The sequence below is a fragment of the Oncorhynchus mykiss genome, chromosome 30 (genome assembly GCF_013265735.2).
Source record: "Oncorhynchus mykiss isolate Arlee chromosome 30, USDA_OmykA_1.1, whole genome shotgun sequence".
NCBI classification, from domain to species: domain Eukaryota; kingdom Metazoa; phylum Chordata; class Actinopteri; order Salmoniformes; family Salmonidae; genus Oncorhynchus; species Oncorhynchus mykiss.
Genome location: NC_050570.1, coordinates 44,418,238 through 44,562,041, shown reverse-complemented (window position 1 = coordinate 44,562,041; position 143,804 = coordinate 44,418,238). Strand labels below are relative to the sequence as shown.

Below are 143,804 nucleotides of genomic sequence, written 5' to 3'. Positions count from 1 at the left end.
TCACACAAACACAGAGTATACAAAAACATTAAGAACACCTGCTCTTTCCATGACAGACTGACCAGGTGAATCCAGATTAAATCTATGATCCCTTATTGATGTCACTTGTTCAATCGACTTCAATCAGTGTAGATAAAGGCGAGGAGACACGTTAAAGAAGGACTTCTAAGCCTCGAGGCAATTGAGACATGGATTGTGTATATGTGCCATTCAGAGGGTGTATTGGCAAGACTAAATATTTAAGTGCCTTTGAATGGGGTTTGGTAGTAGATGCCAGGCGCATCAGATTGTTTCAAGAACTACAACGCTGCTGGATTTTTCACACTCAACAGTTTCCTGTGTGTATCAAGAATGTTCCGCCATCCAGCCAACTTCACAACTGTGGGACGCATTGGAGTCAACATGGGCCAGCATTCCTGTAGAACGCTTTCGACACCTTGTAGAGTCCATGCCCAGACTAATTGAGGCTGTTCATTAAGAAGGTGTTCCTAATGTTTGGTATAGTCTGTGTGTGTGTGTATATATATATATATATAAACATCACATGCTACTCTTGGCAAAGCTGTATGAAGTGACGGAGTGGCAGAGCCGATGGCCCTTACGCAGGGTGAGGGGACACACATTCAGGCCAGGAAGAACAATGGATGAGGGATGAAACATCAATGAAAACATCTCCCTTCACCTCTCAGTCCCAGCCGTTGTCCTTTATCATGTGGGACAGCTCAATGATGAACTTCCCCTCCTTGTACTTCTGACTCAACTCAAAGGCCTGCTCCTGTAGGGATAGAGATGGTGGGGGGGATAAGAGGCTGGAGTGCATAGTAGACAAGCTTAAAAGACATCCACATTTTTTGAGAATTGGGGATTGAGGATATTATGAGTTATTTTACAGTGTGTAGACATAGATAAGTAGCATAGTATGTGTGTGTGTGTTTGTCCTTACGTATTTCCAGCCCAGTGTGGTATGGCAGTTCTCACAGTAGATGTCTGCCACAGCGTGGAGCCCGGTGAGTAGCAGCCTCTCCTCGGCAGGACCACAGCCCACGTTCACCCTGAAAACATCCGGAACAAGAACCACAGGTTAATTACCGACATGGTTCCCCGCCACAAATGTCTGTTTTGTGACCTGACCTAAGCCTATCAGATTTTCTGGTGACCAGCCAGATAAGCATATATATTTATATATATTTTTTTAAAACAAGAAATGTGATAATGCTATCCAGAACCTAATATTTAGCCCCAAATCGGAGGGTGTTTGCTATGCACCAGCTGAGAAATGACATGCTAACTATCAAATGGAGCGGCAGGTAGCCTAGTGGTTAGAGCGTTTGGCCAGTAACCGAAAGGTTGCTAGATTGAATCCCCGAGCTGGCAAGGTAAAAATCTGTCATTCTGTCCCTGAACAAGGCAGTTAACCCACTGTTCCTAGGCCATCATTGTAAATAAGAATGTGTTCTTAACTGACTTGCCTAGTTTAAAAAATGAATTCAAACTACAGCAAACAGAAGGTAACTAGTACGTGACATTCACTTTTAGAATAGTGAACTGTCTTGTATGGCTTACAGGACTAGAGTAAACACACTAAAGTGGCATAAGGAGAACCTGGCAGATGCATGATAATGGCAGTGTACTGAGGCTTGAGCGGTAACTAAGGTGGGACTGTGTTTTAGGGACCTAAAAGGGATACTATTTTGCTCATTAGTTATGGGTACACTGTGTAGGCTATATGGCCAATACACTGGATGACATGTAAAGATACTCACACAGAGTTGAAAAGGTAAGCACGTCCCTGGCTTCCCTGAAAAGACTGGACGACAGAAAAAAGAGAATGAACTCAAATGTGCCACAAAGACAGGGAGAGAGAGAGGGAGAGCGACAATGCAAGAAATGTATAATTTTTCAGTTTTTGATTTGTTAAAAAAGTTTGAAATATCCAATAAATGCCGTTCCACTTCATGATTGTGTCCCACTTGTTGTTTATTCTTCACAAAAAAATACAGTTTTATATCTTTATGTTTGAAGCCTGAAATGTGGCAAAAGGTTGCAAAGTTCAAGGGGGCCGAATACTTTCGCAAGGCACTGTATATATTTTTAAACCTGCATATTTAGTTAATATTGCCTTTAACATGAATTTCTTTTAAGTAGGGAAATTGTGTCACTTCTCATGCATTCTGTGCAAGCAGAGCCCGGGTATATTCAGAAGTTTGGGCTGCCTGGCTCGTTGGGAACTGTGTGAAGACCATTTCTTCCCAACAAAGACCATAATTAATTTGCCAGAATTGTACATAATTATGACATAACATTGAAGGTTGTGCAATGTAACCGCAATATTTAGACTTATGGATGCCACCTGTTAGATAAATTACGGAACGGTTCCGTATTTCACTGAAAGAATAAACGTTTTGTTTTCAAAATTATCGTTACCAGATTTGACCATATTAATGAACTAAGGCTCATATTTCTGTGTGTTATATTTTAATTAAGTCTATGATTTTATATTTGATAAAGCAGTCTGAGCGGTGGTAAGCAGCAGCAGGCTCGTAAGCATTCATTCAAACAGCACTTTCCTGCATTGGCCAGCAGCTCTTCGCTGTGCTTCAAGCATTGCGCCGTTTATGACTTCAAGCCTATCAACTCCAGAGATTAGGCTGGCAATACTATAGTGCCTGCCTGTAAGAACATCCAATAGTCAAAGGTATATGAAATACAAATGGTATAGAGAGAAATAGTCCTATAATAACTACAACCTAAAACTTCTTACCTGGGAATATTGAAGACTCATGTTAAAAGGAACCACCAGCTTTCTCATGTTCTGAGCAAGGAACTTAAACGTTAGCTTTTTTACATGGCACATATTGCACTTTTACTTCTCCAACACTTTGTTTTTGCATTATTTAAACCAAATTGAACATGTTTCATTATTTATTTGACACTAAATTGATTTTATTGATATATTAAGTTAAAATAAGTGTTTCAGTATTGTTGTAATTGTCATTATTACAAATAAATAAATGTATAAAAACAATCGACCGATTTAATCGGTATGGGCTTTTTTTGGTCCTCCAATAATCGGTATCGGTGTTGAATAATCATAATCAGTCGACCTCTACTCTGAACAGTTTTGAACCCAAAAAAAGTACCGGTTTATGTAGTTCCTTTCTGTTCATTTTCTTACCTGTGAAATCAACAGTTTCTACATTTAGCTCAGTAAATGATTTCCCAATCAGTGCGGATAGAGCAGGAAAGCTAGTTGCTTACATGCGTGATGGACAGACAAGTGTAGCCTATTTCGCAAGGTGTGACTGAAATCTTATGGGTCAGGAGAGAGGGTTGAGGAGCAGGCTTGAAGTGCTAGGCATCTTGCTATGACATCCATTATCTGAATTAGGTCCACAGAATTATACCTAGGCGGAGCAGCTTCTATGAGGGAACTTTGAACTAGCAAGCTAACACTTGTGTTTGCAGAACGGCACCAGAATAAAAAATAAGTCCAACGTGAAATGTGATAACTAAGCAGTTAACTGACATTGAAAAAGTAAATCCATTATTCTCTAGCTAATTAAAAATGTCTATCCAGTCTTCTTATGCTTCTAACATCAGTACAGTAGCCTATGCTTCAGAGGGGGGAGGGGCAGATCGCCTGTGTGTGTTTAGTCTAAGATTTTCAGCTTGCAGACAGACACTGGAATATGTTTCTGAGTGATAGAGAGGGTTTTGCATAGGCGCTTTGTTGCGTTTTATTTGTGGGACTAGGAAAAAAATGCCTGGAACATAAAATAACATTAACTGGTTTTCATGCTTTTAAAATAATGGTTCTCTTATGGAGCAGTATGGATCACTTTCGTTCTGTATCTGTTATTGAAAAATGACATTTTCCAGTTTTCTGTTCTGTTCCCTGAACCGGGTTCCAACCCCTGCATCCAACACAATTATATGGAATTTAACCCACTGGCCATAAACGGTCCCTGTAGTCTCACCTTGGAGATGAGGTCATCATGGTTGGCCAAGTGTGCTCGGCAGTGAACACAGCTGTACCTCCGGTGGCACGAGTCTAGGTATGCCTGGAACGTCTTAGCCTTCGTCAGCTTCACCATGTCTGAGGAGATAGAGAAGAAAACAGAGAGACTTAGCGATTAACAGGAGAGACAGAGAGGATATTGGGCATTCCTGGGGCTCCTAACGCTAGGCTACTCCTAAATGTGATCGTGGTAAACCCTAAATTTCACTATTTGTGAAGTGTAGTAACTATGAGAAAATGCCATTTTATAAGCTTATTTGCCAAATAGGGTTAGGCAAATTTGGGTAAACACAAACAAAAAACGTATGATTCCCATGGCTTTCAACTGAAAAATGCAAGAGAAAGAAACAAGTTCAATAACAGTTGGCTGTCTGTCCTCTGTCCTGTCCAGTAATGCCAGCATTGTAGAAAACGCATGCACTCAACTGTTAATTTCCTCCATTTAGGCATGACACCTTGAGTGTCAAAAAATGTCAGAAGGAATCACACAATAATTAACTAACTGTATTATTAGGAGTGGGAAACAGGTCTGGGCGCATATTAGTGACTTTATTTTAAGCCATATGCATGTCTAATTCACAGCACACTTCCTGGTAAAATTACAGCAGGGTCCGTGCTATCAAGCGATCCTTGGAACGTCCCTACCTATTGAAGTTTGCATTTGATATGTTTTAAGTAAGGGTTTACGGTTAGGGGTTAAGTTTTGGGTAGGGACGTCGCAAGGATCCCAATAACTCTGACCATTGCACCAGACAGAACACAACATGCATTGACCTACTTTACTGTACCAGCTAAACCCGACGATGTATGGTCAGTTAGAAGCGCTCCACAGATGGATGAGGAAAATGTGTTACTTTTTACTCAAGTCTTATGTCATTTAAAACGGTTAAATGTCCGTGTGAAAATCCATTAGTGTAGCTAGAGTAATTTCAAAATAACGCCTCGGTATTAATGCCACGGCATACACAAGAACAAGCAAAACATCACTCTGATCCTTGCAATTTTGCTGGCCTGATAACGTTGGCGGACTCGCCCCACATTCTGACAAAGCAACTAGCTAACGTTAGCTAACTTACGTTACTGTTACATAGGCAGCTAGCCAATAATTCCCCAAAACGATGCATACAGTGAATTATTCATCGACCGCCTTCCTCTGTAGCTAGCTATCCATTTTAGCCAACTATCGTGAGAGACTAGCTAACATGTTGACGTTAACTTGCTAGCTAGCAACTGAACCATAATCTGAGTTTAGAGAAGACGCTGATAATGTTTACTGTAAACCCGCCATTTCAGGTTTAGCTAGCAACCTACATGGAAGGAAATACAAGCACAATAGAATAGCCCTGGACTCACCTAAAGTAGTTATCGGGGTTTCAGTGGAAGACCTAATTTGAACGAAGATATGACCAGCAACTAAGATGGTCAACTAAGATGCATCAGTAAATTGCTAAATCGTCTAGGAGATAGCTTGTTGGGTCACTTCTTCAGCAAGAAACCATCGGACAGATGGATCCAAACAAACAAGAAGAATCGTGGTGCAGATTTTCTCTCGGTCTCTCACACTTGACAACAGGAACACGTTTTTCATCGGAGATGAAACAGTTTCGTGTATGTTGTAGTTAAAATAACAATAGCTACTCCGACTACGTTTTTTGCAGATAGGATATTTTCGTGGTGACGGACAAACTGCAATATTATGCAGTGTTTGTTTACAAAGCTGGTTAAGGAGGCGGAACCAAACACGTCACCAGCTACAAAACAATCCCCTACGACCAATGGGAATCGTCAGATTGACTGGGGGGAATGTAGGTCGAACAGTTTTAAATTGAATTTGTACTCATTTCAATGAGGAGATTCGACCGGGCGCCATGTAGGCATGGCTGAAAGTTTATTGCATTCGATTCCCAGGCATGGTTGTGAGCCATGTTTCTGAAGCATGAACAATGCTGCCTTGTTGACAACATAACCAAGCGGTGCAGATTTGTTCGATTTGAGCAGGGCGCTTCGCGCTCACCCAGTCACACGACGGGCTATAGGCACATTTAACCCGGGCCAGTTTAATAGAACAATGCCATAGTTATGGTACTTTCAAGACAACTGGGAACTCGGGAAAAAGGTAATTTAAAAAAATCGTGACGGCAGTGATCTTCTGGTCGGTAAATCGGAGCTCTAGAAATATGCCCAAATTTCCGAATTGTAATTCCGAGTTGGATGACCTTTCAAAACGATTTTTCCTAGTCGGAGCTCGTTTTTTCCCAAGTTTCCAGGTTGCTGGAACCATTAGCCTCTGCCGAGTCCAGATATACTTTTGAGGAGAAAAAAAAAAAAAAAGGATACTTTTGAGGAGATGGGAAGGAAGCTCAATTGGAATCGTATTTACGCACATTGTGTACGCTGCAAATGCTTTGTCAATGGGCAGCTCGGTGCATTCTCGGACAGGAGATCACTCCATCAAGGAGGGAATGGAAGTCAATTGGGCACTAGGTCAAAAACTCAACATTAGCACGAATTACGTGAACCACAGCAGGTTGGTGGCACCTTTAGTTGGAGAGTACGGGCTCGTGGTAATGTCTGGAGCGGAATTAGTGGAATGGTATCAAACACATGGTTTCCATGTATTTGATGCCATTCCATGTTTGTCCTTCCATGTTTGCAATTCCAGCCGAGCCGTCCTCCCCCCAGCAGCCTCCTGTGAAGAACAAGTTCAACTACAAATATTTTCTGAAATGTGAAACGATTAACTTGCTCTCTGTAATGTCATATAGCTTTTAAATCGTGAGATTACCTAGTCAGGTTTCTCGACATAGAGCCCCACAGCGGAGGTGTCATAATACCCATAAAACCTAGCTGTCAAACAGGAAAATGGTTAATATCGTTTTTCCACCATTCATTTCTCCCATAAGGGATTTTAAAATAAGGTTTGTGTTTGGTGTGGGCTTACCCTGGCATGATGTTTCGATAACTATGTAAATCTCTCCTGGATAAGGTGACATATGTCTCTATTTACCCTCAGATTCCAAAATAGTAATTAGCATCAAAGTAGACTTTGTGCAAGATTACAAATCCCTGCATGTCATCTCTAGCTGACACCATTGCTAACAGGTATTGTGACCATTTTAAAACTTGCACAAGCCAGTTCACAGAATAGTCAATTTAAAGAAATGTAGCCAATTTATTAATTACTAAATTTAGCTAGCTTATATAGCTTAAACATAATTTTATTTATGAATGTAGTTAAGTAAAAGTTGTCAAATGGAAATATCAAAGTACATATACCACACAAAATTACTTAAGTACTATTCACCACTGCACAATACACAGACCTTATTTTAAGTATTTCTAAACTCGCTTATGGGAAAAATGATTGGAACCGTTTCACTGCAAGGTTTTATGGATATTATGACTCATACGGTGGTACTGTTCATATGCTAAACGGATCTAGGAAACACAGAAATTTCCGACTTGCTGAACGTGGTATATAACTACAACCAGTTAGCAAGTCGGAAATGTCAGAGTTTCTTAGGTCCGACTTGCACATGAATGTGGCGTCAAACCCTGACTTTTAGAAGGGATTGCTTGATGATTAGTTTAGCAACTGCATGACGCAGAATGACAACGTGAACACGATTGGTCAAAAGTCTGTTAGTGGGGCATTATATGTTTTACCATTCATTGGCCACTGAGATTCCTATCTCCTACTTTCTAAGTATCTCTGCTGAGTCCCCAACGACCAGATGTTCCGGTTTTCAGGGGAAATGGAAAGAGAGCCTGTGACTCAACTTCCTCTTTTGGACGTTAACAAGGCTACTCCACTGAGGTAGGGCGACTCCTTTCTATGGCGACACGCCATCTGTTCTCCTCCACATTTACTGGATTGGTTGAGCAGTGCAGAAGAGAACCTCCCCCGACAAGTTTTTTTTCTCTCGTCAAGACCCGTATGTAGGGGAACTAGTTTCATAGGTTAAGCTATGTAGAAGTCATCTGAATCCTGTCCATGTTGTCCTTGGTCACGCATGAGAAAGATCAGAGATCCTATAAAATTATTCTAATTCTATGGATATGATACTGCAGCTCAAGACCGTATACTAGCTACAGTTTACTTGCTACATAACACAATAACTGTAGGCCTAATAAAGCAACTGGATTAACGAGCTCTGCACTGAAAATTGGTTATATGTCCTCGCTGTCAAAATGTAAAAACATAGGTGATTATTAGTGAGCTGGGCTGCAGGGGTGGACTGGGACAAGAATTCGACTTTGGCATTTTATCCATACCAGCCCACACCACTGCTCGTGCCGGCATCTCACCCCCACCACGGGGGGAGTGGTGCCCAGACCTACATCCACACCAGGCACCAGACATTCGCATCCACTCTAAGTTAAACTTAGACACAGGCAGTAGTATTGACACATAACATTGGCAGTAGGCCTACTAATATAGCCACTGTTAGATGGCATACCATCAAATCCACAAACAAAAATGAAAACAATGGGGCAAATTATTGTTCTAAAAACATAATTAAATCATTATACATGAACATGATTAGAAATGTACATTAGCTAAAGATCTGACTTGTGCTCAACTCTCAAGTCTGAAATTCTTATATAGATTTAGATGAACCAGTCCAGTGCCCTGTGTTTTCAGCTCTTATTCGTTGTGGCTGCTGTGTGTGTCACAGAAGGCTTATTTCTCCGAATTCTAAAGGACAAGGTCTTAATCTCTTAATACGTCTCTAAAGAGTTGTTTGAATTTATCTACTTATTATTTTAACCTATTTGCTATACTGCATCCAATGCACAGAGAACCAGGAAGTGCAGCCTTTGTTTCCCACTGGGACCTGACTGGCTGGTAGATTATTGTTAAGAACTGTGAACGGACTTTGACCATGGCCTGGGCTGAGAGAATGAGGAAGTGAAGCAAGTAAACACATAAATACTGTGTGTGTTGGAAGCTGTTATTTTCCAGTGGTATAAACAAATGGAAGTTGGCCTTGAATGCTTAACTATACAAGTATTTATTTAAATCATCTTTGCATTGATAAACATACAATTTGTATAGCATGTCAATACCCCAAAAGTCAGTTCCATTATGTAAATGTCATAATACCATGAGAGAACATCAAGGATATATACTTAAAGAAATCACTTCTCCTCCCAACAACATCCAGACATTCACTGATAGATCCATTAGGGTTTGGGAGGGTTGCAGAGAGAGGTGAACAGTGTCTCAATATATGGCCACAATCCATTAACCAAAAGACAGTACGTGTAAGTGACATACTTTTGTGTAGATGGAATGAAGTTGCCTAAAGACATTGATCAGAGATTGGTTATGTGTTTTTCCCTCTATTGGTTAAGGTTGGGATTTCGGAAAGTTGCGCTGGTCTTGGATCTGTGCTTTTTAAGGCAACTTCTTCACAGAGCTGTCCTTCTGCTCATCGGTAGAGACCGAAAATTGCGATTTCAGTGTGGTTCTTTCCACTCGTACATTGATAGGTAGCTCGAGCTGTCAGTTAAGAACCTGTTTGTGAATTAGTAGTTTGATTGGAGGTTTGGGCTGTCAGTCTTGACTCCTGTGTCTGTGTAGGTAGTCAGTCAGGAGGGTGGGGTAGTCTGTCATGACGCCTGTGGCTCCTGCTTCGAACGCCGCCTCGATGTCAGGATCCTCGTTGCAGACGAACAGGTGCACCTGAGGACAGAGAGGGCCAGACGTCAGTTATCCCACATGAGAAAAATACTACAGTACGTGCTAAAGAATTCTATAGTAAACTTTTGTATACTGTACTACACACTTTAGTATCCCTTGATCATGTGTTGTACTTGTACTTTAGAATGTTGTAGAATGCTACAGTATTATCAGCAAAAATAAGCAGTGAGGTAAATATTACAGTAATGTCTGCAAAAACACTACACTTATTTAACAATAGTAAATACCATTCTTTTAATTTAACCTTTATTTTGACAAGTAGTCAATGCTGAGACCAAGGTCACTTTTCCAGATGAGCCCTGTATTAAGCACCAAAATACACATCTAAACACATTCATATACACAAAAAGAAAAACAGAAAAGACAATCTTCAGTAAAAAGGTCCCCTAACAACCGTCTGAAATACCATAGAGGCACAAATTCCACCAATTATAAAGTGTATTGTAGATCATGCCACAAGTAAGGTGCAAGGAAATTAAAGGCTGATTTTCCTAACTCTCTGGATACCATCTATGTGACTTCAAAGAGGTGATGAGGAACTATAGTATACCATTTGCATATACCCTGCCCATTCCCCTCACCCCATTTTGTGCCACACAGGTGGACTCCAATCAAGTTGTAGAAACATCAAGGATTATCAATGGAAACAGGATCGCTTGAGCTCAATGTCGAGTCTCATAGCAAAGGGTCTGAATACTTTTGTAAATGTGATAGTTCAGTTTCTAAAAACCTGTTTTTGCTTTATCGTCATGGCGTATTGTGTGTAAATTGATGAGGGGAAAAAAACAATTTTATCAATTTTAGAATAAGGCTGTAACATAACAGAATGTGGAAAAAGTGAAGGGGTCTGAATAATTTCTGAATGCACTGTAAGTGAGACATCTACATGCTAAGTATGGACCATATATCGTGATCCCTACAGGTTATAGAAAAGAGCAGAAGCTCTGAACTATTCGTTCTGACTCCAGTCCTACCTACCTACAGGTTATGTCAAATTTGCTTTTTTAGTATTTCTCCAGTAGGTTTCCTGAAGGAGAAAGCCTCCACTTCTATGTCAAAGATAATAAAACAAAAACACTATAGTAAATCCTACAGTAATGCCTGCAAAAGCACTACCGTAAATTCTACAGTATAGTACATTATGCAAAAACTCTACATAAAAACACTACAGTATATTAAAATCCGCAAAAACACTACAATAATTACTATAGTATTTTCCATGTTGGCGGATATGAGTGAGAGGGCTGGGTTGTGCTTATTAGGTACAAAACAAAGTGAAACAGGGAGTTACTATCTGAACATTGAATGTGAAATGCTGAGTTACATTTTTTGTTGCGCAACATTTTGCTATGGTGTTCTTGAATGAACATGACCCTGGTTCCATTTCAGTCACCTGTCCCTTCACCAGGAGTGTCAAACTCATTTTGACCCGGGTGTGCATTCGGTCTTCAACAAGGTCAAGAGCGCTGCACTAAAAATTGTCAAAATATAGGTGATTATTAGTGAGCTGGGCTGCAGGGGTGGACTGGGAGCCCACACCACTACTCGTGCCGCCAACTCAGTTTGAGATATTAATCTACACATCGATTGGGCTGATAGAAATCCTCATTATTTAGTTGAATGATTTTCAATATGAGCATCATTATTTCTATATAGACTACACTTTCTTGTTCTGAACTTCTAACGCGAGTGGGAGGGGTGTGGCTTTGTGACAATAATCAAGAGCAGCTGCTCACCGATTTGACAGCTCCAACACCGCCAAAACATCAGCAATGCAGCTATCGTTGGTTAACTCTTGATCTGATTGAATCTAGGCTTTAAGATATGTTTCAAACAAGTGCCTATCATATGTGTTCCCCTGAATCAACACCTACCCTATTCGTTTCTATTACAGGCCTCCAGACTGTCATTTTCCACTGGTGTCACTTACTTTTACAGTTGGTGGCACCAGCCCATGATTTGGTCGGACCCAAATCACGAGTAATCATCTTATAAGTCATTTGTAGTACTTTATTAAGAAGTATAATAGACTACGGAGGTATTCACACCCAAGCAGGAATGCATGTTTCAATATATTTTTATGTGCTAATCCAGTGATTGTCATGAATTTTGGGGTTCAAAATTAAACTATAGATGCTATATTTTACTGTCAAAATAGGACTCCAGGATTTACTGATTTATTTTTGTTCTATAGAGATGAATTACATACATCTTAATGTGCAGTAACTAATATCATAGGCTAATTAATGAAAGGGTTCAACACCTGTAGAAGTGGAAGCTATTAAAAAAGCACAATTAAATTTCTAACTCTAAATACAATACCCACTGCTAGTAGCCATGTATTAATCCAACACTAAATGTTATGTGCTAAAAAACACATTTGTAGGCTACTACCCATGAGCTCCATATCTCAAACCCATATAAAATATCTTGGTTGTAAAATAGTTGTGATTGAGCTAAACATTGAGAGTTGGGAAATAAATAAGTATACCTACAGAAAGCTGAGACCCTCCTCTCTTCCGACAGGGACAGGGGGATGAAGCTTGTTGTACGTTTAGAAAGCATTTTTCTCTCGAGCGCATGGGGGGAGAGGAGAGTGGCTTGCTCATTGCATCAGCAGGCCCCAGTGAGGACACAGGCACATTTGGAGGGCAGCCTCTTTTTCATTACAGGAATCATTAGGATAATGCACTTTACTGTTTGACCAAATCATAGTTTTAGCCACCCCAAAAATAGGATGTTTTGAGTGAGGTGACAATGTAGAATGTGTTCCAAGTTTATAGGCACCCTTTCCGTTTTTTACCACCCATGATCTTGACTGACTAACTGATGACGGAGTTGGAGCAGGTCTCTTTACTGATGCCGCGTTTGACTTTGAATGTGAGTTTGCATGACCTCAGTCTATCAGAACTGGGCCGGCCCATCTTGGTGGGGTAGGCCAGCCATTGCCCACTGATCATCCAAAAGCCCATTATAGATCAGTAGAACAGAGAAACTCCACTAAAATCGAGCTGGATTGGAACTCCTATGTTTGCTCCTTGCCCTAGACACTCAGTGTCTATAGTTCTTAAAGGGCTGGATAAGGGAAAGAGGGATGTAACAGGAGCTCTGCTGACCCTACTGATGGGCCATGACATACTGAAGCGGTTAGCAGAAGGGGCTAGGAAGTGATGGCAGTAACAATTATGATGATAATAGTAATGATGGCGGTTGCTCTGTACCTGAATTCCTCTGTTGGCCAGATGTTTGAATAGACTCTTCCTCATCGTTAATCTGGAAAAACATTAACGTTTTGCAGGTGGTTTAATCTTTTATCAAAGCTTGTACATGGTCTGTTGGTTTTAGTAGGGAAAGGGAACTGCTTTGTTACTGTAGTAAATGTACCCACTTTTCTATCAGATAGATGACCATTCTGTTCTTCAGAAGACGCTCCTCAGGAATATATGTTCTGCAGAAATAGAAAGAGATTATTTGATAGTTACACTTTACGACATACACACACAGGGTTGCCAGAGAAAGAACAATAGAAAGCTCTCTGTCACCACACATCCGTCTGCACCTATACTCAAAGATAAACATGTGACTACACACATCCATGCACAGACATAACAGATGATGGTGAAGTCAGATGGGTACTGTATCAGCACATAAACTTTGGAACCCATACGCAGAAAAACATACATGACACACACGCACGCACACACACACCTGTTAATGATGCGTGGCAGGTAGAACTGCAGGAAGCTCTCTCCCAGCGGAACAAAGGGCAGCAGGCCGCTGTAGTAAAGGAGGAGCAGCTGCAGCCCTCGTCTCATACTGAAACTATAGGGCATGGTGGAGTTCTATAAGGAGAGAGGGAGAGCAGAGAGAGGGAGAGATGGAGGAACGGGATAGAAGAGAGCAGGAGGGACAGGGAAGAGAGAGGCTGGGTTGAGAGAGTGCAAGGAAATATCTCTCCCTAGGACAGGAGTTGGAGTTAGACCCCTGGTTCAGTTTATTGTATCTTCCCCTAGTTGACACTTACAGATCTGCGGCACTTTTTCATAATGGTAGAGTCTACAGTCGCCCACACTGTGAGGTTCTCTCTATCATACTGTTTCACCATGTTGGACGCCTGAGAGAGAGAGACCAGGGCAGAAAGGGAGAGGGGAGTTATTCGTTGTCTGTGACTAAAACATTTAGTGAAGCTGTGAAACCTATTATCGTTAGATTCTTTTTTTCCCTGACATAGTCAAATAACTCAAGCATAGATTGGTAACTTTTTTCCTAATTTGGCACACAAAGACCATGAGTAAAATGTGTCAAAAAGAATGGTACCGATTGTCCTATAGGTGGCAATGTTATAAGCGGTCTCACTTAAACCCTCATATCCACGTAGGTGTCTTTCCTCATGCTGAACAAATTTGCCTCAAGGACCCATAAGGCCTGTCAGGATATTTTTTTCATCCATCTTAAGAATTTTAGAAAACAAGTCCAAATAACACCAAGCTTGGGGTTTGGTTAATGACAAATCAAAAAATCTGATTTTTTGTGTCCATTTTTGTAAATCCACTTCACAATGGCCTATCAACTTGAAACTGAAATTGCTATTGATTACTCAAAAAAGAGAACTTAACAACTTATTTTCATAAGGAACGCTTATGCTCAAAAACATCTGCAATCATCTTCTCATGAACCATATGTCAGATTATGTCCAGATTTTTTATTTACTCATGACATCAGTCTTTAATGGTTTTAGTTGTTAAATTCAAATATAGCTGCACTGTAACCTGCACGTTAGCATATGCTAATGCTAAAAACACAAATCTTCTCATGAAACATAAATCATATTGACTCCAGATTTGGTATAGACTCAATGAATTAGCCTGTAATGAATTGGAGAAGGATTAGTTGCTGCATTCAAAGTCGGCCACGTCACACAACTAGATGGCACCATATAACACCAGGGCTATAAGAACTGAACCGATAGACATGGGGCCATGAAATTTGGTATGTAAACCAATGTATATGTCCTTAGAAGCTGTGTGATAAAGTCACTGCAACCTGAAATGGCTGCACTGGACCAGTTGGTGGCATTATAGATGTCGTCATCCTTGTGGTATTGAGAGAGAACCATGGTAATGCTTTCACTGATTGCACATAAAGGAAGATAGTTCCTACATGATATAGTGCTTGCTTTGCTATCCAACTATCTTGTGTCCTTTCTGTCTTCCTGTGAACCCCGTTCATTGCTGCTCACTGCTATATTTATAAAGTATATTCTGTAAATAAAGTTGAATTTGATTGGATTTAGCTTAGTCCTGTACTTTTTCCATCAGCAAGCTGTTGTCTTCTTTGATTTCGATGTTGACTGGCATCTTAGGGAACTTCCTGAACACTTCCTCCAACAGGGTGAACTTCCTGTCTGTACCGGTGCTGTAGTGGCCTGGTGTTGGAAAGGAAGGAAGAAAGGGAGGGGATGGGAGGGAGGGAGAAGGGTGAGGTAGTGAATGTCATGATAATACACACACACACACACACACACGCACACGCATATACGCACACACACATTGGTGCGAAACCTCACAAAGAGCATTTGTCTATGCCATTGACACACTTCTGTCAGAGAAGTATGGTGGATGAGTGTGTGTGTCTCTGTGTGTGTGCCTTAATTAGGCTGACAACGTCGTTGTATTTTGGTACACCAGAAGTACACGAATTTCCAATGAAAAGCTGCGTTTGCCTTGCAGCATTGAGTTGCAGAGGTAGTTGCATAGTGCAAAGTGTCAAGTTTGGTGGAGGAGGAATAATGCCCTTGGGCTGTTTTTCATGGTTCGGGCTAGGCCCCTTAGTTCCAGTGAAGGGAAATCTTAATGCTACCGCATACAATGACATTCTCTAGGCAATTCTGTGCTTGCCCCTTTCCAACTTTGTGGCAACAGTTTAGGGAAGGCCCTCATGTTTCAGCATAACAATGCCCCCGTGCGGACCTCCCGATTGGCACAGTGGTCTAGGGCACTGCATCGCAGTGCTAGCTGTGCCACTAGAGATTCGGGGTTCGAGTCCAGGCTCTGTCGCAGCCGGCGGCAACTGAGAGACCCATGGCGTGGCACACAATTGGTCCAGTGTCGTCCGGGTTAGGGGAGGGTTTGCCCTGCAGGGATATCCTTGTCCCATCGTGCACTAGCGACTCCTGTGGCGGGCTGGGCGCAGTGCACGCTGACACAGTCAGGGTGTTTCCTCCGACACATTGGTGCGGCTGTCTTCCGGGTTAAGTGGGCATTGTGTCAAGAAGCTTGGTTGGGTTGTGTTTCGGAGGACTCTCGACTTTCACCTCTCCCGAGTCCGTATGGGACAAGACTAACTACGAAATTGGGGAGAAAAAGGGGTTAAAAAAGGATAATATATTTTTTAACTAATAATACAAAAAAAAAAAGAAAGGTTTAAAATGAAAAACAATGCCCCCGTGCACAAAGCGAGGCCCAAACCCACTAATGCTCTTGTGGCTGATTGGAAGCAAGTCACTGCAGCAATGTTCCAACATCTAGTGGAAAGCCTTCCCAGAAAAGTGGAGACTGTTATAGCAGCTATGGGGGATCAACTCCATATTAATGCCATTGATTTTGGAATTAAATGTTTGCCCGACCTGCATTAAATGTGACCTCCAGTCTGTCCTTATACAAGGGTAAGTCCTGAAAAGAAAACACAATTAATATTTTATACTACAAAATGAATGAACTGTCTCATTACTGTATGGGACAGTTTATAAAAGCTAAAACAGTTTATGGAACATTATAAAAGGGGCCTACATGTATACACATTATAATACAAACACATTAAGGTCAGAATAGCTATGGTAACAAAGAGTTCAAGCAACAATCAAGGGGTGTTTTATATTCTATGGTTTTAATATACATTTGACCTCTAACCTCTAGGTTTAGGGAGGAGATGGTGACATCATGGCCAGTCTGCCTCAGGAGGTTTTCGTCATGTGACACGACCACATGACCATCCCGGGTCAGGTGACAGTCCAGCTCCAGCATTCCTGTACCCTGCTCCACCGCACTGAGGGGGAGGGGGGGGGGGGGTGGTAGATTAAATGCCGACACCCGCATAACTGTTGTTTTGAACGTGTCGTAGGTGGAACTGCATTAGAGCTGTCAATCCACAAGTGGCTCCCGGCATCATACTTATTGTAGACATTGGCACATTAGTAGTAATCCCATGTAGCCATGTTTACAAGTTCCAACACTGGAATGTGTGATACAATCTACACATCGATTAGGCTGAAATATTTTGTTTAATGATTTTTAATTTGAGTTTCATTATTTCTATATAGCCTACATTTTCTAGTTCTGAACTTCTAACGTGAGTGGGATGGGTGTGGCTTTGTGACAATGACCACACAAGCAGCTGCTCACCGATTTGAAACACCAACTATGCAGGTGTAGGTTAGCGCATGTCAATGCTTGATCTGATTGAATCTAGCTCAGAGGTGTCAAACATACTGGCCTGTGAGGGGGTCCAATCCAGCTTTAGGGTGGTTTGAGAAAAAATACAAAAAAATCAAATAAACATACTTTAAAATGACTAAAACCAAATCGAAAGTATGTCAAAATAACAATGGACCTAAAGTATTCATACCCCTTGACTTATTGCACATTTTGTTGTGTTACAGCCTGAATTCAAAATGGATTAAATAAATTTGTCACACATAAAAGTTGTTTCATTTATTCTTTTCAAATATCGAATTTACATAAGTACTGTATTCACACCCCTGATTCAATTAAGTGATAATGCCCGAGAAGCCTGTGTTTGGAGGATATATTGGCACGGGTGTTCGTGGAGGGCCGGCAAACTGTGCCAATACCCTTCAAACACCGGCTAAGAGGGTTACCTACATATTCAAATAACGATTGACATATTTTCATTAAACTTTATTTTGATGAATTTATTAAAATTATTTCATCCTTCCACAAGATATAGTCCTGACACAAATCTAAGGTTGCACCCCAAGCCGGTTCGTTTGCCAGAGACTCAACCCAGTTGTTCAGTCTTTTTGTTCTAAATTGTTCTAGTCATTCGTTCTAAATGTTCCATACCCATACTGGCTGGCAACATTTTTATCCCTTGAATTCTAGCTAGCCAACTACAGCTAACTTACAGTCACGTCAAACAGTGCAGCCAAAATAACAGCAAAGTAGCTTAATTTGCATCTGTTTAAGTTGCTTTCTAGTGTAATCTATTTGGATACAACCATAACAATGAGCTAATGAGGCGCGATTTCTCCTGGCATAGAAAATGTGCTCTCTCATCAGGACACTGTTGTTCAGAGGAGCTAGCCAAAAACACAGCTAACACAAACACTTCAAACTGAAGCTGGATAGACTTTAAACTAGTCGGACTTCATTTCATTTGATCTTTTTTCAATTGATATTTCTTTGTATATATCCATGAAAATGATGCCAGCTGATTCATGATTTCGACTGGCTGAGAAATGCTGCCTGCCTGTCTGTCTCATCCTGACTCCCGACACTTTCATAACTATGGGACAGCTTGAGATTGAGTTTGAATATTGAAACAATGTTGAAATGTTGAAGGTAATATGTAATATGGTAATATGTAATATGGTAAAGTGACTATGCATAGATAATAAACAGCGAGTAGCATCAGTGTAAAAGCAAAGCTGTATTACTTTTTGAGGATCTGGGGACCCATGCCAAATCCTCAGTCTCCAGAGGGGGAAAAGGTGTCGTGCCCTCTTCACGACTGTCTTGTTGTGTTTGGACCATGATAGTTTGTGGTGATGAGGACACCAAGGAACTTGAAACTCTCGACCCGCTCCACTACAGCCCCATTGATGTTAATGAGGGCCTGTTCGGCCCTACTTTTCATGTAAGTCCACGATCAGCTCCTTAGTCTTGCTCACATTAAGGGAGAGGTTGTTGTCCTGGTCTCTGACCTCCTCCCTATAGGCTGTTTCATCATTGTCGGGGACCAGGCCTACCATCATTGAGTTATCTGCAAACTTAATAATAGTGTTGGTGTCGTGCTTGGCCACACAGTTGTGGGTGAAGAGGGAGTACGGGAGGGGACTAAGTACACACCCCTGAGGGGCCCCAGTGTTGAGGATCAGTGTGGCAGACATGTTGTTGCTACCCTTACTACCTGGGGGCAGCCTGTCAGGAAGTTCAGGATCCAGTTGCAGAGGTAGGTGTTTAGTCCCAGGATCCTTAACTTAGGGATGACCTTTGTAGAAACTATGGTGTTGAACGATGAGCTGTAGTTAATAAACAGCACTCTCACATAGGTGTTCCTTTTGTCCAGGTAAGAAAGGGCAGTGTGGAGTGCGATTGAGATTGCGTCATTTATGGATCTGTTGAGGCGGTATGTGAATTGCAGTGGGACAAGGGTTTCCGGGATGATGGTGTCGATGTGAGTCATGACCAGTCTTTCAAAGCACTGAATGGCTACCGACATGAGTGCTACGGTGCGGTAGTAATTTAGGCAGGTTACCTTCACGGGCACAGGGACTATGGTGGTCAGCTTGAAACACATAAGTATTACAGATTCGGTCAGGGAGATGTTGAAAATGTTAGTGAAGACACTTGCCAGTTGTTCCGCACATGCTTTGAGTACACGTCCAGGTAATCCGTCTGGCCCCGTGGCTTTGTGAATGTGGACCTGTTTAAAGGTCTTGCTTACATCAGCTACGGCGAGTGTGATCACACAGTCATCCGAAAAAGCTGGCATTCTCATGCATGCTTCAGGGTTGCTTGCCTCAAAGCGAGCATAGAAGGCATTTAGCTCATCTGGCAGGCTCGCCTCACTGGGCAGCTTGCGGCTGGGTTGCCCTTTGTAGTTTGTAATAGTTTGCAAGCCCTGCCACATCCAACAAGCGTCAGAGTCGGTGTAGTAGGATTCAATCTTAGTCCTGTATTGATGCTTTGCCTGTTTGATGGTTTGTCTGAGGGCATAGCAGGATTTCTTATAAGCGTCCGGATTACAGTCCTGCTCCTTGAAAGTGGCAGCTGTAGCCTTTAGCTCGGTGCGAATGTTGCCTGTAATCCATGACTTCTGGTTGGGATAGCAAAATCAGAATTAGTTGGGTAACATAGATAAATAAGATGTTTTATCTTATTTATTGTCATTAGAATGTCTTCTTTTTGAAAAATACTGTTGACAGTGTGCAGTTATCCCTTCTCTGCTAGGGCTCAGTTACTTGGGGTCCAGAGAGGGGAGAGGTCAGGTTAGTCTTATCTGTGAATGTGTCTGTAACTATTTCTAAACCAGGTGAAGGGATGGCGTGATTAAAGGGGAACCAGTTAGTTGGCTCCACAATGTCTGTGTGCCAGTCACTCCTCTCCGTGATCTTGTCCAGGAGGGATTGTATTTGAGATGGGAGTGTCTAGAATTGACAATTGATACAGTGGGGAGAACAAGGATTTGATACACTGCTGATTTTGCAGGTTTTCCTACTTACAAAGCATGTAGAGGTCTGCATTTTTTTATCATAGGTACACTTCAACTGTGAGAGACGGAATCTAAAACAAAAATCCAGAAAATCACATTGAATGATTTTTAAGTAATTCATTTGCATTTTATTGCATGACATAAGTATTTGATCACCTACCAACCAGTAAGAATTCCGTCTCTCACAGACCTGCTAGTTTTTCTTTAAGAAGCCCTCCTGTTCTCCACTCATTACCTGTATTAACTGCACCTGTTTGAACTCATTGCCTGTATAAAAGACACCAGTCCACACACTCAATCAAACAGACTCCAACCTCTCCACAATGGCCAAGACCAGAGAGCTGTGTAAGAACATCAGGGATAAAATTGTAGACCCGCACAAGATTGGGATGGGCTATAGGACAATAGGCAAGCAGCTTGGTGAGAAGGCAACAACTGTTGGCGCAATTATTAGAAAATGGAAGAAGTTCAAGATGACGGTCAATCACCCTCGGTCTGGGGCTCCATGCAAGATCTCACCTTGTGGGGCATCAATGATTATGAGGAAAGTGAGGGATCAGCCCAGAACTACACGGCAGGACCTGGTCAATGACCTGAAGAGAGCTGGGACCACAGTCTCAAAGAAAACCATTAGTAACACACTACGCCGTCATGGATTAAAATCCTGCAGCGCACGCAAGTTCCCCCTGCTCAAGCCAGCGCATGTCCAGGCCCATCTGAAGTTTGCCAATGACATCTGGATGATCCAGTGGTGGAATGGGAGAAGGTCATGTGGTCTGATGAGACAAAAATAGAGCTTTTTGGTCTAAACTCCACTCGCCGTGTTTGGAGGAAGAAGAAGGATGAGTACAACCCCAAGAACACCATCTTGAGTTTAGACCATGAAGCATGGAGGTGGAAACATCATTCTTTGGGGATGCTTTTCTGCAAAGGGGACAGGACGACTGCACCGTATTGAGGGGAGGATGATGGGGTCATGTATCACGAGATCTTGGCCAACAACCTCCTTCCCTCAGTAAGAGCATTGAAGGATGGGTCGTGGCTGGGTCTTCCAGTATGACAATGACCCGAAACACACAGCCAGGGCAACTAAGGAGTGGCTCCGTAAGAAGCATCTCAAGGTCCTGGAGTGGCCTAGCCAGTCTCCAGACCTGAACCCAATAGAAAATCTTTGGAGGGAGCTGAAAGTCCGTATTGCCCAGCGACAGCCCCGAAACCTGAAGGATCTGGAGAAGGTCTGTATGGAGGAGTGGGCCAAAATCCCTGCTGCAGTGTGTGCAAACCTGGTCAAGAACTACAGGAAACGTATGATCTCTGTAATTGCAAACAAAGGTTTCTGTACCAAATATTAAGTTCTGCTTTTCTGATGTATCAAATACTTATGTCATGCAATAAAATGCAAATTAATTACTTAAAAATCATTATGTGATTTTCTGGATTTTTGTTTTAGATTTCATCTCTCACAGTTGAAGTGTACCTATGATACAAAAAATTGACCTCTACATGCTTTGTAAGTAGGAAACACTGCCGATTTTGCAGGTTATCAAATACTTGTTCTCCCCACTGTATATGCCATTGGATGAGGTTATGTTTTGATCCTAAGTGGTCCCAAGAACGGGATAAAACTTTGTTTAGGAGACCAAACTGAACGATAATTTATAGCCAATACTGTCTGGCTATGGGATACTCCTCTCTCAAATAAAATTCTTCCTTTCTGCAGTTTTCCCAAGACCTGTGGTTTGTCATGTCGACTAGGGAGTGGATCTTTGCTATAAAGGATCTCAGTTGCCATTATGTTGACACTCTCAGGGAATTCATTTATAGACACTGAATTGATCTGAGTCACACGGCTATGGTGAAGCTCATATAATTACAGATGGACTTTATGATAACTGACTTGTGTGGTTTGCTCTCTCATGATTTGGTAATACAGGAAATTTCCACGACAACCTACAGTCACTGTGGGGACAACGTCATCGATGCACTTATTGATGAAGCTGGTGACTGAGGTGGTATGCTCCTCAATACCATTGGATGAATCCCGGAACATATTCCAGTCTGTGCTAGCAAAACAGTCTTCTCATTTGACCACTTCAGTATTGAGTGAGTCACTAGTTACTTCCTGCTTTTGCTTGTAAGCAGGAATCAGGAGGAAAAAATTATGGTAAGATTTGCCAAATGGAGGGCGAGGAAGAGCTTTGTATGCATCTCTGTGTGTGGAGTAAAGGTGGTCTAGAGTTGTTTTCCCTCTGGTTGCACATGTGACATGCTGGTAGAAATGATATAAAAAGGATTTATGTTTGCCTGCATTAAAGTCCCCAGCCACAAGGAGCGCAGTTTCTGGATGAGCATTTTCTTGTTTGTTGATGGCCTTATTCAGCTCGTTGAGTAAGGTCTTAGTGCCAGCATCGGTTTGTATTGGTTAAATAGACAGCTACGAATAATATAGATGAAAACTCTCTAGGCAGATAGTGTGGTCTACAGCTTATCATGAGGTACTCTACCTCAGGCAAGCAATACCTCAAGACTTCTTTAATATTAGACATCACAAACCAGCCGTTATTGACAAATAGACACACACACCCACCCCTCGTCTTACTAGATGTAGCTGTTCTGTCCTGCCGATGCACAGAAAACCCAGCCAGCTCAATATTATCTGTGTCTTCGTTCAGCCATGACTCAGTGAAACACAAGATATTAGACCCACCCGTTGTATAATACTTTGTAGAATAATCTTTGGCATTGATTACAGCTGTGAGTCTTTCTGGGTAAGTCTCTAAGAGCTTTCCCCACCTGGATTGTGCAACATTTGCCCATTATTCTTTTCAAAATTCTACAAACTGTCAAATTTGTTGTTGATCATTGTTGGACAACCATTTTCAGGTTTTGCCTGAAAGTAGATTTAAGTCAAAACTGTCTTCTTGGCCACTCAGGAACATTCACTGTCTTCTTGGTAAGCAACTCCAGTGTAGATTTGGCCTTGTGTTTTAGGTTATTGTCCTGCTGAAAGGTAAATTAATCTCCTAGTGTCTGGTGGAAAGCAGACTGAACCAGGTTTTGCCTGTGCTTAGATCAATTCTGTATCTTTTTTTATCCTGAAATTCTCCCCAGTCCTTATTGATGATAAGCATACTGTCGTGACTTCTGCTTAATGTGAAGACTGTTATATCAAATCAATTCTCTGTGTAATTATTATTACGGAATTAAACTAATCTTGTAACATTAATAAACTAAGTCGTCGTGGCACCATGGGAAAAAGTTTAAAGAGTCACTATTTCCCGAATTGAACTCTTCAGATATTTTCATGTCTTATCGATTACAGTCACTTATTAATGTATTATTACCTCAGTCATTCTGAACGTCGTAATTTCTTGACGTCTGCACTAACCCTACTTTATTGATGAATCAGCTCAATTATTTATTCATTTACTAACTAATTAAACAATTACAGAATACACAAACATTATACAGTAAATTGTCTCTCGAAGACTAGCAAAACAGGACCGTTTGGGTATAACACGGTGGCGAGGAGACAAAGGAGTTACTCTATTGGACATTGGGAAGCTACGCTCACAAAATACAAACTCTTAAGCACTCTAATATTCGCTCAGTCGGGAAAAGAGAACACAATATATGTATTTATGACTGAGCTGTCCTTGATCGTCCAAATCCTTGGTCACGGAGATGTTGGGTGTACGACTCTGGTTCAACCACCAGAGATCACCATGTCCTTAGGTAGAACTACTGGTCATGGTGGTGGTGGTAAGAATGGATACTTCACCGTACCTTGTACAGTAGTTCTCAGAGTTGATCTCGTTAGAATGCTTCAGAGGTTATCGATGTTCTCATCCTAGGCTACGTATGCTTCCACCTGCAGATTGATAAGGCGACGTCTAGGATTTGCTTCTTCTGTAGTGATCGATAGTTTGAGTTTATAACCATTTTGCAACATTCGGCTCACGCTTGGTCTATAGAGTGGTAGATTTCTGAACCATTTGTAACCTTTTCAGCTGATGCTGAACATAACTGGTCTAATATGTTAATTCTTCAGTGCGTCCTTTTAAACAATTGGGGAAAAAGGGCGTTCCATTACGTTTCGCATAATTACTGTGCTCACGTGGGCGTGGTTACTCACTTGGTAAACTACATAAAAAAAACATTTTCTCATGTAGAAGACAAATCACATTTCTATTTTTTCAAAAATATTCAGATACTTAATCATTATTTTTATACAACATTCAGATGCAAACCTCATAATTAAGAAGTGTAGACAGAGGTACAGTTATGTGGTTCTGTCTTTCATGATGTCACATCATCAAAACAAATGAGGGGAAGGGCTAGCTAAAAGGGTTATGGGAAGGGTTAGCTAACATTTTAAGTACAGTGGGGCAAAAAAGTATTTAGTCAGCCACCAATTGTGCAAGTTCTCCCACTTAAAAATATGAGAGAGGCCTGTAATTTTAATCATAGGTACCCTTCAACTATGACAGACAAAATGAGAAAAAAAATCCAGAAAATCAGTGGTTAACCTAGTGGTTAGAGCGTTGGACTAGTAACCGGAAGGTTGCAAGTTCAAATCCCCGAGCTGACAAGGTACAAATCTGTCGTTCTGCCCCTGAACAGGCAGTTAACCCACTGTTCCTAGGCCGTCATTGAAAATAAGAATTCGTTCTTAACTGACTTGCCTAGTTAAATAAAGGTAAAATAAAAAATAAATCACCTTGCGGGATACAACTCAGCCCATGGGAGCCCCCTGACAATAGCAGAGGGTCACACCACCGGGCCAGGACCCATTGGCCTGACAGGGACACCTGAAGCAACCAGCTTAGGCTGCGAGATGCATCGAGGTGAGTGGCTAGCACTCAGCACCGGAAGGGCCACGTCAACAATAGCCCAAGGGGAACGACTTCCATTACAGAAGCCAAAATTTGCCTAAGCAGAGACGGAATCCAGACACCCTCCGTGGGGATAGAAAAGTGTGATAGGCGAGTGAGTCTAGCTCGAGACCCAGAAACGGAATGCACTGAGATGGAGTCAGACGGCTCTTTTCTGGTTTATTATGAAGCCTAGAGACTGAATATGGGACTAGCATGGATGTGTGTAATACCAATCGTCTTGTGAACATTCAGAATATGTAGACTGAGGTGCTTGCTGAGGGCACGTAGGTCTCAAATGGGACGTACAATCCCGTCCCTTTTTGGAACCAGGAAATACCAGCCGTACCAGCCGTCCTGGATCTTCAACATTGGAACCACTCGGATTACCTGCTTCTGGAGACAGGAGGATATTTCCTCCCTCAAAATGGGCGCCGAGGACTCGGGAACAGTCGAAGTGATGATGCTGCAGAAGTGTGGGGAATGCACAACAAATTGTAGCCTGTACCCCAACATTACTTTTGGTATGATCCAGGGTGACACTGCGTATGTGCGCCATTGGTTGGTGCAGACAGTGAGACTCCCGTGAAATGCCATCTGAAGGGCCGGGAAACCACCATGGGGACCGGGAGAGATTACTTATTTTTCCACCACTTTTGACAACCAAAGAGACTTTGTGGGATAATAGCATGGTCCTGTCCAACCCTGCTAATTCCCTCAACTCTGCTACCAACAACCACTTAAGGGGCACAGGGGGATCTGGCAAGGGCTGACGTAGTACCTTGTTTGGACAGCAACCAAACTTGGGGGCACTGTTGTCAAAGTAATGTTTTTGTGGAGGGTTGCACTGGTCGCTCACACCTGTACCAAGGACCCTCGTTCTGGGGTTACCCGAGCCAAGTGCTCAGGGGCTGCTTTCTCATCAGAAGGGGGGGGAGGCGGTCTGTGTATATTTGTAAACAACAGCTGGTGAACGAAATTTAAGGAAGTCTCTAGATTTTGCTTGCCTGAAGTAGAGTATCTCATGATAAGCTGTAGACCACACTATTTGCCAAGAGAGTTAATCAAAACATTTTTGTGGCTGTTAATTTACCACCACAGACGGACGCTGGCAGTAAGACTGCACTGAGTCAGCTGCATAAAGGAAATAAGCAAACAGGAAACCGCTCACCGTTAGGCGGCGCTCCTTGTGGCCGGGGACTTTAATGCAGGGAAACTTAAATCAGTTTTACCTAATTTCTATCAGCATGTTAAATGCGCAACCAGAGGGAGAAAAACTCTAGATCACCTTTACTCCACACACACAGACGCATACAAAGCTCTCCCTCGCCCTCCATTTGGCAAATCTGACCATAATTTTATCCTCCTGATTCCTGCTTACAAGCTAAAATTAAAGCAGGAAGCACCGATGACTGTCAATAAAAAAAAGTGGTCAGATGAAGCAGATGCTAAACTACGGACTGTTTTGCTAGCACAGACTGGAATATGTTCCGGGATTCTGCCGAAGGCATTGAGGAGTACATCACATCGGTCACTGGCATTATCAATAAGTGCATCGAGGACGTCGTTCCCGCAGTGACTGAATGTACATACCCCAACCAGAAGCCATGGATTACAGGCAACATTCGCACTGAGCTAAAGGGTAGAGCTGGCGCTTTCCAGGTGTGGGATTCTAAACCAGAAGCTTATAAGAAATCCTACTATGCTCTCCGACGAACCATCGAACAGGAAAAGCGCCAATACAAGACTAAGATTGAATTGTACTACACCGGCTCCGACACCCGTCGGATGTGGCAGGACCTGCAAACTATTACAGACTACAAAAGGGAAGCACAGCCACAAGCTGCCCAGTGACACGAGCCTACCAGACAAGCTAAATCACTTTTATGCTCGCATCGAGGCAAGCAACACTGAGGCATGCATTGGAGAACCAGCTGTTCCGGACAACTGTGTGATCACGCTCTCCATTGCCGATTTAAGACCTTTAAACAGGTCAACATTCACAAGGCCGCTGGGCCAGACGGATTACCAGGACGTGTACTCCGGGCATGTGCTGACAAACTGGCAGGTGTCTTCACTGACATTTTCAACATGTCCCTGACTGAGTCTGTAATACCAACATGCTTCAAGCAGACCCCCATAGTCCCTGTGCCCAAGGTAACCTGCCACTAAGGTACCCTGCCTAAATGACCACAGACCGGTAGCACTCACGTCCATAGCCATGAAGTGCTTTGAAAGGCTGGTCATGGCTCACTATTATTATCATCCCAGAAACTCTAGACCCACTCCAATTTGCATACCGCTCAAACAGATCCACAGATGATGCAATCTCTATTTCACTCCACACTTTTCTTTTCCACCAAGACAAAAGGAACACCTACGTGAGAATGCTATTCATTGACTACAGCTCAGCGTTCAACACCATAGTGCCCACAAAGCTCATCACTAAGCTAAGGATCCTGGGACTAAACACCTCCCTCTGCAACTGGATCCTGGACTTCCTGACGGGCCGCCCCCGGGTGATGAGGGTAGGTAGCAACACATCTGCCACGCTGATCCTTAACACAGGAGCCCCTCAGGGGTGTGTACTCAGTCCCCTCCTGTACTCCCTGTTCACCCACGACTGCATGGCCAGGCACAACTCCAACACCATCATTACGTTTGCAGACGACAAGTGGTAGGCCTGATCACCGACAAGACAACCTATAGGGAGGAGCCCGACTCTGTACCGGTACCACCTGTATATAGCCTCACTACTGTAATTTTACTGTTTTTTATTTCTTTACTTATTTATTGTTTACCTAATACCTATTTTTTTAAACTTAAATTGCACTGTTGGTTAGGGCTTGTAAGTTTCATTTCACATGACAAATAAACTTTGATGGGAGGACGGCTCATAATAATGTCTGGAATGGAGTAAATGGAATGGTATCAAACACATTAAAGATGTGGTTACCACTCCATGTGGTTACCACTCCATTGACTCATTATGAGCAGCCTCCAATGAGTGAATGTTCTTGAGTGGCCTACTTACAGTTTTGACTGAATCTGCTTGAAAATCTATGGCGAGACTTAAAAATCGCCGTCTGCGACTTACCCAAACAGAATCACATCTGTAAATGCTGCCAAAGGTGTTTCTAACATGTATTGACTTTAGGTAGATTGTTGAACAAAAATACAATTAAATCCATTTTAATACCACTTTGTAACACAATCAAATGTGAAGCAATCGAATGGGGGTGAATACTTATGATACGCACTGTAACTGATCTGAAGCCAGGTTTGGTTAGGGTTGGTCACTTACTGTGTGAAGGCCTCCATGGTGCTCTCTATCCTCTCGCCGCTTCCTGCCAAGACAGATCAGAAAAGCAGAGAACATCACTGTCATATCCAGCTCCAAGACTCTCGCTCTCTAGCCTGCTTTTCCTTGATCCCCACTGACTTGAAATAACAGGATAGTTCAAATCAGAGCCAAATATTTATCCAGATATAGTGTGACTCTGGGTCAAATCAATAGACACTCAGCATTCCTGCATGCAGCTACACCACAGGCTCCAAACATCCCACTTTCACTTGTCCAGTCCATTCACATCAATGATTACAGATGAAAAGTGAAACAGCACGTTAACTACCACATCCCTCCACCGTTCCTTCCTTACCTCCTCTGTGTGAGATGTGGGTGCAGTGGAAGGCAGCCCGTTTCTTCTTGTGGAGGATCTGAGGGTTCTTCAACAGGTAGAGCGACGTCAGGGTGTAGCCCCCTAGGGCCGGAAGGATAAAGTACAGGAAACTGGCCATAATCAATTCTCCTCAGCAAACGGTCCTCAAAAGTGTCCGAAGGCAATTAGGCGCAGTATCAAAAGGCCTTTGGATCCTCCTAGATACTCTAACAATAAATGAATAGAACACCTACAAGTGTCAGGCTGTGTACTGATGGAAAATAACCTGCCAGATATGAGTCCCTTGTTCTGCAAGTTGTAATAAAATATTTTCAGCTATCGCCCACCGTGCTGCTTCATAACATAGGTAACTAACAGCCAATGTAGAAACCACTCCAAATCCTCTTCAAGTGCATCTAAAGACACTCAATTGATCTGGTCATATTATAAACTTCACTTGACTCTTTTTCACACAATTATCTTCTCTCTTTCTATCTTCCACTTTACTACTCCTTCTTTTATTCTGATCACTCGGTTTCTCTCTCTGTCAGTCCATTGGTCACCTCTCAGCCTACAACAATGTTGTAACAACTTTCATACAGTAAAAAAAAAAAAAAACAGGACTTGAAAAACTGGTACAACCTAAGGAGGCATCCGAAGGAAGTGCCACAAGGTCCTACTCCCATAACTTGCACTCGAATGCTTAGCAAAACTCTTACTCATAACCTCACCCAACGCTCCTCTCTTTCCCTCCATGGGTTCTGTTTGTAGTCAACCCTATCTCCTTCGCACTCTCCCTTTTTACCGTTCCCCCTCACTGAGTAACTGGGACCCACACGAAGTCATAAAATCACAGTTAATACTAGTCCGTCAGTAGGAGCTGGCCTCCCACACCTCTCTTTGCCCTCTTTTTCCCTTCCCTGTGGCATATATTGTTCTTCTCTCAGGCGTTACTACCTTTTGTGACACAAACTCACGCTCTCTTTCACTGTGTGTGTGATAAGGTAATCATGTAAATGGAACTATCCTACACGAAGTGCGGCTATAAAATACATTAAAAGCAAACCTCAAATAACATGCATTTATGGGTGGGAATATGAATGTAATGATAACATTATGGGTGCTACCTCTAGCAACAGATATGAGAGAAAGCTACCACTATAGGCTGTTAAAGAGCGTGTCAGCAAGCGTTGATACATGGCAGGTTTCGATGCCGTCAGGAACCTTTTAACAAAGGATGGGTATGTAAACTAATTTTTAATCACACACGGGCGCAAACACACACATAGACATTGTGTACTTAACAAAGAATAGATGTAAATGCACTTTCACAAGCAGGCATGCAACTTCAGCAGAATACTGTATAGCACAGCATTGTTTACACCAATACAAATGCTGAAAGGTAGCAAACGAGAAACTAGATATTCGGAGAGAAGCAAAAGCATAGCATGTATGCCAGAGGGAAAAGTAATTGTTCACTCCCCAGTATAGCATTCCTTCCTCAACTGACAAGGCCACACACACACACACACACACACACATCCAAGGTCCAGTTTAAGCAGGTACTGCAAATTGTAAGACGTTCTAGTGCCCTTTGCCTTCTGTAACCAACCAGTATAGCAAATGCAGTCGGTCACCCAAACCTGCATTAGCTATTAAACTAAAGTCGTGCTTTACGTATTCCCAAACCTTGATGAAGTAAACAGAGGTTGAGCCCTGTGGGAGAATACCAAACCCATGCAGAGACATGCCAAGGAGGAAAAGGACAGACAACTTGGCTTGGAACAGGAGGGAGGAGATTACTCTTTTTTTAGCCGGTTGTGACACGTTAACAGCGAATATTACTGGTAAATTCACTGTTATCCTAAGATATTTCTAGAACGCTGTCCACACTGCCATTCAGTACCACCATCAAGGGCAGACCATAAGACAAAGAAAACCAGACAGTTCACCAGTATCAGGAATTGTATTTATTATATGTATATAATTGTTTAATTCATAATACTCATAGACGATAACCCTCAATAGCTCATATCTGTGAAAACACTACTAGTTATAGCACAACCATAAGTGAAACAAAAAAGAGAAATAAAAAACAAAAAAAACTCCCTTGTATAAAAAAAATAAACAACTCACTATAACAATAATAAGAACAGCCATTTAATTAAAAAAGGACATTATTTAGAAACCTGCCTGACTATGCATGTTTTATTCATGTATTGCGTGCGTGTGCATATGTGGTGTGCAAGGATGTGTGTATGCGTGTGTCTGTGAAAAAGTGAGTGATTGCGTATTGCAAACATGGTCCCGTTGGTTCATTCGCATGGTCCTCCGATGAGACTGGCGGTCAGTTGGGTCGTGTCGCTGGTGGGAGGGGGGTAAAAAGGGGTTGGGGGATAGTAAAGCAGCTTTTGGTCAGAGAACGACAGACAGTCACAAGAATCCAAACATGCAGATACAAGTAAGGGGAAAGCCTCTGGAGTGCGTTTCAAAACAATAAAACACAGACGCAGAGAAACATGCATACATCCTGTCGTTTGGAGTAGTTTCTGCTGTGTTTCAACCACAGACTATACACACACACATGAAACAGTGCAGACCAGGGTGGGACACCGCAAACGTGTGTTAAGACACTTGACACGCACACACTCAATAAAAAGTGTGACGAGCTCCAGTGAGCTTCCATGAAAAATCTGCCCAGAAAAGCAAGCAGATTAGAGGGAGGAAAAAGAAGAAATGTAAGTAACCGCAAAAGAGTAGGCCAATGTCTTGACTTAAGAGAAACAGTTAAAAAATAAAACAAGAAAGAAAAAAACAGAAGGGGAAAAAGTTTGGTTACTGTGGCAAAGTGCAGGTGCGGTGATTGAGATGATTGACATGGCTGACGCAAGTAACCCCTCTTCCCCCAACATGACTGACAGATGTCACTCAAGAAAGGCTCCTCACCTTTAAATCGGATCTGCTGTAATTTCTAGCCATGATGGGGAATTAGTTCGAGAGAGGAGAAAACAAAATGTACAGGAGGAAATAAGAGAAAAAGAAATGAGTCAACAAATGGCAGCACAACCTGGGATGTGGTTTGGGAGGTCTCAGCCAATCAGAAGCAAGATAAATGTAAGGTGGGTGGGACCTGAGAGGGAAAGCCCTTTGAGTATAGCATGGCTGGTAATCGAGGGATGTGGAATGGATGATACTGCACATATGCACTGATCGATCAGAGGTGCGTTCAGTTCGCTTTAACATTTGCTACGTTGCGGAACGGTTTGTGCTGACCGACACGTTTCCCCAAAACATTCTTGAACACACTTTGATGTGTGTTTGCTCATAACTGACAGCGTTTTAAAAAGGGCAGTAGCTATGCTGACAGCGTTACCCAACCCCTCCCTGTTTATCAACTGGTCGTTCAGTACAGCATTGCTTGCGTTCAATTGAACGTTCCAGAATGTACTGAACACAGACCTGGCCTCAGATTTACTCTCCGCCTCCTCTATTGACTAAATGTAAGGATTAGGAGAGGCTAAACTGATCCCAGATCTGAAAGTAGGGCCACTTCTACCAATGAATAGAGGCTTATAGCTTCTGAGGGGCTGAGGATGTGCTATGGCAAAATGGAGCAGTCCACTGTTAGATGCGAGTGGAAAATGTGACATTCTGGGATCTGACAGCGATGCGTTAAGCTCTGAGCAACAATCACCATAAAACAAAGAGCAAATCAGCCACTAATTACCATAGACACAGTAACCGTGGCAACCATTATCAGTTTAACACAAGCTTGAAGTATATGTCAGCCGGAAATCTGCTGATTCTGCCTGTCACCCTCCACAACTAAATAAATGAACAGTATTTACAGATCACTGTCCTCCCTGAAACGATACCAGACACATAAAGGGAGGAGAGGGGGAGGAATGGCAAACAGGCAGAGAACTTAACATTTTCTAATATGGAGGCTGATTTCAAGTTGAATTTGGTTTTGGGCAAAAAGAAACATACTATAGGTACCCCTCCAACAAAGATTGGAGTTTTTTTCTTAACCTCCCATTTAAGGACCGGTGAGGGTCTGTGGCATGTCGCTGATCGGTGTTAGTGAGTCAGAGACTAGCACAGAAAGAATAGGGAAATCACATCAGCATGTCTAAGATGTGGGGTAATCCTGCCTGTTCTAGGTCATGCATTTCTATCTGAAAACTCTGAAGTCCTCTTTATGTGTGGATAGAGAAAGCCAGCTGTGGGTTACAGTACAAAGACCATTCAAGCCATTTCTCGTCTCTCCATGCCTCCATCCCACTCTCCCTTTGCCACTTTTGTACATTTCAAGAATGTATGCATGTTCATTTAGATGAACAACATACATCATTTCTAAAGAAAAGACAACGAAATATAAAACTTCAACATGCCAGTAAAACATAGAATGTTTGTTTTTGCAAGTAAAGAATGTCTAAAAATCACCCCCCAATAAAACCATTAAATTATTGTCAAATATAAACTTCAAAACATACAAATACGACTCCTGACTGATCATAAACATTCAAATAATGGTGTACAAACCAAACCGCCACGAGATCACTCAAACAAAACCATGTATGTACACATATAACCGGCGCCCATCCATCTTTTCTTTCTCTTTTTTTCTCAAACAACAATTCCATGGAGCAAGACAGACAGTTAAGGTGTTGGTTAATACAGTAACACATACTGTGGCTAGTGAGAAAGAGATGGAGAGAAAGAGCACAGATTTACAGAGAGGGGAAAAAAGAACAAAGGCTCACAGGGAAGAGTGGTAAAATGGAGTCGGTCAGACGGGGGTAAGATTAAGGTCTTGCTTTTTAAACAGTACACACTCCTCACAGAAAGCAGTTAAAGAAGAGATAGAGGGAAGAGTATCCTGGTGGTGGTTAAAATGAGCACAGTAGTACTTAAAGAAAATATCCACCCAAAACCACTAATTCCTATAATTTACAGTGTCAATGTAAGAACAATATATTTGTGAACAAATGTTTCATTTTGTTGTTATAATAAGGTTGGTGGCAACATGTGAAAATGGAACCCACAATCCAATGCCCTCTTTATGGGCTGGCTGGCAAGCAAAATGTAGCTACACAAAATAACACCAGAGTCAATATCAGCATGTAAAATAGTTAGTTGTAAAATTGCCTAAACAAACATCACTATCAATTTAGGAGTCTACAATCTCACCATGTTTAACCTGCAGCTCGATGTGCCTCGCAGAACAGAGTCTGACATACGCAATGGAACCATGAAATGCATCATCAACTTAAAGAGCAGACAAATAGGAGAAATGTGGTGGACCCTCTGTTTAATTACACATTTCGAGGTAGGAATAATCCCCAAAATATGATCAATGGCTCATTCGAGAGAAGACAACCTCCCATGTGACATCAGCCAGTATTCCAAATCTGACATATTATAGATGTTTTTTGCGATATAACAGTCAAATTCCTATTAACTTACAGTGTAGTGAGAGTGTCTTTATCACAATGCTACGACATACCATCCGAATTTCTGCCTGGTTGATTGGCAATAGCTCAGGATACACATGAAATAACCCAGGAATCAATAGAACGTCGCTGAGATGCACATAAACAAAATAACATTCAAAAATGGGTGAATCTTTCCTTTAAGTAGACAACAGTCCCCCCACCAAAAAAAACAACTTCCCCGCGATAGAAATAAAAATATATATATAAGAAAATACTAACTGTTAAATGTTTCTGGTCCTTTTTTTTTGTATGCTGTATATATGTTGTTTTTGTATCTTGTCGTTTGGAGTCTTCCTGTTTCAAGACTCGCTTTGTCACTTGTCTTCAACGCTGAAACACATGAACAGGAGAGGAAAATGACAAAAGAAAAAACGTCACAGCTAAAAGTGTCTTCATGTGTGAGCGGAATGCCCACCTATCTTTTTCAAAGCTCTAGTAAGCGTTATGGAGCGATGTGAGTGTATGTATGCGTGTGTACCTCTATGTCTCAGGAGCCCTGGTAGGTGGCCTGGAAGCGGAGCGTCTCTTCAAAGATGAGCTCCTTCAGCTTCTCCTTAGGCAGGTCATCCAGCTCCATGGTGAAGGTGAACGGCTCCTCTGCTACAGGCTACACACACACAATGAAAATACTACACTGAACAAAAGTAGAAATGCAAAATGTAAAGTTGGTCCCATGTTTCATGAGCTGAAATGAAAGATCCCAGAATTTTCCATACGCACAAAAAGCTTATTTCTTTCAAATGTTGTGCACAAATTAGTTTACATCCCTGTTAGGGAGCATTTCTCCTTTGCCATCCACCTGACAGGTGTGGTATATCAAGAAGCTGATTAAACAGAATGATCATTACACAGGTGCACCTTGTGCTGGGGACATTAAAAGGCCACTAAAATGTGCAGTTGTGTCACAACACAATGTCACATGTCTCAAGTTGAGGTAGCGTGCAATTGGCATGCTGACTGCAGGAGTGTCCATCAGAGCGGTTGCCAGAGAATTGAATGTTAATTTCTCTAGCACAAGCCCCCTCCGTCACTATAGAGAATTTGGCAGTATGACCAACCGGCCTCACAACTGCAGATCACGTGTAACCATGCCAGCCTGAGACCTCCACAGCCGGTTTCTTCACCAGCGGGATCATCTGAAACCAGCCACCCGGACAGCTGATGAAACTATGGGTTAGCACAAGGAAGAAACAGTCTCAGGGAAACGCATCTGTGTGCTCGCTGTCCTCAACCGCGTCTTGACCTGACCGCAGTTCATTGTCATAACCAATTTCAGTGGGCAAATGCTCACCATCGATGGCCACTGGCACGCTGGAGAAGTGTGCTCTTCACAGATGAATCCTGGTTTCAACTGTACCGGGCAGATGGCAGACAGAGTTTATGGCGTTGTGTGGGCGAGTGGTTTGAGGATGTCAACAGAGGGCCCCATGTTGGCGGTGGGGTTATGGTATGGGCAGGCAAAAGCTACGACAGCTGATGAAACTGAGGAGTATTTCTCTGTAATAAAGCCCCTTTGTTCAGAAAAACTCATTCTGATTTGCTGGGACTGGTTCCCCAGGGGGTGGGCCTATGGCCTCCCAGGCCCACCCATAGCTGCACCCCTGCCCAGTCATGTTTAATCCATAGATTAGGGCCTAATGAATTTATTTAATTTGTCTGATTTCCTTATATGAACTGTATCTCAATATAGTCATTGAAATTGTTGCATGGCGCGTTTATATTTTTGCTAAGTATACTTTCTTAAGTGTAATAACAGTATACAACAAATAGGCTACAGTACATGAAATCATAACACCTTAGGGCGCTTTCACATATGATCCTGGAGCGTTTGGTACCCTGATCCGTAGGGATGTAACTATTCATGACACGCATCAGTCCCTGATTCAAATTTTTAAGATACGACTGCATCGGTCCACGGACAACAAACCGATCCAAATGCAGCTCGCATCGTCAGAAAGAAAATAGATTCAAACGTTCAGAATTGCCGATTCACATTTTGGTTGTTGCTCATATTACTTTCTACCTTCTGAAAATCTCGTACCGAACCGTTCAGCACGGGGACCTCGTTTCGGTCCGCACTGTGAACCCAAATAAATAAATTCAAGAAAATGTATAAAAACACTAGGCCTTTAGGCTATGCCTACGTTATGTTGTATGCCTCGAGTCAATCTGAGCCGGGGGGAAAAAAAACAATTTCAGACTATTCCGTTGAAACAACTAGTGCTCATGCAAACATTTTAATCCAAAATAAAATCTCAATTGCTGTCCTTTTGTGATACGCAGCCAGGATCCAGTTCTGTACAATGGCGAGTGGTGGGGTCGATAAACCAGGAGAATTCTCCATCATCAACATCAGGAAAAAATGTGGCTTGGCCCCTAAGACCCTAACAAACTTTTACAGATGCATCTTGTCGGGCTGTATCACCACCTAGTACTTAGCCACTGTAACTAGCCGGCTACCACTCGGTTACTCAACCCTGCACCTTGGAGGCCCTATGTACATAGACATGGAATCACTGGTCACTTTAATAATGTTTGCATACTGTTTTACTCATGTCACATGTATATTACTGTACTCTGGTCAATGCCATCCTATTTAACTATTGCTGTGTGTGTGCGCGCGCGCATGCATTTCACTACACCCACAATAACATCTGCTAAATGTGTATGGCACCAAAATTGGATTTCATTTTGACGGGCCGACATCACCCCAGTATTCCTACCACTGGAGCAAACAGCCCTTCTCAGTGGATTCTGACCAGGCCAAAGAAATTACAAGAGCGATTGGTATGTTTATAGCCACAAATATGCACCCATTCTCAGTGGTTGAGAAGAATAGGGTGTTTTCAGCACCTCTTGAAAGTGCTTATGAACTTCGCCCTCTCATACCCATTTCAGCAAACAAGTAGTACCCACTCTATATAAGCAAGCTGAAGTCATCAATGAATTATCCAATGTGTTGCACTTACTACATACTGTATGGACGGACTGCCAGGGCAACAGAGAGCTACTTAGCAGTTACAGCCCATCACATTAGCCCAGAGTGGGTTATGAGAAGTACAATGCTACAGTGGGTTTGTTGAAACTTTACACGCCTATCAGTATCCTAACCAAACTGCACACTGTGCCCAGCCTTGACACCCTGACCAACGCGAGGTAGGCTGCCTGTCCTGAATCTTGCACATCTGCACCTTCAGCATTCAAATGCCAAAATGGCTTGCGCGATATTAGGCTTTATTACTATAGTCGAGTGACAACTCAACTAATTTGCTAGGGTATTATCATCTATATGCTGTTGAAAATAGTGTTTTACTGGAATAAAAGTAAGCTACTGGCTATACCTGCTGAACGAGGCTTGCTCACATACATACAGCTCAGAGAAGCCCAGCTCATGAGATCCAGCGGCAGATTTCTATTTAGAATGGAAAATGTGTTTATTCAACAAATGTTAATGTATCGAATCGTATCACATCAATTTGTTCTCTAAACTGAATCGCTTCAAACTAAAATATATCGTTCTTGTATGGCATCAGAGCCCATGTATCTAGATACGCATCGAAATGTCTTGAGAGGGAAAGATGTGCATCCCTACTGATCCACGCTATAACGCATGTGCAAAACGCAAACAAACCATGGCTGAAACAAATCCTGGACCTGCGTGAGTAGTGGGACCCCAATCCAGGACCAAAGTTTCAGGTATTGTGACTTGACAGCGTGAGCCGCGTGGAACTTTTTGACCGTTAGAAAGCTAGCATGTAAAATGTGGTCTATTTCTAGGCGTTGTGAAAGCAAAACATATTTTGTAGAATTCTCAAACGCTTCAGGAAATTGAACCAGAGTAATGAATTTCATATGTGTAAAGGGCCTTCGATGGTTTCTGGACAGGGCACTACAGTATGTGAGGGCACTAGTGTATGTGAGGGCGGCCTGCTGCTGTCATACCTCGTCAGTGGGGTCGTAGTACTGCTCCAGATAGGGATGAGCCAGGGCCTCCTCTACCGTGATGCGCTTGATAGGGTTAAAGGTCAACATGCGGCCCAGCAGGTCCAGAGCTAGAGGGAGGAGAGGAGGGAGAGACGGGTGTTGTTAAAAAGGTCTTTAACAGGCATTCTGATTCCCATGTAAAAGCCTTTTGAGTTACTCAGCTATAATATTTGTTTTGGATAGAAATGCTCAACATCGGAGAAAAATGAATCCCCCCCCTCTCATGGCTAACTACCAGGAAGTTTGAAAAGACATACTGAGTGGGCCGGGGAGCTTACATTCATGAACTCGCCTTGACTGACAGCTCTTTGAAAGACCTACACAACCGGTCAAAAGCTTTAAAACACCATATCTGTTATTTCATAGTTTTAATGTCTTCAACGCTATTCTACAATGTAGAAAATAGTAAAAACAAAGAAAAACCCTTGAGTGAGTAGGTGTTCTAAAACTTTTGACCAGTAGTGTGTAAATCAACTTGGATGCAGTGGGGCCGTGTTGCAGTAAAATCATCTCAAGCTAATTTTGTGAGACACAAAGCAACTCAAAGCACATCGAAATTGCATCAATGTTTGGCATGTCTCTTGGGATGCGGTTCACAGCAACACTGACGGATGTGTTGACAACTGAATGACTCTTCCCCCCTTTTGTTTCAAGCTGGCTGAAGACCTAGCTAGCCAGTAACTAGCTAACACCAGACACAGATGAAAGGAGAAACAAACATCTTTGCCATAGATGAAGTGTAAAATTTGTATTATATATTTGCTGACACCCAACAGTCACAGTTTGGCACCCTTCGCCAATGTTGGTTACAAGGCTATACTTATTTAAATTAGGTAAGGGAATATTATGTTACCATTGGTGTATTACAATTAGTTAGGGTGATGTCACCCTATCCCCTTACTAATCCCACCTCATGAATCCAAAGTGTTTGACATGGGGGAGGGGACCACTAACTTTATGATCAAACTTGATCAATGTAGTCATTTTCATACTTTGGTCAACATACTTTGATCTTGTTTCATCCAAATTGAATGAAAAACAGGATTTTTACTGTTCATGACCTTTAAATGGATAGTTCTTCCCAAAATCAATAGATTATCCATAAATACCACAATCCAACATGAAAGGGAAGGATAGACACCTAATGTTACCATTTGAACTAGGTTGAAGTCTACTCGGTGTACCAAAAGCCAGTATTCCCATAAGCTCACACATGAGTAGGAAAACAGGGACCACTAGTGAAGCTAGGAAAAGGGAAGTGTGAGTGTGTGTGTATGCATGTAATGCTTGCAAATGCAAGCAAAAACTGTGAATGTATGCATTTTGTGTGTGTTAGCATGGGAAGGTGTGTACACATGCATGTGTGAAAAATAATGAAACAATGCTGTTGTACTTGCCTTTCTTGCACTAAACATTGCACTGACTTAGCTAATAGCTGCTTTATTGAAGAACAGTTTTACTTACAATAACGATCTTACCTAGTGACCCTAAGATGAATGCACAAACTAAGTCACTCTGGGTAAGATAAATTACTATAATGTAATAATGTGTGTATATGTGTATTCTACCCTTGCTGTCCGCCTTGGGGAACAGCTTGTTCCAGGGGACCTTGGGTTTCTCAGGCAGAGACTGCAGGTAGTTCCTGGCCTTCATGTTGATGATGCAGTTCAGGTCGTCCGGAGTGGGAGAGCCCAGGATCCCTGCACAACCAATCACACACTTTAAACATGTTCAGCAGGACGCAAGGTAGCAAACAGTTGAAATGCTTTGAAAATGGAAATATAACATTTATACTGAACGAAAATTATAAACACAACATGTGAAGTGTTAGTCCCATGTTTCAGGAGATCCATTTGTGCACAAATTTGTTTACTTCCCTGTTAAGTGAGTATTTCTCCTTTGCCCAGATAATCCATCCATCTGATAGGTGTGGAATATCAAAAAGCTGATTAAACAGAATTATCATCATTACACAGGTGCACCTTGCACTGGGGGCAATAAAAGGCCCCTCTAAAATGTGCAGTTTTGTCACACAACACGATGCCACAGATGTCTCAAGTTGAGGGAGCATGCAATTGTCATGCTGACTGCAGGAATGTCCACCAGAGCTGTTGCCAGAGAATTTAATGTTAATTTCTCTACCGTGTCGTTTTAGAAAATTTGACAGTATGTCCAACCGGTCTCACAACTGCAGACCACATGGAAGCAAGCCAGCACAGGACCTCCAAATCCAGAATCAGGATTGTCTGAAACCAGCCACCCTGACAGCTGATGAAACTGTGGGTTTGCCCAACCAAAGAATTTCTGCACAAACTCTCAGAAACTTTCGCAGGGAAGCTAATCTGCGTCCTTGTCATCTTCACCAGGGTCTTGACCTGACTGCAGTTCTGCGTCGGAACAGAGTTCAGTGGGCAAATGCACACCTTCAATGGCCACTGGCACGCTGGAGAAGTTTGCTCTTCACCAATGAATCCTGGTTTCAACTGTACCGGGAAGATGGCAGACAAGAATCTATGCCGTTGTGTGGGCGAGTGGTTTGTGGATGTCAACCCCATGGTGGCGGTGGTGTTATGGTATGGGCAGGCAAAAGCTACAGACAACGAACACAATTTAATTTTACCAATGGCAATTTGAATGCATAGATATACCGTGACAAGATACTGAGGATCTATTTTTGTTCAGTGTATAAGGCAAGTTCAGCATGTCCACCCTTCTCACAGACAGAAGCCAAAGTCAAGGATATTTCCAAAGGGTATTTCAGAAAAGAGCACACAGCAAGTCATGCAAAGGTTTGAGGGAGTGTCACACCCTATTCCCTTTATATTGTACTACTTTTGACTAGGGCCCATAAGGCTCTGGTCAAAAGAAGTGCACTAGATAGGGATTAGGCTGCCATTTGGATCACAACCTGTCTCTCACCCAGTATGTGGTTGAGCTGGTCCAGGTAGTGCTTCCCAGGGAAGATGGGCCTGTTGGACAGCATCTCAGCCAGGATACAGCCCACTGACCAGATATCAATGGACTTGGAGTAGCCCTGAATAACACACGGAGTTAGTACAAACACATTCATTCACATACACAAAGGACTAGGCGTAGCCCTGACAGAGAAAACATGGTCCACAGACATGGAATCAATGCACAGTCCACACACACACACCTTGGAGTTGAGCATGATCTCAGGAGCCCTGTACCAGCGCGTAGCCACATACTCTGTCAGGAAGCCTGTGTGGTCATGCTCTGGGTCAGCTATCCGTGCCAGCCCAAAGTCACAGATCTGACGGAAGAGGCTCGTTAAAACACGCAGAGAAGCATGTAGACACACATATGCAAAGCTTCAACTTAAGAAACAATTTGCAACAGAATCGGCGGAATAAATACGGGCCTGTTCATGCCAGCAAATCCTCACAACGCCCTCTTCTGGTTATAGAGTAGATACTTTTCTTCACACCTTGGTTAGACCCTAACCACTGGTCCAAGGTTAGATTTCCCCACTCTCTAATGGTTATGATTGGGTGATAGCTAAGGTAAACATGGGCATATTCATAAGTGTCTCAGAGAAAAAGTGCTGATCTAGGATCAGGTGCCTCCTGTCCATTAGTGAACTGCCGTAGCACAGTGGTCTGAGCAACACGCTTCGGCACTGAGTATCACGAGTTCGCGCCCAGTGGTAGGCAATAGTTAAGGCTCCCAAGTGGCGCAGCGGTCAAAGGCACTGCATCTCAGTGCTAGAGGCGTTACTACAGACCCTGGTTTGATCCAGGGTTGTATCACAACCGGCAGTGATCTGTAGTCCCATAGGGTGGCGCACAACTGGCCCAGCGTTGTCCTGATTTGGGGAGGATTTGGCCTGGGTAGGCCGTCATTGTAAAATAAGAATTTGTTCTTAATTGACTTGCCTAGCTACATAAATAAAAAAGAATTGACAAGGCAATACAAGGCATAGAACAGCACTTATACTGAAACGTTTTATAAATATCAGCCCCAATCTTAGACCAATGGGTAGCTAACCATGCCTTAAGGTTACAGTTGGGGTTAGTTATAGTTTGGAGTTAGCAGTAGTAGTATTGTAGATAGGGTTAGTAGTAGTATTCTGGTTATCATTACCTTGAGGTCGCAGGTGGTGTTGATGAGCAGGTTGGAGGGCTTGAGGTCACGGTGCAGCACGTTGGCAGAGTGGATGTACTTCAGGCCTCTCAGGATCTGGTACAAGAAGTAGCAGGTGTGGTCGTTGCTCAACATCTGGGTCTTCAGGAGCTTGTACAGATCTGTCTCCATCAGGTCCTGCACTATGTAGCTGGGAAACAAGGGGTTAAGGAGCCTAACGAACAGAGGGGGACCCAACCATAACCCATGTTATTCTGTTAGATCTAGGCTTGAAAAGGTCCGTCTCCATAAGGTTCAGCACTATATAGCTGGGAACCAGCAGGGGGCGCCATTTAAAGAGACAACAGAGGACGAGGAGGAATATGACAGTTACAGGCACTACGGGTCAACAACCACATATCCATTTAAACCTGACCGTAAACAATTCCCTGTATTCAGTGTGAATTTTTGGTGGAGTTTTAGTAAACATAAAGGCCTTTACACACCCATAATAATATCGCGTAGTCCCCCCTGTATTGCTAACATTTACTTCCAGTAATTTTCGCTTCAGCGCAGGTCCAATGAATTTGCTTATTTTACAATGCTTCTGCAGGGAATTATAACACTGAAAACAAAGGTTAAGTCATCAACCTAGGAACAAGGAAATACTGCACTCATGCAAAACATTTAGGGACTGCACATTTATAATGAGGGATACTTGGAGAAAACTCAAACAACTTTTAAATGAAAATGGATGGCCCCCCCTTCAGTAAAATATATTTGTACCAGACCCTCCCACAAATGTAATTTTTTTGGACCCTCCCCTATACCCAAAATAATAATTAAAACAAGGTAGATAGCAGAGAAAATGCATACCATTTACCCTCACTCCTTGGACAGACTAGAGCCTTAGCTATGCAGTTTCAGAAACTGTTTTTTAAACTTTATAATAAAAGCATTTTTTAAAATGTATTTACCTCTATTTAACTACGCAAGTCAGTTAGGAACAATTGGGACTCCCAATCACGGCCGGTTGTGATACAGCCTGGATGAATTGCATAAATCTATCAAGGTATTTGCTGGTCTGAGAAAAAAAATAGCCTTTGATAAACCCATGTCATGCAATACTACGTCATTTTATATGAGTGGAGAAAAGCTGAATATTTTTTTAATACCACACCAGAGCATGTGAGCTGAGTGGAGCGAGGAGCCATGCTTGTGTAATTTTGCAGGTGGGTGGAGCAGATGTAAAAAATAATAATAATAATAATAACAACGTTGGCCTTCTCTCCCAGTCCAATTTCAATCCGGGTACTGTTCAGCCATTAGCTCTGGGCATGCTCTTCCCTGCATATTTCGGTTCTTTTATTACTATTATTTAAATTAGGCCTATTCTGTTGTCAGACAGAGACAGAGAGAGAGCCAGTTTCCCCATTTGTCTCTGATTCAGATGGGTTGGGTTAAATGTGGAAGACACATTTCATTTGAATGTATTCAGTTGTACAACTGACTAGGTATCCCCCTTTCCGGGTAAAAGAATACACGTCCCTCATGCACTCGATGCGGCGGGCCCTCAGGATGTCGTTGATGCCGATTATGTTTTCATGGCGGAACCGCAGCAGGATCTTGATCTCCCTCAGTGTGCGCTGACAGTACGTCTGATGCTCAAATGGACTGATCTTCTTAATGGCGACGCGAGAATCTGTCATGCCGTCATTGGCCGAGCTGCGTGGGGTGGAGGAGAGAGAAGATAGAGGGAGACATATGGGGGAGAGGTAGGAGAGATGGGATGTAAGAGAGAGACAGGGAGAGAGAAAGATGTGGGGGAGAGATGGGGAAGAGAGGGCTCCAGTTACAACCTGCACAATAAGCCCAGCACATTGCATATGACATGGCAGTTCTTTATAATAGTGACACAGTGATGACTGACACGTGAGCATGAGCACAATGAGACAACCAGAGGAACCATTGCAGAAGAGGGGCTCATATTGAATTATTAAAGGTTAGGCTCTAATTGACAACTTAGTAAATACAACTGTCAAGGAAATGTAAAAGCCATTCTTGAGCCATTAAAAATAAATATTCAGTCTATACACGGTTTTGATTACATTCAGAGTGTGCTTGCTATGGCGTGCCCTAGGAAGTTCTGCATTTGGTCAAAAATGTCATGTATGAAATAATGGTGTAACACTTTCCCATTGTTTAGATAACTTGGATAAGGCCAGAAATGCTTGCCCTGACTCACAAGTCAAAACTTGCCTTGCTGACTTGACATCCATACACCTACAAGACGTAGATAAAATGTTGATACTGCATATAGCTGTAAAGTATGGTTTCCTTTACCATAAAAGGACCAATAAAAACATCTGAAATCGTGCTAAACTCAATCTTTGATCTTGCTTAATTAAACAATTCTCTCGCCCACCTTGTGCACTATGCAACATTGCACAGAAAGCCTCGCGAGACATTTTCTATTAGAAAACTAGTGGTACGATCAGTGAGGTTGGTTAACTAACCAACGAACTGTTTAGTTAGCTACCGGTAACTAACTAGCTAGTAACGATGGACTGTTTAAATGTATCAAGATTACAAAGACCTGCGCAATCACTTCATCCCACTTCCTGTATTGAAAAAGATTTTGGCAGCCTCATAATAACCACGCCTATTAGCGACTTAGCTAGTTAGGTAGCTAATTGTAAGATAACGTTTTTAGCTAGCAAGTTAGCCTGCGTTGCGGTTATAATATAGCTAGTTAGTTTGCAAACTAGCTAGATTGCTAGCGTTGTTTGCCCCAATGTACTACAAATGACGTATGCTTTGTCTTGTAGAAACTAGCTTGTTCGTTTTATGCAATTATGCACGTTACTGGGATACAATAGGTGGGCATCAAAACATAGTAAAACCACACAGCGTAGCTAGCTAGTAACTACCTACAAGCCTAACTACTGTAACGTTAGCTAGCTAAGTGAGCCAAACGCTGTCAATCTGTTGCTAGCTAGCCAGTTAACTACGTATAAATAGTTTCACTACCAGTGGTAACGTTAAGTGCAATTGAATACACAACAAGGGTATGTGCAGACTTGTGCGTTTACATCCAGATAACGTTAGTTGTCAATATGTCAATTATTAGGCGATATGAGGAGGCAGTGAGCTAGCCAACGCCTTCAGGCGAAGCTTAGCTGGCTTGTTTAAAATATATATATAAATACTGAAGGCAACGTTTTTACGGCGAACATTGTTTATTTTCTCTTACCAAACCATTCCATAGGCCCCTTCCCCGATGTACGAGAGGTTGACATAGCGGGGTCCAACGTCAAAGTTCTGCCCCTTTACCATCTCCAACACGGGCTTGATCCCCGCAGCTCCAGTAGCTCGCTCCGGCTCAACAGCCCCGGCGGCACCAGTATTCGAGCCTGTAGCTCCAGTCGAAGCAGCACTGTTGCTCGAATCCGCCATGATTCAGTCTAGAAATCTACTATTTTCAGTCAATATTTGGGAGGGGGCCTGGCGCAACTCTAAAAATGACTTCAGGTTGATAGGACTGTTAAATATATTTCCTTGGTTCGTTTCGTTGACGGATGAATACGAGTCGTTCAATGCCCCCCTCCAGACTGTGTAAATGAATTCGTTTCTAGTTCTTCTTTGCTTTGGAATTTTAGCAGCGGTTGACATCCCAACTATGCGTTACTGCCACCATCTGGATGGCAGGCTGAATAGAACAATTTAAACTGAACCCAAATAAAAGGGAAAGGGAAAGGGGGATACCTAGTCAGTTGTGCAACTGAATGCATTCAACTGAAATGTGTCTTCCGTTAAGGGGATACCTAGTCAGTTCCACCTGAATGTATTCAACTGAAATGTGTCTTCCGCATTTAAAAGTGATCCAATGTGATGTTGATTGTGATAAAAACCTTTATTTCCTCATTTTCCCCACACCCAGGGCATGTTTCATGTATTTTTACAACCCATTTTACATTTACATGTTAGTCATTTAGCAGACGTTCTTATCCAGAGTTACTTACACTTATTGCATTCACCTAGGCCCTCCCAAGTGGTGCAGCAGTCTAAGGCACTGCATCTCTGTGCTAGAGATGTTACTACAGACCCTGGTTCGATCCCGGCTGTATCACAACCGGCCTTGATCGGGAGTCCCATAGGGCGGCACACAATTGGCCTAGCGTCATCTGGATTAGGGGAGGATTTGGCTGGGGTAGGCCGTCATTGTAAATAAGAATTTGTTCTTAACTAACTTGCCTAGTTTCGCGGCCGGTTACGAAGGAGCCTGGGCACGAACCCAGAGTCTCTGGTGGCACAGCTGCACTGCGCCACCCGGGAGGCCGTACTTGTACTTTTTAGGATGAAATTAACATTCTGTATTCAACATGTGGGTAAAAGCTAGCTAAGGTATTAGCAGGCCATTTATTGTATGTGTGAACAATGGCTAGCACCTCAAATGATCCCAGTCCCTTGTATTGTGCATATGTTGTAGAAAGAGGGGACGATTCGCAGAACATATATTCTCTACAAATGTTTTATTTTGTTTTTGGATGCAGATATGTGGTTTTATCTATGTAAAATATATGTTATGTGTTGATGCATAGTAAGGAGAGGCTGTACTCATTTTTGTATTCTAAAATCATTTTGATGCACTATGAGAGAAAGAGGCGACGATTCGCAGAACATAGGTGCTCTACAACTGTTTTATTTTCTTCTGGATGCAGGATGCAGAGAGTGAATTCTGATTCATTAAAACAACCTGATCTCCAAAGTCCACGTCTATAGTCTCAATCAACCACACACAACGCACAACCGATTACACATATACACACATATACATACACATACCTATATAGATAAACACACTTTTTTTTAGAATATACCTTTATTATTCTCCACAAACCCTACCACCCTTCCCCCAATTGGAGTAAACTAATAAACAATAACACTTAGGCTTCTACCTTCAGTTTATACATCTTATACACATTTTACAGACACAATCTATTTTACAATAGTTATATTTAGTTTGTTTTTAGTCCTTCCTTTATTTCTGATGTTCATCCAGTTTGATTTCTATTTGTAACTGTGGTATTTCACAACATTTCTGAACCTACATACATTTAATAGACACCGTATGTTTTACATTGGTTATCTTGTTATTAGTCCCACCCTTCAGCTCCATTCAACCCCTCCCATCTATCTCTTAACACCATCCATTTTGGATTTCTATTTGGCGTATATTTTTCAACTGTGCTGTGATGTTTCACAAAAGTACTGAACCTTTCTATTCTCATAGCTTCTACAGATTGTAAATTAAAAATAAAGATTTTTGATAAATTAATTATTATATTATTGAATCACCCAGTAGTGCTTTCTGCAGTGTTAGTTCGAGGCAAATGTTGCAATTCTTCATCCATTCCTGGACCTGTGTGCAAAAACGAGTTACATATGGACAATGCCAAAATAAATGATCTAATTACTCTGCCTCCTCATAGCAAACTCTTCAGAGCTGGAAAGATTGTATCACCCATGTCCATAACATTCCATTGGTTGCAATAATTTTGTATAGTAATTTAAATATAAAAATTTGAAGTTTTGAATCTGGTGTTGTTTTGCATATCAATTCATTAACCATGTGCCATGGAATGGGTACATCAAAATTCTCTTCCCAACTATTTTGCAATTTATATGGCACAGCTGTCAGTTTTTTGGTACTTAAATGAAATTGGTATATGTTTTTATTTATCACACTTACCCGGGTAATATTACTCTCTCTCTCTACTACCTCTCGCAATGTATACCAGAGTAAAATATTTAACACCGTTTCAATGTTTTGCAACAGTTATGAAAGACAATTTTGAGGAAATTATTAATATAATTACAGTGTGCGTATGTGATAACTTTATGTTATAGATCTTCTCTCTCTCTCTCTCTCTCTCTCTCTCTCTCTCTCTCTCTCTCTCTCTCAGGCTATGAAAAAGACAAAAGACATGACATTGACTGCTGAGTGATGAACTTTTGCCCACTCTATAGCCACCTGTTTATTATCTGACCCTAATGGTCATCTACGGACGTTGGAACATCTTGAATAACAATAAGGGGCACATGTACTCTTAAACGTCCACTCAGCACAGCCCTTGGAGCATGGTTCCTCTCTAGTTAAATGTCCACTCAGAGCATGGTTCCTCTCTAGTCTTAATCCTTGGTTTAGGACTTCTAGGGAGTGTTTCCTAGATGCTGTGCTTCAGCATATGCATTGATGGGTCTTAGATTTTTAGACTGGGTATCTGTAAAACACTTTGTGACAACTGCTGATGCAAAAAGGGCTTTTAAGAAATACATTTGGTTGATTGACAGATTTGTATTATTATAAAAAAAATAATATAGAATATTATTATTATCATAATCATTAGTATTATTATGTTACAGGTGAGACATACCCAGAAATGTCAACGTCTTGTCAAGTGCTCAAAACTGTACAGCAGCCACAGAAAATCCTGTACAGTAGCTCCAACTTACAAGAATGGGTTTACAAGACAGGGAGGAAAAGAGTTTATGTTGAACGCCAATTCAAACATACAATGATACATATTTGATACAATTACCCATTCAAAACTATGGTTACAAAATCACTTCACATTGTGTACATTTCAAGGTTTCACAAACATAAAACTAGTTAATGTTTCTCGGACTAACACACTGTTGAGTGTCCTATTTACTAAAGAACAATCATTTAGACAAAACACTAGAAGTTGTAATATAAACTGCATACAAATCAAATCAAAATGTATTTGTCACATACACATGGTTAGCAGATGTTAATGCGAGTGTAGCGAAATGCTTGTGCTTCTAGTTCCGACCATGCAGTAATACCTAACAAGTAATCTAACCTAACAATTTCACAACAACTACCTTATACACACAAGTGTAAAGGAATTAATAAGAATATGTACATAAAAATATATGAATGAGTGATGGCCGAACGGCATAGGCAAGATGCAGTAGATGGTATAGAGTACAGTATATACACATGAGATGAGTAATGTAGGGTATGTAAACATTATATAGAGTGGTATTGTTTAAAGTGGCTAGTGATACATTTATTACATACATTTTTCCATTGTTAAAGTGGCTAGAGTTGAGTCAGTATGTCTGCAGCAGCCACTCAATGTTAGTGATGGCTGTTGAACAGTCTGATGGCCTTGAGTTGGAAGCTGTTTTTCTGTCTCTTTGTCCCCGCTTTGATGCACCTGTACTGAGCTCGCCGTCTGGATGATAGCGAGCAGAATGTGACTGGTAGAACGGGTGTGACTGGCAGAACGGGTGTTGTATGTGGAGAATGAGGGCTGCACTAGATATCTCAGATAGGGGGGGTGAGGCATAAGAGGTTTTTATAAATAAGCATCAACCAGTTCGTCTTGCGATGGGTATTCAGAGATGACCGGTTTACAGGAGTATATAGTGCAGTGATGTGTCCTATAAGGAGCATTGGTGGCAAATCTGATAGCCGAATGGTAAAGAACATCTAGCCACTCGAGAGCACTCTTACCTGCCGATCTATAAATTATGTCTCCGTAATCTAGCATGGGTAGGATGGTCATCTGAATCAGGGTTAGTTTGACAGCTGGGGTGAAAGAGGAGCGATTACAATAGAGGAAACCAAATCTAGATTTAACTTTAGCCTGCAGCTTTGATATGTGCTGAGAGAAGGACAGTGCACCGTCTAGCCATACTCCCAAGTACTTGTATGAGGTGACTACCTCAAGCTCACCTGTGGGAGGAGGGGCATTCTTCTTACCGAACCACATGACCTTTGCTTTGGAGGTGTTCAGAACACGGTTAAGGTTAGAGAAAGCTTGTTGGAATAATCTCCCCACCTGAGGCCAAAGACAGGCACAAAATAGTTGCCCTCTGTGCATGCTTTTAAAAACACACAATACGCAGAGATTTGGTCCAGAGCCATGTTTTATGTACTGTAGTTTATCTCACTTGTTGCTTGTAGTGTTCACAGGTCTTAATTATACTCTGGCAGACCTACCCCGGAAATTACTTTTTCATATACAAGGGGTTTACAAGATACACAGCAGATCCATAACTTCTCTACAAAATTTCCCAACAGTTTCAAATTTTCTTTCAGTTCAACAAGGTCATACACATCAATCACCAGGACATTTTTATTGCAAACATTTGCTTTAACCAAAACAGCTGCACTATCATGTTACATAAGCACTCACTCAATAGCGAGAGAACATCCGAACAGGATGTCAATAAACTCGTGGTACTAAAAATAGATCACCAATCACTTTTGAACACATGCCATATACTGTATTCTCTCTTACATTCCTTCCATCTATAACATTTCTTAATATTATTCAGTTCCTTTGGCTTTGATGCTCCATGATTGAGTATTGCTCTGTTCAAGTAGACTGTGATTTTGCTGTGATCTGATAGGGGTGTCAGTGGGCTGACTGTGACTGCTCTGAGAGACTCTGGGTTGAGGTTAATAATAATGTAGTCTACAGTACTACTGCCAAGGGATGAGCTATAGGTGTACCTACCATAGGAGTCCCCTCGATGCCTACCATTGACTATGTACTGTACATACCCAGTGTATGACAGAGTTGCAGGAGTTGTGACCCATTTTTGTTGGTTATTGTCATAGTTGTGCCTAGGGGGGCATATGGGGGAGGGAATGCTTTCACCTCCAGGCAGGTGTTTATCCCCCTGTGTGCTGAGGGTGTCAAGTTCTTGTCCGGTTCTCACATTTAGATCACCACAGACTAGCACATGTCCCTGGGCCTGGAAATTAATGATTTCCCCATCCAGGATGGAGAAGCCGTCTTCATTAAAGTATGGGGATTCTAGTGGGGGGATGTAGGTATCACACAGGAAGACATTTTTCTCTGTTAAGATCATTTCCTTTTGAATTTCTATCCAAATGTAAAATGTTCATGTTTTGATTAATTTAATAGAGTGAGTTAGGTCTGCTCTATATTATTGTGAATTTTTCAGTACATATGTGGCAATTATTTCAGAAGGAGACAGCAAAACTGGTGCACTATATATGTACTCTGGGTCACTAGCACCTGTCTGACTGTTACGGGTGTGTACTGGAGGCGAAATCAGGCACACTTTTTATTCCGGTCCAAACGAAAGCACATACATGTAAGTACATAAACGTGCCCAAAACACGGAACATGAACAAAAGTGACCATACCCACATAACATAAAACAATTTCACACAAAGACATGGAGGGGAACAGAGGACTAAATATATTCAGTGTGATTAGGAAATGAAAACTAGGTGTGTATGGAACAAGACAAAACAAATGGAAATATGAAAAATGGAGCGGCGATGGCTAGAAAGCTGGTGACGCCAAACGGTCTCGGGGACGACCCGGAGGGCGAGGTGCAGGGCAATCCGGCCAGCGACGGTGAAACTCCCGCAGCAGTTCGGGGTCTAAAACATCCACAACCGGTACACGGCACCTCTCCTCCGGACCGTACCCCTCCCACTCCACGAGGTACTGAAGGCCCCCTGCCCGACACCTCAAATCCAAGATGGAATGAACGGAGTACGCCTGGGCCCCCTCGATGTCCAGAAGGGGTGGAGAAACCTCCCGCACCTCAGATTCCTGGAGCAGACCAGCCACCACCGGCCTGAGGAGAGACACATGGAACGAAGGGTTAATACAGTAATCAGAGGGAAGCTGTAATCTGTAACACACCTCGTTCACCCTCCTCAGGACGTTGAAAGGCCCCACAAACCGCGGACCAAGCTTCCGGCAGGGCAGGCGGAGGGGCAGGTTTTGGGTCGAGAGCCAGACCCGGTCCCCCGGTGCAAACACCGTGGTCTCACTACGGTGACGGTCCACGCTGGTCTTTTGGCGCAGCGCGGCTCGCTGGAGGTGAACATGGGCGGCCTGCCATGTCTCCTCCGCGCACCTGAACCAGTCGTCCACTGCAGGAGCCTCAGTCTGACTCTGATGCCACGGCGCCAGAACCGACTGGTACCCCAATATGCACTGAAAGGGGTAGAGGTTAGTGGAGGAGTGGCGAAGCGAGTTCTGCGCCATCTCAGCCCAGGGCACGAACACCGCCCACTCCGCTGGCCGGTCCTGGCAATAGGACTGCAGAAACCTGCCCACATCCTGGTTGACTCTCTCTACCTGCCCGTTACTCCATGAACGCCTTCCAGACTCTCGACGTGAACTGGGAACCCCGATCAGACACTATATCCTCAGGTACCCCATAGTGCCGGAAGACGTGAGTAAACAGGGCTTCCGCACTCTGTAGGGCCGTAGAAAGACCGGGCAGAGGGAGGAGACGACAGGACTTAGAGAAACGATCCACAACGACCAGGATCGTAGCGTTTCCCTGTTAAAGAGGACGATCGGTTAAAAAAATCCACCGACAGGTGTGACCAAGGTCGTTGTGGAACGGGTAAGGGGTGTAGCTTACCTCTGGGCAGGTGTCTCGGAGCCTTACACTGGGCACACACCGAGCAGGAGGAAACATAAACCCTCATATCCTTAGCCAAGGTGGGCCACCAGTACTTACCAGTCAGACAGCGCACCGTCCGACCGATCCCCAGATGACCAGAGGAGGGTGATGTGTGCCCAATAGATCAACTGGTCACGGACAGCAGACAGAACGTACATACGCCCGATGGGACACTGGAGGGGTGCGGACTCTGTACGCAACGCCTGCTCAATGTCCGTGTCCAGCTCCCACATGACCGGCCCTACCAGGCAAGAGGCCGGGAGAATGGGAGTCTGATCCATGGGCCGCTCCTCTGTGTCATACAGCCGGGACAGTGCGTCTGCCTTCATATTCTGGGAACCTGGTCTGTAGGACAGGGTAAACACAAAACGAGTAAAGAACATGGCCCACCTTGCCTGACGAGGATTCAGTCTCCTCGCTGCCCGGATGTACTCCAGGTTGCGGTGGTCAGTTCAGATGAGGAAAGGGGGTTTAGCCCCCTCAAGCCAATGTCTCCACGCCTTCAACGCTTTAACCACAGCCAACAGCTCCCGGTCCCCCACATCATAGTTACGCTCCACCGGGCTGAGCTTCTTCGAGAAGAAAGCACAGGTGCGGAGCACGGCTCCTATCCCAGCCTCGGACGTGTCCACCTCCACTATGAACGCCAAAGAGGGGTCCGGATGGACCAGCACGGGAGCCGAAGTAAACAGAGCTCTTAGCTGGCCAAAAGCCCTGTCCACCTCAGCCGCCCACTGCAACCTTACAGGGCCCTCTTCAGCAGTGAGGTAATTGGAGCAGCCACCTGACCAAAACCCTGGATAAATCTCCGGTAGTAATTGGCATACCCTAAAAATCGCTGCACCTCCTTTACCGTGGTGGGAGTCGTCCAATTACGCATGGCTGCAATGTGGTCACTCTCCATCTCCACCCCTGATGTGGAAATGCGATACCCTAGGAAGGAGACGGCCTGCTGAAAGAACAGGCATTTCTTGGCCTTGATGTACAGGTCATGCTCCAACAGCCGTCCAAGTACCCTGCGCACCAAGGACACATGCTCGGCGCGTGTATCAGAATGTCATCGATATACACTACTACACCCTGCCCGTGCAGGTCTCTGAAAATCTTGTCTACAAAGGATTGGAAAACTGATGGAGCATTCATCGACCCGTACGGCATGACGAGGTACTCATAATGCCCTGAGGTGGTACTAAACGCTGTCTTCCACTCGTCTCCCTCCCCCGGATATGCACCAGGTTATACGCACTCCTGAGATCCAGTTTCATGAAGAAGCGCACCCCATGTATTGACTCAATCGCTGTGGCGATAAGAGGTAGCGGGTAGGGCCTCCCGGGTGGCGCAGTGTTTAAGGGCGCTGTACTGCAGCGCCAGCTGTGCCACCAGAGACTCTGGGTTTGCGCCTAGGCTCTGTCGTAACCGGCCACAACCGGGAGGTCCGTGGGGTGACGCACAATTGCCCTAGCGTCGTCCGGGTTAGGGAGGGTTTGGCGGGTAGGGATATCCTTGTCTCCTCGCGCACCAGCGACTCCTGTGGCGGGCCGGGCGCAGTGCACACTAACCAAGGTTGCCAGGTGCACAGTGTTTCCTCCGACACATTGGTGCGGCTGGCTTCCGGGTTGGATGCGCGCTGTGTTAAGAAGCAGTGCGGCTTGGTTGGGTTGTGTATCGGAGGACGCATGACTTTCAGCCTTCGTCTCTCCCGAGTCCGTATGGGAGTTGTAGCGATGAGACAAGATAGTAGCTACTAACAATTGGATACCACGAAATTGGGGTAAAATGTAAATAAATAAAACATTTTTAAAAAAGGTAGCGGGTAACTGTGCCTCACCGTGATTTGATTGAGACCTCTATAGTGAATGCACAGGCTCAGACCTCCATTCATCCTCTGCGGCCACAGATGGTCCATGTGATGGCCCCTCCTCCAGCCTCCCTATGCGCAGCCCCTTCCAACTCCATGGGCTCCGGAGCGGGGGTGCTGGAAGATGGAACCAACAGAGCCCCCTCAGGACGTAATAATGAGTAAAGCGGCAGTAGACATCCTGAGCGCTCGACATCCCTTATGCAAAAAATAACTAATAGAAATGTCTAAGAAATGGGGGAAAAAGGCACCAGGAAAATGGGTACTAAATGGCCAGAGGGAACATTTGATGTCTCAGTGTGTGAGGAAATGGAAACTCTAATGAAAAAAACATAAAGCAAGGGACACAGGAAAGAAAAGTAAAAATAAAAGAGCTAGAGAAAGCAAGGTGACAAATGTTTAAAGTAGAAGGTGAGGAATTGTTAAAAAGTATAAAGACAGCTAGAGGAGGAATGTTAGAGAAAGACAATGAAAAATCAGACAGGAAGAAGGTGGAATGGTTTACAGAACCTCCACCAATGGACAATTCCTGCTGGTGTCTGGTATAGTGGAAATAAAAGGGGAAGTGGAATTAGAGGATGAGGGGGTTGTTTCCTCTATACTTCCTTTAGAGTGAAGAAAGGATATGGAAAGGGGAGATTGAGCAAGGTGCAGGAAGGAACCCAGAAAAGTTTAATTGTTATGAAGGATTAAGTAAGGCCTTAGCTAAAAGGAAGGTTCAAAAGGATGTAGATGAAGATTCACTGGATGAAGACATAGTAACTGAAATAGAAGCAAGAAACAGCAGAGTGGATGGAGAAATAAGAAATATAGAAAAATGCTTAAGTGAAAAAAGGGATAGAGCAAATGAAAAGAAACGGAGAGAACGGGCATGTAGGATACAAGAGGGGGAAAGTGAAGAAGATATAGCCAGTTTTTGGGACATGATCTATGACGATGAAAGAGAGATAAGAAGATGAAAGAACCTGAAAGATATGGAACGCTATACCCGATTTTGATTAAAGGAACCCATGGGCGGGGCCTAATCAGGGATACTAGGGGTGCCCAGAGAATCCTACAGGGGAGGGGCAGTTTCCAATAATGACCACAAGCGCTGATCAAGAACCTATGCTGCAGGTTCAAATAAATAACAGAGGCACACCTATGTTGATAGATACTGGAGCCACTTACACATGTATAAATCCAAATTATGCCTCTCAGTGCTAAACAGATTGGCAGAGGGAGGACAAAGTCTCAAACAAAACTTCAATACTGCCAGCCTCAGGTTGAGTACCTAGGAAGAACTATAGCTCATGGAACCAAGGCAATAGCACCAGAACAGCTGGAAGGAATCAGTAAAGCACCCTTGCCACAAACAGTAGCTCAAATGATGACCTTTTTAGGAATGACTGGATTTAGCTCAGACTGGATAGAAGAATATGTAGTGAAGACTGCCCCATTGAGAGAAATAATGAAAGGAGCAGGTCAGCTTAATCTCAGGGCTAAACTCGACTGGAACAATGATGCGCTGGTTGCATTTGAAACAGCACCAGCCTTAGCGGCTCAAGACTACACAAAGCCATTTTTGTTATATGTAGTAAACAGGTGCGATGGTTATGTAGCAGCGGTACTTATGCAGAATACATGTAGTGGAAGGCGGAAGCAACCCATTGCTTACTACAGTACTGAACTGGACTCTGTTGCCCAGGGATATCCTCCTTGTTATCAGGGAGTGGCAGCATTGCAGTATGCATATGATAAAGCTTCAACCATAACTCTGGGATATCAAGTAACACTCCTCACACACCTCCTCCTCACAAAATGTGTATTAACCAATTCAAGAACTTTAGAATACATGACACTGCTAAATTATTCAGATGTCTATATTAACGATGTAATACAGTACATCCAGCTGAAAGAATTCCATTGGAATTCGAAGGAACTACTCATGATTGTGTAGCAGTATCTCTAACATTTACCAAACTAAGACCAGATCTTGAGTCTACGCCTTTTCTGGACAGAGAAGGACTTGTTTAGAAGAATACTTTGTAGATGGCTCCTGTTACAAAGACTATACTGGTAACCATGCAGGATATGCAGTAGTAAGAAAACAGGGATAATATTTTTTAGAGGAAAAAACAGAATACTATCCACAACCATGTTCAGCTCAGTTGGCAGAACTAATGGCTCTTACTGCAGCATGCGTTAAAGGGAAAGGTATTTCAGTAAATATATATACTGACTCAGCCTATGTACACAGAGTATGCAATTTATTTGGAGCTGTGTGGAAACAAAGAGGTTTTAAGAAAAGTGATGGTACCCACATACAACATCACGTACAAATTGTAAAATGAATGATGGCATTGATGTATCCTACCAGACTAGCGATAGTAACATGCCAGGCACATAAAACAGGAAATTACTTTGTTGTTAAGGGAAACAATGCGGTTGATAAGGCATCTAAATACACTATTTCAATTTTAACAGCACCGATGGTTATCCTTGAATCAATACCTCAGGTCGGATGATATCATTAGGATGCAGGAATGTGCCGGACTGTATGAGCAATCCATGTGGCACCAAAGAGGGGCAACCAAAGATGACAGGGGATTTTGGAGATCCCATGAAGGGGACATAGTGGCACCTACTATATTGCTTAATTTGCTTATTGCTGATGCGCATGGGTTGGACCATTGCGCAACGGGGGAGGTGATAAAAAGGATTAAAAAGCAAGGCTACTGGTCACCATACCTACAGGCAATGGTGGATGATGCATTAGCGAATTGTGAGCTCTGTGCTCAAAACAATGTGAGGATAGGGATAACCACACCCATAGGCCATATACTGGTCCCAGAAGGACCATTCCAACACCTAGTAATGAACTATGTGGATATGATAAAACCAGTGAATGGCAAAAGATACATGCTGGCTATCATAGACAGATTCAGCAGATGGGTAGAAGCAGTACCCTCAACTGCTCAGGGATCAGGAACAGTGATACAATTCTTGACCAGAGAAGTAATACCTAGGTTCGGAATACCAACAGAAATTAGTTCAGACAATGGATCAGCATTTATTCAAAAGACAGTAAAACAGGTAGTACAGCAGCGAAGGCTTAAAAAGGACCACCATTAGAACAATTAGAAATAGAGTTAAAAGCATATGAGACAACTAACTGCCATACATAAAGTTATCTATCTCCAGGAAAAAGGGTGAGAACCTGAACCAGGACCAGAGGTTCCCTGTCAAGTGATACCAGGAGATTGGGTCTACATCCGTGTGTTCCGAAGGAAGTGGAACGAGCCATGGCAAGAGGGTCCCTACAAGGTGGTCCTAGCAACACAAACAGCCGTCCAGGTGGAAGGAAGCACCACGTGGTACCATCTAAACCACTGCACCAAAGCTCCAAGGGAGATTGAATGACCATTGAGCCCGGAGGGAACGAAAGGAGAGGATGCTGATACACCAGGTAGGAACCTGGAGGAACCAGAAGGAGACAAGGATCATGGTGCAACGCCCAATAGTCAACAGACACTCGCCTGAATATCCAGAGAGCACGTTGCTCCTGATGACATACCTACTCTGATTAGCATACCCTCTGAGTCCCTTCCCTGCTCCACACCTGGTAGTTTGGTGGATGGGACTACCAGCTCTCTGTAACCTAGAGGGCAACCAGTGGGTCCATCTCTTCTATATCATGATTCTTGTATGATGACAATGTCTGTATTTTCAATTTCTTTGAAGTCCAGGTTCCTGCTCTTTAGGCCAAAGGCAGATGACCTCAGGTGTGAAGCATCCGGGTAGCGTTTCCACTCACTACCACATATGGTGATGATAGGAAGCCCAGTGGCCGGCAGTGGGAGAAGATGGAACGAGATGGATTTTGACAGACGTTATGCTAATTTTCTCATCGATGAAACATTTGAATTCAATACAGTTTTCTGTTTCCAAAACTACAATCTGCTACAAACAGAGTGGACTAAGTTTAGTATATTTTACCCTTTGCCAAAGATTTTTTAAATCGCGTTGTTTAGGAGTGCAAGGGCTAATTGAGTTATTGCACACGCGCACTTCACAGAGTAGATGTTCCCTAACAGAAATATGCAAATGCATGCTAGAACACAACAATAGGATCTCCCTATCTCCTACTTGGCTCTTCCCCCCTCCTTGCTTGTTCTGCCCACTATGACTCATTTGTTCCCATTAGAAACGACAGGCTGTGGTCTTTCTGAGGTTAGTTAGACAAGTCTTTTGTAAAGTGTGTTGCAACTGAATTAAACATCGAATCACATGAGCAAAGGCAGCTTCAAAATTATTTCTGAATGCGCCGTCCGCAACAACACTGAAATATTCCTACACGATTCGGTGCGCAGCAGCAGGCTTTGACTGTATTGCCTGGTTACTGCATCATTATCAGTGTGTATACAGGACTGTACTGTGTTGACTGACTGGTACGAGTGGGACGAAACTGGGTTGGGCCGATTCAAATAGAACTTACCCTTTTAGGATTTCCATATTGCCTCTGCATTTCAGGAATCAGGTATGGAATCATTCTGAAGTAATTTTGGAGACCTAAGATCATTATTTTCATATCATTAGGTAGTTTCTGTTCTTTTCACCTTCTATAGACTACTATTGCCTTGTTGTCTGCATTGTAGCTCCTCTCTGTTTTATGTTACTATTGTCATACATTGCTGAGGTTACTTCAAATTTTACTTTTAGATATTAAATCTCTCTCTCCCTCCCCAGGCCTCTCGCCTCATGCTCTCCTGACCAGTTTTCTGCCAGAGTTAGTAAAAGCCTCAGTACCAGTGCCTGTAGTCTGTGTGCTACCGCCCAGTGTCTTCACCATGCCCTCCTCAGCCCCTCATAGCAAGGCCAGATGACCAAAGTACCCCTGCTCAGAGACACAGCAGTTCCCAGTGCCTGATGACAAAGTGGACTGGAAGACCGACTGGCCTCAGTACAGCCCAGTGAGCTACACTGCCACGTCTGTGCTCATCAAGCCTGTATGGGCCGATCAGGACATCGGGTGTGAGAGAGAGAGAGGGTTACAAATTAATTTTGTCATCTGTTTTACTGACATTTGGTTGTAACTGATTAGTTGATATTAATGATTATTAAGTATTATTACAATGTTGTATTATTTCACAGGTCTTTCACAGGTCAACATCAACAGCATTCAAATATGCCAAGGATGCCATTTTTGGGTCAAATTGTGGAGATCCCCAAGAAAATCAGTTTTAGCAGGTATTAATACTGTTGATGCTGATGTAATCTTGTTAGGTTCTAATTTTAAGAGTAAATGAATCCACGGACACTAGGAAAGCTTCACCAATTTTAATTCTTCCCAAAGGGTCGATACACCTGCATTCAGACAAACAACATTTCACAGAAGCACTAATATTTAACGCTTTCTCCTAGGTTGAGTCTCCTCCTCCACATCTGAACAGCCAATAGATCTCTGTTGGTAGACAGAACCTTAGTTATATACAGTACATCACAAAAGTGAGTACACCCCTCACATTTTTGTAAATATTTGAGTATATCTTTTCATGTGACAACACTGAAGAAATGACACTTTGCTACAATGTAAAGTAGTGAGGGTTCAGCTTGTATAACAGTGTACATTTGCTGTCCCCTCAAAATAACTCAACACACAGCCATTAATGTCTAAACCGCTGGCAACAAAAGTGAGTACACCCCTAAGTGAAAATGTCCAAATTGGGCCCAATTAGCCATTTTCCCTCCCCGGTGTCATGTGACTCGTTAGTGTTACAAGGTCTAAGGTGTGAATGGGGAGCAGGTGTGTTAAATTTGGTGTCATCGCTCTCACACTCCCTCATACTGTTTTTGTGATATATTGTATGTTCTATCGTGACCTTTACCCCAAAGCGCTCACTCCTCCCCAACTCAAGGCTGTCATGGTTATTGATACTAGACAGTGTCTCTTCACCTCCCAGAGGGTCCCTGAGGGCTAACAATAACATATCCTGACATAATGTAAACGTTATACATGAACCTCTCTCCCTCAGTGACATTGTTATGTTCTAAGATTTCCACCCATCTCCCCTACACATGCCAAAACCATCTGTCTCACGACCGGGAGACACATGAAGTGACGCACAATTGGTCCAGCATCGTCCAAGTTAGGGGAGAGTTTCGCCGGCCGGGATGCCCTTGTCACATCAAGCTGTGATGGGCCAGGAACATGCACGATCACCAGGTGTATGGTGTTTCCTCTGACACTTTTTTTTGTGTGTGGATGGGTATAATTTGTATGTATAAAAAGTATAATAGTAATATTTAAAATGACTAAATCGGGTAATTTTGTATACATTTATTTAAATTTGCATCGGGCCGCTTCTGGGGGGATTCTGGTAAGATGCCAGCAAAGTCGGCTGAATTCCTGTAGACAGAAACGATTCTGGGCAGTCATTCATTTTGATTCTGGACCGAGTCCGACACCCGATCCCGGGCCGACTCAATCAGTTCCGGCTCCCTGGAAGAGGGCCGCTTCCTCATTGCTAGCTGGGTAAGTAAGGGCGGTAGGGTAGCCTAGTGGTTAGAACGTTGGACTAGTAACCGGAAGGTTGCAAGTTCAAACCCCTGAGCTGACAAAGTACAAATCTGTCGTTCTACCCCTGAACAGGCAGTTAACCCACTGTTCCTAGGCCGTCATTAAAAAAAATATGTTTTTCTTAACTGACTTGCCTTGTTAAATAAAGGTCAAATAAAATAAAAGTAGTGTTTTGCTACTGAGTTCCACATGAATATGACCTCATATCAATTTTAAATAATTTACGTAAGCTAACCCCTGGCTCCCTCTAGGTGAGAACCCAATCACGCAGCAGACCCGTATGCTACCAGGTAACTTTCCCACTTTATTCCATCAACTCTTAAACTATGCACATACTTTTCAGATAACTAAACCCGAACCTTCCCACAAACTCTCTTTAAAGTCGAACCAACTCCTGTGCCCAATTTTGGCCACTCCTACCCCCTAGGCAAGATCATTTGTGTAAGCAATATGGTAGTATCCAGGGTTGTGGTCAATTCAGAAATTAAACCAAATTATAAATGTTCCAAATTGAAATGTATTGGGGAAAAAAAATTGAATTTCAGTGTACTTCCTGGATTGACTGGAATTTAAATGGAATGGCCCCCAACCCAGGTAGCTCCACCATGACCGTGCCCTCTGAAAGGCTATGTGGAGTCCTCACCATATTGGTTACATCTCTCTCAGAAGTGCCTATGACCCTCAAACTCAACTCTGGACCTTGAAGCTAGTGCCATTGCATTTTTTCACTGTTCCCTTCTAATCAGGGACTGATTTAGACCAGGGACACCAGGTGTGTGCAATTATCAGGTAGAACAAAAAAACATCAGGCTCCGGACCTCGTAGGGTAAGAGTTGAATACCCCTGGCCTATGGAGTTAGGGGTAGATTTCCGTACTGTAGTCTCCGTAGTTTATCCTGTCTCTACTGTATGTGTCACCACCCTACAGGTGGAAGAGAGAATCAGCTGGACAGCAAGTGTCACGCCCAGTGTCCAAACTGCCAGTTCTGCAGTTTGTGTCCATCATTAGGAGAGACTGTGGGGAGTGGGCCATCCCAGGGGTCAGTGGGATTCTTTAAACTCCTTCCTTCCTCCTTCCCTCCCTCCTCTGTCTAACCCTCATCCTCCACATACAACACCTGTTTTGCCAGTCACATTCTGTTAAAGTTCCCCAAAGCACACACATCCCTGGGTCACTCGTTTTTTCATTTTGCTGCAGCTAGCGACTGGAACGAGCTGCAACAAACACTGAAACTGGACAGTTTTATCTTCATCTCTTCATTCAAAGACTCAATCATGGACACTCGTAATGACAGTTGTGGCTGCTTTGTGTGATGTATTGTTATCTCTACCTTCTTGCCCTTTGTGCTGTTGTCTGTGCCCAATAATGTTTGTACCATGTTTTGTGCTGCTACCATGTTGTGTTGCTACCATGCTGTGTTGTCATGTGTTGCTGCCATGCTATGGTTGCCATTTGGTACGCTGTCATTGTAAATTGTTCTTAACTGACTTGCCTAGTTCAATAAAGGTAAAATATGATATATATATATATATATATATATATATACTGCTCAAACAAATAAAGGGAACACTAAAATAACACATCGTAGATCTGAATGAATGAAATATTCTTATTAAATAGTTTTTTCTTTACATAGTTGAATGTGCTGACAACAAAATCACACAAAAATTATCAATCATGGAGGTCTGGATTTGGAGTCACACTCAAAATTAAGTGGAAAACCACACTACAGGCTGATCCAACTTTGATGTAATGTCCTTAAAACAAGTCAAAATGAGGCTCAGTAGTGTGTGTGGCCTCCACGTGCCTGTATGACCTCCCTACAACGCCTGGGCATGCTCCTGATGAGGTGGCGGATGGTCTCCTGAGGGATCTCCTCCCAGACCTGGACTAAAGCATCCGCCAACTCATGGACAGTCTGTGGTGCAACGTGGCGTTGGTGGATGGAGCGAGACATGATGTCCCAGATGTGCTCAATTGGATTCAGGTCTGGGGAACGGGCGGGCCAGTCCATAGCATCAATGCCTTCCTCTTGCAGGAACTGCTGACACACTCCAGCCACATGAGGTCTAGCATTGTCTTGCATTAGGAGGAACCCAGGGCCAACCGCACCAGCATATGGTCTCACAAGGGGTCTGAGGTTCTCATCTCGGTACCTAATGGCAGTCAGGCTACCTCTGGCGAGCACATGGAGGGCTGTGCGGCCCCCCAAAGAAATGCCACCCCACACCATGACCGGTCATGCTGGAGGATGTTGCAGGCAGCTGAACGTTCTCCACGGCGTCTCCAGACTCTGTCACGTCTGTCACATGTGCTCAGTGTGAACCTGCTTTAATCTGTGAAGAGCACAGGGCGCCAGTGGCGAATTTGCCAATCTTGGTGTTCTCTGGCAAATGCCAAACGTCCTGCACGGTGTTGGGCTGTAAGCACAACCCCCACCTGTGGACGTCGGGCCCTCATACCACCCTCATGGAGTCTGTTTCTGACCGTTTGAGCAGACACATGCACATTTTGCAGGGCTCTGGCAGTGCTCCTCCTGCTCCTCCTTGCACAAAGGTGGAGGTAGTGGTCCTGCTGCTGGGTTGTTGCTCTCCTACGGTCTCCTCCACATCTCCTGATGTACTGGCCTGTCTCCTGGTAGCGCCTCCATGCTCTGGACACTACGCTGACTGACACAGCAAACCTTCTTGCCACAGCTCGCATTGATGTGCCATCCTGGATGAGCTGCACTACCTGAGCCACTTGTGTGGGTTGTAGACTCCGTCTCATGCTACCCCTATAGTGACATTGTTTAGTTGACATAAACCATGTTTTCTTTCTCTCTCTCTGTCCCTCATCTACTTCTTAGGTTTATAATGGCTATGTAGATAACCCAAGAAATAATGACAACTCTTGGATGGAAACGGGTGCTCTCAATTTCCATGATGATACTGGTATATTAATGATTACTCTTATAATATTACAGACACTGATAAACAACAAATTAGGGCAGTCTTATCTATGCAGAAACAATGTTGACTAAATTCAATGAAAACAATAAGGATTTTGCTATTATCACAGTAGGATAGCATGCAACATGTTTCCTTATACTTTTAATTGTTCCCCATTCTGCTCTTTATTTGTACATACATTACAGCTCTCTGAAATTTAGATTCTTGTTCTGGTTACCTTAGGTAACAGTGTGAGCGAGCTCCCAATGCAAGTGGGCGATGATGCCGGGCAAGTCCACTGGATTGACCTCGACTCCGTCCTATCCCTCTATGCAAGCCACTCCATTTCTTGGAGGTGATCGCTAAGGAGAGGCATGCTCACTGGTAACCATGGAAACAGTGTTTGGCTGAAGGACTAAGATGATTCGCACTGATGTTGGTGCAAGGTTGAGTAGAATATAGTGATGTAATTTTGAGGTAGTGTGACATCAAGTGGTGACACACTGTTCTCATGTTCAAGAGGATTGGCCAGAGCAAGGCCCTGCAGCATAATCACTGTTTTGCCATCATGGCCTTGGTCAGGGAGTAACAAAAAAAGTGGTGTCCACCAATGACTACTCTGTAAACACTCCCTCTGTAACCAGGGCTGATGGGAACATGGTTTGCTTAAAATAAATGCTCTCATTGTTTCTTTGTTACTCCCTGGCACCGAAATCAAAAAGTGCCATAATCAAAAAAAGGCATTTTAAACTATATTGGTCTATTTTTTTTTTTTTTGTGAAGTGTTATGTAAAGACATATCAATTATTATTGGTATATATGTTTAGGGTTAGTTGGTGGTGCAATTTTGTCCTTTTTTTGTATTACAAAATGTAACATGACTGACCACACACTACTGCACTGTAGCTGATGGCACGTGCAAACGACATGATACCAAATAAAAAGAACCAGGAACTACACTACCCGAAAGGCTTTGCATATACTGGGTGACTACGTGGCTCCGACGTTCCTCTACAACGGACCGGGGTGATTTAAATTTAGACGGAGTAAGAAGAGGGGCAATTTAGATCAGTCTGAAATTGAATGAGAGCTAGCTAATACTTTTTATAGTTTAAAACATTTATTTTCCGTCATACGTTTGGATTAACGTTTTGCAATGTCTGGGAAAATCAAGAGCCGAATCGCGGCAAATGCCGACTTGTTATCTGGTAGTGTGTCTTGCGATGAGCGGATTTTACGAGACTGTCATCAGTTGTACATCGATGCCGACAGTGGTGAGTTAGATTGCTAGCTAATGTCTGATCAAATGAAGAGAGCACCAATTTCAACAGGCATTTGCAGTCGGAATGTCATTCAGCCTGTATGTCTAGCTAGCTATATTTGGTATGACTCATTGATTCGGGTGGGTATAATTTGTGGAACGTTCCAACAGGAATCTGTAACAAAAAACGTCGTAATGTACAAGGTTGCCAACAAACGCATATAAAAGTTAGCACGATCAATATACCTAGCTAACTAGCTGCCGAATAGGCTTCAACTCACCACGTAACTTATTCTTAATGTTTGTCCATAGGCTACCAGAGTGAAGACATTTTAAACGCAGGTGAATACATAATAAACGCGGTGAGTGAAAACGTAATGAAATAGCCCACTCCCTACCCGGTATCTTATTCGCCCTCTATACAACTTTGTATGCGTTGTTTGTTGGCAACCTTGTTATTTACGACGTTTTAGGAACTTATTCCTGTTGGAATGTTCCACAAATTATACCCACCCGATTGATTCTGACTAACGCTTCACTTGCTAGTAGCTTGCTACTAACATTACGTTAAAAGGGCTTAGTTTGTGTCCATTCACTCTATAGTGATAATTTTGTTTACTTCTGTTATAAAATGCATTTTACTTAGAACATTATAGTTCCAACGTCTGATTTGTCTGATTTGTCTATCTTCACACAGCATAGTTCTGAGCAGGGCTGGCTCCAGGCATAAGCAGTGACTTTGGGCAGGGCTTTCCAAATTTGTTAACCTAACATGTTGACCAGACCGGACAAGTCGCGTGCGCGAGCGTCACAAAATACATTTAGAAATCTGTTATTCATTTATTGCGCCAACGCGCGTCTGCCATGCCAAGGGCTAAAATATAACTATTTTCTATTCTATTTCTGACGCAGATCGCACTGAAAGTCCTGCCTCTCCCATCTTGTTATTGGTTTATAGAATCAGGTACCCACGTGCCATCTCCTCATTGGTTATACCCACGTGGGTGATTGAAAGACGAACTGTTTTGCCGGTCGTCGTGGTAATAATATGAAAGTTTAGATGCATCACCATATAAGTTCAAATGTGAAAAAGCCTGGCAGGAGGAGCGATGACTAGAAACGATTCGGTTGGCCGTTTTATGTGTGGATTTATTGTCGGAGTAGAAGACCTTGTGCATTTCAGGTAAACTAACAACTCAATGTTTATATCCCAGGACAAATTAGCTAGCAACAGCAAGCTAGCTTAATCGGACAAATTAGCTAGCAAGTGCAAGCTAACTAGCTAAATTGCCATACATGTTTAATGCTTTTCGACCTGTCCCCAAATGAATGTAATTGGTTCAGAGTTTGTTTTTATATTTTAACCTGCGTGTGGTGATTGGTGTAGGGGGACAAAATAAATGTATGCATGATAGCGCAGCCGGTTTGGGTTCCGGGTAAGGAGTTTTGACAGTGTTGCTAACTCCTCAGTAAGGAAAGTAGCTATTGGCTGTCCTAAAAGTCGCTAAATCACGTCATCGCCTAATTTGCATAATTTGCCATGTGCATGTAATTGTGATGGATGCTGTAGGAGAGAGGAATAACGTCGTGGGAGAGACAAATTGAGTAAAAAAAACACCCTAAATATTTTTAGAACTACAAATTAACTTTCTTCTGTCGATTTTTTTTTTTTTTAATGTCACAATTCCAACCCTCCTGCTTAATCCGGGCTTGGGATCGGCAAAAGTGACCCAAAAGAGACACCCTGACGGAGTTACTTAGTTTTTAAATTTAAATGTTTTGTTTTTGTTTATTTTTCTTAATTTGGTTTGGTTTTTAACCTTATGGTCCACTTAGGAGCCTACAACAAGTCACAGTAAAACATGAACATTTTTAACCATAACATTTTTTTGTATACAATCTACTTTAACAGTCTAAATGGACCAAAAAGAGACAATAGAACAAACTGTCAATGGCAATGTGAGAAAATTATGGTAATTAGTCTGGCCCTAATCCATTATATATATTTTTTTCAGACCCCCCTCCACACACACACAGGCTGTGCTGGCTCACAGAAAGAGTGGGTCATCGTCATTTTGGCCAAGGCTCTCTATGGCAGGTTCAGCAACTGAGGGAGCTGACTTAACTGAGTAAGCAGCTGATGTGCCAAAAAGCTGCAAAATAATATCAGGCAGCTGGTGCTCATAGCAAGCCTCACCAGACAGCTTCAGTCCATATCAAATGTACAGGATGGAGTTAAGGGTCTGTAAGCACATCTGATTTTTAAGTTTGCTTTTTACCACACTCATCTGGCTGAATACTCTCGACTTCAGCATTCGAGTGTGGCAAGGACAACATAGACACAGCAGCCATGGCAAGTTCTTGAAACGGGTTGATATCAGCTGCATCTCTGAACTTCCAAATCACACTCCAGAAGCCCAGTGTGTTTTTTGTCTCATTCCATTTACTTAGATGGATGGCACGCCATTGCTGGACAATCTTGTCTATCACTGTAGGGGAGTAGCCAAAGAGCTTGGCTATTTCTCCAGGGCTCTTATTGTGCTTTAGAGTTTCCTCCACATTGAAAACTGACATCTACTGCAATGCTTCGATGTTGTCCGGCAGTCTCACCCTCACCCTCAACTCATTAGTGAGGGAGACGGTGAAGGCTACACCCCACTTTCGACATTGTTTTCATCCTCAGGCGCAAGGTGGAGCTCAGCTGCCTTTGACTCAAAAAGGTAACCACGGTACGGTTTGGGACTGATGTATCCATCTGTTAGCCCTTTGAGTACATCAACATTTGCCAGTGGATTCAGCACCCTGCTGCTCACAGACTTGATCAGGCTATCCAAGTTGTCAAGTAGCTTAAGAGGATCTACTTGCTCTCCCTCAAAAGCCTTGATGGCCAACTGTACCTCACCCAGCACTGACTTAAAAAAGTCAGATCCAATATGTTTTGAGGATCACTGTACATGGAGTATAAAACCTCAGCCATGTAGCAGTGTTCACTGGACTTGGTGACTGTGAAATGCAGCCTAAGCTCCTCCCACTGGTCCAAAATGCGTGAAACCGTGGGTTCAATGGAGAGCCAACGTGGCACACACCTTGGTTATCTAAAGGTTTCTCCCCACAGTTGGTCTCATATATGGCCTTGTAGGCCTCCCTGCGCTTTGGAGACACTGAAAACCAGTTATAAGTCTCTCGTACCTAGTACTCCACACTACGGGGGATGGTGTCATTGGAAGCATGACTTACAGCAAGCTGCAGAGAGTGGCACACACAACCCCCAGGTACTTAGCAACACTTACAGTGCCTTGCGAAAGTATTCGGCCCCCTTGAACTTTGCAACCTTTTGCCACATTTCAGGCTTCAAACATAAAGATATAAAACTGTATTTTTTTTGTGAAGAATCAACAACAAGTGGGACACAATCATGAAGTGGAACGACATTTATTGGATATTTCAAACTTTTTTAACAAATAAAAACTGAAAAATTGGGCGTGCAAAATTATTCAGCCCCCTTAAGTTAATACTTTGTAGCGCCACCTTTTGCTGCGATTACAGCTGTAAGTCGCTTGGGGTATGTCTCTATCAGTTTTGCACATCGAGAGACTGAATTTTTTTCCCATTCCTCCTTGCAAAACAGCTCGAGCTCAGTGAGGTTGGATGGAGAGCATTTGTGAACAGCAGTTTTCAGTTCTTTCCACAGATTCTCGATTGGATTCAGGTCTGGACTTTGACTTGGCCATTCTAACACCTGGATATGTTTATTTTTGAACCATTCCATTGTAGATTTTGCTTTATGTTTTGGATCATTGTCTTGTTGGAAGACAAATCTCCGTCCCAGTCTCAGGTCTTTTGCAAACTCCATCAGGTTTTCTTCCAGAATGGTCCTGTATTTGTCTCCATCCATCTTCCCATCAATTTTAACCATCTTCCCTGTCCCTGCTGAAGAAAAGCAGGCCCAAACCATGATGCTGCCACCACCATGTTTGACAGTGGGGATGGTGTGTTCAGCTGTGTTGCTTTTACGCCAAACATAACGTTTTGCATTGTTGCCAAAAAGTTCAATTTTGGTTTCATCTGACCAGAGCACCTTCTTCCACATGTTTGGTGTGTCTCCCAGGTGGCTTGTGGCAAACTTTAAACAACACTTTTTATGGATATCTTTAAGAAATGGCTTTCTTCTTGCCACTCTTCCATAAAGGCCAGATTTGTGCAATATACGACTGATTGTTGTCCTATGGACAGAGTCTCCCACCTCAGCTGTAGATCTCTGCAGTTCATCCAGAGTGATCATGGGCCTCTTGGCTGCATCTCTGATCAGTCTTCTCCTTGTATGAGCTGAAAGTTTAGAGGGACGGCAAGGTCTTGGTAGATTTGCAGTGGTCTGATACTCCTTCCATTTCAATATTATCGCTTGCACAGTGCTCCTTGGGATGTTTAAAGCTTGGGAAATATTTCTGTATCCAAATCCGGCTTTAAACTTCTTCACAACAGTATCTCGGACCTGCCTGGTGTGTTCCTTGTTCTTCATGATGCTCTCTGCGCTTTTAACGGACCTCTGAGACTATCACAGTGCGGGTGCATTTATACGGAGACTTGATTACACACAGGTGGATTGTATTTATCATCATTAGTCATTTAGGTCAACATTGGATCATTCAGAGATCCTCACTGAACTTCTGGAGAGAGTTTGCTGCACTGAAAGTAAAGGGGCTGAATAATTTTGCACGCCCAATTTTTCAGTTTTTGATTTGTTAAAAAAGTTTGAAATATCCAATAAATGTCGTTCCACTTCATGATTGTGTCCCACTTGTTGTTGATTCTTCACAAAAAAATACAGTTTTATATCTTTATGTTTGAAGCCTGAAATGTGGCAAAAGGTCGCAAAGTTCAAGGGGGCCGAATACTTTCGCAATGCACTGTATATATTTAATGTTTTAATTGTTTTTGGTTACTACATGATTCCATGTGTTATTTCATAGTTTTGATGCCTTCACTATTATTCTACCATGTAGAAAATAGTAAAAATAAAGAAACCCTTGAATGAGTTGGTGTCAACTTTTGACTAGTACTGGACATAAGAGATCAAAGGTCACCATCATGAAGACAGTATATTTAAAACACAACTTGCAAACTCTCCTCGCTTTGAGAGCAAATGGATTCTCTTTGAAAATTAACAAAATGAGCAGAATTTGTAAATAATCAAGAACAATTCCAAAAGTTAAATCACAACTTTCAAGCAACTGAAAAATATATCTGACAAATCCTAGTCTGTGTGAGAATTAGTGTAAATTCAGTTGTTTCATAAGCAATTTGTAAATGTGTGTTAGGTTCTGTAAACTGAGATGCTAACATTGATATGCTAATGGTGAAAGTTCTGAGGCCATTTTGTGACAAACAAAGCAATGACTTTTCATAGTGTGCACACTTCTATACATTGGCCATATGCACCACGCATAGGAAAATAAACTAATGCCTCATTTAAAAAAACACAGTTTATCTAGCAATCTGTGTACATTAAAGAAAGCACATTCTCAAAAGTAGCCTATATAACCATCATATATGGATTATAGAAATTGAGTTGCAAAGGAAGAAATTAACACCGTCAAATAATCAACATCCTAAGTTTTAGGGTAGATTTTGAGCTTCTATGTTGGAATAAGAATCGAGATGGTCTGCCTCTACCTAAATCCCATGATTTCTGCATCTTATGACGAGTTAGGATTTCCTCAGTCTAGGTTCCAACAACGTGACTCCAACAAATCACTTTGGAGATTATTTGTGCCCTGTTATAACACATCTCTCTGTGCGTCATGAAGAAATGACCTTGTCAAATCATGCTCTTTTTCGCATGATTGAAGTTCTGATTGCAACTGCTCTATTTTGCGCTATGAGGTCCTCTGGGACTTCAGTCATATCAAGCTTGTTCAACACTAGTTTGCTGTGTCACAATTCACCTTTTCCAAGTATAAACACAAGCTATAGAATTAATGTATTAGATTTTTTTTTCCTTATGCATTCCAACATATTGCCAGTTAATGAAGAATTTCATCCCTAGTAAATTAAATGTCAGACCATTTTTGCCTTTCTTGATCATATCATTAATTTGAGATTGCTGTAACTCAAACATATCTATTGCTTGCATATTCTCCATCATGCATGTGCTCGTAATATATATCGGGGAATCTAATGAAATAAACTCCAAATGATTTGGAAGAGATATTACGTCGGGATCACCATTAACTGTAGTGGGCAGTAATATTTGATATGTGAATATGCAGTATATTATAAACTCAGCAAAAACATCGCTTTCTCAGGACCGTATCTTTCAAAGATAATTTGTAAAAATCCAAATAACTTCACAGATCTTCATTGTAAAGGGTTTAAACCATGATTGTTCAATGAACCATGAATGAACATGCACCTGTGGAACGGTTAAGACACTAACAGCTTACAGACGGAAGGCAATTAAGGTCACAGTTATGAAAACGTAGGACACTAAAGAGGCCTTTCTACTGACTCTGGAAAAACACCAAAAGAAAGATGCCCATGGTCCCTGCTCATCTGCGTGAACATGCCATAGGCATGCTGCAAGGAGTCATGAGGACTACAGATGTGGCCAGGGCAATAAATTGCAATGTCCGTACTTTTTTTGTGACACGCCTAAGAAAGGGAGACAGGGAGGACAGCTGATCGTCATCACAGTGGCAGACCCACGTGTAAAAATAAAAACCCTGCACAGGATCGGAACATCACACCTGCGGGACAGGTACAGGATGGCAACAACTGCCCGAGTTACACCAGGAACGCACAATCCCTCCATCAGTGCTCAGACTGTCCGCAATAGGCTGAGAAAGGCTGGACTGAGGGCTTGTAGGCCTGTTTGTAAGGCAGGTCCTCACCAGACATCACAGGGTAACGACGTCACCTATGGGCCCACCGTCGTTGGACCAGACAGGACTGGCAAAAAGTGCTCTTTACTGACAAGTTGTGGTTTTGTCTCACCAGGGGTGATGGTCAGATTCGTGTTTATCGTCGAAGGAATGAGCGTTACACCGAGGCCTGTACTCTGGAGCGGGATCAATTTGGAGGTGGCGGGTCCGTCATGGTCTGGGGCGGTGTGTCACAGCATCATCGGACTGAGCTTGTTATCATTGCAGGCAATCTCAACACTGCGTTACAGGGAAGACATCCTCCTCCCTCATGTGGTACCCTTCCTGCAGGGTCATCCTGACATGACCCTCCAGCATGACAATGCCACCAGCCATACTGCTCGTTCTGTGCGTGATTTTGTGCAAGACAGGAATGTCAGTGTTCTGCCATGGCCAGCGAAGAGCCCGGATCTCAATCCCATTGAGCACATCTGGGACCTGTTGGATCGGAGGGCTCGGGCCATTCCCCCCCCCACACAGAAATGTCCAGGAACTTGCAGGTGTCTTGGTGTAAGAGTGGGGTAACATCTCACAGCAAGAACTGGAACATCTGGTGCAATCCACGAGGAGGAGATGCACTGCAGTACTTACTGCAGCTGGTGGCCACACCCAGATACTGACTGATACTTTTGATTTTGACCCCCCCTGTGGAACTTGTTCAGTTTGTCTCAGTTGTTGAATCTTGTTTATGTCCATACAAATATTTACACGTTAAGTTTGCTGAAAATAAACCCAGATGACAGTGAGAGGATGTCTTTTTTTTTTTTTTTTTTTTTTTTTTTTTTTTTTTTTTTTGCCTAGTGTGTATATATAAATCACATGCGATTCATAAGACTAAGCAATTAGCCCATTAAATTAAATATCTTTATCTGACTCCATAGTATAAATAGGAATATGCAAGGAGACTTGAGTTACACTAATAGGCATTGAAGAAAAGTCTGGGAATAGAATTCTAAATACACGTGTATTTAAATACTTTATGAAATGGCTGGATACCCATGCAAGGCCTAAAGCTTATTAAGTTACAAGGCGTTAACAAGAATTACAAGGCATTATTCTAAGCATGGTCAGAGAGAGCGAAATCATAGCCTGAAAGGCCATGTCCCAAAAGTCCATGGGTTGGAGAGAGAAATAAAGTGTCTCATCACAGCAGGTCAGGAACAAATAAGAGAAGGAACAATTTAATCTTAGACCCTTTTATAAGCATCTGAGTTTTTTGGTCAAAAACGTAGGTTTTGAATTGAATTGTACTACTGTAAAGTTAAACTCCAATCAGGCACTACATGACCAAAGGTATGTGGACACCTGCTCGTCGAACATCTCATTCCAAAATCATGGCATTAATGTGGAGTTGGTCCCCCACAAACCGACATGTTGGAAAGTTGGCATCCTATGACGGTGCCATGTTGAAAGTCACTGAGCTCTTCAGTAAGGCCATTCTACTGCTAAGGGGTGACCACATACCTTTGTATATGTAGTGTATCAGAGCTACATGATGTTAAGGGGGGGGTTATCTACACAATTTAACAAATTATTTTACCCATTGGTCAAAATATGCATTTTGGGGGGAGGGGGACCCTACTTAGTTGCTTACACATTTATGGTATTTAGCTACACATTGATTCCTGAAGAATATGACGTATAAATGCCTGAGCTTAGTTCTACAGTCGAACCCCATCAGAACCCTTGCATACATAGCGTAGTCTATGGATTTGAAGTTTGTATATCTCCAGCCACATCCCTCAGCTTTTTACTGAAACTGGTGGGGAGGACACTTTTGTTAATATTTCAATTAGGATTGCCTCTATAATGTGACTACCAGCAGGAGCTGTTAGCAATAGCTAGATTAGTTAGCTAGCTATAGCTTAGCGGCTAATGCTAATAAACTACCAAATTTGATCAATCAGCGTTATATGAAACTCATCAAATCGATGCGCAAGTTTGTGGCTAATATTTATCCCATAGCTAGCTAGCCGATGTTCGCTTATCTAACGTTAGCTAATTGTCCTGATCACATCCCCTGCTGTCTCTATTCTAGGGCTGGTAGCAGTGGCCCAGTCAGTTGGCGTGACTCTGCTGGCACCCAGGAAAAAGATCACGGTCATGTTGATGGGCAACCACTCGGCCGGCAAGAGCTCCTTCATCAACTGGTAATGTTCAATCAAATCAAGGTTATCATTGACAACGCCAGAAGGGGTAGAGAGAAGGATGTACTTTGAAAAGTATTCCATCAGGGACAGGGACTTTTCCGTTCACTGATACTTACTGTCCCCTATGCTTCCTTTTGCTTCAAAGTCATTGTAATTATGTCCCATGGTCCATTTGTCATTGTGTGTGTGTGGACATGAATGCCAGAGAGAGTGCTTGTTAATGTCTGCTGAAACTTTGTCTCAGGTATGTGGAGGAGCACATCCAGCGCACAGGAGTGGCCATTGAGACGCAAGGCTTCAGCTTTGTTACTAGTGGCCGCAAGAGAGAGTCTCTCACAGTGAGTACTGCTGGTATAGTTCTGAGTGAATTTCCCCTTCAGTTTGCTCCTCACGTCATGCACTTTGGTTGAGGTACTTTGAGGGGCTTAACCTTTTCACTTGAGTAAGTGCTCACACGGTGGATATTTGTTTTTCTCGCAGAATGTAAACTTTGTTTTGTTTCTTGCTGTATTTCAGGGAAATGCCACGCTGCACCTTTACCCACACTTCAAACCGCTACACGAGATCAAGGGTGAGACTTCAGAGTTGATTCAACCTCATTAGTCTGCGTCATAGTAAGACTCAGGAAACAACTCCCTCCCCTGTATTATATGATGCAATATAAATACAATGGTAATGGTAGCATGACTGACGACCCATTCTAAACATTAGTCAGCACTTTGTGTGAAATGCATGAAAATACCATTCAAGTAAAGGGCTCTCGCTCTCTACCTGTAGGTGTGTCTGAGTACCTGGGCACTGAGATCTGCACATCGAGGCAGAAACGCTTCAGCCTAGTGACGTTTGTGGACTCTCCTGGCCTGGTGGACGGGGACATGAAGTACCCCTTCGATGTGGACCAGGCCATCATGTGGCTGGGTAGGTCACCACAATATGGTGGTGTAGGGTGTGTAATTTTGTGAATATACAGTAACAGTCAAACGTTTGGACACACCTACTCATTCAAGAGTTTCTTTATTTTTTACTATTTTCTACATTGTAGAATCATAGTGAAGATTAAATAACCCATCTGGAATCGTGTAGTAACCAAAAAAGTGTTAAACAAATCAATATTGAAGATTCTCCAAAGTTGACAGCTTTGCACACTCTTGGCATTCTCTCAACCAGCATCAATGAGGTAGTCACCTGGAATGCATTTCAGTTAACAGGTGTGCCTTGTTAAAAGTTCATTTGTGGATTTTTGTTCCTTTTTAATGTGTTTGAGCCTATTTGTTGTGTTGTGACATGGTAGGTGTAGTATACAGAAGATATCCCTATTTGGTAAAAGACCAAGTCCATATTGCGGCAAGAACAGCTCAAATAAGCAAAGAGAAATTACAGTCCATCATTACTTTAAGACATGGTCAGTCAATCAGAAAAATGTAAAGTACTTTTGAAAGTTTCTTCAATTGCAGTCGCAATAACCATCAAGCGCTATGATGCAACTAGCTCTCATGAGGACCGCCATAGGAAAGGAAGACCCAGAGTTACTTTGCTGCAGAGGATAAGTTCATTAGAGTTACCAGCCTCAAATAGCAGCCCAATGCTTCAGAGTTCAAGTAACAGACACCTCTCAACTGTTCAGAGGACACTGTGTGAATCATGCCTTCATGGGTGAATTGCTGCAAAGAAACCTCTACTATAGGACACCAATAATAATAAGAGACTTGGGCCAAGAAACACGAGCAAGGACAGTGGGAAATCTTATTAGTCTTATGAGTCCAAATTTGCGTTTTTATTTTTTTTGTTCCAACCGCCGCGTATTTGTGAGACACCAACTAGGTGAACGGATGATCCCTACATGTGTGGTTCCCACCGTGAAGCATGGAGGTGGGGGTACTTTGCTGGTGACACTCTGTGATTTATTTAGAATTCAAGGCACACTTAACCAGCATGGATACCACAGCATTCTGCAGCGATACACCATCCCATCTGGTTTGCGCTTAGTGGGACTATCATTTGTTTTTCAACAGGACATTGACCCAATACACCTCCAGGCTGTGTAAGGGCTATTTGACCAAGGAGGAGAGTGATGGAGTGCTGCATCAGATGACCTGGCCTCCACAATCACCTGACCTCAACCCAATTGAGATGGTTTGGGATGAGTTGGACCGCAGAGTGAAGGAAAAGCAGCCAAAATGTGCTTAGCATATGTGGGAACTACTTTTTAAGACGGTTGGAAAAGCGTTCCTCACGAAGCTGGTTGAGAGAATGCCAAGAATGTGCAAAGCTGTCATCAAGTGGCTACTTTAAAGAATCTAAAATATATTTAGATTTGTTTAACACTTTTTTGGTTACTACATGATTCCATATGTGTTATTTCATAGTTAAACAATGCAGAAAATAGTACAAAAAATAGTACAAAATAAAGAAAAACCCTTGGATGAGTAGGTGTTCATACTTTTGACTGGTACTGTCCCCTCCCAGGTGAGCTGTGTGACCTCATCCTGGTGTTCTTTGACCCCATGGGCCAGGCGCTGTGCAAGCGCACCCTCAACATCGTGGAGAAGCTCAACGAGGAGCACGGTGACCGCCTGCGCTTGTACCTCAGCAAGGCCGACGAGGCTGGGGGAGAGTCGGACAGACAGGTACACACACACACTGTAGTGGGAAATTTAAGATGAATAAAGTTGATATTCACTTAAGTTATTAACGCAATGTATTATACTTTTTATTTTCTGTTATACACATGATTCTGTTCGTGCAAGGTTTTTAATCACTAGACTTGGAGGCCAGACGTGAAGGAGAACTGTCCATACACTATCTGCTGATAGTGTTGGTGCCAGTCTAAAGGTGCCAGTTCCGAGGACACACTGGTTATTATTGTACTCTTGTGAGAGTGTGTGATTCACTGCCTTGTCTTTTATGTGTTTAGAGAACATATGTGCTTGGGATATTAGGGCCAGCTCAGGGAAGGCTCGGAAGACATTTTCTCTGCTTCTGTGCTGGAGGTTTCTCCCTCGAGCAAATTGTACTAAAATATATTTTTTTTACTTTATCAACGGCCGCTTTTGTGTTTATTTCACCTGGAAATTCTCTATTACACACACCGTATACATATCTACATTATGAGCAAGGTTGACAAGGGGCTGGGAGGAAGATGGCCAGTTTGTTATAATCTAACAGCTCCCAGCTTGAAGTTTCAAACATTAGCTAATCAGAAAATATATCCCTGTCGTGATTGGCTCTTTCAGAGGGTGATGATGCAGATAGTCCAGGAGCTGTGCAAGCGGCCGGGACTCAACAAGTGTGGCTTTGACATGCCTACCATCTATGTTCCCAACCCCAACAAGGTAGCCACCGCACCACACCCACCTTTTTGTACACGGCACCTGAAAGTCACTGCATGTGACAACCTGGGCAATCTTGGACTATCCTAGCTAAATAAATAAAATGTATGTATACTATGTACATATGTTTTGAACTTCACTTCCACCTGCTTGTCCCAACCCCAGCCCAGTCGCTGTGTGAACCAGATTGAGGAGGCATGTCGCACCATCGAGAAGACCATCAACCAGACAGTCCAGAACACACTCAACTCACTAGAGAAGGACTGTGAGCTTATCACTGAGGCCATTGCAGATACACTCAGCCAAGACAGGTAACACACGCATGCATGCAGTGTGTTTTACACCTGCACTTATTCTCAACTTGCTGATAAAAAAGACTGTATGACTGAGGATATTGTAGATGACACACACATCACTGATCTTCTCTCCTTTCCAACACAACAATACCCACCCTCTCTCTCTCTCTCCCTCCCTCAGGCAGACCAGTGTAGATAACCGGCGGGCGCGCTGTAAGGGCTGTTTGTTGGCTCTTCTAGGCTTCAGTGTCCCCTTCATGCTGATGGCAGCCCTGGTGCTGGGCAGCTTCTCCAAAGAGCTGTTAGAGATGGCCCTGGGGGATGACGGCATCGAGGCCCTCTCTCTCTACCTGGTCAGTGTATTTGTAAGAGAGAGACTGTGTTTAAGGGGTGGTGGTTGTTAGTCTGACTGTGTGTGTGTGTGAGACGTAGTCGTGGAATTTTTGTGTTTGTGTGACTCTTTCCCCCCCCCCCACACACACACACAGGCTCCTGTAGTGAGAGTGTTTGTCTCCATGTCCGTGGAGTACCAGCTCTACAGTTGTGGCGGACTCATCTTCCTCTCCTTCCTACTCCTCATCCTTGCCCGCTTCTCCTTCAGGTAAGAGCTGAGCACACTCACAAACTGCGGCATCTTGTTCAAGTACCACCAGTTATCAATGAATTATGCCTAAAGCATCGCTCTCTATCTCTGCAGGACTCAGCCCACTCTCTCTGGCCGACAGAAGAGGCAGCTACAGGAAAAGCTGGATTATGTGCAGGAGGTGGTGAAGACAAAGAAGGTAGTGTGTGACCATGCAGTGGTATGTGTGTGAGCATGCAGTGCTGTGTGTGCTTGACCACTAACTGTGTGTATCTCTCCCTTCCTGTAGAAGAAGCTCTATGAGGAATACCTTCGCCAGAGTGTGGGTGATCAAGATATGGACTAAAAGAAAATGGAGGAAACCACTGACGTACCACTTAACATTCCTACTGTAGAGGACCAAATGTAATGTAGGGTTTAAACTGTTCAGGCTTTACCTTCCTGGCCATGCCTTATGGTGCATTCATGACAATTCTGAAACTCAAGAGTTAAAATGAACATAAGTTATTTGTGTAGAGCAGGGCTGTTCAATGTCAGTCATGGAGGGCCAAAGCACTTCTGGTTTTCATCCTTCTAATCAGAGACTGATTCAGACCTGGGACACCAGGTGAGTGCAATTAACTACCAGGTAGAAACAAAAAAGGGTTTCGGCCCTCCAGGACTGTAATTGAACAGCCCTGGCGTACAGATTCCTATTGGTTGATTCTGATTCTCTCCAAGTGGGAAAACTCTGGCCTCTTCTTTCTACAACGAATGTCCAAGTAGAGAATGTCTGAATTTCAGAGTTGTCTTGAACGCACCATTTACGTGTCCCTCCGGAGTACGCAGGGCGACATGGGAAATGTAATCCTTGTACAAGTGTTGTCAGTCCAATATCTGTTCATTCATGTAGTTGTAAACCATAGATCGCCTAAATTTCTAATATGAGCATTCAGAACCTAACTCGACACGCACTGTAATATTCATTTCCCAATATTTTTCACTACCGTGTTACCTGATAGGTAGATTTTAAAAACAACAAACATCATGGGACCTGTATTTTTGTATGAGATTAGATACGGTTTACAAACTACATTATGAATTGAACAAAGCATTTATATACGTTTTTACAATGTTTGGTATCCACAGTTGTGCCTGTTTGCTACTCCAGGCTTCAACATCTGACTCAGACAAACACCTATGCTGCAATAAACCAATAATAACATGAGGATCATGGGACCTGTATTTTTGTACAAGGTGAACTCTCAGCATTAAATTACTTTTGCGATACTATTTACTCGCTGTTCCTTTTGTTCACGTAACTGTTCAAAGCAGCAATTGTGCTGTTCCACATGTTTTCTGACCATGAATGTCAATTGTTTCTAACTGTTAGACTAATGAATAAGCACAGCAGCTGCCTGTGAACAAACAGTTCACAACCATGAGGATCTGTGGATGATCAGTAATGTTTTACTTTCTTTTCCTACATTGGTAGTACGTTTCATTCAAAATTATATAAATAAACGCAAATGTTTGTACAATGTGTTCTGTTCAGCAGGGATCATGCATTTTTAGGATATCGACTCCATGTTTGGTGTCTTTTTATATATGGGCAGTGAGAAAATTGTCCAGGCATACTGTATTTCAGAAGCTGCTCTGAATAGTTGAGGGAACGGAACATCCTGACCATGAGGGTGTTTTGGGGACTCCTTAGCAGGGGGCAGGTCCTCCTGGGGTGTGGAAGTGGGTGGAACCAAACATTCCGCATCTGTGACAAGCGAACAGAAATGAACATGCATGGATGCGTCTAACTTCTGCCTAAAACTGGTGATGTTAATATGACGTAGCCTACATTTTGTCAGGTGAAACCAGGGACTGACTGGTACAAGATATAGTTGTGGGAATTTCAAGTGTAAAGGGTGAGGGGGAATGCTGCATGGTGGGATGAAGGCGTGCTGCTGGACTCCCTTCGTGTATCCTATAAGTTTGTCAATAGTAGGCCTAATAATAAGACAGTAAATCTAATTCTAATCACAGGTATGCTCAGTTCTGTCATATGTCAATGTCAGAAACCATTCCCTCAGTTGAGTCATACACTACATGGCCACAAGTATGTGGACACCTTCTCATCAAACATCTCATTCCAAAATCATGGGCATTAATATGGAGTTGGTCCCTCCTTTGCTGCTATAACAGCATTGACCCTTCTGGGAAGGCTTTTCCCTAGATGTTGGAATATTGCTGCAGGGACATGCTTTCATTCAGCCACAAGAGCATTAGTGAGGTCGGGCACTGAGGTTGGGCGTTCAGGCCTGGCTCGCAGTCGGTGTTCCAATACACCCCAAAGGTGTTCGATGGGGTTGAGGTCAGGGCTCTGCAGGACAGTCAAAGTTCTTCCACACTGATCTCGACAAACTATTTCTGTATGGACCTCGCTTTGTGCACAGGGCCATTGTCATGCTGAAACAGGAAAGGGCCTTCCCCACACTGTTGCCACAAAGTTGGAAGCACAGAATGTCTAGAATGTCATTGTATGCTGTAGCGTTAAGAATTCCCTTCACTAGAACTAAGGGGGCTAGCCCAAACCATGAAAAACAGCCCCAAACTTTACAGTTGGCACTATAAATTCGGGCAGTTGCTCGGTAGTGAGTGTTGCAACCGAGGACAGACGATTTTTACGTGCTACGCGCTTGTGAGGCCTACCTCTCAGCGGCTGAGCCGTTGTTGCTCCTAGACGTTTCCACTTCACAATAACAGCACTTACAGTTGACCGGGGAAACTAGCAAGGCAGAAATTTGATGAGCTGACTTGTTGGAAATGTGCCATCCTATGACGGTGCCACGTTGAAAGTCACTGAGCTGGCCTCCCAGGTGGCGCAGTGGTTAAGGACGCTGTACTGCAGCGCCAGCTGTGCCATCAGAGTCCCTGGGTTCGCGCCCAGGCTCTGTCGTAACCGGCCGTGACGGGGAGGTCCGTGGGGCGACGCACAATTGGCCTAGCGTCGCCCGGGTTAGGGAGGGCTTGGTCGGTAGGGGTGTCCTTGTCTCATCGCGCACCAGCGACTCCTGTGGCGGGTTGGGAGCAGTGTGCGCTAACCAAGGTGGCCAGGTGCACGGCGTTTCCTCCGGTGCATTGATGCGGCTGGCTTCCAGCTTCCTGGCTTGCGGCTTGGTTGGGTTGTGTATCGGGGGACGCGTGACTTTCAACCTTCGTCTCTCCCGAGCCCGTACGGGAGGTGTAGCGATGAGACAAGATAGTAGCTACTACAACAATTGGATACCACGAAATTGAGGAGAAAAAGGGGTAAAAATTTTTAAAATCATTTTTAAAGAAGAAAGTCACTGAGCTCATCAGTAAGGCCATTCTACTAAATGTTTGTCTATGGAGATTGCATGCATGCTCAATTGTATACACCTGTCAGCAGCGGGTGTGGCTGAAATAGCCCGAATCAACTAATTTGAAGTGGTGTCCACATACATTTGGTCATGTAGTGAATCTCATTCAAACCACAGAAGGCTGTCCTATCTTACATGGTCAACAGGCAGCTCAGCAATGCACTTTTCTCTGCAACCCTGTCAATAACCCCATCACTCTCCCTCGCTATCTCTATCGGCAGCAGCCAGCCTAGGTCTTATCTTTTTGCCGTTTCTCTCAATTTCTCCATGCCACCTTTTCTTTTTCTCTTTATTATGACCCCACAAGACTACTCAGAATAGTTCCTTGGAAGACGGAACAAATCATCATTTGATAGAGGAATCTAGATCAGGGCTCTCCAACCAAGTTCCTGGAGAGCTACTCTCCTGCAGGTTTTCAATCCAACCCCAGTTGTAATTAAGCTGATTCAGTTTATCCACCAGCTAATTATTAGAATCAGGTGTGCTAGATTAGGGCTGGAGCGAAAACATACAGGATGGTAGCGCTCCAGGAACAGGGTTGGAGAGCCCTGCTCAAGATGGATAAAACCCATTTTGGCATGGACATTGCCATTGAGGCCTTCCACCATGTGAAAGTAGTCAACTGGGCGGGAGTCAGGACTTTCTATGGGTTAAGAAACGATCACGTGATTCCATCTGGGTCATAAGGAAGGATTGACAATTAATTATTCGAGAGAAAGAAACAAAAAGTACAGTTGAGGAGCATGCCCATGCAGGTCCGATCAGACCGGCCTACCAGAATATTCCCGCATTTCCTGATGGGAAAAATATCTTAATGGATCAATATTTTGCACCACCATTTTTGGGAAAACTGGCTGAACGTGATGTGCAACATCCTAAATTGTCCAACAAATTAAAAAAATTGTGAAACTTTTGTTTTATTAAGACAGTACACATATTTTTCAGGCGGCTTGCCATTAAAGCTAGTTAAGGAGAAAAGTTATGCCTTTGCAGCCTGAATGGAGGATGCTTTATGTACGAGACGGTCCACGGGGGACACAAATGTATTATCCTAGACAATAATGCAGATCTACCAGCAACTATTGGCTGTCTAGGCCAGGGTTTCTCAAACTCAGTCCTGGGTCCCCCCAGGTGCACGTTTTGGTCTTTGCCCTAGCACTACACAGCCACCCCCAGGATCGGGTTTGGGAAACCCTGGCCTAGTTTACTTTTCCATTTGCATTCCAGAAAAAACACGGTGCACCGGTTTAAAAGTACAATCAAATTCATTGCTGTCTGCCGACAGTGACTGAGCAGACTGATTGTTTGACATGGCATTTTCTGCCAGACCTCTTAGTCAAACAGCTCTTATTTGCTCCCCCTTCATAGTAAGGCTTCTAGTGGAAGCCTTAGAAAGTGCAATATGACCCCATAGACACTGTATATTGGATAGGCAAAGACTTGAAAACCTACAAACCTCAGATTTCCCACTTCCTGGTTGGATTTTTCTCAGGTTTTTGTCTGCCATATGAGTTATGTTATACTCACAGACATCATTCAATCAGTTTTAGAAACTTCAGAGTGTTTTCTATCCAAATCTACTAATTATATGCATATTCTAGCTTTTGGGCCTGAGTAGCAGGCAGTTTACTCTGGGCACCTTAGTCATCCAAGCTACACAATACTGCCCCCCAGTCCCATAGAAGTGATATTATCCTGCATTCCTTTCACATTTCCACAAACTTCAAAGTGTTTCCTTTCAAATGGTACCAATAATATGCATATCCTTGCTTCAGGGCCTGAGCTACAGGCAGTTAGATTTGTGGATGTCATTTTAGGCGGAAAAAAGGAGTGGATCCTTAAGAGGTTTTTAATGTACCCAAAACAAACACGTAAACAAAATACTGGGATGTACCCAAACAAAAGAGCGAGGGTAAACCTTGTACAACGACACAGGGCAAAACCAGTAATACACAATGCACAAAATATGCAGTACAGGCTGAGACAATGCATAGGTACTCACACAACCAACGGAAATGGGAACAATAAATCGGCATCCCAATGGGGAAACAAAGGGCACATTTATACAAACACAATCAGTGAGGAATTGGAAACAGGTGTGCATAATGAAAGTTCAGTGCAGCCTAGAAGGCCGGTGACGTTGACCTCCGGAACTGGTGAACAGAATGAGTAGCAGTACCGGGGGGGATCCGTGACAGTACCCACCAACGCGCTGCACCAGCAGCGGGACAACACCGGCCTCGGGGATGAACACAGGGAGCGGTGCGGTCCGGTCACTGACTGTGAAAATCCCTGGTCAGCAAAGCATCCAGGATGTTCACCGCAGGAACCCAGCACCACTCCTCTGGGCCGTACCCTACCCAGTCGAAGAGGCACTGGAGAGGCACATTAACCCCGATGCCTTGAATCCAGGAACTCACGGACCGAGTACGCCGAAGAGACACATGAAAGGTCGGGTTAATGCGATAATCAACAGGGAGTTGTAAACGGTATGTTACCTCATTAACCCTCCTCAGGACTTTAAACGGCCCCACAAACCGCGGGCTCAGCTTCCAGCAGGGCAGGCGGAGGGGCAGGTTCTGGGTGGAGAGCCAGATCCGGTCACCTGGTGGCGGTCGGCCTGTTCCTTGTGCGCTTGGCTTGGCGCTCTTGAGATGAGTTCTCCTCAGCAGGCTCGGATCCCAAGGTGCCAGGGTCAGCTGATACTCCTTTCCAGTGTGTGTTGGGTTAAGGTTAGTAGAGGAGTGGCGGAGGGAACGCCTTCCATACACTTGAGGTGAACTGAGGGCCATGGTCTGACACAATATCCTCCGGGATCCCGTAGTGCCAGAAGACGTGTATAAAAAGAGCCACCTCAGTTTGCATGGCCGACGGAAGCCCAGGCAGAGGAAGGAGGCAACAAATTTTGGAAAACCGGTCCACAATGACAAGAATGGTGGTGTTCCCCTGGGAGGAGCGAAGGTCAGTGACAAAGTCCACCGAGAGGTGAGACCAGGGTTGTTGTGGAACCGGCAGGGGAAGGAGCTTTCCATAAGCGAGGTGTCTGGGTGTCTTTGACTGAGCACAGATGGAGCAGGAAGAGACCCGGACATACCTAGCCAAGGTGGGCCATCAGTACTTCTCCGTTAGGCAGGCGATGGTACAGCCTATCCCAGGATGACCCAAAACAGGCGCCGTGTGCCCAGGAAAGGTGGCGGTCCCACATACCTGTGAGCATGTAGGCGCGGTTCTCCGGGCACTGTGCAGGTGCAGGTTCCGTACGCATGGACGCTGCCGTATGTCAGCGTCCATGTCCCACACTGCTGGCGTGATGACGCGGAACGGAGGGATGATGGGGATGTCTTCCCCCTGCCTCTCCTTTGCATCTTAGAGGCGAGACAGTGCGTCCGTATTCACATTCTTCCAGCCTGGCCTATAGCAAATTGTAAATTGGAACTTGTTGAAGAATAGAGCCCACCTGCCTGTCTCGGGTTTAGCCTCGTTGCTGCCCTGATGTACTCCCGGTTGCGGTTTTCCGCCCACACCAGGAAAGGGTGTTTGGAACCCTCCAGCCAGTGCCTCCACACCTTCAGAGGCTTCTTGACCGCCAAGAGTTCCCGGTCCCCTACGTCATAGTTCCTCTGGGCGGGGCTCAGCTGCTTGGAGTAGAAAGTGCAGGCCGCATCTTTGGAGGGCTTCCTGTGCGTTGAGATAACACGGCCCCGGCTCCTACTTCGGAGTCATCCACCTCAACGATGAAGGGGAGTGAAGGGGTCGGGATGTGTCAACACGGGAGCAGTAGTGAAAAGTGCCTTCAGCGTCTCGAACACCCTCTCCGCCGTCCAATGAAGCCGCTGGGGACCTCCTCTCAGCAGGGAGGTAAGAGGTGCGACCACTGTGCTGAAGCCTCGGATGAACCTCCGAAAATATTTGGAGAACCCCAGGAATCGCTGGGCTGCTTTCATGGAATTGGGGATGGGCCATGACCTGACTGCACTGACGCATTGCTGCTCCAGCTCCACTCCCTCCATGGAGATGAGATAGCCCAAGAAAGACACAGACCACTGGAAAACCAACATTTCTCCTGTTTAACATATAAATCATGCTCCAACAGTCTTTTCAGCACAGACCTGACTAACAAGACATGCTGGTCGGGGTCAGCAGAATAGATGAAAATGTTGTCTATACAGACCACTATGCCCCATCCCATGTCTCAAAACACTTTGTTGATGAAGGCCTGGAAGACTGAAGGAGCATTAGACAGTCCAAAGGGCATCACGAGATACTCGTAATGACCTGTGGTCGTGGAAAAAGCCATCTTCCATTCATCGCCTGCACGAATGCGCACCAGATTGTAGGCGCTCCTCATGTCCAGCTTTGTGAAGTACTGCACCCCGTGCATTTGTTCGATGATGGTTGGGATGAGGGGTAAAGGATAGCTGAACTTGATGGTGGCCTTGTTCAGTGTTTGATAATCAATGCAGGGGCGCAGTCCCCCATCTTTCTTCTTAACAAAAAATAAGTTTGAGGAGGATGGTGACTTAGAGGGGCAGACAAAACTCTGCTGGAGACTCCCCTGTACATAGGTCCACATGGCCTCGGTCTCCTCATAGGAGAGGGGATAGACATGTCCTCTCGGGAGGGCTGCGTCAGACAACAGGTCAATGGCACAGTCCCAGGGGTGATGGGGAGGCAGGCGTGGAGCCTTGGTCTTAGATAAAACCCGGTGCAGATCCTGGTACTCCTCCGGTAAATCCACTTGAGGGGCATGGTCCGGACTTTTCACCGTAGTGGTGTTGACAATCAATCCCAGGGCAACAGCAAAGGACCTTGTGAAGATGCTGGAGGAAACAGGTACAAAAGTATCTATATCCACACTTCCATATAAGGCCCTGCCCCGCCCTCCTTTCGGAAAAGCTGACCACGACTCCATTTTGTTGATCCCTGCCTACAGACAGAAACTAAAACAAGAAGCTCCCGCGCTGAGGTCTGTTCAACGCTGGTCCGACCAATCTGATTCCACACTCCAAGACTGCTTCCATCACGTGGACTGGGATATGTTTCGTATTGCGTCAGACAACAACATTGACGAATACGCTGATTCGGTGTGCGAGTTCATTAGAACGTGCGTTGAAGATGTCGTTCCCATAGCAACGATTAAAACATTCCCAAACCAGAAACCGTGGATTGATGGGCGCATTCGCGTGAAACTGAAAGCGCGAACCACTGCTTTAAATCAGGGCAAGGTGACCGGAAACATGACCGAATACAAACAGTGTAACTATTCCCTCCGCAAGGCAATCAAACAAGCTAAGCGTCAGTATAGAGACAAAGTAGAATCTCAATTCAACGGCTCAGACACAAGAGGTATGTGGCAGGGTCTACAGTCAATCACGGACTACAAAAAGAAAACCAGCCCCGTCACGGACCAGGATGTCTTGCTCCCAGGCAGACTAAATAACTTTTTTGCCCGCTTTGAGGACAATACAGTGCCACTGACACGGCCTGCAACCAAAACATGCGGCCTCTCCTTCACTGCAGCCGAGGTGAGTAAAACATTTAAACGTGTTAACTCTCGCAAGGCTGCAGGCCCAGACGGCATCCCCAGCCGCGCCCTCAGAGCATGCGCAGACCAGCTGGCTGGTGTGTCCACGGACATATTCAATCAATCCCTATCCCAGTCTGTTGTTCCCACATGCTTCAAGAGGGCCACCATTGTTCCTGTTCCCAAGAAAGCTAAGGTAACTGAACTAAAGGTCTACACAACGCATCACCGGGGGCAAACTACCTGCCCTCCAGGACACCTACACCACCCGATGTTACAGGAAGGCCATAAAGATCATCAAGGACAACAACCACCCGAGCCACTGCCTGTTCACCCCGCTATCATCCAGAAGGTGAGGTCAGTACAGGTGCATCAAAGTTGGGACCGAGAGACTGAAAAACAGCTTCTATCTCAAGGCCATCAGACTGTTAAACAGCCACCACTAACATTGAGTGGCTGCTGCCAACACACTGACTCAACTCCAGCCACTTTAATAATGGGAATTGATGGGAAATTATGTAAAATATATCACTAGCCACTTTAAACAATGCTACCTAATATAATGTTTACATACTCTACATTATTCATCTCATATGTATACGTATATATTGTACTCTATATCATCTACTGCATCTTTATGTAATACATGTATCACTAGCCACTTTAACTATACCACTTTGTTTACATACTCATCTCATATGTATATACTGTACTCGATACCATCTACTGTATCTTGCCTATGCCGCTCTGTACCATCACTCATTTATATATATTTATGGACATATTCTTTATCCCCTTACACTTGTGTGTATAAGACAGTCGTTTTGGAATTGTTAGTTAGATTACTTGTTGGTTATTACTGCATTGTCGGCACTAGAAGCACAAGCATTTCGCTACACTCGCATTAACATCTGCTAACCATGTGTATGTGACAAATAACATTTGATTTGATTTGATTTGATAAAACGAGTCCCATATCGACATAACCTGAAAGGCTGTTCAGCAAGGAAGATGCCACTGCTCCAAAACCGCCATAAAAAGACTGACTACGGTTTGCAACTGCACATGGGGACAAAGATCATACTTTTTGGAGAAATGTCCTCTGCTCTGATGAAACAAAAATAGAACTGTTTGGCCATAATGACCATCGTTATGTTTGGAGGAAAAAGGGGGAGGCTTGCAGGCTGAAGAACACCATCCCAACCGTGAAGCACGGGGTGGCAGCATCATGTTGTGGGGGTGCTTGCTGCAGGAGGGACTGGTACACTTCACATAATAGATGGCATCAATTATGTGGATATATTGAAGCAACATCTCAAGACATCAGTCAGGAAGTTCAAACTTGGTTGCAAGTGGTTCTTCCAAAGGAACAATGACCCCAAGCATACTTCCAAATATGTGGCAAAATGGCTTAAGGACAACAAAGTCAATGTATTGGAGTGGTCATCACAAAGCCCTGACCTCAATCCTATAGAAAATGTGTGGGCAGAACGCAAAAAGCGTGTGCGAGCAAGGAGAACTACAAACCTGACTCAGTTAAACCAGCTCTGCCAGGAGGAATGGGCCAAAATTCACCCAACTTATTGTGAGATGTTTGTGGAATGCTACCCAAAATATTTGACCCAAGTTAAACAATTTAAAGGCAATGCTACCAAATACTAATTGAGTGAATGTAAACTTCTGACCCACTGGGAATGTGATGAAAGAAATAGAAGCTGAAATAAATACTTCTCTCTACTATTACTCTGACATTTCACATTCTTAAAATAAAGTGGTGATCCTAACTGACCTAAGACAGAGAAACTGAGTTTAAATATATTTGACTAAGGTGTATGTAAACTTCCGACTTCAACTGTAGATTCTTGTAATCTTTCCCATTTCCCTCCTCCTCTGTCAGTCTCTCTGTGTTTCAGCACCTCTACTCCCTCGTTCTTTATGATTCTTTATTTCTCTCTAGCCATCTTCTTTACACATCTCTCTCTTTCTTTGTTTCTCCCTCTCTCATTTACTCTATGCCACTGTACCTCTCTGTCTCTATCCCTCCCTCTCTCTCTACCTCTCTGACTAGGGTGGCATGGTGGGGAGAGACGTTAAACCAGGCATGTGTGTGCAATGTAAATGTAACCTCAGGGACAGAAACACAATAAAATCAAATCCACCCGGTATCAGGTTTCAAAATGGACACTAACAAATCTCTTCTCATTGCTCACACAGACAGGTTAGCAAAGACATTTAATATATTTCATTCTCCTTCAGTATACTGGCCTGCAGAGGGCAGTCTGCTAGAGAGGTTTAACCAGAGCCCTATGGCCCTGTCAAAAGTAGTGCCCTATATAGGGAATAGGGTGCCATTTTGGTACAGCTCAGCATACATACATCAGAGTATTTAGTTTCAGGAGCAATTAGGAACAGTGTACAGCAATTTAATTGGGACTGGCAAACTGTAGTGCACCTAAACAGAGTTTGCATTTATCTGAAGTGCACTTATAAGGAGTGGACTGTCATTGGCCATCAATCTTGCTTCCTCCTCATCAGTCGACAACAATCTGCCTTTATCTGTGTCCTCTGTCTATTACTTGGACTGACGCCCCCAACTATCTCTTTCTCTCTCTCTCTGTCTCTCTCTCTCTCTCTCACACTCTCTCTCTCATAGACACCTGTTACGACACCTGTTACAACACCCTCAGCTTGTGTTACCATTATAAATGTAATAGAACACTGTGTCTTTCTTCTCCTCTCCCTCCCCTCCCCTCCCATCTTCCTTTCTTTTCTCTTCCTCTCTCTCGCTGTCTTTCTGTCACTCTCACACACACTGTGTCTCTCTCTCCCTATATTCCTCTCCTTATTTTCTCTAGTTATGTTATCTGAACCTGGCTGCCACAACAACAATCTGGCTTTGCACTTTTTGCATGTAAATCAGGATTGGGGTCCTTTGTTTTGCTGACGTTCAGGGAGAGCTTATTCCCTATATAGTGCACTACTTTTGGCCAGAGTCATATGGGGAATAAGGTTCCATTTGGGACTCAGTGTCACGGCTGTTGAAGGATGAGGACCAAGGTGCAGCGTGGTGAGCGTACATTTTCTTTATTTTAAGCAAAATGATGCCAAACAAAATAATAAACACTACAAAAACAAACCGTGAAGCTCACAAGAAAAGTGCTCTAAACAGAGACAACCTCCCACACACACACAGGTGGGAAAAGGGTACCTAAGTATGGTTCCCAATCCGAGACAACGATAGACAGCTGTCCCTGATTGAGAACCATACCCGGCCAAACACAAAGAAATAGAAATCATAGAACACAAAACCCTAGAATGCCCACCCCAACTCACGCCTTGACCAAACCAAAACAGAGACATAAAAAGGATCTCTAAGGTCAGGGCGTGACACTCAGGCTATAGAGTAGGAGACCGGTATACTGTAATCTCTTCCCCTGCCTTGCTTTCTCCTCCTATGACCTCAGTCTCTCCAGCAGTTGCTGATAATGCCTCTGACCTTAATTATCCGTATGGCCTTTGTCTTTCACTCCTTTTTGCTATCACAAGCTCTCACTTTCTCCCTCTTTCTGTGACTCCTTTTCTCTCTCACTCCTTTTATCTTTGTAATGGAGGTGTGTAATGTTGCACTGCAACAGTTCAAATGTTTTGTTGAAGAAGACCTCTTGTATGCGGTTGTTTCAGGCAACACTGAAGCACATTGGTTTTATTAATAAAGAAGCACTTTTGAAATCTACTTCTATTGTCCTCCAAGAGAAGCTGAATATTTTCCTCTCTTCTGTTTCACTCTCTACAATGTATATTGAAAAAAGGAGGTGAAGGAAGAGGAGGAGGTGGAGTAAAAAGGTAATGCTGCCGGTGGTGATGGTGAAGGAGGAGAAATCAGCAGTGAATATAATAAATAAACTCATACTTTCAACTTTTAAAAAACGTTTTGAAAGATTATTTAGAAAGATATAGTAAGTAAGGAGAAGTTTGTTCAAATCCATGCCAACATCGGCATTCCAGTCCTCTGTAGGCAGCGGCTTCAGTAACTGCTAGGTTAGTCCACCCCAGGCCACCATACTTCAGACGACAGTCTTCAAGCACCTTTTCCCCAATTGTTTCAGCACATACAATTCTCCTCTCTAAAACTCACTGAAGCACCGTAGAGGAGCGAGCGGACAGACCGTCGTTCCATTGGACATCTGTTTATCAAGCGGCCGCATTAACACCGTGAAGGATGACGAGGAGGACGAGGATGACGGTGGTGGTAGTGATGGTGATAATTAGTACGGTGAAGGCTAGGTGGGGGTCGAACACTGGACCTTCACAGCTTAGGTGAAAACACGGCCGGTTACCAGGCAACCGTGTCCCTGCCTAGGCCTTGTAAGGCTCGGAGTGGCAGTGGGGCCGAGGGGTTGACGGCTCTACCACCAAACCCCCTGCGGCTAAATATAACTCAGAGGAGAGAGGGGAGGAGAGAGATTGAGAGAAAGCCTGAGAACAGAGAAGATAAGTGAGTAATATGGGAAGACAGTATTGAGGAGTGACAGTTGAGAAAGCAAGTGAAAGAAATAGGAGAGAGAGATAGGGAGAATAAATGCAGTGTTAAAGGCGGCCGGAAGGGTACAGTAACACTAGCCTATCCCCTCTGTCTTCTCTGGGAAATCCTCAACTGCAACCCCCACCTGTCTCCTTTTACCTAAAACACCCAAGGATAACCCTACCTATTAATAGCAAGTGTTGTCATCTGTCACCGGAGAAATGGGCCCTTCTGTACAGTTAACTATTTTCCCCTCTGTCCTCTTTGTAGCCCCTCTCCCATTGTGAAATATCCCCAGTCAACAACAGATATTCCCAATTGTTCTCAATCCATTCATAGCCAAAACATTCCTATTTCCTACCGTCTGTCACTAGTCACTCACTCTCCAACCACCATGTTCTTCTCTATTGCTATTGGCCAGGGACACCTGGAGATGTTCTGAAACATATATATATATATATATTTTTTTTTCTTTCAGTATTCAGTTTGAATTGAATCCTGAAGATTTATTTGTATTGATTCATGGGGTCTCCTCAATATTCCATTGAGGCAAGCATCTATCCAAAAAAGTATCTTCAAATTATCGCCGTTTCGCGTAGCTAATTGCGCCCTCAACAGTGAGTGGCACCCCAGGCTAGCTGCCACCTGTGGAGAAACCCTCCTCCAATTCAATGTTAGTAGCAGATAGTAAGCATAGCATGTTAGGTCTAGCTAGTTAGCATGGCATAGCATGTGAAGTCTAGCTATTTATAGTAGCATGTTAGGTTTAGCTACTTTCTATAGTATATCATGATAGGTCTAGCTAGTTAGCATAGCATGTTAGGTCTAGTTAGTTAGCATAACATAACAATACATGTTACTGTAACCTTGGTCTGAGAGCTAGCCAGTTAGCATAACATGTTGCGAAAACAAAGCCAGTTAGCATGGATCATAACTAGCTAAATAGCCTTTCAAGTACATTTGGTTGTCATTTAGATTGCTGGTTATGTACCAGCTAATGTGACATATAGAGCTGTTGGTCAGTAGGGCCTATATACATTTTAAACATAGACTTAATGGCTGTTTTACAAGTGAGGGATCGCTTGTTTACAGTCTCTTGGAGGTGTACTTTGGATGTAGACTTTAGACTGAGGTGAAGATGAAATGGTTGGCAATGGGGGTTAGGAGGTGTTGAAAATAAACAGGGGGGCTCCAATTGCTTCTCTAAGCAAACAGTCTTGCAAGATGAGACAGGTCGTCTGTCTCCAAGAAAAACTGCCACTCTCTGGACATGTGGCCAACTGAGTCCAACAATTCCTGCTGAATTATCACCCACAAATCAAGGGTGAAAACAGGCTGCCTAAGTATGGTTCTCAATCAGGGACAACGATTGACAGCTGACTCTGATTGAGAACCATACCAGGCCAAACACAGAAATACCAACTCATAGAAAAACAAACATAGACAACCCCCCCAACTCACGCCCTGACCATACTAAAACAAAGACATAACAAAAGAACTAAGGTCAGAACGTGACAGTCACGAGATGTCCCCTTCCATACCGCAGTGTTGGATTTAATGCATTCTGGGATTTTTATCTGGATATTTTAAAAACACTAAAGGAATTATGAATTATTATAGACAACCCACAACCTGATCTTGGAATATTTTCAGACCACTATAATTATACAAAATTTGTTCAATACCACATTCAATTAGTTTTAACCAAATTTAAATAGGTATTTGAAATTTTAATTTGTTTTTTAATGGTGTAGAATGACCCGCGTGCTTTCCCTCTCAGTTCATTCTCTGCCTCATTTAGGTGTCCAATTGAGCTTAGTTTTAAACCTGAGTAATTGTAGTGTGTGCAGTACTCTATATATTTTGTGCCAATTGAGAACTTCGGTCTAATTCCCTGATCTGGATCTTCTCTGGAAAATCATTATTTTTAAAATCTTTTTGGGATTTACTGCCAGGGCCCAGGTCTAGCAGTACTGCTCTAGCAGGTCCAGACTCTGCTAGAGGCCATGTACTGTGGGTGACAGCAAGCACAAGTCATCTTCGAAGAGCCGGCATTTAACCTCTTAATTGTGGAGACTAACACCAAGGACTGAGGATTTTTCTAGAATAGTGTCCGAATTCATTGATGTAAATATTGAAGAGCGTGGGGCTGAGATTGCAACTATTCCAAAGGCCCCACCCTTGGTTAAAGAATTCTGTTCTTCTCTTGCCAATATTGACGCTGCACCTGTTTCCCCCCTAAATAGTCACATCTGTTATGCCATTTGATTTAATTATGTCATACGTTTGACCCCCTACACCGCTTTCAATAACTTTATAGAACAGTCCTGTACGCCAAATAGAATTAAATACTTTTTGGAAGTCAACAAAGCGAGCATACACTTTGGTCTTCTTGTGGTGGACATGTTATTCTATCAGGATGTTTAGGGTGGAAATATGATCGGTCGTGCGATGTTTGGGTATAAATCCAATTTGGTTTTTACTCGAGACATTGTGCTTATTAAGGAAGTTTAAAACTCACTCTGTACTCTCTGTCTGCCTCTCTCTATGTCCCCCTCTCTCTCTTTATCTCTATCTGCCACTCTCTCTGTACCCCCTCTCTCTCTTTATCTCTATCTGCCACTCTCTCTGTACCCCCTCTCTCTATAAATCTCTATCTGCCTCTCTCTCTGTACCCCCTCTCTCTCTTTATCTCTAACTGCCTCTCTTTGTACCCCCCCTCTCTCTTTATCTCTATCTGCCTCTCTATCTTTACCCCCCTTCTGTCCTATCTGCCATACATACTGTAGCACACTGGACCCATCATTCAAAGCCCCCTACCTCTGATTCAAAGCACCGCTGCCCCCATCTCCCCCTCCCTGTTCTACTTACCATGCTCGATCCAAAAATGTATCTTATTTTCAGTTTGACGGCACACAGCGGACCCCCTCTGCAGTTGGTGCCCAATACTTCCACGCGTGACCCCCCCCCCCCCCCCTCATAGGGCCCTCCCGGGCCACCCACCTTTGCTCCCCTCAGCCAATGAGGTGCAAGCGCATGGTGAGAGAGCACCAATCGCCTCACTTTTGTGTCCATATAAAACTTTTCAGGAGCTTGTGCCAGGTTGCACTTTCTGTCAGTCCAGGGCTCCAGTTTTGCCGGAGAAGTGAGAGAGAAAGAGCAGTGAGAGAGAGAGGGGAGAGAGCGAACGAAGGGGGTTGACAGGTTTTATCCCCATCCCACACTTTTATAAAGTGGTGGGTAACAATTTATTTCTCTGGTTGTAAAACCTCATAACTGGAGAACTACCTACTGCACCAAGCCACGCATTACCGGATAGACGTGTCCTAAACGTATCTTTGTTTTGTTCTCTTCTCCTGAAGAGTCTCCTGTTTGGTGAGGATGGAGAATGCACACGCAAAAGATTCGGAAGAGGTCGTGTCATACTTTGGTGTCGACCAGACCACCGGCCTCACACCAGAACAGTTCAAGAAGAACCTGGCCAGATATGGTCACAACGGTGAGAAAGAGAGACTGTGATGGATGGATGGATAGATGGGTGGATTGATGGAAAAGCATAGAGAAACCAAGGGATGGACAGAGAGACATGGAGGTGGATAAGAGGAGGGATAGGGCTTGTTGGAAAGATAATGGTGAGGAGGAAGAAGAGAAGGGGAAAAGGAAGAGGATCTGGTTGGGTGTAGAGGTTCGGACCCAAAATGGGATTCATTGGTGCTAAATGCTGTGGAAAGGATGAATGCGATGGAGGGACAGACAGACAGCAACAGGTGTTCCACTGGCTTGGACAACAGCTAGTCTTTGTTTTGGTTATGACCAGGGGAAGGTCGGATGTTGTCTCTTTGTGATTGGCTGCTGGCTGGCTGACTGACACATTGGCGCGCGGCAACCAAAATGGTTCACGTGACCTTGTGATGGTGTGTCAGATACCATTTCAAGGTCAGCGGCACCAAGGGATGCTTGGGTAGTGTAGTTCGTGATCAGTCCAGTACAGGCTCCCTATTGTGGTTGATTGGTTGGTTTCCAGAAGTTCCTGACAACTTCTACTTCCATATCCGTTGTATAAATCCTTTAATTTTTGTATATTTGCAGTTAGCACACTTTATAATAACATTGAGTGGCTAAGCATCAGCCAAGATATACAGCGGCAAAAGTTAAGTTATGAGGCTTATGATAATATTTTATAAAAATGTTTCCTCTTGGTCATCCATGCGTAAATCATGATATGAAGCATTGGTATAGTCATTGTCTCATCCAACCAATGAAAAGCAATGACAGACTCAAGGCTCTAATTGGCTAACCAATCAGAGGTCGGTGAGAAGGACAAAGGTTTTCTATGGCTACTGTAGAAATGAGTTCAGAGAGATTTCAATCCTGACGTAAGTTATCAATGAAAAGGTGGATGACATGAGCAAAGTAAAGGTTTTTAGCTAATTAACTATAGTCATGTGTATCAAGTGCAAATGTTTGCACCTGTATTTTCAAAGACCTGATCTGACCGTTAAACAGGCGAGAACAAAGGCTTCGTAAATCTAGTCCTTTACATTTAATCTCAGTGTATAATTAGCATTTCTGCTATCAAAGATAGAGGTAGTAAGCCTAATGCTATCCTCAATTAGCGATGTTAGTATCAAATAGCAATGCTATGCTAACAATCTCCTCTCTTCGCTTTCCCCTTTTACAGAGCTCCCAGCTGAGATTGGTGAGTTACCAACGTTTATCTTTGCCCCTCACACACCTGTCTGTGGTCGGTCTGCACACACACTCCTATTTCCGTCCCAGTGTCCGGGATGTTACACATCCCATCAGTCACACTACCTCTTTATTTCTTGCCACACACGCATACACACACATAATCACACACCTGTTGTTATGCTTCCTGCCTGGAATGATGGGCATCCTGTCAGTCGTGACATCTGTCATCACAAACCCTCCAGACATTCTGAATCGCCCATTTGGATTGGTTGGTGTAGGGTAGCCATATTTCTTATCCAAATCAGATGCTTGACAGGGAGTGGCTACACACTTCAGAGAGAAGGAAGAGGAGGATGTGAATGGGATTGCTCTTGTTGTCAGACGTGTCATAACCCTGAAAGAGGAGGATATTCCTATGCACAGATCTGTGTCCTCACTTACCCATCACATCTGTCACACAAAACCTTGAAAACCCAGAAGTAAAAACTTGCATAATGGCGTCAGATGCTTCAGTTGGGTTATCACTAGTTTACACAGTCACAAAGTCATAAACCACACCTATTTCCATAGTTTCTCTTCTTAAAATCTGATTTGAAACCCCAGGCAGCTGGTGGCACCTCAGTTGGGGAAGACCGCCTCATAGTAATGGCTGGGACAGAATATATAGAATGGCATTGAACACATCAAGCATACGGTTTCCATGTTTTTGATACCATTTCATTCACTCCATTCCAGATATTATTATGAGCCTTCCTCCCCTCAGCAACCTCCGGTGTTTTAAACCGAACCCTAACCTTAACATTACGCTTAACCACACTTCTCTTTATGCCTAACCCTAACCTTGACTTAAGACCAAAAAAATGTCATTTTTGCTTGGATACATTTTTTATGAAACACACCTCTTAGCCTTTGTGGCTGTGTTATCTAGTGGGAACCTTCCAGTTGTGTTGCGTGTGTCTGTCTGCCCATGAGAGATTATTATCACACTGACTATCCCTCCCTGTAACGGTGATGATTCTCACATCTGACAGTACTAAATCATCATGATGCCAAAAGAGACATTAGCAGTGGTCATCGAAATTGTTAAAAGGTTTTAAGAACAATTCTAATTAAATGCAACAGTTGGACAATGGATGAAGGTACTCCAAACTTTTAGAATTTTTATAAACCATCAGATATTGACTGAATTATAGCACATAAAATATTTTACTGACATGGACAAATATTGAATGTAGTCCAGGGGTTTAGGTGGGAATTTAGGTGTTCAATTTATTGTAAAATTTCAACAACAAAAATATTTGTTATATATATTTTTAAATTGTGTGTTACAATAATGGAAAGTATATGTGCCTAATTTGCATAAATACACTGGGTGTATTTGCATATATTAGCACACTAACAAGGCTAACAAGGCTGCAGCAACCAAACACTTGCTCTGTCTACCCTATTTGCACTCACCTGCGCTGTCTAGGCTGCCTCATTAATTACTGTTGTTGTCACTTTATTTTGCATAATTGAACAAGTGTGTCAATAGCAGGATACCCTCGGATTAAACATCAACACGCTTGGCTCTAGATTAGAGCTACTTTGCATTGTTTGCGAGATCAGACATGCACATGATCAAAAGTATGTATGCTCGTTGAACATCTCATGCCAAAATCAGGGGCATTAATATGGAGTTGTTCCCCCCTTTACTGCTATAACAGCCTCCACTCTTCTGGGAAGGCTTTCCACTAGATGTTAGAACATTGCTGCCCGGACTTGCTTCCATTCAGCCACAAGAGCATTAGTAAGGTCAGACAGTGATGTTGGGCGATTAGGCCTGGCTCACAGTGGGTGTTCCAGTTCATCCCAAAGGTGTTAGATGGGGTTGAGGTCAGGGCTCTGTGCAGGCCAGTCAAGTTCTTCCACACCGATCTCGACAAACCATTTCTTTATGGACCTCGCTTTGTGCACACATTATCATGCTGAAACAGGAAAGGGCCTTCCCTAAACTGTTGCCACAAAGTTGGAAGCACAGAATCGTCTAGAATGTAATTGTATGCTGTAGCGTTAAGAATTCTCTTCATTGGAACTAAGGGGCCTAGCCCGAACCATGAAAACAGCCCCAGACCATTATTCCACCTAAACCAAACTTCGCAGTTGGCACTATACATTTGGGCAGGTAGCATTCTCCTGGTATCCACCAAAGCCAGATTCATCTGTTGGACTGCCAGATGGTGAAGTGTGATTCATCACTCCAGAGAATGCTTTACACAACTCCAGCCAATGCTTGGCATTGGCATGGTGATCTTAGGAGTGTGCAAAGCTGTCATCAAGGCAATGGTTGGCTACAGCATCCAATGACATTCTCTCTCTCTCTATCTCTCTCCCTCTCTCCTCTCTCCTCTCTCCTCTCTCCTCTCTCTCAGGTAAGACCATCTGGGAGTTGGTCGTAGAGCAGTTTGAGGATCTGTTGGTCAGAATCCTTCTGCTGGCTGCCTGCATCTCTTTTGTAAGTAGACAAAATGTTGTCACTGATTTTGACCGACTATGGAGTATAGATGTTGCTATGGGTTACAGGGAAAATATTGCAGAGTAATGACACAAGACAGGGTAAAGTGATGTTATCTGGTCTGCTCCTCAATGATTGGTGTAATGAGAGCAAGGGGAAGATATTCATGTATTGATAATACCTACTGAGTCCTCTCAGATCTCCACAAGTGCATAGAGGGTAGGGTCTACACAGGTCGATATGTTTCGTGTATTTATGTGTTTGTTGGTGTTAGCACCTGTTGGTGTTAGCACCTATCATTGTGAAGTCACTTCCTGTCAATTTCCTCCTTCCACGTCCTCTCCTTACCCCAGTGCAGGATGGGTAAATGTTTCAGCGTAGCAGGTGTGCATGGTGGCAGAGGCTCTGAGATGACACTGACAGCTAACACACACACACACGCGCACACACACACACGCGCACACACACATGCATGCATACAAGGTTACATACCTGCACTATGAAAGACACATACTGTACACACACAGGTCAGTTATGCTTTGCGCAGACGCACACACAGAACACATGCTGTGACCGGTCAGGTTATATTTCATATGGATTGATGTCCTCCCTTTCTCCTTCCCTCACTCCCTCGCTTACTCACTCACACACACTCGCTCATTCACTCTAGGAATCCCTCCCTCCCCCCTCCCTCCCTCTCTCTCACTATTTCATTTCACTGTTGTCTCCCATCTGCCCTCCTGTCTAGCTCTCTCTCTCTTCAAATCTGTTTTGGAGTAGAGGGGTGACATAATGTTTTAACCCCCCCACCTCAACCCTTTACACTCTGTCCCTGACCAGCTGTCATTATGGCCTTAGAAAGAATGGTATGTGTGTGTGCGATGTACTGTGTGTGTGCGTGGTGTGTGTGTGCGATGTACTATGTGTGTGTGTGTGCGTGGTGTGTGTGTGTGCGATGTACTGTGTGTGTGAGTGTGAGTGTGTGTGTGTGTGTGTGTGTGCGTGCGTGCGTTTGTGTGGCAAGAGGGCGCGAGGGGAGAGAGAGAGTGTTATTTTAAGAGAGTCTCAAGCCAGGCCGAGAAACTGTATCCTTACACAAAGGTCAGGGATGAAAGGAACAAAGGATTGCCGGCGAGAGAGCGCGAGAGAGATAGTATTGCACAATGGCATTGTTTGTTTCAGATGACAGGTACATATAGTATATGGTTGAGAAAGACACTGTAATGATAGTGATATGTAATTAATAAATGCATAATATATAGTTAATATACTGTATAAATATATAAATGCATTGGCAATATCAGTGTAATGTTTTTCATGTGCTTTCAAATAAAGTTTTGGAATGGAAAAGTTCTATGGTACGTGTGAGTAGGCTTCAATGGATTTCAATGCAGTATAATTTAGAATAGAGAAGACAGAGAGGATGAATGACATAGTCCTTAAAAGAGAGGGAATAACAGAATAAGGGGATAGAGACAACAACAAAAAATTAACAAACAAAAGAAAGAAAGAAAGAAAGAGAGAAAGAAAGAAAGAAAGAAAGAAAGAGAGAAAGAAAGAAAGAAAGAAAGAAAGAAAGAAAGAGAAAGAAAGAAAGGGAAAAGAGGATGGAAGAATGAAATCTTTGCACTAAGGAACAACAGAGTAGAGAAGGAAGAAGGTAAAAGAGGACGGTTTGGACAAAGGAATAGGGAATAAAGGATAATGGATGGATGTATACAATAATGGAGGGATGGAGGGATATCTCTCTTTCTCTGTGGGTTAGATTGCTTCTTCCTCTGCTTCAGTGGACCATAACTGATCTGTGTCCATGTCAACACAGCCCCTTTCCTAAACAGACCAGTGACAACAACTCGTTACACAGTCACGTACACGGACGCGCATACACACGTGAAGAAACACACACGCACACACAAAACTCCCTCTATCAGACATGCACGTGCACGGACACACAGACAAAAAAGACTGGCATATAGTGGAAAAAAAAGTGTTTCTGTTACGGGCGCATATTGTCAAGTGTCATAAAAGTGCATTCCATTCCATTATCAATAAACATAAATTCCTTCCTTCCCTCCCTCCCTCCCTCCCTCCCTCCCTCCCTCCCTCCCTCCCTCCCTCCCTCCCTCCCTCCCTCCCTCCCTCCCTCCCTCTTGCTTTCAGGTGCTGGCCTTGTTTGAGGAAGGTGAGGAAACAGTCACAGCCTTTGTGGAACCCTTAGTCATCCTCCTCATTCTCATTGCTAATGCCATCGTTGGAGTCTGGCAGGTCAGTTAGTTGAAACACACGCACACGCACGCACGCACACACACACACACACACGCACACACACACACACACACACACACACACACACACACACACACACACACACACACACACACACACACACACACACACAATACATCACGTGCGTTAGTTTAGTCGTTCAGGGTCAGAATGTGTTACCCGCGGGGGTAGGGGAGGGGTGTTATAGGGGAAAATGCATCAGCCCCCAAACCCACAGTAAAAAATACAGAGGGACGATCGGGTTACCGCAAGCCACAAGCAGCGGGTCCATATTGGCCTTGTGGTGGTCATTTGGAAACTATGCACAAGGATTCACACATAGGGGGGTTATGAGACAAGGGAGCGAGGAGGGGGTGGATGTGATGGGTGTAGGGGGTGGGCATGTTGGCATAAGTCAGGCTTTACACTTCTGGAAGGGAGGTCAGGAGGAATAGGAGGAACTGATGTTCTGTGGGGTTATTGTTGCCCTGAAGGAGCGCAATGCAGAGAGCGCCATCGAGGCTCTGAAGGAGTATGAGCCTGAGATGGGGAAGGTTTATCGGTCGGACAGGAAGAACGTCCAGATGATCAAGGCCAGGGAGATCGTCCCTGGAGATGTGGTGGAGGTGTCCGGTAAGATTCAGATTCAGTAATTCAGATTTACGTAATAACTGTATAACCCCATAAACACTGATCTGGGTTCAGTTTTTTTTCTCTCCTAATGACTAAAGGGCTCAGATTTAGGCGTAAACTGATCCTAGATCTGTGCCCAAGGGCAACTTCTACCCCTATAAGCCCAAGAGTTGTAGGCCCAGTTCCAAGTCGACCCTTAGCCCCAATACCCACAAGCCACTAAAATAAATGTAGATCTGATGTAAGCAAAAAAAATCTACCTTGCCTATCAGGTGTAGAGATTAAAGCATATAGCCCTTTTTACAACTATTTTTATCACAAAGTGTACAATTTGTCACAAAGTGTTTGAATGGGTCAAATCCTCTCAGATGGACATCACGTCTTTAGGGTTTGCTGATATATTATACCACCTCTTCCAAAAAAAACAAGGCCTAATACCCATACCTATATTGCCAGTCTACTGGTTGACAGGCACTTCCCAAAGGGCACTCTATTCACTTTATAGCCATAGGGCTCTGGTCAAAAGTAGTGCACTATATATTGTAGGCCCTAGAACCCCTGAGGGTACTTGGACTATCCACAGAGTGTACTTGAGAAGACTCATGACACCATAGAGCTACTGGTAAAAGGCACATGAGGGGGTACTTCAGGGGTACTCAGGGCATAGTACAATTCTGCACTGTAACTGAAAAAGATTGGGAACCACTGAAGCAGGATATAGAGTGCCATTTGGAATGTATACCAGCGCCTGGTCCTGGGTCAGACTGGTTTATCCCTCTAATGTTTAAGGTTAGGTTTAGGGTTGGCTAATCTGATCCTAGTATAGATTAAGGGACAGATTTGACTAATAAGGGCGCATTTTACTGTTTAATGCGTGTTATTCATTTGCAGGCACAATTTCCAAATTTAGCAGGTGATCTACCAAGAACAAACACTATAATCAATGCATTACATTTACATTTGACATTTTACTCATTTAGCAGATGCTCTAATCCAAAGTGTCTTACAGTAGTGAGTGCATACATTTTTTCTTTCAAACCCACAACCCTGGTGTTGCAAGTGCCATGCTCTACCAACAGAGCCACACAGGACCTGCACCAATGTACTAGATGTGTGGCTTGGACATGTGAATGAGTGTGTGTGTGTGTGTGTGTGCCTGTGTGTATATGAGAGAGTAAGAAAGAGAGGGATAGAGAGTGTATGACAATGACTAAGTGTCATTGTGTGAAGGAGGGAGGGAGGGAGGGAGGGAGGGAGGGAGGGAGGGAGGGAGGGAGGGAGGGAGGGAGGGAGGCCATCCCTGTGTCCTTGAGACAGTGGGTCATTTTAAGGCAATCAGAGGGTAAGAGAGAGGGAGGTATAGAGAGAATGAGAGAGAGAACAAGAAAGAGATGGTATGTAACTGACAGTAATACATAGTGGAACCATCATCCATTTTGTTGTTTTTTTTATTAGCCATTCTTTATTTTTTTTTAATAATCTTATTTTTCTTTCATAAAACTGATCGATCGAAGATTCCACAATACAACAGCAGTAGTATTGTACCTGTATACATGATTAGATGTGCTGTTATTATTACTACTGAAATTAACTGTATTTCATTATCCTCATTGCATTGTACTGAAATGCTGTACCACTATACTTTTTTGGCAATATCTACAAATTGTATTTCATGCCAATAAAGCAATCTGAATTTGATTTTGAATTTGAGAGAGAGATAGAGAGTTAAAGTGTATGCTTATTACTAACACCTGTCTCTCTCTCTCGCTCTCACTTTTTCCCATACACCTGTTCTCTCCATATCACTGTGTCCCCAAGGTCTCACCCTCTCTGTCTTTCTCTCCCTCTCTTTCTCTTTCTGTCTGTCTGTGTGGTCAGCTTTCAGTGTCACTATTCATCCACAGTGTTAAAACTAGTCTCTCTCTCTCTCTCTCTCTCTCTCTCTCTCTCTCTCTCTCTCTCTCTCTCTCTCTCTCTCTCTCTCTCTCTCTCTCTCTCTCTCTCTCTCTCTCTCTCTCTCTCTCTCTCTCTCTCTCTCTCTCTCTCTCTCTCTCTCTCTCTCTCTCTCTCTCTCTCTCTCTCTCTCTCTCTCTCTCTCTCTCTCTCTCTCTCTCTCTCTCTCTCTCTCTCTCTCTCTCTCTCTCTCTCTCTCTCTCTCTCTCTCTCTCTCTTCAAATGGGCTTTATTGGCATGGGAAACAATGTTTACATTGCCAAAGCATGTAAAATAAACAATCACAAATGAACAGTTAAAATGAAGCACACAAAATTTTCAAAAGAGAAAGTCGTTTGGAATGTTATATTTTTAACTATGTACAGTGTTGTTATGAACATACGTTAAATGAACTCTGAAGTGGAGTGGAGTTTGTGTGTATATGCATAAAGTTGAGACAGCTACCTTGAACTAAAAATCAAATCCAACTTTATTTGTCACATGCGCTGAATACAACAGGTGCAGTAGACCTTACAGTGAAATGCTTACTTACAAGCCCTAACAAGGCCGTTCAAAAAAGAGTTAAGAAAATATTTACGAGGTAATTTGTGCATGTAGGTAGGGGGGGGGGGGGGGTCCAGGTGGCCATTTGATTAACAGTTTAGCAGTCTTATGGCTTGGGGTAGTAGCTGTTAAGGAGGCTATGGTCCTAGACTTGGCGTACCAGTACCGTTTGCTCTGCGGCGGCAGAGAGGACAGTCTATGACTTGGGTGACTGGAGCCTTTGACAATTTTGGGGGTTTTCCTTCGACAACGCCTAGTATATAGGTCCTGGATGGCAGGAAACTTGGCCCCAGTGATGTACTGCGCTGTACGCACTACCCTCTGTAGCGCCTTACAGTCAGATGCAGAGCAGTTGCCATACGGTGATTCAATTGGTCAGGATGCTCTCGATGGTGCAGCTGTATAACTTTTTGAGGATCTGGGGACCCATGCAAAACCTTTTTAGTCTCCTGAGGGGGAAAAGGTGTTGTCGTGCAATCTTCACAACTGTCTTGGTGTGTTTGGACCATGATAGTTTGTTGGTGATGTGGACACCAAGGAACTTGAAACTCTCGACTCGTTCCACTACAGCCCAGTCGATGTTAATGGGGGCCTCTGTTTGGCCCGCCATTTCCTGTAGTCCACGATCAGCTCATTTGTCTTGCTCATATTGAAGGAAAAGTTCTTGTCCTGGCACCGCACTGCCAGGTCTCTGACCTCCTCCCTATAGGTTGTTTCATTGTTGTCGGTAATCAGGCCTACCACTGTTGTGCAGTCAGCAAACTGAATGATGGTGTTGGAGTTGTGTTTGGCCACGCAGTCGTGGGTCAACAGGGAGTGCAGGAGAGCAGGTGAGCAATACCTCAAGACTTCTTTAATATTAGACATCGCGCACCAGTTGTTATTGACAAATAGACACACATTCTCACCCCTCGTCTTACCAGACGTAGTTTCTCTGTCCTGCCGATGCATGAAAAATCCCGCCAGCTCTATATTATCCGTGTCGTTGTTCATCTACGAGTCGGTGAAACATAAGATATTACAGTTTTTAATGCCCTGTTAGTAGGGTAGTCTTGATTGTATATCATCCTTTTTGTTTTCCAATGATTGCACATTGGCCAATAGAATGGATGGTAGTGGAGGATTACTCACTCGCCTACGAATTCTTTGAAGGCAGCCCGACCTCCGCCCTTTTTTTCGCCATCTTTTCTTCATGCAAATGACAGGGATTTTGGCCCGTTCCCAAGAAAGCAGTATATCCTTCACGTCTGACTTGTTAAAGAGTAATCGCTGTTTTGATGTCCAGAAGTTATTTTCGGTCATAAGAGACGGTAGCAGCAACAATATGTACAAAATAAGTTTAAAAATAAATTACAAACAACACAAAAAAAAACTAACAAAATAACACAGTTGGTTAGGAGCCCGTAAAATGGCAGCCATCCCCTCCGGCGCCATTCTCACAGTGTATGTTTTTTTTTCTTCCCCCAGTTGGTGACAAAGTCCCCGCTGACATCAGACTCGTCAAAATAAACTCTACTACTCTGCGTGTTGACCAGTCCATCCTCACCGGTGAGTGATATTATCAACTCTGTCTTAACCCTCTTTACAAGACTACAATGGAAATAAATTAGGTCTGTCAGAGTTAATCAGTTAACTCAAGTTAACTTTTTGTAATTTCAGTGCACTTTTTTTTTTCTCTCTCTCTCTCTCTCTCTCTCTCTCTCTCTCTCTCTCTCTCTCTCTCTCTCTCTCTCTCTCTCTCTCTCTCTCTCTCTCTCTCTCTCTCTCTCTCTCTCTCTCTCTCTCTCTCTCTCTCTCTCTCTCTCTCTCTCTCTCTCTCTCTCTCTCTCTCTCTCTCTCTCTCTCTCTCTCTCTCTCTCTCTCTCTCTCTCTCTCTCTCTCTCTCTCTCTCTCTCTCTCTCTCTCTCTCTCTCTCTCTCTCTCTCGAGATTAATCGCATTGTCTGAAAGCGTTGAATCTGAAAACACTGAAAACATCCAAAATACATAATCTATACAGCTAAAATCTACAATGCCATGTAAAAACAAGTTGACATTGAGGTTAAATAAAGTGTGATATTTCAATTTGGCCAAAATAAAATACATCTATTTGACTAACCATTATTTTAGACCAAATCAAGACGTCAATATTCTTGATATGTTTTTTTTGTATGAAAAATCTTAAATTACATTCGGAATTTGCAATCAAATCCAGAGAGTTAACTTTATTAAGTGTTTTTAATCTTTTGACAGCCCTAATATAAATACATGTAAAACAATTTTGTTGTAAAAGTCACTCTATCTGCTCTGTCTCTCTCCTCGCTCAGGTGAGTCTGTCAGTGTGATCAAGCACACCGATGCCGTCCCAGACATGAGAGCTGTCAACCAGGACAAGAAGAACATGCTTTTCTCTGTGAGGGACTCTCCTATATATTTATCCATCTATCTATTTTTCTATTCCTCCATCTCAGAATCTCCGTCAATCTAACTGTTGTTTTCCACACTCCTGCCCTTCTCTTTATGAGCCTCTTCCACTCTTCATCTCCTCCACCCTTACAGCCTTAATTGACCACTCCCCTCTATCTCCTTCTCCCCCTCTCTCTCCCTCCCTTTCTCTCGCTCCCTCTCTCCCTCCCTCTGTCCGTCCCTCAAGGGCACCAACATCGCTTCAGGCAAGGCTATCGGCATAGCCGTGGCGACTGGTGTCTCTACAGAGATCGGGAAGATCCGCGACCAGATGGCTGCGACAGAGCAGGAGAAGACCCCCCTGCAGGCCAAACTGGACGAGTTCGGAGAGCAGCTCTCCAAGGTGAGACAGACAGCTACTACTACACTACTACTACTGCTACTACTACTGCTACTACTACTGCTACTACTACTACACTACCTTAGTTGTTGCAACAAGATTAGTTTCCCCGCTGCCTTAAAATGGTCAAGTAGCCAATTTTTGCCAGTTTTGATTTGATACAACTTCACCCAAATTACAAAATGACAGTGGGATTTGAGCCACAAATGGTAAAATGTAAGCATTTAGAAACAGTGTCAGGGAAATAAAACCAAAGTCATACCTTGTCCATAGACTTACAATGTAAAGAAACCAATAGTGTAATGATGACAATTGCATTACATATATATTTTAAACCAGGCTTTATCTGACAACCTTTTGTTGTCTATTCCATAACAGGTCATCTCCCTGATCTGTGTTGCCGTGTGGATGATCAACATTGGCCACTTCAACGACCCCGTTCATGGAGGCTCCTGGATCCGCGGGGCCGTCTACTACTTCAAGATCGCTGTGGCCCTGGCTGTGGCTGCCATTCCTGAGGGTAAGCAACTGATACTGGACTAGCACTAATCTAATCTAAATAGTCTAGACGGGTCAAAATAAAGTGGACAAAAGTCAATCAACCAGTCACCCTTGAGACTGTGTTAACCTGCTGAGCTAAAGCATATGTAGCAGAACTAATGCAAATCTTCAGGTCTCAAGCAAGGTTTCTCATCACAAGAACATGAACATGGTTCACTGCCTAACTAATAACACTCGTTCCCCCTCTCTCTCTCTACCATCTGTCCCCCTTCCCCCCCCCCCCCCTCTCTCCCCCCCAGGTCTGCCCGCTGTGATCACCACTTGCCTGGCTCTGGGTACCCGCCGTATGGCCAAAAAGAATGCCATCGTCCGCTCCCTGCCCTCTGTGGAGACCCTGGGCTGCACCTCCGTCATCTGCTCCGACAAGACCGGCACCCTCACCACCAACCAGATGTGTGTCACCAAGGTGGGTAAACACACACACACACACACACACACACACAGCACACACACACAAACGCACCAGTGATCCACCACACTGTAAAAAATATGTGGATTCAACATACAATTGTAAGGCAACCAGCTGCAATAGGAGTCCCATCACAATCCTATTGCAGCTGCGTGCCTTACAACGTACGTTGAATCAACCTGAATGCCATTATTATTATATATTTGTATTATTTATTTAACCTTTATTTAACCACAATCCTATTGCAGAACACTCACAATCCTATTGCAGCTGATTCCCTTACAATTGTACGTTGCTATAAACCTCAATGCTGGTTTGCAAAGTGATGTTTAATTCCTATTGGAATGCAGAGCGAGGATATCCAGCAATTGTAACTTTTATTCACCCGCAACCTGCATTGAGAATAACTGCTGGGGTAAGGAAGATTGATTAATGAGACTGCCTAAATCATATACACTGGAACAGGCAGCTCAGTAACGGGTGCAAAACATCCAACTACTAACACATTAGATTAGTTTCTGAAAATGTACACTGAGTGTACAAAACATTAGGAACACTGACCAGGTGAATCCAGTATGAAAGCTAAGATCCCTTATTGATGTCACCTGCTAAATCCACTTTAACCAGTGTCGACGAAGGGGATGAGACTGTTTAAATAAGGATTTTTAAGACAATTGAGACATGGATTGTGTATGCGCACCATTCAGAGGGTGAATGGGCAAGAAAATATTTAAGTGCCTTTGAACTGGGTATGGTAGTAGGTGCCAGGCACACCGGTTTGAGTGTGTCTAGAACTGCAACGCTGCTGTTTTTTTCATGCTCAACAGTTTCCCTGTGTGTCAAGCCTGATCAATCACCCAATGGACATACTGCAGCCAACTTGACACAACTGTGGGAAGCAATGGAGTCAGCATGGGCCAGCATCCCTGTTGAACGCTTTCGATGAAGTCCAAGCCTCGATTAACTGAGGCTGTTCTGTGGGCAAAAGGTGGTGTAAGGGCGTTCGTCTGTAGGAGGAAGAGAAGCGGACCAAAGCGCAGCGTGGTGGTTATTCATGTTTTAATAAATCACTACACATGAACAAACTAACAAAAACAAGAAATGTGAAAACGCAAAACAGTCCTATCCTGTGACAACAAACACAGTGACAGGAACAATCACCCACAAACACACAGTGAAACCCAGGCTACCTAAGTATGATTCTCAATCAGAGACAACTAATGACACCTGCCTCTGATTGAGAACCATACTAGGCCGAAAACATAGAAATGCCCCAAAACATAGAAAAACAAACATAGACTGCCCACCCAACTCACGCCCTGACCATACTAAATAAATAAAAAACAACAGAAATAGAGGTCAGAACGTGACAGTACCCCCCCCCAAAGGTGCGGACTCCGGCCGCAAAACCTTGACCTATAGGGGAGGGTCTGGGTGGGCGTCTGTCCGCGGTGGCGGCTCTGGCGCAGGACGCGGACCCCACTTCACCATTGTCTTAGTCCGCCTTATTGTCCGCCTCCCTGGCTTACTCACCATGGCCACCCCTCTCAATGACCCCACTGGACAGAGGGGCTGCTCGGGACAGAGGGGCAGCTCGGGACAGAGGTGAAGCAGCTGCTCGGGACAGAGGGACAACTGCTCGGGACAGAGGGGCAGCTGCTCGGGACAGAGGGGCGATAGCAGCTCGGGACAGAGGGGCGATAGCAGCTCGGGACAGAGGGGCGATAGCAGCTCGGGACAGAGGGGCGATAGCAGCTCGGGACAGAGGGGCGATAGCTGCTCGGGACAGAGGGGCGGCAGCTGCTCGGGACCGAGGGACAGCTGCTCGGGACAGAGGGGCAGCTGCTCGGGCGGCCCCTGGCTGACTGGCGGCACTGGCGGCCCCTGGCTTACTGGCGGCACTGGCGGCCCCTGGCTGACTGGCGGCACTGGCGGCCCCTGGCTGACTGGCGGCACTGGCGGCCCCTGGCTGACTGGCGGCACTGGCGGCCCCTGGCTGACTGGCGGCACTGGCGCCCCCTGGCTGACGGGCGGCACTGGCGGCCCCTGGCTGACGGGCGGCACTGGAGGCTCCTGGCAGACGGGCGGCACTGGCGGCTCCTGGCAGACGGGCGGCACTGGCGGCGCTGGGCAGACGGGCGGCACTGGCGGCGCTGGGCAGACGGGCGGCACTGGCGGCGCTGGGTAGACGGGCGGCACTGGCGGCGCTGGGCAGACGGGCGGCGCTGGCGGCGCTGGGCAGACGGGAAGCTCAGCTGGCGCTGGGCAGACGGGAAGCTCAACTGGCGCTGGGCAGACGGGAAGCTCCGGCAACGCTGGAGAAAAGGAAGGCCCTGGTAGCGCCGGAGAGGCGGGAGACTCCGGCAGCGGCGCCGGACAGGCGGGAGGCTCCGGCAGAGGCGCCGGACAGGCGGGAGGCTCCGGCAGCGGCGCCGGACAGGCGGGAGGCTCCGGCAGAGGCGCCGGACAGGCGGGAGGCTCCGGCAGAGGCGCCGGACAGGCGGGAGGCTCCGGCAGAGGCGCCGGACAGGCGGGAGGCTCCGACAGCGGCGCCGGACAGGCGGGAGGCTCCGGCAGAGGCGCCGGACAGGCGGGAGGCTCCGGCAGAGGCGCCGGACAGGCGGGAGGCTCCGGCAGCGGCGCCGGACAGGCGGGAGGCTCCGGCAGAGGCGCCGGACAGGCGGGAGGCTCCGGTCGCGCCGGACAGGCGGGAGGCTCTGTCAGCGGCGCCGGACAGGCGAGAGGTTCCGGCAGAGGCGCCGGACAGGTGGGAGGCTCCGGCAGCGCTGGAGAGGAGGAAGCCCCTGCAGCGGCGCCGGACAGGCGGGAGGCTCCGGCAGAGGCGCCGGACAGGCGGGAGGCTCCGGCAGAGGCGCCGGACAGGCGGGAGGCTCCGGCAGAGGCGCCGGACAGGCGGGAGGCTCCGGCAGATGTGGGGAGCTGGGATGTAGCGCACTGGGCTAAGCACGCGTACTGGGGACACCGTGCGCACAACTGCATAACACGGTGCCTGACCAGCACCACGCCCGCCACAGTTAGCACTGCTAGGAGCACTGTAGCGCTGAGATGGCACAGGACGTGCAAGGCTAGGGAGATGCACAGGAGGCCTGGTGCGTGAGGCTGGCACAGTCTTCACCAGACCCCTCGCACGCACCTCAGGATGAGTATGGAGAGCTGACCCCGGTGCCATTAAATCCCTGACACGCTCCGTCGGGCGAATGTCGTGCCTCATGCACCAAACCAGCAAGTCCCTCATATCACTCTCCTCCAATTTCCCCATTAACTCCTTCACAGTCTCTGCTTCGCTCACCTCCAACACCAGCTCTGGTTCTGAGCTCCTCCTTGGCTCCTCACGATAAACGGGGGGAGTTGGCTCAGGTCTGACTCCTGACTCTGCCACACTCCCCCTGTGCCCCCCCCCAAGAAATTTTTGGGGGTGACTCTCGGGCTTCCGTCCGCGCCGCCGTGCTTGCTTCTCAGAATGCCGCCTCTCTGCTTTTGCTGCCTCCAGCTCGGCCTTGGGGCGGCAATATTCTCCTGGCTTAGCCCAGGGTCCTCTCCCGTCGAGGATTTCCTCCAATGTCCAGAATTCCTTACTACGTATCTCCTGCAGCCGCTGTTGCTTCTCCTGCTGCTCCTGCCTGTTGACACGCTGCTTGGTCCTGTTGTGGTGGGTGATTCTGTAAGGGCGTTCGTCTGTAGGAGGAAGAGAAGCGGACCAAAGCGCAGCGTGGTGGTTATTCATGTTTTAATAAATCACTACACATGAACAAACTAACAAAAACAAGAAATGTGAAAACGCAAAACAGTCCTATCCTGTGACAACAAACACAGTGACAGGAACAATCACCCACAAACACACAGTGAAACCCAGGCTACCTAAGTATGATTCTCAATCAGAGACAACTAATGACACCTGCCTCTGATTGAGAACCATACTAGGCCGAAAACATAGAAATGCCCCAAAACATAGAAAAACAAACATAGACTGCCCACCCAACTCACGCCCTGACCATACTAAATAAATACAAAACAACAGAAATAGAGGTCAGAACGTGACAGGTGGTGAATATTAGGAAGGTGTTTCTAATGTTTTGTACACTCAGTGTACGTTATTTATTTGTAATCAACTAATCCGTGCCTCAAGAAAGTATTCATACCCCTTGGTTTTTTCCCCACATTTTGTTGTTACAGCCTGAATTTAAAATACCTTAAATTGAGATTTTGGGCTCTATTTCAACAAACCTAATGCAGTGGTAAATCTAAGCACTGGCGGTAAGCACTATAGGTTCAGGGGTATGTCAGAAATATTTTTCCTATTTTCACCACAACAATTATAGGCACAGTTGCTGGTGGTGGTGCGAAAGGGCTGGGTTTTGATAAATAAACCAGTTGTGGGTGTGTCGAGGCTTGCCCCTCACTGGCCAATCAGAACATGCTCCATGGCTAAATAGGTGGTTGCTTCAAGTTGTGTATTTACAGTCTTTTGTGTATTGCGTTGTTATCAACTCCAATTTGAATGTTACTCCCTTATAGCCTAGTTCGTTAAATAGCCTGCCCCATATTTGCAACATACGTTGAACATACGTTGAACATACGTTGAACATACGTTGAACATGTTTGCAGTCGACCTGTTTATATAAGCATTGCATTGCTTCAGAATGGAAATACATTGTTAAATAGGCTATAGCATTTGCACTGATATAGGGGGCTCCTAGGCCTACTGTAAATTGCAGTCTGGACATGCCAAACGTAGTCAATAAGCAAGATTACATTCACTAGGCTATTGATAAAGGCCTAAAAAGACTGTGTATAATTGTAATCAAATTCTAATAAAAACGAAATGACATTTAAATAGGTATGTCTAAATGCAGATACCTGAACCATAATTGCTTCCTGTGGGCATATAATACAGACAAGGCATCTTAGACTATGAAGGATTTTATGCACATCCAAACCTTTTACAGGTGCTGGATAGAGATCCAATATGAAGAGAAAGGGGAAATGTCCACAACATTATACTACTGGCAAATGTAATGTTTTATAAACATTATGGAACCATCTTACAGATAATATCTGCACCACAGAAATAGCAGATGAAAATTGCATTGCATTTGAACCATGTAGCAGCTTACTTAATCACCATAAACCCATGGATGTGAATATTTCTAAGTTTGAAATATTGGATGTGAATATTTCAACGTTTGGTTTTCAATCAAATTAAATGAAAAACAATCTGTTTTTTAAATCAATGGCGTGGAATTATTCTAATCAAAAGGAGAGACTTTTCATTTCTTTAAATGAAATTCTTTAAAACAAGTTAACTTTATGATTTAATTACTGCAGTAACGGAGCTTGTCAACGGCCTTCCCGTAGGTGATTCGTTGAGAGCCCAATGAGCGGATTTGAGCCACAGCATTTTATAGCAAAGTCCATCCTCCTGGATGTTCATGACAAACAACAGATGTATGGAATGGGTCACAAGGTTAAGATTCGTATGAAAGATACTAATAATTCACAGCAAACAGTATCTGCTGTAAAGACTGCTCTCATTGTGTAGAAACTAGGGTCTGGCCCCCAACTCCATACTGAGCCATCTCCACCCTGGCACCTCAGTACAGAAACACCAACTCATGCTATGGAATGTAGTCTTGTTAGTTTTATCACCCAAAGACATTGTAAATATTCTGTCAGCATTAAATCTCCCAGAGGCCCATTCTCAGTAAAATACACACAGATGAGAGTGTTCTATGAACCCTTTATTCTGTTGCATAAAATAATCATTTGATGCAATAACAGTATTTATAACATAATTTTGCAGCACCAACAACAACATTTCTAATAAGGATTGGGTCAGAAGCTTGATATCACAAATCACTTATCTAATTTGTTAGCATGTGTGCACAGGGCAAGCCTAAATGTCTTTATGCATAACATTCACGTTTATATACAAACTAGACTCCAGTCAATTGTATCGTTGCCTATGTCCTAGGGAGATTCTGAAAAAAATACAGCATTGATATGGCATTATAGGAGGGTTGAATAGTTTGGAGGAGCGCGGGTGTCTTTGGTAATGTTAATTGGGTGAGGGGCGCTCTTTGAAAATGGAGATGGAAAACCTACTCAAACAAGCGAAATGAAGTATGCAGGTATGTGAATTTTGAATACCAAATGAAAAAGCATGAGGGCAAAAACATCCAAAATATTTCAAAGCACGCTCAGTATACCATTTAAAACTAACTTACTCATTGGCTAGTTGGCTAATGGCCAGGCAAAAAAATATACACCGATGTGATGGTGCTAAACCATCCTTGATTAAGGGAAGGATAGGCTATGCTTGGTTCTTAATCAAAGTAAACTAAATGGGGGGGGGAAACCAATAGTTTATGTTTCTAAATACTAGATTCAGCAGCATTAAATCGCATCTCTCTTCCATGGGTACTCACTGTGCATCATGGCTGGATAGGCTGCACTTTCGCTCTCAAAATCCATGTAAGTATCAACTGCATTACTGCTAAGACCTGCTTTTTATGAGTCTTAAAACTTCCCATTAGCACTGCATGAAATTGTCACTTTTGCATGTGTTTTTAAGGACACATCTGAAATATTGCCACCCCTCCCCTACAAAGCTAGAGAGCTGATGTTAGACAGGTAAATTGCAGAACCTGGCGTTAGGGCTGGAAAATGCTAGTGCGAAATTGACAAAAACAAAAATGTCTAAAAACATGTTTTCACTTTGTCATTACGGGGTTTTCTGTGTAGATGGATTAGAAAATGAATCCATTTTAAATTCAGGCTTTTACAACAAAACGTGGAATAAGTCAAGGGGTATGAATACAAAAATACAGGTATTGAAAACTCTAACTGCAATAAAGCGTGCTGGGAAACAAGATAATGATGGCTCTGCTTTTCAGTGGTTTTGAGCAAACATACATTTTGTAATTTTACTCATCAAGCTTATTCAAATTCAGCTCACCTCGAGCAGAGTTTGTTGATTCAAAGTACAATTGTAAGGCAGCCAACTGCAATAGGATTGTGAGTATGCTCAACATTTGGGCATATACCGTAGCGAACCCAAAATACATTGTTGCCTTTTAAAAATGTACTCACATATACATTAGATCAATTTATTGTCCTTCCAAAATCCACCCTACTCACAAAATAACGGTGATTAAGAAATTGGTTCAGTTGGCTTTTTTAAATCCATAGTTAAGTTGTGTGTGTGTGTGTTGTCTTTGTGATGTGGTTCCAGATGTTTATTATTGACAAAGTGGACGGAGACAGCGTTTCTCTGGGTTCTTTTGACATCTCCGGTTCCAAGTACACTCCCGAGGGAGAAGTGTGAGTATAGCCTGGAAACACACACATACATACGCACGCACGCACGCACACACACACACCTGACTTACTGTCTTCTCCATCTCTCTCTCAGTACTAAGAACGGTGCGTTAGTGAAGTGTGGCCAGTATGATGGCTTGGTGGAGCTGTCCACCATCTGTGCTCTGTGCAATGACTCCTCTATGGACTACAACGATGTAAGTGAGTGTTTGTGAGTTTGCGTGTGTGTGTGTGCATGCGTGTGTCAGCACTCAGTATCTGTATATATATATGTGTAGCTGTTATTTTATGTATCTGATATGTGTATTAGTCTAGCCCAGATCTGATAGTGTCTTTCCCCTCTCTCCTGCAGACTAAGGGAATCTATGAGAAGGTGGGCGAGGCCACTGAGACCGCTCTGTGCTGCCTGGTTGAGAAGATGAATGTGTTCAACACTGAAGTGCGCGGCCTGTCCAAGCCCGACAGAGCCAACGCCTGTTGCTCTGTGAGTCTTCCTTCCTCCCTCACTCCAGTCCACCCTCTCTCACCTCCCTCTTTTCCTTCTGGCTCCCCTCTCCAACCTCCTCCCCCATTCCATCCCTCTCATTCCTCTCTCTCCAGCTGACCCATGTCCTCTCCGTCTCTCTCCCAGGTGATCAAGCAGCTGATGAAGAAGGAGTTCACCCTGGAGTTCTCCAGAGACAGGAAGTCCATGTCAGTGTTCTGCTCCCCAGCCAAGTCCTCTAAGGCCGCTGTCGGCAACAAGATGTTCGTCAAGGTGAGAGAATACCGGCAACCGTCTCTATGGAAATGCTCGGAGTAAACGCCCCAGTGACGTTGTCATATCAGTAATCTCTATAGCAATCTTGCAGTGATTGTTAATAAAGTTCCAAAATGCTCCTTGAGCCCTGACTGTTATCTCTCTCCCTCTATCTCTAGGGCGCTCCCGAGGGTGTTATTGAGAGGTGTGCATATGTGCGCGTTGGCACCACCCGTGTGCCCTTGTCCGAGCCTGTCAAGAACAAGATCATGGCTGTGATCAAGGAGTGGGGTACCGGCCGTGACACCCTGCGTTGTCTGGCACTGGCCACCCGCGACACACCCCTCCGCATGGAAGAGATGAACCTCGAAGACGCCACCAAGTTTGGCGACTACGAGGTGAGAAAGGAGAGGAGAAAAGGGGGGGAGCGCTTCAGGGAGAGAGGGGGGGGGAGAGGAATTAAAGTACTTACTGTATTAATTACTAGGTAAATAAAAGGGTTCCTGAGTTGCTCAGCGGTCTAAGGCAATGGATCGCAGTGCTGAGGCGTGACTGGGAACCCCATAGGGTAGGGGGGGGGGGGGGGGGGGGGGGGCTCATCGCGCTCTAGCAACTCCTTGTGGTGTTGAACGGGTGTTTCCTCCGACACATTGGTGCAGCTGACTTCCGGGTTAAGTGTGCAGAGTGTTAAGAAGTTTCAGAGGATGCATGTCTCAACCTTCACCTCTCCTGAGCCCATTGAGGAGTTGCAGCGATAAGACAAGGTCGTAACTAACAATTGAGGGGAAAATGTATAATAACAAAACAAACAAAAAAATTATTATAATAATTACTAGGTAAATACAAACAATTCTACTGGAATTGTTATCTAAATTCATTGCATTCAAGCTTTATTTGCACAACAACTCATTTAATTTCTAAAGCACTTGCCCTACGTCTCCTCTCTCTCTCTCTGTCTGTGGTCCTCAGACTGACCTTACCTTCGTGGGCTGCGTGGGCATGCTGGACCCCCCTCGTAAGGAGGTCATTGGAGCTATTGAGCTGTGTAGGGCTGCTGGCATCCGTGTCATCATGATCACTGGTCAGTATACTGGACAGTAAAAATCTGCTGCTTTTCCTAAAGTTCCCTGGTTTCCTAGAAAACCCGGCTGGAAGTTCCCGGAATAAAGACAGAATAAACAGGAAATCCGGAATCCTCCAACCAGGATTTCTGGAAAACCTGGGATTTTGGGAAAGTTACCCAATTTTTTAAACCCTAACTCCCTTTTACTCTCTGTCTCCATGTCTTTATCATTCCCACTGTTTCCATCCATCTACCTCTTCTCTGTTGGTTGTCTTTCCTCCATTATTGTTCATTCTGAAATCAATTGAGAAACAATATCTTACAACTCATTATCCTCCCTCCCTCCCAGGTGACAACAAGGGAACAGCCGTGGCTATCTGCCGTCGTATTGGCATCTTCACCGAGGATGAGGACACTACTGGCCGAGCCTTCACTGGCCGTGAGTTTGACGACCTGCCCCTCCACGAGCAAAAAAAAGCAGTCCGCAAGGCCTGTTGCTATGCCCGCGTTGAGCCCTCTCACAAGTCCAAGATCGTTGAGTTCCTGCAAGGCTTCGATGAGATCACCGCCATGGTGAGGGGAGGAAACAGGAACAGAGGAGACATCTATTGAAAACTCAAAAGCTTTATTGTACAACCATCCAAATGACAAAAAACTGAATATTTGCAGTAATACGATTCATATCATCCAGAACACAACACGAACAGTCATCTTCCTTCTCTACCTTCTCTTTTCTTCCTTCTGTCTCTCTTCCTCCCCCTCCACCAGACCGGAGATGGGGTGAACGATGCCCCCGCCCTGAAGAAGGCCGAGATCGGCATCGCCATGGGCTCTGGCACTGCCGTTGCCAAGTCTGCCTCTGAGATGGTCCTGGCCGACGACAACTTCTCTTCCATCGTGGCAGCCGTCGAGGAGGGCAGAGCCATTTACAATAACATGAAGCAGTTCATCCGTTACCTCATCTCCTCCAACGTTGGTGAGGTCGTCTGGTGAGTGTCCGGGGTGGGGGGTGTGGGTGTGGAGCGGGGGGGGGGTGAAGTGACCACATCACAACTGAGACATAACCGTGGTTGACTGCTAATCCAGAGGGATTTATTGGAAGACAGAGATTCACTGTAGTAGCAGCATAACCACTTGACTGCCAATACATGAGTGGCCAAGACACCACTGTGAGCAAGAACATCAACATGATGGCCACACACAGTGCTAGTCACAAATGACTCTTATTTTTTCTTTCTTTCTTTCCCTCGCTCATCATCCATCCCTCCATCTCTCTCAGTATCTTCCTGACCGCTGCCCTGGGTCTGCCGGAGGCTCTGATCCCTGTCCAGCTGCTGTGGGTCAACCTGGTGACTGATGGTCTCCCTGCCACTGCCCTGGGCTTCAACCCCCCTGACCTGGACATCATGGGCAAGCTGCCCCGTTCCCCCAAGGAGCCCCTCATCTCTGGATGGCTGTTCTTCAGATACCTTGCCATTGGAGGTACGATACCATACCATACCAACACTTTTATTGTCCATTTTCATGGAAATGTATTCTGTGAAGTCAGGAACACGTCAAAAACACCAAATACAAAACAAAACGATACAATTACAAATGCACTGGCCATTCTGCTATCCTCCTACTCTCCTTTTCTTTCAACAACCATTGGGGTCACTAGAATATCATTGTGAATGCATGACCAATACACTGCCTCATTCTAAGTAGTTTGCTAGTGTGGGTGTTGTTTCTCAGTAGTATGCTAAGGTGGATATTGTGTCTAAAGCCCATCCTTTGTTCACATTCTAATTGTGCCCACATTTCTAGACAGGTGTAGACAATTAAAAGACTCATTGTGATCTAATTGTAAATCAGATCTTCCAAGTGTAAACAAACAAGATCAGGTCAAAATATTACATTTTTTTGTCATTTAGCAGACAATCTTATCCAGAGCAACTTACAGTAAAGCACATACCTTTTTCATAATTATGCCCTGTGGGGATCAAACCCACAACCTTGGCATTGCAAGCTCCATGCAAAGCCAACTGAGCCACATGGGACCTGTTAGCAGGAGGTATAAACAGGGGTTATGTAGAATGCTAGCGTGGATATTGGAACAGAGCCATGTTCCAGGTTCAACATATGCTCACTATCATGTACCTCATGAAGCTATGTCCGACACTCCAACCCTGAACTATCCCTGGCTCAGTCGTAAATCTAACTGCAACCCAATGTCAAACACTTAGAGCCTCAACCCTCACCGACTGCTGCTTTGCCCAACAATGGGCGTACAGCAGTGGCGGTCGGTGTCGTTTAACATAAGGGAGGACGATTATTTTTTAATGAGCATGGCCTTATTTTTATTACAGCACATTGGATGACTGTCATTCATATTCCATTCACCCAGTTCAATGTAACATTGCTAGGTTTAGGCTACTACATGATACTAAATTTTCTCTTTACCCATCATTAGGTTGCTACAACCTAACCTATGAATGAACGTTTACAACGTATGTGCACAGGTTGAGAGAAAAATTTGAGTAATCAAGGTGACAGACAGTCGCACATTCAACACCGCCTTTCACACTCTTGCCGACATCTAGCTGATCTAGGGTGTATCATTGGTCCAACAGTTACAGCTAAAGTTAGCTAGCTAACAGTACACTTTAACTTGACATTAGGTTTATGCAGTTTTACGACGCAATATATAAAATAAGCCGCGTTTCACACGAGTACCTAGACATACTGACCAGCTCAAGTAGACAGAAGCGTGCCATATGGCAGACCAATCGAAACTCATCTCTCGGCATGTCCAGCCCACTCATTATCTCAGCCAATCATGGCTAACGGGAAGGTTGCTCCCTTTTTCTGTGACTAAACCAACTAGGCTCGTAATTTAACAATTTGATTCATATTTACAGATGGCATACAAGTTTGATATTAAGGCACATGAAAGTTCACATGTTCGTGAAGGTATTTCTGCCAAAAAAAAACGCATATTGATAAAACAAATATTTTTTTACGTTCAAACAGCTCTCCTGTGAAGTCGTGACTTGCGACATATGCCTAGTGTCTTGAATCAGGTCACATATAGCTAGCTTTCTATATATAATACATTTATTTGTTCAAAACTGTTCAACTATTGTCATTCTCTCTCTGAGTCAACTACTCACCACACTTTATGCACTGCAGTGCTAGCTAGCTGTATCTTATGCTTTCAATACTACATTCATTCTCTGATGCTTTGATTGGGTGGACAACATGTCAGTTCATGCTGCAAGAGCTCTGATAGGTTGGAGGACATTCTCCAGAAGTTGTTATAATTGCTGTGTAAGTAAGTCTATGGAAGGGGGTGAGAACCATGAGCCTCCTAGGTTTTGAATTGATGTCAATGTAGCCAGAGGAGGACGGAAAGTAGCTGTCCTCCGGCTATACCATGGTGCTACCCTGCTGTTGAAGCTATTGTAGACCTTCATTGCAAAGCAATGTGTTTAATCAATTATTTGGTGATGTGAATGTATTTAGTATAGTTTTATTGAAAGAGGATAACTTTAATGTTTCACTTTTATTTTTTTCTGAAATTCAACATAGGCTAAACTAGCTAGCTGTATTCACTAGCTTAGTAAGTGGGGGGGGGGGGGGGGGGGATACAACAAAATATAGCTAGCTCTCTCTCTCTCTCTCTCTTGCTTCTCCATAATTTTTGAAGAAATGTATTTGTTCAAAACTGTTCAACTATTCTTTCTCTCTTTCCGAGTCTACTCACCACATTCTATGCACTGCATAAGCTAACTGTAGCTTATGCTTTCAGTACTTGATTCATTCTCTGGTCCTTTTATTGGGTGGACAACATGTCATGCCATCTACCACACCACATTTAAATGGAGCAGTGCTTTATTGGCATGGTGGTGGGACACAAACTGCAGCCAAAGCAATAATCAAATTAATGTTACACCGTTTCTGTACATCCTAGTGATAAAGGAACACGGTAGATAAAAAATACACATTTCATTAAAAGTAATGAAATTCTACACAAGCAAACAACAACAAAGTATGCAATCATCTCATCTCGATACTTCAACAGGAAAAGGTCATCAAATCTATTGGACAAATTACAATTTAGATCAATGTTACCTGACTTCCTGTGGTGTGTGTTCCAGGCTACGTTGGTGTTGCAACTGTTGCTGCTGCCGCCTGGTGGTTCCTCTACAGTGAGGACGGCCCTGGTGTGTCTTTCTACCAGTTGGTGAGTGGTAGCATTAGATACGGAAGAGGAAGCAAGACCTCCCACTCCCTAATTTTTATTTCAATGGAAGTCAATGAACTAAGCAGACTGCTATCACATTGGTGTCTATGGGAGGAGCACCCCCTTAAGCAAGTCCTGACCAAATCTGACCAAGTCCTAAAGCAATGGGACTCCCTAAATCTGTCTCAGATTATTACCAATCCCACAAGGTATGACTCCAAACACTCAGAAAAGACTACTGTCCTCGATGTTATCCTCACAAATAATCCTGATTAGGTACAGTATCGGCCTTGTGTTTTCTGTAATGACCTTAGTGATGATCATTGTTTTACAGCCTGTGTTCATAATTGCTTCTCAGTGCAACGACCTATCCTGATTTGTCATAGAAGCTTGCTAAAAAAATTTAATGAGCAAGCCTTCCTTCATGAACTGGCCTCTCCCTCTGTCGAAGACATTTAGACATTGTTTTTTGATCTTTTCAGTGGTATTGTTAACAAACACGCCCGCATAAAGAAAATGAGAATTAAAAACAGGTTCAGCCCCTGATTCGACCGTGATCTTGCAGAGTTACTCCACCTCAGAATTGCATTTGGTGAAAGGCTCGGCACACGCATACTCAGGCTGACTGGCTATCGTTCAGGCAAATGAGAAATAAGGGCACTCAGGCTACCCGTAAGGTCAAAGTTAGTTACTTTAAGGAGCAGTTCTCTCTCTGTGGGTCTAACCCCAATAAGTTCTGGAAAACAGTTAAAGACCTGGAGAATAAACCCTCCTCCTCACAGCTGCTCATGTCCCTTAATGTTGATGATGCGGAAGTTACTGACAAGAGGCACATGGCTGAGCTCTTTAATTAATCACCACTTCATTAAGTCAGGATTCCTATTTGACTCAGCCATGCCTCTTTGCCCATCCAACATTTCCTCATATCCCACTCCTTCTAATGCACCTATCCCAGATGCTTCTCCCTATTTTTCCCCTGCCCTGCTACAAAGTTTCTTCATGCAGGCAGTCACTGAGTCTGAGGTGCTAAAAGAGCTCCTTAAACTTGACCCCCGAAAAACATCTGGGTCAGATGTTTCAGACCCTTTCTGCTGTCCCTACCATCGCCAAGCCTGTCTCTCCTTTCTGAGGAGGTTCCTAATTGCTTGGAAGGCAGCCACGGTTCGTCCTTTATGTAAAGGGGTAGATCAAGCTGATCCTAACTGTTATAGGCCTCTTTCTATTTGCCCTGTTTATCAAAAGTGTTGGAAAAACTTGTCAATAAACAACCGACTGGCTTTCTTGATGTCGATAGTATTCTCTCGGGTATGCAATCTGGTTTCCGCTCAGGTTATGGAAGTGTCACTGCAACCTTAAAGGCTCTCAATGATGTCACAATTTCCCTTGAGTCTTATCAATACTGTGCTTCTATTTCTATTGACTTGGCCAAAGCTTTTGATACGGTAGACCATTCCATCTTTGTGGGCCGGCTAAGGAGTATTGGTGTCTCTGAGGGCTCTTTGGCCTGGTTTGCTAACTACCTCTTTCAAAGAGTCCAGTGTATAAAGTCAGAAAATCTGCTGTCTCAGCCACTGCCTGTCACCAAGGGAGTACCCAGAGGCTCAATCCTAGGCCTCACGCTCTTCTCAATTTACATCAACAACATAGCTCAGGCAGTAGAAAGCTCTCTCATCCATTTATATGCAGATGATACATTCTTGTACTCAGCTGGCCCCTCACTGGATGTTGTGTTAAATGCTCTTCAACAAAGCTTTCTTAGTGTCCAACAAGCTTTCTCTACCCTTGACCTTTGGTTTGGAGGTGTTCAGAACAAGGTTATGTGGTTTGATAAGAAGGTGTTATTACAACCTCTGAGGATTTAGAGCTTGAGGTAGTCACCTCATACAAGTACTTGGGAGTATGGCTAGACGGTGTACTGTCCTTCTCTCAGCACATATCAAAGCTGCAGGTCAAAGTTAAATCTAGACTTCGTTTCCTCTATCGTAATCGCTCCTCTTTCACCCCAGCTGCCAAACTAACCCTGATTCAGATGACCATCCTACCCATGCTAGATTACGGAGACATAATTTATAGATCGGCAGGTCATGTTGCTATTGAGCGGCTAGATGTTCTTTACCATTCGGCCATCAGATTTGCCACTAAATATTGTTGTCTTAGGCCTCACTTTATGTATTGTTGTGTTGTCTCTCTTGTGATGTTTTTTTATCCCAGGGACCCATCCCCACAGGAGGCCTTCTGCCAGCCAGGCTGTCATTGTAATTAAGAATTTGTTCTTAACTGACTTGCCTAGTCAAATAAAGTTTAAATAAAATAAAAATGAAGCAGACAATCCCAATCCCAAATCGGAACCCTAGTCTGGCTCTCTGTCGCTCTGAATTCATGTATTTTTTCCCTATACAATCCTGGGGGTAGGGGCTACCTAGGACTTACATTTCAATTCGTTATTGAGAAAAAATTTGGAGTCTGGTGTGTAGAACAGAGGTTGCGTCCCACCCTATTCCCTATATAGGGCCCTGGTTAAAAGTAGTGCACTATTGGAAATAGTCACATTTGGGATTTAACCACTCTGTAGAACAGGGATTGGTCTCCACGTTTTGTCCCAGCCCAGAACCAACACACCTGTATCACATAATAAACTATTGCTTTTTAGAATTAGAAAAACTTTGTCCATACAATGTAGAAATTTGTCTTTAGCTTCACCAGACAAAAACAGTCATGAAACGCCATCCCAGATAATGAAATAAACCGTACAAAAGTGCTACAGTGCCACTGCGGTTCCAAATTCATATATGTTGAGTCATTGTTCTAAAACCATCATCATCAAGAGATCCTCATTTAAAATACACCATTAGTCAAAGACCTTCATCATGATCATCATCATCCATTTTGGGGATATTTAATGTTATGGGTAGGGGCTACCTAGGATCTAAATGTAAACTTCTTACTGAGCAAAAAATGTAGTGAATGATTCTGTGATAATCCAGTAAATGGTTCCATCCTAATTATCTTGATTTTTCTCTTCAGTCCCACTTCATGCAGTGCCACGAGGAAAACGAGGACTTTGTCGGCGTCCACTGCGAGGTGTTTGAGGCCGCTCCCCCCATGACCATGGCCCTGTCTGTGTTAGTCACCATCGAGATGTGCAATGCCCTCAACAGGTCAGACTGCAACTTTGGTTCCTGACTGGTTCAATATAAAGGAATGTTTGAAGATCCATGTTAGAAATGCAAGATTAAATTATGCATAACATTAAGGGCCCGTATCCCAGATTAAGCCTACTCCTTGACAACAACAAAAAAGCACTTTCAATGGAGATGATCCATTTGGCATGCTTTGTAATGCAGGACAGGAGTAGGTTTAATCTGTGTCCTCAAAACTTGCGACATTGGTAGTTTGTTAGCACTGTAATTCTTGATACACTGTATATCAACTTAGAGGTAGAACAGTAAAGTTACATAAAACACTTGTTTATGTTTATAAATAGCTATAACATTGAAAGTGTAGTGTAACCCCAAAGAAATTGGAAGAGTAATTTTAGAATAAACCTGCAGAACAAACATTATCCTTCATCCCTCACCATGTAATGTCAGATCACACACTTCTGCACACCCCTGCATCAACACACACCTGCATCAACACACACATTTTAAATACTTTATTTGGATCCACAAATCAAATGTACATTTAAAAAAAGATTCAAACATCTCAGTGCACACACACAGTGTTTAGCCAGCGTGCATTACGTAACCCCTCTGTACCCCTCTGTACCCCCCCCCAGTTTGTCTGAGAACCAGTCCCTGCTGCGCATGCCCCCCTGGAGCAACCTGTGGCTGGTTGGAGCCATGTCCCTCTCCATGTCACTCCACTTTGTGATCATTTACGTCGACCCCATGCCCGTGAGTCTGCCTTACCTCGCACCACAACCCTCACCTCACATGCTTGTCCTGTCCGGCTCCAAGGACCACTCGTTTTGATCCCAGATCCATCTCTTGCTCTCTGCCTCCTTTTTGTCTTACTCTCTCTCAATCTCCTTCTGTCTGATTCTCTCTCCCCCAGCCATACATTTTTATACAGTCCCCTTGACTGTGTTCCCTGACATGAAGGGCTATTTAATTCGTATTGCGAAAATGTAGCGTTAGAGCGCGATTGAAATTTAAAAAGCAATGTTCCCGCATTAGCCAAGACTGCATTCACGTCTAACGCTTCAGCGATACAGATTGAATAGAGCCCTAAGTAAGAGTGATACTTGAGTTAGAGTATTTGACAATTGAGTAAGACCTAGATTCAATCTGGACCGTTATAGTGCGATTTACATTTAAAGGTCATTTCAGATTGAGCCGACATATGCACAGTTTACAGTGAGTGGCCTACGCAAGCGCGGAAACATTTCTTTTAAAACGGTGCATAGCCCGATCAGATTGAATCTAGCCGTAAGAGTATGTGATAACTAAGTAGTAGTGTGTGATACGTGTCTGAAATGTGCCTGTCCTCTCCGCTGCAGATGATCTTTAAATTGACCCACTTGAACGTGGAAAAATGGATGGTGGTGCTCAAGCTCTCGATCCCCGTCATCCTCATTGACGAGGTCCTCAAGTTTGTGGCCCGCAATTACCTGGAGGGTAAGGACACACAATCTGTTATCAATTAAATCTATAACATTCCTTGTAATAATATCCTGTAATATCCACAGAAATATTCCCTCTAATTATTTTGGGCACTGAGCAAATTTCAGGTCTTGCTAGTGGAAACTGGAATGTTGGGAGAAATGTGTAACTTTACAGTTTTAGACAGTAGCCAATAGGATATTGTGGCTATTTGAGCATAATGTAGACCTATCAGAGTGGCCTATCAACAAAACCAATAATGCAAATCCCATAACATTTTCACAATTCTGATTTCTATGATATAGCCTACAGTAGCCTATATGGGGTGTTCAAAGCAGTCTTTTAAAAACGTTTTTACATTATGCTCTTGTAGGAAGCAGTAACACCCCATCGCTGACCAATTGAAGAAAAGGCGTTAGGGCTAGGGTGGACTGTAAATTAGGACTGTTCCTGACCAATGTGCAATAGCGGTAGTATGTTAGAGGAATGAGGAGATGGCCAGGAATCCAATACTTGATTTTATTGCATACACAGAGCACACTGGGTTGTTTGGAGGTTATGGAATTGTGTTTTTTCTTGTCAGTCACGCACAACAAAGAAAGAACAAAAGGCAAGATGGCCACCGGATTGAATCACCAGCACAACTGAAAGCTCTTTGGCTTAGCCTAGACAACCGATAGTGGGCGTTTGAGCTGTACTATTTTTTTTTAGGATTGATGTGCCCAGCAGGTAAAACATTCATGTCACCTGTGGGCCGGCTCATACATGAAGCATCCTCCATTCATGCTACAAAAGCATCATTTTCCTTCTTAACCAGCTTTAATGGCAGGCTGTCTGATTTTTTTATTTTTATTTTTTTTAATTTTTTTTAGAAAAGAGTGTACTGTAGCAGTGATGTAAAGAAGTCGTTTTTTTTTTTGTATCTGTACTTCACTTCATATTTTTGACAACTTCATAGTTTTACTTCACTACATTCCTAAAGAAAATGATGTACTTTTTACTCCATACATTTTCCCGGACACCCAAATTGTACTCGTTACATTTTGAATGCTTAGCTGGACAGAAAAATTGTCTAATTCACACACCTATTAATATAACACATTGTCATCCCTACTGCCTCTGATCTGGCAGACTCACTAAATACATGCTTCGTTTGTAAATTATGTCTGAGGGTTGGAGCGTTTTTCTGGCTATTTGAAGAAAGAAAAAAATGGGGGAAAAAAATGGTGCCATCTGGTTTGCTTAACTTTATTCTTAAGTATATATAAAACCAAATATTTTTTTTTTACATTTACTCAAGTAAGATTTTACTGGGTGACTTTCACTTGAGTCATTTTCTATGAAGGTATCTTTACTTTTACTAAAGTATGACAAATCGAGTACTTTTTCCACCACTGTGCTGTAGTTGAAGAAAATATCTAGAGCCCACTATCGGCTGCCTAGGCTAGTTGTGGCTCGAACTACAACAAAAATCACAGACTCAATCTTAGATTTGTTTTGTTGCACTGAAAAGTGGCTGATATAATGTTGATTAAATCAGATAAACATTGATCTACACAGAGTGAACTCAGTTAAATTCTCTCTTGCATCCCTGCGCGGGCTGACATACCATCTGCATGGGAGTCCTGGAGGTGGTGCGTGTCTGTGCACGCAAACAGCTTAGAGTGAACATTGCTCCAGACTTTCATACCTGCTTCCAGGGCTTACTAAGACTTTCATCCATTCTAAATATTACCTATTTAAATTGCAAAACCTTTAATAAGTTAATGATTTCTCTTCCCACCGGGTGCCTTCATTGCCCTCTCCCCCACTTTTCCTATACCTGCCACTGCCTTCGCTACTCCCCCCGTCCATCCCGTTTTCACTTTGTTTATGATTCAATGGTTTTGTATCCAGATGGTGTCAACACTAAATTTACACTGATAATATATAATATGTATTCATAAAAATATGTATTCACTAAAGTCTGTGTCTTCCTACACGTTTCTATGTATCCCCATATTGCTTAATAAAAGTTTGTCTAATTTTATGGCTGTGTCACATTTAGGTAGTAATTGCCTTTGTAGACTCTTCCACCAGCAAGATCTAGCTTGGGGACAAATCAAATCAAACTGTCACATGCGCCAAAATACAACAAGTTTAGACCTTACCGTGAAATGCTTACTTACAAGCCCTTAACTCTTCTTGAACTGCACTGTTGGTTAAGAAAATATTGACAAAATAAAGTCAAAAAGAATAAAAACAATAACATAACGAGGCTATATACAGGGGGTATCGGTACCGAGTCAGTGTGCGGGAGTACAGGTTACTTGAGGTAATTCGTACATGTAGGTAGTGGTAGGACAAGGTTAGCCTTTGCAGTTTTAACTTGTTAATATACAATTTTTCCAACATTAACATTTAACTACAGTCAACACACAATAGTAGCCTATTATTGTATGGAAAAGTCTGATTTATTTTATGAACATAGTAATACTTTTGGTATCATTTAGCAGACGCTTTTATCCAAAACTTGGTCATGCATGCATACATTTTAAGTGGGTGGCCCCTGGGAATTGAACCCACAATCCTGGCATTGGAAGCGCCATGCAGTTAACCCACTGTTCCTAGGCCGTCATTGAAAATAAGAATTTGTTCCTAACGGACTTGCCTGGTTAAATAAAAGGTAAAAAATAAAATGCTGTACCAACTGAGCTACACAGAACCACCAATATTTGCTGTTGAGTAGATAAGTGTTGTATAACGTCAATTGAGCAGAACTAAAATGTAACTAAATGGCCAGAATAATAGACGAATGCCCAACTCCACATCAATCAATAGTACTTCATGTAGATCTAAAAGGACTGTATTTCTAATAATATGGGAATTTTAGGCTGGGTTGGAATGTTCCCCATATTGCTTATACCTATCCTCCAAATTGAGCCCTAGGGGCTAGTGCTCAATTTGGGACTTAAGTCTAGTCCTACCTTATCCGGTTGCCAATACCCTTCTCTTTCCCTTGCAGTTGCTGATGACAATCTAGTAAGCAAGAAGTGGGACTAAAAGAACACCAGGAGTATAAAGGAGAGAAAAGAATGAGAAGAGGAAGGGTGGAAGCACTTCCCAGAAAACCAGAGCGCAGACCATCACTAGAAGTGAGAGAAAAAAGTCCAACAAGATCAAAGAATGAAACAAAAGCCACCAGAAAATTAAAACAAAAAAAACAAAAAATGTAAAATTAAAAAAAAATATATTTCTTTGTGTATGTATTGAAATTAAGTTAATATATAAGAAAGTGTTATGAACAATATATTCAAATTATTCTGACTATTCTTAAAAAATAAAAACTGTATTAAAAGAGAATACAAGAGTGGCTGGTTAATTGTTATTGGTTTGATTCCCAGTATATCACATACTTACTTATGGTTGATGAGAAGCATCTTCGCCTTCACGTATGAGTCCTTTGGTGTCTGTGGAGATCAATCATGGATTTACAGCTGCAGACAGCGCATGTGAAGGCTTGGTTGGAGGGGGCAGGAATAGCCCTGTGAGCATGCCTCAGGTGGCTAGGTCTTCTATACTGGATGGATTGATCTTGCACCTCTTCAGAGTGCTTTTAATTCGTTCCTGCATCCGCTTCTTCTGGCCACCAGCAGAGCGTTGGCCTTCATGTGGCCGTTGAGCACTGTCGGCCCTCTAGGACGCAGATGACATGACCAAGCAATCTTAGTTGGTGATTGTTTAAGGTGGACTGCATGCTACCACTGCCAGCCCATTTGGGTACCTACGTGTGGTGTACTGCATCCTGCCAGGTAACACAGAGGATCTTCTTGAGGCCCTTTATTTGGAAGGCCTCCAGGGTTTATGTGCCGACTAAGGAATCCATGCTTCACAGCTGTATAACAGGGTGGACACACACCTCTCTCTCCGCAAACAATTACACAAGAAAAACATGATCCTGCAATGAGTCGTTTTTCAATGTATATTTATATATTAAGGCAATTAGTATCAACAAGAGAATGCAAAATTCATTCACAGGTTTCTTATCTTATTCTTCATTTTAAAAAGTGGTAAAGTCTAAAAAAGGTATAAAGGTAATTGTGTCACTGGAGTGGTTGTTTATAGAGTTTTTAGTGTTACTCGCTGGTATCAACAAGGGCAGTGCTTGTAGATCAATGATTGGAAGTCAAGCAAAGTGCCCACTGGTCCTGAGAGGTGGGTGAGTGTGTGCATTTCCATGTGTCAGAAGTATCATAATACGGTATAACTTACAGTAGATACTGGCCTATTTTCAACATGTTGCATTTTGGTGACTTCCACTAAAGCAGTGATGGAGTGTTTCTCATCACATCCGACTGGCGGGAATGTCGATGAGTCCAGTTAAAAAAGGGGGTTAAGGCCAGTCTTCGAATGAGTGTTTTGTCATTGAACGTGAGAAAATACATTTTTTAAACTCCCAAATATGGAAAGATGTGGAGGGCGCTCAAGCAACAAGTCGAGGTGCAACCAAAAATATATCATCATTGAACAGCTCCAAAGTACAAATATTCCAAGTCACATTACAAGCTGAGGTGGTGATTCCCAATGTTGGAGAGGATTGGCCTGAACAAGGCCAGCATAGATCTGACTCATTATTAGTTGTCTGGAATGAAAGGTGATTTGTCTATCAGTGATTATTCACAGTGCCTTGTTAAGCCCACTCCTCTTCAAAGCGGGGATAGTGGTCACGTCTTTCTCCATGGTTACGGTTGCACTTCATGTCCAGCCTCGTTCTTATTGGTCACCCTTGGAATACTTCCCGTTTCTCCCGTCGCTTTGGCTCTGTTGTGTTGCTCTGATAGACTCACGTGGCATCAGTGGGTGGGGCACCCTCTTCAGGAAGCCCCTCCTCCAAGATGTCACTGACCTGGTCCAGAGTTTCAGCCTGACGGATCAACTCCAGCTTCACCTAGAGGAAAGCGATGAAGGACGGAGAGACAGACAAAAGGGAAAGAGAGGGTGGAGTAAGAAGCCTCATGGTCATTTGACTATGGAACAAAAATGATATGGAATCCACCTGGACTTGACCTAGATCAGTGCTGTAAAATAACATAAACCAACCCAATGTGAATACACCCCCAGTGGGCTGGTCCTGAATCTGTGTAATGTACCTGCAGTGACTGTGAAAGCTGGACAAAGTCCCTCTGCACCATCTGGCTGGTGTCCACCTGAGAACGCATACTGATGATCTGGCTACGCAGCTCCAAACACTGTTGCTGGAGGGACGCCTAGGAGGGAGATAGAAAGGGAGTGAGAATGGTGAGAGAGGGAAAGAACTACAGTAACATGTTATCTTTCCTACTTTGGGAACACTAAGTACACAAAAGGTACAACACTGACAGACACAAATCTATCCCTGGTCCCCCTGTACAGTACCTTGTCATGGCTGAGAGTCTTGCTGTCTCCTTGTAGGTGTGAGAGCGCCACGCCGAGGCCTTGTAGCTCGGTGCGACCGTTCTGTAGCTCCAACTGCAGCGTCTCCTTTTGACACTGGACCCGCTCCATCTCGGTCTTCAGACTGGACAGCTGCACTGCAGAGGGCAAAGCTTTTATTGAACAAGGAAGTCCCATCGAGGTTAGAAGACCGGTTTCACAAGGGAAAGACAACAGGCGTGTTCGAGCAGATACGTTTTGTCAAGTCACCGCCTTTCAAAGTGTATTGCATTATGTGGATAACTGCATGAACGTCACAAAAACAACCATGTGATCAAAGGTTATGCGGTTTGATGAAGTCTCCTTCAATTGCTGCAGTTGCTTTTCACCGACGGCACCATGCAGCCATCGCCTGGCTACTGGGAGGCACTACTTGTCAACCAATCAATGTTTTTGGTATTTGAGACCTTTAACAAATACTTTACACACTACCTTCAGAAAGTATTCATACCCCTTGACTTATTCCACGTTGTTGTGTTACAGCCTCAATTCAAAATGGATTAAATCAATTTTTTTCCTGCTTACCCATTTACACAATACCCCATAATGATAAAGTGAAAACATGTTTTTTTTTATGTTAACAAATAAAGTAAATACAGAAATATCTCATGACATAAGTATTCACACAGGTTAGAATCTCCGTTGACAGCGATAATAGCTGTGAGTCTCTGGGTAAGTCTTTAAGAAATGTGTCAAACTCGGGGCAGTGTTTTCACTCCTCCCTTGTACTTGATTGTACAAGGTCACTAATTAGTAAGGAACTCCACTCACCTGGTTGTCTAAGTTTTAATTGAAAGGATAAAACAACAACCAGCATACACTAGGCCCTCCATGGAATGAGTTTGCCACCCCTGCTCTAAGCACACCTGGATTGTACAACATTTGCCCATTATTCTTTAAGCTCTATCAAATTGGTTGTTGTTCATTGTTAGAAATCCATTTAAGTCTCGCCATATTCACCCTGATTTAAGTCAAAACTGTAACTCGGCCACTCAGGAACATTCACCGTCTTCTTGGTAAGCAACTCCAGTGTAGATTTGGCCTTGTGTTTTAGTGTCTGATGGAAAGCAGACAGACAGGTTTGCCTATTGTCCTGTAGCCCATCCCAGCCTTGTGCAGGTCAATTTTATCCCCGATGTCCTTACATATCTCTGGTCTTGGCCATTATGGAGAGGTTGGAGTCTGTTTGATTGAGTGTGTGGACACACTTTTATACAGGTAACGAGTTCAAACAGGTGCAGTTAATACAGGTAAGTGGAGAACAGGAGGGCTTCTTAAAGAAAAACTAACAGGTCTGTGAGAGTCAGAATTGTTACTGGTTGGTAAGTGATCAAATACTTATGTCATGCAATAAAATGCAAATTAATGACTTAAAAATCATAATGTGATTTTCTGTATTTTTTGTACATTTTTGTCCATCTCTCACAGTTGAAGTGTACCTCTGATAAAAATTACAGACCTCTACATGCTTTGTAAGTAGGAAAACCTGCAAAATCGGCAGTGTATCAAATACTTGTTCTCCCCACTGTATATATACCATTTTTCTCCATAGGACCAAATCCAAGTGGTAGGTCACATTTCAGCTTTACATTTTTAATTAATTTGTACATATTTTAAAAAACACAATTCCACTTTGACATTACGGTGTACAGTGACAAATCTCAATTTAATAATTTACATTTTTTTGTCGAACAATATGTGGAAAAAGTCAAGGGGTGTGAATACTTTCTGAAGGCACTTCAGAAAGTATGTTTTCAGTTTGTGTGTGATCTGGGGTTAAAGAAAAGTTTAATAGACCTTTATAAAGGTCTTGGCTGTGGCAGATGCACCTCCCTGACTTTCGTCTACAGTCGTCTTCGTTAGCCTACCTAATCTGACGTAACCTATGAGTTTACTACGGTCAACGCTTGTTATCAACTGCCCGTGTGTGATGCATTACCGATTTAATTCCTATGGCCTTCTATACCACACACTTACATATGATCTCTCTCACACACACACATATATATAATAATGCCCACTCACCTTGTAAAACTTCTGTTGAGGCAGAACCATAGGAGAAAGAGAGAATGTATGTTGGTTTTGAACCAGCTGGCAACTTCTATTACACTTATCAACACAAAGAAAGAGCAAAGGAAAGGCAGATGAACAGACCGCTCTCCTCCACGCGGGTCTCCAGTTGTTCCTTCAGATTGACGATCTCAATACGCAGCCTCTCCTCACTGTGTGCCCCCTACAGGTGAGTACAGTAGTGCATACAGTAATAGTATATTTCCTTTGTATTGCAATGATTCTTGACTGTATGAACACACACAAGTGCACGCATATACACACATACTGTACCTGTAGTGTAGGACCAAGGGGTGTGTTGGTGTCCCCTGCCCCAACCATCTCCTCGATCTCCTCCCCTTTTAGCCTGGACAGCTCGTTACACACCCTCCTCTGAGAGAGAGACAGCTCTGCCTGGGAACACAAGCACACACACAAAACATCTCAAACACACACTACATGAACCTCATCCCCCTCCTCCCTGGTTGGACCAAGTGCCGGTCACTCACCAGCCTGCTATGGATGGCATTCTGTGATTGGTTGAAAGACTTCTGCAGCTCCTGTAGGAGGGCCTCGGAGGTCTGAACCTGAGACTGGAGAACTGAGACCTGACACACACGACACACAGTAACATTCAATTCCGTGGTTAACTGACGTTTCTCAATATACAGTATATGCCATGTGTGTAAAGGTGTGCGTACGTGTTTGTGTGTCTCAGTAGTCTGTGTGTCCAGCTCGCTCTCCAGCTTGGTCCTCTCTTCCCTCAGTCGACTCAGCTCTCCCTCCTGCTCCACAACCTGCACATCAGACCACACCACATTAGACACCATGAGTCCACACCACGTCAGACGTCACGAGAGCAAACCACAGAAGACGTCACGAGTCCATTACAGACCTGTACAGTTCTGCTCACCTGTTTGATAGTCAAACACACCAATGTTGGCTGTTTAAACAGGCTTTAAGTACACTTAAAAATAACTGCAACAATTTCAAAAACATTTTACTGAGTTATCGTTCATATAACGAAAATCAATTGAAATAAATTCATTAGACCCTAAACTATGGATTGTACATGACTGGGAATATAGATTTGATCTGTTGGTCAGAGATACCCCAAAAAAGGTAGAGGCATGGATCAGAAAAACAGTCAGTATCTGGTGTGACCACGAATTGCCTCATGCAGCACGACATCTCCTTGGGAGGGAGTTGATTAGGTTGATTGTGGTCTGTGGAATGTTGTCCCACTCCTCTTCAATGGCTGTGCAAAGTTGCAGGATATTGGCGGGAACTGGAACACGCCGTCATATATGTCGGCGGATAAATGGCACGACAATGTGCATCAGGATCTCATCCCGGTATCTCAGTGCATTCAAATTGCCATCGATAAAATGTAATTGTGTTCGTTGTTCATAGCTTATGCCTGCCCATACCATAACCCACCATGGGGCACTCTGTTCACAACGTTGACATCAGCAAACCGCTCGCTCACACGACACCATACACGCCGTCTGCCATCTGCACGGTACAGTTGAAACCGTGATTCTACCGTGAAAAGCACACTTCTCCAACGTGCCAGTGGCCATTGAAGGTGAACATTTGCCCACTGAAGTCAGTTACGACACTGAACTGCATTCAGGCCAAGACCTTGGTGAGGACAACGAGCACGCAGATGAGCTTCCCGAAGACGGTTTCAGACAGTTTGTGCAGAAATTCTTCGTTTGTGCAATCCCATGGTTTCATCAGCTTTCCGAGTGACTTGTCTCAGACAATCCCACAGATGACGAAGTCGGATGTGGAGGTCCTGGTGTGGTTACACGTGGTCTGCGGTTGTTAGGCCGGTTGGACGTACTGCCAAATTCTCTAAAACGACGTTGGAGGCAGCTTATTGTAGAGAAATTAACATTAAATTCTCTGGCAACAGCTCTGGTCGACATTCTTGCAGTCAGCATTGCTCACTTGTTTGCTTAGTGAATTGATGTCAAAGTGTGTGTGTTCACCTGTGTGTTAAGCGAGTCCCATTCGGTGTGTGTGACCAGACGGTGGCCAGGCGGGGGCAGGTAGATGGCCTCGGGCACCAGGGTTCCCGTGGAGACCAGGGAGGCGGTGTCTTCCTGGGAGGGTTGGCGGCGGGGCAGTGAGGGCGTGTCCAAGGAAAAGGAGGAGAAAGAGGTGAAGTCACAGTTCTGGGAGAAATAGCCCTCCAGCCCTGCCCCTTCACCCTCCCCTGGTCCCTCAGCCTCCGCTGGTTGGCTATCCCATCCGTCTGTTCTTGGCTTTCTGAGGCTATTGGTGGGGTCTGTCGACTGGCCCTCGGACTGCATAGCTCCCACCTCCACCCCGTCCTTCTTTATACTGCCCTGAGTGAGAGCGAGAGCGAGAGAGGTCAGAGACAAGGAAATAGGTTAAGTAACGTTGAGGTGAACACACTCACACACCTGAGACTGCACACTGGCTCTCCTCCACTGGGCACGCTCAGACTGCAGAGTAGATATTCTAGCCTCATACTGAGAAGCCGTCTCTAAGAATAGAAGAGAGAAACGAGATGACAGACAATAACAAGCCATCTAGGTGGGTCCTACACATTGTCTGCATTCCAAATGGCACGCTATTCTCTATCTAGTGCAAAAATGTTGACAATAGCCCCCATTGGGAATGGATGATGAATAGAACAGAGCAACCTTCCTCAGAAGAGAGGGGACCCGCCCCATCTATACAATGGTAGGGAAACACTGGTATGTAGAAAAAATGTCTTCGACCTCTGACTGCATCTCCTGGTCACACTGTGTGTGTGTGTTGTGGTGTGGTGTGTGTGTTATATGTGTTGCTCTCGCTCTGACCTCTGAGGGCCTCCTGAAGAGACTGCATCTCCTGGTCACACTGTCTCTGCAGCTCTCCCAGCTCCTCCTGTTTGCTCAGTTCGCAGATTGTCGCCACGCCCTGCCAGTGCTCCAGCTGCGCTCGGCAATCTGCTAGCTGGGCCTGCAAGCTCTCCATTGCACCTGACAAGAAGGAAAACAGATGATGTCATCTCTCAATTTATGGTGAACACAGGACAATGGGGTTCAACAGTCCCAGAGAGAGACTTCAAGATATCTTATGAGCTGCGTAAAGCATGATCATGCAAGCAATTGCATTTAGGCCTACTACACAGGCTATCCCTTCCAATGTCAACAACATTATAAAACACCCCATGCAAAGCAATTCACGAATGCAATAATACACCTGTTGACAATCGAACTGACAGATAACATTGTTTTGGCTGTCTCCCAGTGGAGACATGGCAATCCTTGGCACACCCCTGCCACAGCTTCTAATTAGGCTGACTGACGTCTCCACAAAAATCATAATTATTATGGCTAAATCCCTGCCTCTTTCTACAATTCCTCTTCTGAAAATCTGATTTTAAACCTAACCACACTGCTGACCTTATGCCTAACTAACCTTAAATTAAAGACCTAAAAGTACATTTTAACGATATAGCCATTTTGACTTTGTGGTAGTAACAGGAAGGTCAAAAGAGTTCACTCAGCAAGTGACAGCTCCAGCAATAACAACATTTCGTACATGTTCAGTGGTCTGTAGCTACATTCCGAAATTCGCACGCATTTGTGAGATTTGGCTTTCACAAAGGGTTAACGTTAGTTAGCTAGCAATCAAGCCAGCGTAGCTAAAGCACTTGTTGATGGCTAACTTGGTGACTTTCTTACCAGTGTCGTCCTTCTGAGAGTTCACCGACGGTTCCATTATCATTTGTTTCCGAGCTGTTCTATAATGGCACCAACTGTCTTAGTCGTGAAAAACATCTACTGGTTGGGTTGGTGTGAGAGCTCAAAGCATGACTTATTCACTCCTGGTCAACCTCAGGAAATAACTTTCCCCGGTTTAAACCCACGGATATTACTTAACATCCTTCCCAAATGCCGACGACTGCATTGAATGTTCCGTTATTCTCCCCAGTTAAACTACCGTATTGTGATGGGATAAGCAAATCCTAATATGTGGGTTATTAAAATGCCAACCATTTTAAAAGGGAGAGAATCTGTATTTTGAATACAGCTAATAAGTGCTGTCTAGCTTCCGTATGTCTGTTCTTGCCACGAATTTTGCGTAGCTGTGTCAAATATTTTTTTATAATGGACTGTACGTTATTTATTAGGGATACCTGGAGAAAATCGGATCTCTGAAATGAAAATTACGGCCCTCCTTTCAGTAAAATATATTTTGACCTGACCCTACCCGAAAACACTTAAAGTGACCCTCCCCTATACCCCAAATAATAATTCAAACATAAAGTGGATACCAGAGAAAATTCCTACATTTTACCCTCACTCCTACGACAGACCAGAGCCTTAGAAAATATATATAGTACCAGTCAAAAGTTGACACACCAACTCATTCCAGGGTTTTCTTTATTTTTTACTATTTTCTACATTTTGGAATAATAGCAAAGACATCAAAACTATGAAATAACACATATGGAATCATGTAATCAAAACAATGTTAAACAAATATATTTTATATTTGAGATTCTTCAAAGAAGCCACCCTTTGCCTTGATGGCAGCTTTGCACACTCTTGGCATTCTCTCAACCAGCTTCACCAGCTTCCCACATATGCTGGGCACCTTTTGGCTGCTTTTCCTTCATTCTGCGGTCCAACTCATCCCTAACCATCTCAATTGGGTTGAGTTCAGGTGATTGTGGAGGCCAGGTCATCTGATGCAGCACTCCATCACTCTCCTTCTTGGTAAAATAGCCCTTACACAGCCTGGAGGTGTGATGGGTCATTGGCATGTTGAAAAACAAATGATAGTCCCATTAAGCGCAAACCAGATGGGATGGTGTATTGCTGCAGCATGCTGTGGTAACCATGCTGGTTAAGTGTGCCTTAAATTATAAATAAATCGCAGGCAGTGTCTCCAGCAAAGTACGCCAACACCTCCTCCACCATGCTTCACACTGGGAACCACACATGCGGAGATTACCGTTCACCTACTCTGCGTCTCACAAATACACGACAGTTGGTAACAAAAATGTCAAATTTGGACTCATCAGCCCAAAGGACAGATTTCCACCAGCCTAATGTCCATTGCTCATGTTTCTTGTCCAAAGCAAGTCTGTTCTTCTTATTGGTGTCCTTTAGTAGTGCTTTCTTTGCAGCAATTCGACCATGAAGGCGTGATTCACACAGTCTCCTCTGAACAGTTGATGTTGAGATGTGTCTGTTACTTTAATGTGTGCTGCAATTTCTGAGGCTGGTAACTTTAATGGACGTATCCTCTGCAGCAGAGGTAACTCTGGGTCTTCCTTTCCTGTGGCGATCATCATGAGAGCCAGTTTCATCATAGCGCTTGATGGTTTTTGCGACTGCACTTGAAGAAACATTCAAAGTTCTTGAAATATTCCCGTATTTACTGACCTTCATGTCTTGGACTGTCACTGTACATATATTTTAATTGTGTTATTGACTGTACTTTTGTTTATCCCATGTGTAACTACTGTTTTTTGTCGCACTGCTTTGCCTTGGCCAGGTCGCAGTTGTAAATGAGAACTTGTTCTCAACTGGCCTACCTGGTTAAATAAAGGTGAAATAAAAAATAATCTTTGCTTACTTGAGCTGTTCTTGCCATAATATGGACTTGGTCTTTTACCAAATAGGGATATCTTCTGTATAACAACCCTACCTTGTCACAACACAACTGACTGGCTCAAACACATTAAGGAAAGACAGTCCAGAAATGAACTTTTAACAAGGCACACCTGTTAATTCAAATGCATTCCAGGTGTGTGCAAAGCTGTCGTCAAGGGAAAGGGTGGCTACTTTGAATCAAATATTTGTTTAACACTTTGAGTTACCACATGATTCCATGTGTTATTTCATAGTCTTGATGTCTTCATTATTTTTCTACAATGTAGAAAATAGTAAAAAATACAGAAAAACCCTGAAATTAGTAGGTGTGTCCATAATTGACTGGTACTGTAAAATAAAATAGTTCATCTGGTACTTTCCTTCAGTGACCGAAGGAATATTAAATATTGCAAATCAATCATATTTGGTTCTCTGAGCTTGACACCATTAAGAATAAAGTAAGAAAAATGTGACCTATATATATTTTTTTATAGGCATAATATGTTCCATAAATGTGACGATTTTACTTTTGGGATAACCAGAAATGTGCCTCTTATTCCAAGAAGGACCATAATGATTGTATCAGATGTTATCACAGAATAGAGTTCCACACAGTGGCTATTATGGTGTCTTCACCTGCTCTTCTCTCTGTGGTTTAGCCATCAAAGTTGTTTACAATATTTCATGGTGTTGTGTTAAAAAATTTTTTTTTTAAAACACGTTATGTGAATACTGAATCTGCTACGATGAGAAGGAAACAGCCAACAGACCTATAGACTTATTTCAATACAATTTATTTTCAATGTCCAGCAATGCAATATGAAATGACATATTAACATCTACTGTCTCTTTACAGTTCAACCAATACATAAACACTTCCCAAATAGCTCTGAGCCATAAAAGGACATTATAATGTCAAGCAGTAGAAATTAGTATTTCCTGAGTAGCAAAACGTATTCAGTGATACTGTACTAATGCATTTTGAAAAGTCCATTATACAAGTCCTTTGCTTTAGTCAACTTCTTCAATGGTTGAGCCTTGGGAGCTGGCACCAGAGCTAGACCGTGTCGGTGGTCATCCCTCCTTGCTGGTACAGCTTGGTAATGATGAATGAAGCTCGTGCTCCTCTCAAAGCTGCTCTTCATATTGAAGGTGTACGACTCCAGGGAGTTCTTGGCTGCAATTTTCTCCCTCTGTGCATTGTCCTCAGCTTTGTATTTGTTGGCATCCTGCAACATCCTCTCAATGTCCTCTTTGCTGAGCCGCCCCTTGTCGTTGGTGATGGTGATTTTGTTCCCGTTGCCCTTGCTCGTGTCCACCACTGATATGTTCAGAATGCCGTTGGTGTCAATGTCAAAGGTCACCTCAAGCTGAGTGATTCCTCGTGGGGCAGGGGGGATTCCAGATAGCTCAAACCAAATATTCTAACAAACTATAATGTTTTAGCTAAGGCTTTGTCTACACAATCAACATTGCATAATATTATATTTCTATAAAGCCTATAGCATAATTGTTACAGCCATTTATGAAAATAATGAAAGTTTACTTACAGTTTGTGAACGTAGAGGTCTCGTTGAAAGGTATAGGACAGTAGCCTAAGGTCGCTCTTCTCTTTACTTGCCTTCTCTCTTTAGTGTTCTCATTGAGTCAATGTTTGAAACTGAACGAACTTCACCAATTTAGATCCTTTTTGATTTCTCAACATTTATCAACTCTGACTACACTGTAGAGCTCTGCTACCCGATCCCGTACAGCGCAGTACAGTCATATGACTAAGATCATAACATGGTGTCATAAGTGCTTCAATCTCTTCAAATAAAAAACAGGAGAAATTATTTCACCGAAAATAATAATGTTCTTAATGCTCTTAATGAGTTTTGACGGAGTTTAGAGTGACAAAAAGTAGCTCAGCTAACTACTCTCTCATCTCGTTATTGAGCAGAGCAGCCCAAGCAGAGCCGACGCTGCCATGGATACTCACAGACCCAGAGCCGCCATAAGCAGAGCGTATGTGCAGAGAGTGAGTGAGACAGAGAGGAGCAGCAAATGGATTTACTAATGGAGGAAGTTATTTCTGATTTTGGGTTTCGGGCAGGGCCGGTGTAACGCTCCTCGTTGGTGGAAGGAAGAGTGGACCAAAGCGCAGTGTGGAAAGTGTTCATGATATTTATTTACAAGAAACACTCAAACAAAAAAATAACAAATCCGAAAGCGAACCGTTCCATCAGGCACAGGCACTAAACAGAAAATAACACCCCAGTAAACCCAAACGGAAAATCACAATTTACAGTGCCTTGCGAAAGTATTCGGCCCCCTTGAACTTTGCGACCTTTTGCCACATTTCAGGCTTCAAACATAAAGATATAAAACTGTATTTTTTTGTGAAGAATCAACAACAAGTGGGACACAATCATGAAGTGGAACGACATTTATTGGATATTTCAAACTTTTTTAACAAATCAAAAACTGAAAAATTGGGCGTGCAAAATTATTCAGCCCCCTTAAGTTAATACTTTGTAGCGCCACCTTTTGCTGCGATTACAGCTGTAAGTCGCTTGGGGTATGTCTCTATCAGTTTTGCACATCGAGAGATTGAAATGTTTTCCCATTCCTCCTTGCAAAACAGCTCGAGCTCAGTGAGGTTGGATGGAGAGCATTTGTGAACAGCAGTTTTCAGTTCTTTCCACAGATTCTCGATTGGATTCAGGTCTGGACTTTGACTTGGCCATTCTAACACCTGGATATGTTTATTTTTGAACCATTCCATTGTAGATTTTGCTTTATGTTTTGGATCATTGTCTTGTTGGAAGACAAATCTCCGTCCCAGTCTCAGGTCTTTTGCATCAGGTTTTCTTCCAGAATGGTCCTGTATTTGGCTCCATCCATCTTCCCATCAATTTTAACCATCTTCCCTGTCCCTGCTGAAGAAAAGCAGGCCCAAACCATGATGCTGCCACCACCATGTTTGACAGTGGGGATGGTGTGTTCAGCTGTGTTGCTTTTACGCCAAACATAACGTTTTGCATTGTTGCCAAAAAGTTCAATTTTGGTTTCATCTGACCAGAGCACCTTCTTCCACATGTTTGGTGTGTCTCCCAGGTGGCTTGTGGCAAACTTTAAACAACACTTTTTATGGATATCTTTAAGAAATGGCTTTCTTCTTGCCACTCTTCCATAAAGGCCAGATTTGTGCAATATACGACTGATTGTTGTCCTATGGACAGAGTCTCCCACCTCAGCTGTAGATCTCTGCAGTTCATCCAGAGTGATCGTGGGCCTCTTGGCTGCATCTCTGATCAGTCTTCTCCTTGTATGAGCTGAAAGTTTAGAGGGACGGCCAAGTCTTGGTAGATTTGCAGTGGTCTGATACTCCTTCCATTTCAATATTATCGCTTGCACAGTGCTCCTTGGGATGTTTAAAACTTGGGAAATCTTTTTGTATCCAAATCCGGCTTTAAACTTCTTCACAACAGTATCTCGGACCTGTCTGGTGTGTTCCTTGTTCTTCATGATGCTCTCTGCGCTTTTAACGGACCTCTGAGACTATCACAGTGCAGGTGCATTTATACGGAGACTTGATTACACACAGGTGGATTGTATTTATCATCATTAGTCATTCAGGTCAACATTGGATCATTCAGAGATCCTCACTGAACTTCTGGAGAGAGTTTGCTGCACTGAAAGTAAAGGGGCTGAATAATTTTGCACGCCCAATTTTTCAGTTTTTGATTTGTTAAAAAAGTTTGAAATATCCAATAAATGTCGTTCCACTTCATGATTGTGTCCCACTTGTTGTTGATTCTTCACAAAAAAATACAGTTTTATATCTTTATGTTTGAAGCCTGAAATGTGGCAAAAGGTCGCAAAGTTCAAGGGGGCGAATACTTTCACAAGGCACTGTATATCCACAGTAAAACGAGTCCTATAACTACATAACCTGAAAGGCCACTCAGCAAGGAAGAATGCCATTAAAAAGCCTGACTACAGTTTGCAAGTGCACATGGGGACAAAGATCGTACTTTTTGGAGAAATGTCCTCTGGTCTGATGAAACAAAAATAGAACTGGCCATAATGACCATCGTTATGTTTCGGCGAAAAGGGGGAGGCTTGCATGCCGAAGAACACCATCCCAACTGTCCCAAGCACAGGGGTGGCAGCATCATGTTGTGGGGATGATTTGCTGCAGGAGGGACTGGTGCACTTCACAAAATAGATGGCATCATGAGGACCGAAAATGATGTGGATATATTGAAGCAACATCTCAAGACATCAAACTTCAGTTAAAGCTTGGT

General features: G+C 43.6%; 6 protein-coding genes and 1 non-coding gene across 14 annotated transcripts in view; 3 read left to right on the top strand and 4 right to left on the bottom strand.

Annotated features, from left to right (window-relative positions):
• LOC110521895 (protein yippee-like 3) overlaps positions 1-6,547 on the bottom strand; it is a 7,664-nt gene extending 1,117 nt beyond the window's left edge. The window contains exons 1-5 of one of the 4 annotated variants that reach the window (XM_021599836.2): positions 6,403-6,547; positions 3,978-4,096; positions 1,764-1,807; positions 944-1,052; positions 1-775 (exon numbers count right to left, since the gene is read on the bottom strand). The exon at positions 1-775 is cut by the window's left edge and continues 1,117 nt beyond it. In XM_021599836.2, the coding sequence (XP_021455511.1) occupies positions 686-775; positions 944-1,052; positions 1,764-1,807; positions 3,978-4,094 (360 nt within the window). In that variant the 5' untranslated portion in view covers positions 4,095-4,096; positions 6,403-6,547 and the 3' untranslated portion in view covers positions 1-685. Of the gene's footprint in view, positions 776-943; positions 1,053-1,763; positions 1,808-3,977; positions 4,097-4,796; positions 5,030-5,094; positions 5,254-5,371; positions 6,007-6,402 lie in introns of those variants that run through there. The other 3 variants (XM_021599835.2, XM_021599837.2, XM_021599838.2) reach the window with 3 other exon arrangements.
• A 2,469-nt stretch (positions 6,548-9,016) lies between these two features.
• Positions 9,017-29,623, bottom strand: LOC110521893 (lysophospholipase D GDPD3). The gene is made up of 10 exons (XM_021599834.2): positions 28,711-29,623; positions 28,356-28,398; positions 16,634-16,769; positions 16,351-16,396; positions 15,032-15,150; positions 13,750-13,839; positions 13,434-13,567; positions 13,114-13,173; positions 12,947-12,998; positions 9,017-9,707 (listed from the first exon to the last, which is right to left on the bottom strand). The coding sequence occupies exons 1-10, from the start codon at positions 28,847-28,849 to the stop codon at positions 9,579-9,581; spliced, it is 948 nt and encodes a 315-aa protein (XP_021455509.1). The 5' UTR covers positions 28,850-29,623; the 3' UTR covers positions 9,017-9,578.
• Positions 10,717-10,770, top strand: LOC118945902. Its single transcript, XR_005041057.1, has one exon. It is a non-coding gene; the product is annotated as a U7 small nuclear RNA (small nuclear RNA).
• A 1,034-nt stretch (positions 29,624-30,657) lies between the features above and the next one.
• On the bottom strand, positions 30,658-45,951 carry LOC110521892 (mitogen-activated protein kinase 1). The gene is made up of 9 exons (XM_036969400.1): positions 45,529-45,951; positions 43,818-44,000; positions 42,297-42,486; positions 41,350-41,466; positions 41,112-41,226; positions 39,761-39,892; positions 38,151-38,260; positions 34,687-34,815; positions 30,658-34,538 (listed from the first exon to the last, which is right to left on the bottom strand). The coding sequence occupies exons 1-8, from the start codon at positions 45,729-45,731 to the stop codon at positions 34,696-34,698; spliced, it is 1,170 nt and encodes a 389-aa protein (XP_036825295.1). The 5' UTR covers positions 45,732-45,951; the 3' UTR covers positions 30,658-34,538; positions 34,687-34,695.
• A 19,147-nt stretch (positions 45,952-65,098) lies between these two features.
• Positions 65,099-80,184, top strand: LOC110521891. Its single transcript, XM_036969152.1, has 12 exons — positions 65,099-65,397; positions 74,343-74,454; positions 74,699-74,792; positions 74,971-75,025; positions 75,232-75,372; positions 76,921-77,081; positions 77,688-77,786; positions 77,949-78,094; positions 78,261-78,432; positions 78,568-78,680; positions 78,777-78,861; positions 78,952-80,184. The coding sequence occupies exons 1-12, from the start codon at positions 65,280-65,282 to the stop codon at positions 79,006-79,008; spliced, it is 1,353 nt and encodes a 450-aa protein (XP_036825047.1). The 5' UTR covers positions 65,099-65,279; the 3' UTR covers positions 79,009-80,184.
• A 14,995-nt stretch (positions 80,185-95,179) lies between these two features.
• LOC110521013 (sarcoplasmic/endoplasmic reticulum calcium ATPase 1) lies at positions 95,180-129,727 on the top strand. The gene is made up of 25 exons (XM_036968739.1): positions 95,180-95,318; positions 95,445-95,581; positions 96,764-96,781; positions 99,186-99,268; positions 101,429-101,533; positions 102,028-102,166; positions 106,130-106,210; positions 106,968-107,053; positions 107,294-107,449; positions 107,825-107,966; positions 108,247-108,413; positions 115,669-115,757; positions 115,849-115,951; positions 116,107-116,238; positions 116,386-116,511; positions 116,673-116,891; positions 117,463-117,574; positions 117,906-118,129; positions 118,325-118,545; positions 118,836-119,038; positions 121,696-121,781; positions 124,806-124,939; positions 125,560-125,677; positions 126,283-126,400; positions 129,390-129,727. The coding sequence occupies exons 2-25, from the start codon at positions 95,464-95,466 to the stop codon at positions 129,425-129,427; spliced, it is 3,018 nt and encodes a 1,005-aa protein (XP_036824634.1). The 5' UTR covers positions 95,180-95,318; positions 95,445-95,463; the 3' UTR covers positions 129,428-129,727.
• A 605-nt stretch (positions 129,728-130,332) lies between these two features.
• LOC110521889 (rab GTPase-binding effector protein 2) lies at positions 130,333-141,520 on the bottom strand. Of its 5 annotated transcripts, none has more exons than XR_002473229.2 (12): positions 137,593-137,955; positions 136,723-136,884; positions 136,321-136,403; positions 135,883-136,242; positions 134,587-134,682; positions 134,395-134,493; positions 134,180-134,299; positions 133,991-134,069; positions 133,862-133,873; positions 131,780-131,929; positions 131,515-131,631; positions 130,333-131,312 (listed from the first exon to the last, which is right to left on the bottom strand). XR_002473229.2 is itself a non-coding variant. In XM_036968740.1 (12 exons), the coding sequence occupies exons 2-12, from the start codon at positions 136,877-136,879 to the stop codon at positions 131,208-131,210; spliced, it is 1,383 nt and encodes a 460-aa protein (XP_036824635.1). In that variant the 5' UTR covers positions 136,880-136,884; positions 141,063-141,520; the 3' UTR covers positions 130,333-131,207. The 5 variants fall into 5 exon arrangements, 4 of the variants coding, with proteins under 4 accessions (XP_036824635.1, XP_036824636.1, XP_021455504.1 ...); XM_036968740.1 differs by lacking the exon at positions 137,593-137,955 and adding an exon at positions 141,063-141,520 and having other exon boundaries at positions 131,780-131,934; XM_036968741.1 differs by lacking the exon at positions 137,593-137,955 and adding an exon at positions 139,496-139,550 and having other exon boundaries at positions 131,780-131,934.
• Positions 141,521-143,804: the final 2,284 nt, after the last annotated feature.

Bases quoted from the DNA above. Each gene is read 5' to 3' on its own strand.
- LOC110521893 (XM_021599834.2), bottom strand. From the start codon at position 28,849: ATGGCCAGTTTCCTGTACTTTATCCTTCCGGCCCTAGGGGGCTACACC. The intron at 16,397-16,633 runs GTTAGAGGTCAA...TTTTCTTTTCAG, and splicing joins TCTCCTCCCTAAACCTAGAG to GACTTACCCTTGTATAAGGA. The intron at 15,151-16,350 runs GTCGGGCAAACA...TTCCAACACCAG, and splicing joins GGAGGTCACATTTAATGCAG to GCCACTACAGCACCGGTACA.
- LOC110521892 (XM_036969400.1), bottom strand. From the start codon at position 45,731: ATGGCGGATTCGAGCAACAGTGCTGCTTCGACTGGAGCTACAGGCTCG. The intron at 41,467-42,296 runs GTAATGATAACC...CTCTTCCGTCAG, and splicing joins ACACCACCTGCGACCTCAAG to ATCTGTGACTTTGGGCTGGC. The intron at 34,816-38,150 runs GTATGACAGCAG...GTGTGTGTGTAG, and splicing joins ACTACGACCCCACTGACGAG to CCTGTAGCAGAGGAGCCGTT.
- LOC110521891 (XM_036969152.1), top strand. From the start codon at position 65,280: ATGTCTGGGAAAATCAAGAGCCGAATCGCGGCAAATGCCGACTTGTTA. The intron at 78,681-78,776 runs GTAAGAGCTGAG...CTATCTCTGCAG, and splicing joins CTTGCCCGCTTCTCCTTCAG to GACTCAGCCCACTCTCTCTG. The intron at 78,862-78,951 runs GTAGTGTGTGAC...CCCTTCCTGTAG, and splicing joins AGGTGGTGAAGACAAAGAAG to AAGAAGCTCTATGAGGAATA.
- LOC110521013 (XM_036968739.1), top strand. From the start codon at position 95,464: ATGGAGAATGCACACGCAAAAGATTCGGAAGAGGTCGTGTCATACTTT. The intron at 116,892-117,462 runs GTGAGAAAGGAG...TGTGGTCCTCAG, and splicing joins CCAAGTTTGGCGACTACGAG to ACTGACCTTACCTTCGTGGG. The intron at 121,782-124,805 runs GTGAGTGGTAGC...TTTTCTCTTCAG, and splicing joins GTGTGTCTTTCTACCAGTTG to TCCCACTTCATGCAGTGCCA.
- LOC110521889 (XM_021599829.2), bottom strand. From the start codon at position 137,635: ATGATAATGGAACCGTCGGTGAACTCTCAGAAGGACGACACTG. The intron at 136,885-137,592 runs GTAAGAAAGTCA...CCTTCTTGTCAG, and splicing joins CTCTCAGAAGGACGACACTG to GTGCAATGGAGAGCTTGCAG. The intron at 136,243-136,320 runs GTGTGTGAGTGT...GCTCTCACTCAG, and splicing joins GAGCCAGTGTGCAGTCTCAG to GGCAGTATAAAGAAGGACGG.